At 33.6% G+C, this 106,942-nt stretch overlaps 1 protein-coding gene across 1 annotated transcript; it reads left to right on the forward strand.

The window, feature by feature from the left end:
• Nucleotides 1–10,294: 10,294 nt before the first annotated feature.
• Nucleotides 10,295–106,717, forward strand: LOC129224747 (tax1-binding protein 1 homolog). The gene is made up of 22 exons (XM_054859299.1): nucleotides 10,295–10,370; nucleotides 23,650–23,929; nucleotides 24,911–25,011; nucleotides 37,210–37,416; nucleotides 39,741–39,941; nucleotides 43,782–43,943; nucleotides 45,912–45,995; nucleotides 48,413–48,496; nucleotides 50,832–50,906; nucleotides 52,650–52,733; nucleotides 63,757–63,822; nucleotides 64,913–64,948; nucleotides 66,461–66,508; nucleotides 68,487–68,570; nucleotides 69,733–69,858; nucleotides 80,792–80,848; nucleotides 82,787–82,939; nucleotides 84,620–84,701; nucleotides 88,848–88,924; nucleotides 94,484–94,586; nucleotides 102,013–102,196; nucleotides 106,196–106,717. The coding sequence occupies exons 2-22, from the start codon at nucleotides 23,653–23,655 to the stop codon at nucleotides 106,389–106,391; spliced, it is 2,487 nt and encodes an 828-aa protein (XP_054715274.1). The 5' UTR covers nucleotides 10,295–10,370; nucleotides 23,650–23,652; the 3' UTR covers nucleotides 106,392–106,717.
• Nucleotides 106,718–106,942: the final 225 nt, after the last annotated feature.

The following is a 106,942-nucleotide window of genomic DNA, read 5'->3' on the forward strand; positions in this document are numbered from 1 at the left end:
TTAAATAGCCTTCACAAAAACGTTGTCCATGTTCCATGTTCCAAAGGGGTAAAAGATACTCTTAATTATAAGCAGGTTAGGCTCAGCATCATATGTATTTAATAAGAGCTACAAAAACGGATTTAGAACAATGGCTACCAGATAACATTGTTAGGGATCTTATACGCTGAGCGGTTATTTATTTATTTATTTATTTCTTCTGCTACTTCTGGGAAAGCTCGCATCAGTCATGTAGGCCCACTGGTAGACGAGAATGGAACCTTAACTCGAAAGAACTGGAACATTACTGACATTATTATTATTTTATTTTATTAATTTTTTTCCCATCCTTTTGTAATCAACTGTACTTCAACAGTTGATATGAGCCAGACGGAATTTCATATACAGCTTGCGGATTTTGTGTTCAATAAAGAGGCCGTATAATGCATTTTCAACAATAGAAAAGGAACTAAGGCTATAAGATGGCATAATATTTATCCAAAAACTTTTAAAGTGTATAGCCAAATTAGTAGTTGTTATCTTAAAAAAAATCAATGGAAAAGCGTTTATATCAAATGCAACTCAGGACGACATCAGCATTCTGAAAGCTGCGCAAAACATAACGCCACGCATTGAGAAATGGTTTAAAGCTGAGGCAAGTATTCATAGACGTGTGACTCTAACTTAAGCAGGTTGTGAAATTTTTGACACTCTGATAAAATAAAGTTAATATAATTTTCTGAGTAATGGTGGTCTTTTTCCGAATTTTCAGCAGAGTCTGATTACTGAAAGGAAGATTAAGCTTATCCTCTAAATTTTCAGAGGGTCCAAAAAGCAACAAAAGGGCTCAGGTTCGTATCTATAAATTAGAACTGGGCTCCTTAGTGCTAACTGGATTTCTGTGCCACAGAGGTCGCGGGCCATTTTAGTTGCGTGGGTCCCCCCGCACAGTGGGGTGTGTGGGTACATACATCTGGACCTGGAAAAACTGCATCTGAAAATTCCAGTTTCTCTTTTAAATTCATTTTAAAACATGAAGTTGTTGCTTGTATTGGAAATCAAATTATCGTTTTTTTTTCTTCTGATTTCAGGCAAGTAAAGTTTTTTCTTGATGCGTCGATTTATAACGTTTTCTTTTATGAATAAAAATTAGCTATTTGATCACTTTTATTGTTACACCTATGTAGCTAATTATCATTCAAAACATTTCGGATAGGCCATGAACGAACTACTACTTAAAATGTTGAATTTAAAAGAAAAAGGCGGAGTGGGGTACAGTGGGACAGTCTTAGTTGGGGCAGAGTGAGACAGTCTCACTGTGCCCCAACCTGAATTCTAATTCGAAAGGGTTGTTTTTTTAATTTAATTTATGATCTAGGACTGATCAACTTGCTGTTTATTTACTTTACAGGTATTTTTACCTCACCAAGTATGCAAATTAAACCACATAAGACGAAAGTAGGGACATTTTCTGACGAATGAGAAATTCATCAGAAGATTTTTGTTGCTTATCTTCAAATTCAAGTGACGTTTCATAAAAAGTAGATCATAATAATCTGTAAATTATAAATAAAACTGATGCAAAAGAACCCCCTTGCTCAAGTGTAGCAATGAGTGTTTTCTTAGGTTCTTAGAACTCCAGAGAATATCCAAAAACTGAAGAGAGAAAATGTTGAGTAATAAAGAAAGAGCATAAAAAGGGTAAAAGTATCGTTGCAAGTGATGCTCATGCGAAACAAATTTTAAAAGAAGAAAACACGAAAACCATAGAAATAAAAAAATGTCTAAAATATAGAAAAATACAAACTTTGCCACAACTGAAGAGGTAGAAAAAATTAAAAGGGGGATCTGATATTTTATCAAACTATGTTAAAATGTGCGAAAATCTATCTTCTGAGTTTAAACAGTTGGATAGTGAGACCCTCTTGAAGGAGGCTTTGTTATGATAGAATTTGCCATCAAGCAGAAATACTTTTATGTTGGAAATGTTCAAATGGCAGCTGATAATGATGGAAACTTGTGTATTTGTTTTTTTCGCAAAAGTCAAACGATTTTGACTATTTTTATTTGACCATCTGTACCAGATGTTGCATTCGCTCTGAATAAAAGTATTAAATTGTTGATAACAGCTCCTACGAAAAGAAATAATACAAAGCGAAATCATTATTTTTTGTAGTTTGGAAATTTATTACATTTTTATTTGGATGCACGATTAAATTTGAATTTTTTTTTCATTATAATTTAATTTTGATTTGAAATGTTGAACATATTATATGTGACTCAACGATATATGCTGACTCTCTGTGGCGTGTATGCTGTCTCACTGTGCTCCGTATTTGGTCTCATTCTTCCCCATGCGTGGGACAGTGAGACGAAATTTTACATTTCCTTTTTTTATATTACCTCAAGAACTTTAAATAGTAGTGAAGATTTTTGTGTCTCAAAAGTTAGTGCCCTTAAGCTGCATTACAAATCCACCTTTAAAATTTTCCGATTGAAACCAAGTTTCCAAATATTTTGAATTTTATATTTTTCGTCTTATTGTGCCCCATCCTCCCCTATGTGGTTCAGTTTTGATTCACTAGTTGGAAACGGTTCAGAGAAGTTATTCTAAATTAGTAAAAGGTTTTTCAGGTTTAGGTAATGATTAAAGGACTAAATTACTTAACATGTATCTTGAGCAAAGAAGAATCAGAGAGTCAATGATCCAATTATTTAAATTTAATATCATAAGGGATATGTTTATGGACTAAATTTATGCATACATGGCATTGTTTTAAGCTTTTCGAATCCCAAGCTTATATCTTTGAGCTTGAAACAAGAACAAAATTACTTTTTAGAATAGTTTACCAAGATCAATTATTTCTTGCAATGGGGTATTCCAGTTTTAAGAGGACTTTTTATCTTCATTAGTGGATTTATAAAAGAACTAGACCATTCTAGATGGTCACACTGGCTGTCCTATTGCTGGTTGTCACTTTTTTACTTCCTTTTACAAAAAAGGAAGTATTGTATTCGCGAAAAAATTTTCACTCAAAAATCGCCCTTAATTTCCATTTTGCTCACCCCCAAATGAATGTTGAGTTTTTTTTTCGATTCGACCACATGCGGAAAAGTGCCTAAGAATGTATAGACACGCGAAATATCCATTTTGACCATCACCGAGGTAATTACAACGACTTTTCTCGTGACGTCTGTATGTATGTGCGTATGTGTGTATGTGCGTATGTGCGTATGTGCGTATGTATCTCGCATAACTCAAAAATGGTATGTCCTAGAAAGTTGAAATTTGGTACATAGACTCGTAGTGGGGTCTAGTTGTGCACCTCCTATTTTGGTTGCATTCGGGTGTTTCTAAAGGGGTCTTTTGCACCTTTTTGGGGGGAAATCATTGTTAATTTCGATGCAAACTCAAGTGGTGTTATAATTTGGCGGTCACTTGGCGATATATCGCCAGTCTTTTGGTTGCCAAGTTTTGTCGCCAACTTGGCGAAAAATTTGGCGATTTTTTTTTTTTTTTTAAATCTGCTTTCAATGTGGCCATTGCTAGTGATATTTAAAGAGTTAGAGAGAGAATCCCATTAAAATTGCAATAATAGGGAAATAGCATTAAATTGGTGTAAAAGGAAGTCATGTGATGCACACATCAGCTCGTTACTTGTATAAAATAAAGTTTAATTTCATTTATTTATACTTGTTTTTTGTTCGATCTATTGCGTCTACTTTGAAGTGAGAGAGATTTCTGTGCTTAGCTATTGTATAGTCCAAATTCTGGAAAAAGTAGGGAAATGAGAGACAAAGTGAAAGGATGAAATATTTACTCTGCTTTTATCGCCAGTAGTGTTTCCATGCATAGGGTTCCTCCATATACTCTCATTTTTTAGACCTATAGTATATACCCTCAAGCTTCAAAAATTTTCATATTATGACATTTTATGTATGTGATCAAATACACACATTGTGCCTAATGGATTACTGGGAGTATAGACACGTTTAGTGGTGACGTCAGGAGTTGCCAGAAACTCGGGGAAGTTTCCAATCATGCCGTTGCTATGCGCGTTGCTAAGGAAGAAACAACATAGGATCTTCGTACGAATAGGGTTAGAGCGATGTTTAATTGATGGTTTCTTGCCAATTAAATGCTTTAAGTAATTTTTTTAATAGTTTAAGTTACATATAAGCCACCTCTAGACATCATTTGACGAGTATCGATAGCTTTTACATGTGAATCGGGTTAAAATTCGGCAAAACATAGACTTAGGTGGAATACAAGTGTGTTTTCTAGAGTTATACACTCTTCCTATTGTTATTTCTTTTTCTTTGGGGGGAGGGGAACAGCTCCGCCATTTGAGAGGGTCTGTAAAGATATTGCCCCCCCTCCCCAGCATTCGCAAAATTGCTGTATTTCTATAAATTTGGGCGTATTTTTTTGTTTTTCGATGCAATATGCATTGACTGTATATGATTTGAAACTCCTGTTCTTCGTAGAAAAATTTGAAATGACGGGACGAGGGAGATATTTTTTTTTTTTTTTTTTGAATCTTGTTTAAAGCTTAGTAAGAATTTGATAATAATTATTTTCTTCGGGAGGGATTTTTTTTCAATGGTATAAGTTATTTATTGTTTGGGGAAGGAGAATTTTTACATTTCTGGATTGTGATGCTTGTTTGCATCGAAATTATTTTTTTTTTCAGGTGGGAGGGGGATGTTAGATTACATTGTACTTACCCTAATTTAAAAGATTTTCTTCTGCGAGAACCCACACATAATTTAAGCTAAACTCCAGTTGAGCTCTATTCCGAAAAGGGATAAAAACTAGCTTGAAGAAATTGATAAAGTTCCCATTGAAACTAGAAAAAAACTAATATGTATATCCTTGCCCCCAAAGAGCAATTACTTAAAATTACGCGCAGCAAGAAGAAATATCCCCTCCCCCCGAAAAAAAAAAAGAATTTAATTGAACTATGCATTGCAAGTAGTAGAACAAACTAAAATTTTCAATATATATTGATATAAAAAATATGTATAACAAGTAGAGTAAAGTAAAAATCCCCCGCCTTGGAATATAAAAAAAAAAAAAAAAAAGATTAAAATACTCGTGACAATTCGAAGAAAACACGCAATTCTCCCTTTCCCCCAAAGAGCCCGAAGGAATGGAGTTTTATTAAAATATGCATTATTACTGGAACAAATGGAGAAAAACTCCCCCCCCCCTGCAGGTATCTGACTAGGCTGACATGGCCTCTCGTCTTCTAAGGAAAAGAATGCATATTATTCAATGAAAACTACTCCTCTTCCTCAAAAAATAATAATAATAAAATAAAATAAATAAATGAATAATAATAATAATAACAATAATAATAATTAAGTTTCAACCTAAACTTTAAAAGAAATATCTCCCCCTCTCCCCAGGCATGACATTTCAAAATTTCTAGAAGGGTACGTGCAAAAGGGAAATAGTCGATGTACGAGTATGTTGCGTCGAAAAACAGCAAAATTTACGCCAAATTTATAGAAATAGTTATTTTCCAAAAGCATAAGAAGGGCAAAGCCTCTCCTGACCCTCTCAAATGTCGGACCTGTCCGCCTCCCACCAAAGAAAAAGAAATAACAATAAGAAAAGTGTATAACTCTAGAAAAAACACTTGTATTCCACATAAGTCTATGTTTTGCCGAATTTTAACCCGATTCACATGTAAAAACTATCAATACTGGTCAAATGATGTCTTTGGGTGACCTCTATGTAACTTGAAACCTCTAAAAAAAATTATTTAAAGCATTTAGTTGGCAGAAAACCATCAATTAAACATCGCTCTAACCCTATTCCTACGAAGATTTTATGCTGATTCTACCTTTAGGTATATGAATATAATGCACTAATATGCTTTGAATGTGGACGCAAAATATTTTTAACAATTCAAGCGAATTAAATGCTAAACGCAATGTAATAGCACCAAGATGCTACATAATTAGGAACATTTTCATAATGTTAATAACAGGAGGACATGGGAGCAAGGTTATTAAATATACCCATACCTCATTTGAGTTTTTATAAATAAATTTATAATTTGGTTATAAAATAGTGTGTAATTAAGAAAATTACAGCTTCATAACGCATAAGTTTTGTGGAAGAATTCAGAAATTCAGGTTCGGATCTAGGTACCAGCAGGCCTCACAGCACTTAAGAGCCCACGGCCCAAGAAACCGAAAAATAAAATAAAAGGGATCTGTCTAGAAGCGTTTTAAACAGGCAAGTTATATAAAAACCTGTAAAAAATAATAGATAAATAAAAAGATTTAAGTTCAAAATATAGGTAGAAATATTACAGCAGTTGAAAATTCATTATTCGCAACTTCAACGAACTATAGGGGGCACTGCAGTCACTGTCTAATGGCGGAATTAAAAACTAAAACAAACGCATGTGGTAACGAAGAAAATGCTAAAAGTGTTGTGATTTTTGTTGTTATGTATGATTTTTTCGCTTTATTCATTTGAAAAGATTTTTCAAAGTCTCCTGGTTATTCTGACCCATATAGAAAGAGATTAGAAACCAAAAAGTATTACGAAAGTAAACAATTAATGCAGAACACACAGTAAGTTGTTCTGAAGCAGCCATTTTCACGATGTTGAATTCGGAATTCATAAATTTTTGGTTCGCTTCGAACGGCATTTTCATTTTGTACCGTTTTTTCTATACATTAGTACATATTAAGTTCAGTTTCGTGACATTTCCGGCATTTGTTGACATTTTTGTCACATAGTGCACATACGTGGCAGACTATCAAGCGTAACGTTTAACACTAGATAATTTATTTCTATGACTATATGATTGGATATCTAAAGAAATCATGCATTTACTTCATTCGTCATGGAAATGATTTACCTGATATGCGAAATCTTGTCAAGATACATTATTCTTTCACACAATTTTAAAACCATAACCTTATAAACAGATTTTTGGCGAACTTTTATTTTTTATTCTTCAAATTCTTAACGTTCTTTCTGGATTTTTCAATCTGTTCTGCGATAAATATTTTCAAGAAAATTTATTTGCATACTTTCTATTTCAGTAGGATACTGTAGTAACAAAGGTTATTTAAATCATTTATGTGGAATTAGGTTAAGGAAAAGTGTCCAGTCAATGTTGTTAAGTTCGTTTTTTTTTTCTTCATCGAATTGAAAAACTGATATTCATTCAAATTCACTCAGAACAAAATAAATAAAATGTGTACTCACAGTTTATATATGGTGGTAGTTTTCTTTTCAGTTGATTGACCATTATTTCTTTTTACTTATCGAATTCTGTAATCTTACTATCATTTTATTCCACTCATGATAAAAATTAAAAACGGTTTAACTAAAAACGCGAAATCTCGCCAAGGCTACTTTGCTCGCACAATTCCAAAACTATAACCCTAAACAAATTTGGCGAAACCTTTCAGCTGAGAATAAAAGGAATAAAGTAAATTCTTTCTCGGTTAAACATTTTTCATTTTGTTCTACGATAATAAATTCAAGAAAATATTTTGCATACTGTCCATTCCAACTAAATGCTGCTGTAAAATATGATTAGTTAAATTAATTTAAGATTAAAAAAAACTCATATTCTTACAAATTCATACAAAACAATAAAAAATTTTACCTGGTATAACGTTATCCAATTTTGTTAATCCAGAGTTTTCTTGTTTACGCTTCCACCATTTAATACTTTTTTGAAAGAAATAAAGAAAACTAACATTATTTTGAGGAGCTCGAGAATACTACTAAGGGACGAATTAAATTCTGTAGCTGAAAGCAAACTGAGACACATCGATTGCGTTAATAAATACTCAGAACAAACTGCCTGTGTTTACGTCAACAGACAAACGTGGAACGCAACGTGGCAATGTTTTAGTTGCATTCGCAGTTTTATAAATCACCGCAAGGTAGCGTATTCGAGCGCTGGAGTTCCGAATTGGGATGGGGAGGAGTGGAGGGTGAGAAATCCAGTTGGCGGTTATTGGGGCCCTTCAGATTTTTTGAAGGGGGGGGGGGGGGGGAATTAATTAATCCGGGCTGCAGAAACTTTTTTTTTTTTTTTGCGAATTTCAAAGCAGTTACTGATTTGTTTTTAAAGCCATGATACAGTTGTGTAAAGAAACTAGTATGTGATTTCTTTCATTTTGAATTTTTTATGAGCTGAATGAGAAACCTATTTTTTTGCAAATAGCTTCCTTTATCTAAATGACTTTTTTAGGCACGTCTACACATTTTTTAAAACTGTTAATTATTGATTCCATCAAAGAAGAATTGATGGACGAATCACGATATTTCGTTCCCTTAAAATCGAAACCAGTGAGGTAAATGTATTCGCAACTCCAACGAACTATAGGGGGCACTGAAGTCACTGTCTAATGGCGGAATTGAAAACTAAAACAAACGCACATGGTAACGAAGAAAATGCTAAAAGTGTTGTGATTTTTGTTCGTACGTATGATTGTTTCGCTTTATTCTTTTTAAATTAATTTTTAAAGTCTTGTTGATATTCTGACCCACGTAGAAAGAAATGAGAATTCAAGAAGCATTACTAAACGTCAAACATTAATGCAAAGTACGTAGTTCGTAGTTCTAAGCAGCCATTTTCACGATGTTGAATTCAATATTTATCAATTCTTGATAAAACTAAATAATAATTGTGGCCTGACAAGAATAACAATTAATGCTAGAAAATTTAATATGACATTACAAATTATTACCAAAAGAAGATGATACTTCTTTGCTTTGCTTTGGCTAGCGCTTGTTTTAAATTTGTAGCTGAGTTATTTCTCTTGAATTCCCGAATCGGTTAATTTAAAAATTTTCTGTTTCGATTTTTCTAATTTCTGAGTTACGATTTAATTGTGTCATGTTATGCAAATCATCAACAAAATTCTCACGGATGTATGGTGGTAGTTTTCTTTTCAGTTGATTGACAATTATTTCTTTTTACTTATCGAATTTTGTAATCTTACTACCATTTTATTCCACTCATGATAAAATTTGAAAATGGTTTAACTAAAAACGCGAAATCTCGCCAAGGCTACTTTGCTCGCACAATGCCAAAATTATAACCCTAAACAAATTTGGCGATACCTTTCAGCTGAGAATAAAAGGAATAAAGTAAATTCTTTCTCGGTTATTCATTTTGTTCTACGATAATATATTCAAGAAAATATTTTGCATACTGTCCATTCCAACTAAATGCTGCAGTAAAATATGGTAAGTTTAATTAATTTAAGATTAAAAAAACTCCCATATTCTTACAAATTCATACAAAACAATAAAATTTTTTACCTTGTATAACGTTATCCAAGTTTGTTAATCCAGAATTTTCGCTTTCACCTATTATTAGGGAAATAATGAAAACTAACATTATTTTGAGGAGCTCGAGAATACTACTAAGGGACGAATTAATTTCTGTAGCTGAAAGCAAACTAAGACACATCGATTGCGTTAATAAATACTCGGAACAAACTGCCTGTGTTTACGTCAACAGACACACATGGAACGCAACGTGGCAAAGTTTTAGTTGCATTCGCAGTTTTATAAATCACCGCAAGGTAGCGTATTCGAGCGCTGGAGTTCCGAATTTCGCAGCTCTGAATTATTCAAAATATGCTTTGGTTGCGTTCGACGAAGCTCACCGGTCTACCGGTAAGTAACCAGTTACTAACCGCGGCGTTCTATGATCAATCGGTAACCGCAGCGGTTACCATTCTAAGCAGTTGATTGGTTGATTGGAGAACGTGATCATTAGCTGTCACGTGATTAACTAACCGGTCGCTCTCGGTCGTGCTCGTCGAACGCACTCTTTATGTGTTTTGTGCTCCTTTCAAAAAACTAAAAAAAAAAAAAAAACTTAAAAATAATAAATGAAATAGTTAAATGAATTTATCCTCTTTTCGGCTGATGCCCCTCCCCCTAAAATGCGCTACTGATCAAAACACAGCGAGAAATTGATTCCATGTGCTGCCGAGACGAACTTAGCTACCAAAAAGCGCCATCTGTGCATCTGACGTCACATAAATTGATCACCCATTTATGTCACGTGCTTTTGTTCTCATTTGCTTCATCTTCCCAAAGTAATGATTGAAGTTAACAAAAAAATTCCGTAAAATTTTAAATGAATTCTTTTGTAATTTTTAATAATCATAAGAAAGAGCAATAGGCTATTTAAAAAATTGATTCTTTCTAGTCTATACCTCTACTGCAGCGTTTCTGGTGGCTGCTATGAAATTTAAACCGATTAATCAAAGTTGAAGTATTGGTTTCTCTTTTTGTATTGCATTCTACACTGTTTATTTTGGTCTGGTTTCGCTTATGATCGAAGCCATTAAATATTTTTGTGTTGGACTTTTAAACTAATATTGAAGTAAGTTGGTATCCAAATTGTACATAATGTTTTCTCTCCAATGGAATGAATTAAATTTTTAGTGAAAAAGGATCTGCATTTTCATTTGACGTTTTTAGAACTTGCGTCACGTCATCCTTTAGTTACATGACTTTCCTTTCAAAATATTTTTTGTTGATGTAATTTTACGACTCTGAAAAATTGAATATAAACACTTGTTTACTGCTTTGTACTGTACAACTTGGAATGTAATCGATACTTTTATGTTATTTCATGTATGTATTTTAAAATTATAGCAATTTCATTACTTTTTATATTCTTCAAATTTTTATCTTATTCTTTTCAAGTAAAAGGAAACATTTAACTAAGTTCAATTGTTGTATGGAAAAATAATATTGAAAGAAAAAGGATTTCTTCTCTTAAAATTTAATTTCTTTAAATAATTTCAGCTTAATTTTGCTTACACTAATTTCTTATTCAAAAATAGTATGCTCATCGAAGCTGGCAAAAATTATACGCTTTTCTCATTATTTTGTGTCCAGGATTCTTTTGTAAATATCTCTTTTTTGGTTATTATTATTACTTTGTTGGAATGGTAATTAATATTTTGAAAGTACTTTTAATTTCGTGAAATTTCGAAAAAAGTTCAGTGAAGAAGTCATACATTACCTAGATTAGAGAGGTACCCAGTGGCACTTTGGCCGAGTACTCGACCTTTCACTACTCAGCTGAGTACCCAGTTTCAATTATGTTTTAAGAAGAACCACTGACACATACGTGACGAATTTTGAACTCGGAATAGTAGTATACACCTCCATGTCCAAATAATAGTTTTTAAAATTAAAATTCCAGCTGAAATTTAACTACTCATTATTTAAAAGATTTTGTTTGTGTCAATAATTTTACAAATAAGTTATTTTTTAAATTAAAAATAAATAAAATGCATTATTAATCAAGTTGTAATTATGTAAAACAAATTATATCAATCTATATACTTCTAGTTCACCAAAGGTAAATCATTTTCGAAAGCAAATGAAACAACATTAAAAGCACAAATGTGCAGGAGCACAGCAGACACGTGTTTCTGCATTACAAGCTGCATCTTTTTTAGTGAATAAAATGTGAGCTATTGAATATAAAAAATTCAACTTTTGTTGAATGTCTTTAAATCCAAAAGCTCACATTTTGTGCATTGAAAAAAGCATTCCTTGCAGGGTTGGGTTTTGGACTGTCCAAAACTGGTTTAGGACAGGACAGGTGGTTTTTACCGTCCAAAACTGTCCAAAACAATGCTAAAGCTGAAGGGGTGTAATCTAATCAATTTGTATTTACTACAATATTTGTAATGCATAAATATAAATATTAATGAGTATTTGATAACACTTTTCTCCAAAATGTTTATTTAAAAAATATTTTACTTAAAATAAAATGCCAATAACTCTATCACATAAAACTTTCTTTTATAACAGTTGGTAGAGCCATAAAAGGAAATTCACATTGCTACCAAGACAACTAATTTCAGTTCCATTTATAACTCAAAGGAATGTTATTAAATGTATAATATTTTTTAAAAAGCTTCATTTTTTTAATGGTTTTAATTTATTTTTGCAAATAAATTTTGCGTGATGTTTTAATGAAAGTTATTTTTAAATCATAGATTAAAGAACAAGAAATTAATGATTAAACACAACTTATCTTTTAAAACTTGTGCAATTCTTTTTTTAGTTCATATCTTAATATTTAAAAATCTTCTGTGCGGACGTTTGTCACCATAAGCCTTTTAAACGGCTGGGCCGATTTTGATCAAATTTTTCATGTATAATTAAGTTGTAGCAAGCATGGTTTCGAATTGCGATGGATCGTATCGGAAACGTTTTTGTTAATTAATTAATTTAAACATTGGATGGTTATATCTCCCAAATGATTAATATTGTAACGGATTCGGTGCGACTTCCACTTTCTTGAAATGAAGACACAGTTCTTGATAAAAGTACAGGAAATTTATTTACACTATGTACAGGAAAGATCGTCAACAACTGCAAAATTATTCATCAGCAATTAAGCAATTATCACGCAACACCGTAAACTCAACGTTTACACACGTATTTACTTCCAAATACGAAAACAACACAGCGAAATGCCTCGCTAGAAACAGAGCTAATACACACACTCAGTTCGAAATCTGAATCGAAACTCCACTGTTTTTCCATCGCTAACGGCTTTTATAAACATCGAAGAATTTTCCACAACATTCTTTCTGCTTCCAGAAATACGTAGACCGTTTTACAACTACACTTCCATTGATAAAATCAGTGAATGAAATAAGAAAAAAAGAATAGGGGGTTGTATACTTTAGCCATATGAAAAAGGGGTTGTATATTCATTACGGGAAACTATTTACAGGTTACGTTCCTACAATAATTACTATTTACAGAATTTGTAACATTGCCCCCTTCCTATGGACTGCACGTCCCGGGCAGTACAATCCCCAGAAAGGGTGCCAAACTTCTATCACAAGTTTACAAATATACACATTAATTAATAACTAACAGATACAGAAAACACAATAATAACAAGAAATATTACTAAACATTAAAAGCAAAAATTAATTATCTACAACTTTTATGTTATCAACCATGGTTGTTTACGTAATACTCATGAACTATGGCCATAGTATGGGGCTAACCGATCATAATGTACAACCCTAGGTTTTGCATTAGGTGATTTTTGGATCCTCACTACGACGTCATTCAGTCGGTTAAGGACTTTGTAGGGTCCATCCCAATGCGACTGCAATTTGGGTGACAGACCTTTCCGTCGGATGGGATTCCATAACCAAACCTTGTCGCCTTCGTTGAATTCATGTCCAGTAGACCTTGTGTCGTATCTGGTCTTCATCTTCTCCGCCGCGATGTTGATTCGCTCTCGTGCGAAGTTATGAACGTCTTCCAACCGGGCCTGGAGATCCTGGATGTACTCCTCAGGCGATGAAGGCGCATCCGGAGGACGACCGAAGACGAGATCACAAGGTAGCCGAAGCTCTCGTCCGAAGAGCATCTGAGATGGGGCATATCCGGTAGTCTCGTGGACAGCACTACGGTAGGCCAGCAGGAACAAAGGTAGCTTCTTGTCCCAATCCTGTTGATTTCTGGATACCATAAGCGAGAGATTATTCAGGATTGTGCGGTTAAATCTCTCCACCATGCCGTCCGATTGTGGGTGTAGTGGTGTTGTCCTAGTTTTCTCAATTCCGAAAATTTGACATAGGCCCTTAAACACAGCAGAGATGAAATTCCTCCCTTGATCGGAATGAATCTGCAAAGGTGTTCCGTATCTCGAGATCCAATGTTGGACTAGAGTCTCTGCTACGGTGGTAGCCTCTTGATCTGGAATGGGATATGCTTCCGGCCATTTGGTGAAGTAGTCGATGGAAACAAGAATGTATTTGTTCCCATCAGCAGTTCTTGGTAGAGGACCCAGGATGTCGATCCCAATTCGTTCGAAAGGAGCTCCAACGTTGTACAGATGTAGCTTCCCTCTGCTTCTTTTCTTCGGTCCTTTACGAGCAGCACAGGCGTCACAAGAATGGCACCACTTCTCCACGTCATCCTTCGCCTTGCTCCAGAAGAAGCGTTCCCGAACTTTATTGAGAGTTTTCAAGACACCAAAATGTCCTCCAGTCGCACTACTATGTATTTCTTTCAGAACATCTGAAATCCTGGATCGAGGAAGTAGTAACTGCCACCTAGATGTCTTGCCGTCGTCAGATTCCCATTTCCGGTGTAGCACGCCGTTCCGTAAATGGAGTGAGTTCCATAAAGCCCAGTATCTTTTTGTTGCAGGACTGAAGATGGAAACGTCCTGCCAGCTAGGGCGTCGACTGTCACTTTCCATGAACTCTAAAATTGGTTTTATGTCGGGGTCTTCAAGTTGATCTTTTCGAACTTGGTCATCACTCCATGGATCAGGTTCTGATGATGTTGGAGTCACTGTCACCTGATAGGCGGTAGGGCTAGTCGTTCCATACTGTTTCTCGATTCGGGAACAATAGTGGCAGTTCTCAGGACAAGGTCTCCTTGATAAAGCGTCAGCATTACTGTGAGATAACCCTTTTCGATGCTTGATCTCCATGTCATATTCTGGAGCCGCTGTATCCATCTGGCTATCTGACCTTCCGGATTTTTGAAGTTCAAAAGCCAAGTTAATGAGGCATGATCTGTCCGAAGCAGAAATTTTCGGCCGTAGAGGTAATGATGGAAGTGTTCTACAGCTTTCACTATGGCCAGTAACTCCTTTCTGGTGACGCAGTAATTTCGCTCCGACTTCGATAAGCATTTGCTCCAATAAGCGATGACATGTTCATTTCCGTCAATTTCTTGGGATAAAACAGCTCCGATGCCCTCGTTGCTCGCATCAGTGTCCAGGATGAAGGATTTTTCAGGCTGAGGATAGGCGAGGATAGGCGTTGATGTTAAAGCCTCCTTCAGTCGTAGAAATGCATCTTCGCATTCTTTGGACCATTCAAACTTTTGCTTGCTCTCCGTCAGCTTATGCAAAGGTCGTGCAATGTTGGAAAAACCCTTCACAAACTTCCTATAGTACGTGCAGAGCCCCAGGAAACTTCGCAGCTGATGGATGTTTTCGGGACGACTCCAACTCTTGACAGCAGACACCTTTTCTGGATCGGTTTGTACACCCTCAGAAGAGATGATGTGACCAAGGTAGTTCACTTCCCGGCGGAACAAATTACATTTGGACGGGCTTAACTTCAGATTGGCTTCCTTAAGCTTTTGCAGCACCTTCCTAAGATTTGCCAGATGTTCTTCGAAACTGCGTCCCACGATGATGATATCGTCTAAATAGACCAGACAGGATTCGTAGGAAAGTCCTCTTAACACTGTCTCCATAAGACGCTCGAACGTAGCTGGTGCATTGCAGAGGCCGAAGGGCATAACTTTAAACTGCCACAAGCCTTGTCCAGTTGTAAACGCTGTCTTCTCTCGGTCGTCAGGGTGTATTTCAACCTGCCAGTAGCCGCTCTTCAAGTCCAGGGTCGAAAACCACTTGTGTCCGGAAAGAGTGTCCAAGGTGTCGTCTATCCGTGGAAGAGGGTAACTGTCTTTCTTGGTGATTTCATTCAGTCGTCGGTAATCGACACAAAATCTGGTGGAGCCATCTTTCTTTCGGACCAAGACGATGGGAGAGGCCCAAGGACTGGATGAAGGTTCGATTACATCATTCTCCTTCATCTCTTTCAGGAGGGTCTCAACCTCTTCCTTCTTGGCGAACGGTAGTCGTCTTGGATGCTGTTTAATAGGGAGGTGTTCTCCAGTGTAAATCCTATGCTGCGTTAAATTCGTACGGCCAACATCCTCCGATGTAGATGAAAACAGATGCTTGAAGTCGTCCACCAATTGTTCCGCAGCAGTTCTTTGATCTTTCGATAATGGCGCACTCCCAATTAACTTCGACGTCAAGGACTCAGAAGACACAGTCTCAGGGGAATTGATTCTTCTAATGATGCAGTTTACTGGAGTACAAGTTGCTAACACTTCACCTTTCCGGATATTCCTTGGCCTTTCACTCACGTTGGCGACTCTCACGGGAATTACATCCTTAGAAAGGTCCACAAGCGTAGATGCTACCAGCACTCCTTTTAGGCTATTGCTTAGGTTAGGGTATTCAATGAGTCCAAATCGAAAACTATTGGTTTCTTCAATGGAGCCAGGTATTAATGATTCTGACCTTGAGGGAATCGATAAATCTGTTCGGGCTATTATTTGATGAGCGGATTTTACATCACTTTCTGCGGGGAAAACAGCTATGTCTTCTCTCATCGAGTGCAGCTCATTAGTCTTGAAGTCGAGAGTGAAGTCATATTTCTTTAAAAAGTCCAATCCGAGAATGAAGGGGTCCGTGATATTAGCGACGAATGCCGTATGATGGTAGGTGGCATTCCCAAACACTATTTCCAAGTCCACTTTACCGTCAATCTCAATTTTGTCACCTGTCACCGTCTGGAGACTTACGCGTGGCGAGGTCCACAGCAGTTTCAATCCAAATTCACGAGCCACATCTGTCCTAATGATTGTCACATTGGCTCCAGTGTCCACAATCAGTCTGCAGGGGTTCCCATTTACATGTGCGTAAATGAAAAGTCCATCACTGCCACTACTAGAAGAGGAAATCTGCAGAGCTTTAGTGGTGGTGATTTCCTTCCCTCGCGTAGCTTGGCGAGCCGGACAACTCCTTCGCAGGTGTCCTTCACTACCGCATTTCCAGCACTTCTGCTCTTGTTTCTTTTGGGCTGTTATGCTGCTCAGATGTCTTGTCAAGTCACCGAGTTGTCTCTCAAGTTCAGCGAGGTGGGACGACCTGGAATCAGACTCATCAGCTTCCTGAGTCCGGATTAGATGGCGATCCACACGGGTTGCTTCTTGGGCGGCCTCGTATCTCATCGCATACACAACGGCAGAATTCAGGTCTTTGACATCCGCCATCCGTAGAGCTTTCTGGATTTCCGGATCTCGAACCCCGTCGATGTAGTAGTTGAGTGCCAGGTTGTCTCGAACATCCGCCGGGCAGTCGCAAAAAGCAAGATGAGACAGTCTCTCGACGTCCGCCGCTAGCTCTTGCAGGGTTTCCCCAGTTTTCTGGAAACGGGACTTCAACTGGAGTCGGCTGAAGTCTTTCTGGCACTTCTCACCGAAGCGAAGCTCCAACGCAGATGTGAGGGCGGCGAAATCCAGGCGCTGGCTGTCCGGAAGGGTCCGAAGAATGTCCGCTGCGTCACTTCTCAGGGATGCTGCAAGATGACAGGCCTTGGTAGCAGAGTCCCATCCGTTCGCTTCCGCCACTATCATGAATTGAGTTTTGTAAACCTGCCACGAAGTTTTCCCATCAAATGTGGCAAGTTTAATGGACGGTCGAGCAACCGATGTGGGAGCGCCAAACTGTACAGAGCTGCTTTCCGCGATCGCCAATCTCCTTTCCAGGTCTTTAAAGATGTCTTCTTTAAGTTGATGAAATTTTCTATCTTCTTCTTCCAGTTTATTTTCTACAGCATTGCATCGGCCTTCAACGGAACTTAATTTTTCTTCAAATTTCTCTTCCATTTTATTTTCCACTGCGATGAATCGGCCTTCAACTGCCTCAAACTTTCCTTCAATAGCATCAACTCGATGCTCTATCTCATTAAATTTATTTTCCATCACAGTCTTTACCGAAGTAAGATCGTTTTTAATTTCCTCTTGGTTAGAAACTAGGTCATTTTTCAGCACCGTTAAATCACTTTTCAATTGGTTTTGATTAGCCGCCATATCATTTTTTAATTGTTCTTGATTAGCTGCCATATCATTTTTTAATTGTTCTTGATTAGCTGCCATATCATTTTTTAATTGTTCTTGATTAGCAGCCAAACTTTCGGTCAAGTCACTTTTCACAGCATTAATTGCTTCCAGAAGTTGTTTTAATTGGTCATCCATTGCGCGAGTAATCACCATAAAAACAAAGTCTATAAATTCAAACAGTCTTTATGAAAAAAAATGTCCAAAGTCACACTTACTCCAAGAAAGTCCAGAAGAAGCCCCACGTTGGGCGCCAATTGTAACGGATTCGGTGCGACTTCCACTTTCTTGAAATGAAGACACAGTTCTTGATAAAAGCACAGGAAATTTATTTACACTATGTACAGGAAAGATCGTCAACAACTGCAAAATTATTCATCAGCAATTAAGCAATTATCACGCAACACCGTAAACTCAACGTTTACACACGTATTTACTTCCAAATACGAAAACAACACAGCGAAATGCCTCGCTAGAAACAGAGCTAATACACACACTCAGTTCGAAATCTGAATCGAAACTCCACTGTTTTTCCATCGCTAACGGCTTTTATAAACATCGAAGAATTTTCCACAACATTCTTTCTGCTTCCAGAAATACGTAGACCGTTTTACAACTACACTTCCATTGATAAAATCAGTGAATGAAATAAGAAAAAAAGAATAGGGGGTTGTATACTTTAGCCATATGAAAAAGGGGTTGTATATTCATTACGGGAAACTATTTACAGGTTACGTTCCTACAATAATTACTATTTACAGAATTTGTAACAATATTTATTTTAACCTATTGTTGAGCGAGAATTGAAATAAATATTTAACCCGTTGCCAAAAGACAATAAGAATGCCAGCTCTGCTTTTTGTAATGAAATTTCCTACTGTGACATGTAAATTGAGAATAGATAATACGTAGAGAGAGAGAGAGAGAGTGAAGCCTTCACTTCTTGAAAGCGACGATTTTAGTAATATAATATTTTAAAGTTAAGTACTGGAAGAAATTGGGTTTCTTACACTAACCAAATGATCAGAAAGTATCGTACCTAGCAACATTTGTTTCACGGCTCAAATCCATCTGAGTTTTGGCACCAATGGCAAGGATTAAAAACTAATCAGTTATTAAAGGAAAAGATGGTGGGATTTAAAGACCAAACAAATTTTATTTTAGTCAAGATAAATTACAACAAAAGATCAGTGCAGTGGAAGATTTTTATCCTTGGCGGAAAGATCAAATTAGGCAATATATGAAGGTTATTCAAGTACGCAAGGAAAGATAGTAAGTGAGACAAATGCTCAGATAGAGACAGCGAGATTTTAAAGTTTTCGTTCAAAAGATCAGACCGCTAACCGGTCAGAGTTCGTTTCGCTCACTGATCGACTGGATTACAGGAACGTAGTGACTTGATGACTTTGGCCACAAACAATAGAGTTGCGGGATCATTTGTTTGCATTTTAAAACTACTGTTAATGTAATTTATAGTATTTTTTGTTTATTTGGCAAAATGTTTCAAATTGCAAAGAATTGTTTTTGGTTTTTAAAGAGTGTTTAGTCATGTTAGTTGAAGAATGTTCATTTTACGTCGGGAAGGGGGGGGGAGTAGTTTTCGCTTATTCAGGGAACTGTTTTTACCTTTATCTTTTTTTTAAACGATATCCTTCAAATTGTTTTATTCTTTTTCATATGGAGGACGTTGAAGCGGGATTTGTCGTTTATTTTAGGTGGGTAGTTAATTTTTTACACTTAATATCTGAGGACAATTTTTATCCTTTGAGTATGGCTGAAGGAAAAAAATCATACAATCTATGATGAAGATCTTTCAAGTATGCAAGAAAAAGTAGTTAATAAAACAACTGCTCAGTGGGCATTAGATAAATCAAGTTGTAATAAATATACGCATTCTGACACCAAGCAGCTTAAAACATTTCTTTTTTACTAATTTTTTGTTTCTGAAGAAAAAGGTTCAAACATTTAATAGTTTGTTGAAATTTTTTAACTTTTCTATCTACAAAGTTTGAACAGAACAACGTCTGTCGGTCCTCTAGTTTTTAATATAATACAATCTGTAACAACAAAAAAAAAAAAAAAATCATTTATTGCATTTAAGTCAATTATTGCACTATATTTTGAACACAATCTTTCGACACATGCATAAATGTCGAAAAATTTGGTTTATGGAAACAAAAAGAGAAAAAACTCATGCATACAAATTGAAATATTTAAAGAAGAATTTAATTTCTACATAACTAGATTAAAATCTGCTGTATATATAAGCTATATATATATTTATACTTGAATGTTCACATTAAATAAATATTTTAAATAGTCAAAAAAAAAAAAAAACATAATTTTGACACAGTTTGTTCTGTTTTTGATATTTTCTCACACAATATGGTTTTTCAAAAAATAGTTTTGGACACTTTTGGACACAAGAGTTTTGAACCGGATGGTAAAAGCCTTGCCAACTCTGCTTTCATTTGACCATATGCACAAGCATAAGTAAATTTGATTACCATTATGAAAAAAAAATAGTAATAATAATAATAATAAATAAAATAAACTCATGCATACAAATTTAAATTTAAATCAAATATTCAACTTCTACAACTAGATTAAAATCAGTGGCATAAATAAGTTGTATGTTCACATTGAATAAATGTTCAATATAAAACTTTACTTGGATTCATTTTATTCTGTTTTTTGATGTTTTCTCACAAAATGCAATTTCTCTAAAAATATAGTTTTGGACACTTTCGAACAATTTTGGACACAAGGGTTTTGGACAGGACGGTAAAAACCAGGGTTTTTACCGTGGTTTTTACCATAGTGTCTAAAACCCTTGACCTTGCCAACCCTGATTCATTGTTATGCTGAAACATGTGTCTGCAGTGTTCCTGCACATTTGTGCTTTTAACGTTGTTTTATTTTTTAAGAAAAAGTATTTTTATGCATTTTATAAATTTTGTTTGTGGCAAAAAGCCATTTAATAATATAAAAATTTCACATTTTCTGTACTTACCTTTTTTGCCCCATTTTTTAATACAGTCTACATTTATGAAATACACTGGTGTGCAAAAATTAAGGACGAAGTCGAAAAATTAGCATATAAGCTGAACAAAGAGGCAGAGCGGACAGAAAGACCAATCAGGAGATTAAGTAAGGTGATGTACGGTAGCACATGCGCAGATATGCAGGCAGACGTAATGGGGGAGTGTCTGAGTAGTATAAAGCATGTTGTCGGTGTAAGATCAGTATTTCTGGCAAAGAGATTGCACGCCGTATAGCAGTTAAAATCACACCGAGTTGCTGCTTCAGCGAGAAATGGCGAATAATCAATCTGTTAGACGACATCTGGATGCTTTTACCTGAGGTCGGATCATTGGGAAGTTGGAGGAAGGCCGCAGTGTGACAAGTGTGGCCGCAGAGTTCGGAATTGCTCACAGCATCGTTTCACGATTTTGGAGACAATTTCATACTACAGGAACAGCTATCCGGGGGTTCAGTAGTGGTCACCCACGAGAAACCACACCCGCAGATGACTGGTATATTGTCTTACAGGCCAGAAGAAACAGGCGGCAGACAGCGGGAGAAATCGTTAGACACATGACACAGGCGACTGGACGACCGATATCGCGTTTTACCGTGGCCAGAAGACTGCACGGTGGTGGTCTGTTTGCACGACGCCCTATACGGTGTGTACCTCTAAACGTCTGTCCATCGGAGAAGGCGTTCTCTGTGGTGCCGGGAATACCGGAATTGGAGAGACAATGAATGGGGACGAGTACTCTTTACAGATGAGAGCAGATTCAGTCTGAGTAACGATTCTCATCGCATACTCATCTAGAGAGAGCGTTGAAGCCGCAATCATCCCTCGAACATCATTGAAAGAGACAGGTATGGAGGTCGCGGTGTTCTCATTTGGGGAGGCATCATGCTTGGTAGTCGTACAGACCTTCACATCTTCGACGCAGGTTCAGTCAACGGGACCCGTTATTGTAATGAGATTCTTCTTCCATATGTGCATCTTTTTATAGGCGCTATGAGTCCGCAGTTCCTTTTCATGGACGACAATGCACCATGTCATCGCACAGTAGCTGCCGAACAGCTCTTAGAGGGTGAGGATATTGAACGTATGGATTGGCCGGCATGATCTCCGGATCTCAAACCCATCGAGCATGTATGGGATTTTCTAGGCAGATGCTTGGCAGCTCGTACCTTACCACCAGTAACGATTCGGGAGCTTCGATGGACACTGCAAGACAAATGGGCAGCAATGCCTCAACAACTCATTGACACCCTCATTCTCAGCATGGGCAGACGCTGTGAAACCTACCTAGCAGTGGGGGGGGGGGGGATTATATCCCCTATTAAAGACTGGATGTATCTTGCTTTACACCCATCACAGGGATGTTTCGGCCTTCAGTCGCATTGCGCTCCATGCTACTTTTTCAATAAAGCTTTTTATCCCTCTGATTTCTCTTTTAGTAAGTGTTGCTTACATTACACATGTCCTTACGTATTGGGGATCTTACGGTATTATTGGGTGAGTGCAAAAGTTTGTGCGGAGTTGCAATAGATGGCGTTAGAACGGGCGTGTTGTCATTAATGCCACTATCTACGTAAGTCAGATTGTTGAAAAAGTGACATGTGCAGCTTTCATTCCAATCAAAATAATTTGTGCAGATACAAACTGCTTCGAGAAAGATTACTTTTAAAATGAGTGTTGATAAAGTGCATTTACGGCATGTTATGCTTTACGAGTTTCGGAAGGGAATAAATGTTGCAGCAGCCGTAAAAAACATTCAAGACGTTTATCAAGATCAAGCACCAGCTAAACGAACTGGAAAAATGGTTCGCAAAATTTCGTTGCGGAGATTTTAAGCTAGAAGACGAGCCACGCTCAGGTCGACCTTCCGACATTGATGACGACGTTTTGCGTTCTTTAGTTTAGAATACTCCGCGAATTTCAACAGAGGAAGTTGCTACAGCACTTAACGTTGACCGATCAACCGCTTTTCGGCGTTAAAAAAAAATTGAATTTGATTTAAAGCTTGATATATGGGTGCCCCATTTGTTGACGGAGAGCAACAAAATCCAGCGAATTTCTGCTGCCGTATCTTTACTCGGGCGGCTCAAAAACAAGCCGTTTTTGGATCGATTAGTGACGGGCGATGAAAAATGGGTCCTGTACAACAACGTTCAGCGCAAACGCACATGGAAACAGGCAGGTGAAATGGTGACGCAATGGCAAAGGCCAGTTTGCACCCGATGAAGGTGATGCTCTGTGTTTGGTTGGGTTGCAAGGGTATAATTTATTTTGAGTTTCTCCCCGCCGGCCAAACGATTGATTCGGACAAGTACTGTCGTCAATTAACTAATCTGAACCGAGAAATCAAACAGAAACGTCCGAGTTTGTCAAATCGCAAAGGCGTAGTCTTTCATCAAGATAACGCTAGACCACACGTTTCAAGACAGACGCTACGCAAACTGAACATCCTGAAATGGGATGTCCTAACTCATCCACCGTATTCTCCTGATATTGCACCATCGGATTATCACTTATTCCGGTCTTTGCAAAATCATTTAAATGGAAAAAAACTTGACTCTTTGAATGCCTTACAAAACGTCGTGTCTTCGTTCTTTGAATCTAAACCACGCAGTTTTTATGATCCGGGCATCCGTATGCTGCCAGAACGTTGGAAGATTATAGACAACGATGGAGAATATATCATTGATTGAATAAAGAGTTTTGCTTGCTTAATCACTGTATGACTTTCTTTCACAAACTCCGCACGAACTTTTGCACTCACCCAATAAATGTGTTGATTTGGAAAGCTTTTGTACAAAGTTATATTGAAAAAACTATCTTGTCCTTCATTTTTGCACACCAGTGTACAATACAACCTAATGATATCAATAGAAAATAGCTTTTATTAAATCATTGTTATTTCACTCTATAGCTAATGGATTCTGTGGATCAGTCGGAGTTTCTTCAAAGCTGGTTTGATTTGAGCAAATCTGATTATGCTAAAGTCATCTTCTGTGATTTATATCATTCTCCGGAAGAGGGTGCAGTCGGTTGCCGTTTCCAGATCACTGACAATGTTCACGAAGATCCTTGTGATTATGTAGGCCTTTTCCGCGTTGGTTATGAAAGCCTGGAGCAGTGCATTGCATCTAAGATGCTATGTGAGACAGAATGTGAAGAAGATGGCAAGCAACTGCGATGCATTTTTGAAAGTGAGTATTATTCAATTTTTTATTTAAAAAAAACCACTCCTAGAATATAGGGGAGTTAGGCATGTTCATCTGCTATTCATTTTTTATCTCGTCAATAAATAAAATGAGCAGTTGAGTTTTCACCATAAATTTCATGAAATACAGCTCGTATCCCAGATTTTTTTGAGAATGTTCAATTGATTAACTTTTTTTTTATGTTAGTTTGAGCTTTGTGAATGGGACCAGTGTGCTTTGGGTTCGGGCATGTAACAACAAAAACAACTATTACAGTTTTAATAATAAATATTACCCTATGTTTGTAATTAACTTATGTTGTTTTATAATTAAAACTAAAAAGCAGTTTCAAGATCAGTATAACATATTACATAAACCATATAAGAACTTCTACTTTTACACTATAATATAGCATAAAAGTATAATATCGGTTCTGCTATATATCATATACCAGAACCATCCATATTTTCTCAGGAATTAGCACGTGTTTGGTCTTCATCAACTTCACTGCTAATACTAGAATGTTGTTTTTCTAATTCTTCTAAAAGATTTCATTTTTGTGGGTTTTCTAACAGTGGATAAACATACCCAGGTTATTGGTCTGAAAAAATGCTGTCATAACATTTTTCTTTATATATTAAAAAATAAGGAAGCTACAAATAATTATAAACTAAAAGAATTTTTTTTTCAAGCATAAGGGTAGCAATAATACAAGTCTTATTACTTTGAAAAAATACTTTAGCAACAATTTGGGAAATGTCTCCAAGACATGAAAATAAAAGCTAGCCCAACATGTTCCTAACTAAAAACGTTTTATAATTAATATATTTTAATGTTTATTATATTTTAATTCAGTTCATTACTCTCATTTTGTGAGATAAATTTCATATTGCACTGATGTAAATATCATTTTTGATTCAAGTTGTTGAAAGCATCATCCTTTTTTTTTAGTTCAGAGAAATTAAAAAGAAAAATTTTGTCATTTAGGTGAAGACCTTCCTGATATTGATGATGGATTTTATCAGTTCTTATATATCACTCGTGACAATGAAGTATGTGGAGCAAGTATGCCATTTGAAATCAAAAAGGTAAATTAATTTTTCCTTTTTTAGTATGAAGTTTTCTTTTGTATCATAAGATTTTGCTTTTACTGACTTTCTTACTTTATTTATTGTATTGTTTCATTAACAAACTCTTTCACTTAGCTGTTGATATCTTTGGAAAAAAAAAATCAAATTTTGTGGAGAAAAAAATGTTGTTGAAGTAATTAGGTTATGTTATAAGTCCATTTTTGCATATATCTAAAGTTCCCAGCTTTAGTTTTTTGGTTCCTTTTCTGTTGAAGTCATTAAGCAAGAAGTTGGCAAGTTAGCAAGTAGTCGATACCTGTCAGAAGACAAATTTCGAATATTTCTTGTATTGAAAAGTGCAGTAATTTAAAAACTTCTTCGGTTATTTTATCAACTAAAATCTAATTTTTTGTTCTGGTATCTCACATTTTTCAATTGTAAGAATAATGATCCTTATGATTGTCGGATGTAACCATAGGGTCATTCCATTTTAAATCAACAAATGGGGTGCGCATCACCATTTTTGATCTTGATGAAAATTTGCATGTGCATTCCTTTTATTTTCTGGACCTCAAAAAAAATAAATATTTTATTTTTTAAAAATTTACCCTTTGATATATAGGCCATTTTTGTTGGTGGCAACAGCAAAAATAGGGCATTTTGATGCTTTATCTTATGGACAACAACTTTTTTTCTATCAAAGCTTTTGAACTCAAACTTAGCCCATTGGAAAGCTAAAAAAAAGATCTTTTTATATATGATATCAATAAATTTCAGATTTAAAAAAAATACCAATTTTTTATGGTCAAAGTTTGCTATGAAAAACTATTTTTTTTACCACTTTTGAAAATTAAAAAACCCATAAAAGTTTTAGAATAACCAGCCCTATTTTTCATCATATATTTATATGCATGACTACTTATTGTATAAAAAAAATTGGCTTGTTACTCCGCCCCCTTTATGAGATATGCTCCCCCAAAGTTGCAAATTTTCAAAAAAATCCAGTTTTCAATGCTAAAAAAATGCATGTGGGGAGCCAGATAAAAAAAAATTTTATTTGTGGTATTTCAAGTACTTTTTACCAGCTTTCTAACAAAATAAAAGTTGTTTTGTTATTCAAAGGTGTTTGGCAAATATAAGGGTCTGAATTTTCAAATAATTGCACTGAAACAACGCAATTTTTTTTCCGCTTTTTAATCTTAGTTTTTTATTGAAAAGTGCGCTTCCCTTGCAAGAATTTTTGGTTAAGTGTTGTGAAAAATTTGGAACACCTGAAGAGCCACCATTTCATTGCCAATAAGCAAGCAGAGTTTTTAAAATAAAAAAAAGACGCTCTGGATAAGGGCATGGGCGCCCATAGGCAAAATTTTAAGGGATGTGGCTGGCTCAGATATTTTTCCTCATGGTTTAGCAGGATATTTTCCCTGTAGAAACCGATTTCAGTACGGATTAGTGTTAATAAGATTTAACATTTTTAAAAATAACTTATTCGTTTATGGAAAAAGAAAAAATGTTCTAAAGTACTAAAAGCAAGGAAGTTCTAATTTCTAAGGGGGAGGGGGGGGGGTAAGCCCCTAATTGCCCCCCCCCCCACCTACCATATGGGCATCCTTGGATAAGGTAGAAGTTTTGGTACTTTGAGACTTCTCAGAAAATTTTTCTTGTGTTGTCCAAGACGAGGTCCAGACCTATCACTGGTCAGGTGTTCAATGCACACTTCCTTTTGTTGTATACTGGCAAAAAAATTGGAAATGTTCAAACGAAGTTTTTGCTTTCTAAGTGATTACCTGGATCACAACACTATCGCAAAGATCCTTGTTAAATAAATTAAGGCAAACCACCCTTCAGTTTCAAAATTAACCTACTTTTCAGATGGGTCTGCTGCACACTATAAAAGCAGAAAGAACTTCATTAACCTCAGCCACCACGAAGAGGACTTAGGTATAAAAGCAGAGTGGCATGTTTTTGCTACATCCCATGGGAACGTCCCATGCAATGGGATTGGTGGAACAGTAAAGAGTCTAGTTCGAAAGACTAGTTTACAGCGCCCAATTAATAATCAAATCTTAAATCCATTAGATGTACATGATTATTGCACCAAACATATTAATGGTTTAACAATTTTCAATGTTTCCTGTGATGATGTTAACATGGTAGCAAAGGATCTTGAAAAAAGATGTAAAGCAGCACTGCCACTACCCTAAACAGTCTTTTCACTGCTACATCTTGATCAACAGACATATCATTCATCCCAGACGCGCGTCTTTTCCTTCAGATTTTACAATTTTTCAGGTCATGAAAGACGAACCTGCTGAACAAAAAGCAAGAATCCGAAAGAAATTATCAGATTATGTTTGCTGTGTGTATGATAGTGACTGGTGGCTAGGAGAAGTGTTGGAAGTAAAAGTATTCAATGTAGAAGAAGACTGCAGGATTCACTTTTTCATCCTAAAGGGCCTGGAATATCATTTAAAAAATTAAGTGATGATGACCAAACTTGGGTTCGATTGCAAGACATTTTAAAAATCTTGATTGCATCAGAACTATGGTCTGCACAAGGAAGAGGTCACAATATCATACCTGTGATGAGTGAACATTTATCAACTCTTCTCCGTGAGACAAAATACTGGAGAAAATAGCATTGAAAGATTTATGTCCCTAACTGTTAAAAATGTTAAATTGTCTTTTTAAAGTTCAAATACAATACGTCATAACTCTTCAAGTCTTTTTTTAAAACCATTTAAAGCAAAGAATAAGGTATATAATTACATTTCAATAAAAAAAAACTAAAATTAAAAAGTGAAAAAAAAAAAAAATGTGTTGTTTCAGCGAAATTATTTGAAAATTCAGACCCTTATATTTTCCAAACACCTTTGAATAACAAAGCAACTTTTATTTTGTTAGAAAGCTTGTAAAAAGTACTTGAAATACCACAAATAAAATTTTTTTTATCTGGCCCCCCACATGCATTTTTGTAGCATTGAAAACTGGATTTTTTTGAAAATTTGCAACTTTGGGGGAACTTATCTCATAAAGGGGGCGGAGTAACAAGCCAATTTTTTTTATACAATACGTAGTCATGCATATAAATATTGATGAAAAATAGGGCTATACATACATATATATATATATATATATATATATATATATATATATACAGAAAAGCACCGTTTATACATTTCTCTTTGGTACGTTTTTTGAATTGGTCCCTGCAGAATCCAATACATTTTAATGCTATGTATTGGATTAAATCTATTATCTATTGTATGTTTTTCCCCTTATTACACTTTTTTCATACAGTCCCTTCAAAAACGTATAAACTCTGCTTCACTGTACAGATATTTTATATATCTATGTATTAAAAATCTTAGCACAATAAAAATCAGTACCAGTGAAGATTGGTAAGTATTTTCCTTCTCTCATTGAAGAAATCTGAGAAAGATTTGGATTGAAATAGGATGGAGGAACACATTAAGTTAAAAATCTAATATTTGTTTTACCTACTGGTTTCACTTTTCATAGAATCCCCCTTGCCAACATATTTGCAAATTTAAATTTGTAGGACCAAATTTTAAAATTCAAAACCACATAATAAAAACAAACTAGAAAAATATTTGTAGTTTGCGAACAAATGGTTATTTTAAAAGTCTGAATTAGAATTGAACTAATAATAAAGTAGCTATCCACTACTCTAGAAATCTGCCTCTCAACATACGACATTTAGTATCGTTTATAGAAATAATACATTTCAAATTCAACAGCAAAAAAAAATGTTTAGATTTAATATTTTAGGATAAATTAAATTGATTAAAATAAAGCCTGTAAAAATAAATATATGAACAGGATTTATTACTTTTTAGTTATTAAAATATAACTTTCAATTATCAAAACTTCTGAAGTATTCAAAAATGCAAAAAGATTAGCAAAACTGGTGTGCAATGGCGGCACGTTTCCCGAAAATAATTGCATTTATTATTTATTAAAATAAAACTTAAAATAAGCTGACAACTTCCGACTGCCAAAAAAATTAAAATATGTTGGTACAAGATGCAAAAGGAAATCTAAAGCACAAGATGCAATTATCCTCAAAGTGCGATTCCAAAGTTAGCATGGCTCCAAAAATAAATTCTTTTATTAAAATGGAACATGAAACAAGCTAATCTAAGGTAGCACACATCAAAATAACTTTTGCTTATCAAAAATATGAAGACAATTGTACAAGATGCAAAAAGATTGAAAATTCAACCACGAGGTGCAGCTCCCCGCGAAGTGCGGTTACAAAGGAAGCATGGCTTCAAAAATAAATTCTTTTATAAAAATATAACATAAAACAACTAATATAAGGTTGCATTTGTCTAAATAACTTTCGTCTGTCAAAAATATTAAGATATGAATAAGATGCAAAAGGATTTAAAACTCAACCACGTGGTTATAGTTATACGCGAAGTACGATTACAAAGAAAGCACGATTCCAAAAATAAATCAAGTCTTTAAAATAAACATAAAAATAAGCTAATTTAAGGCAGCCTGTGCCAAAATAACTTCTGATTATCAAAAATATTAAAATCTGTACAAGATCCAAAGGGATTGAAAACTCAACCACGAAGAGCAATTCCCCGCAAAGTACGATTACAAAGGAAGCGTGGCTTCAAAAATTAATTCTTTTATTAAAATGGAACATAGACCAAGCTAATCTAAGGTAGTATACGTCAAAATAACTTTCATTTGTCAAAAATATTAAGAAATGAACAAGATGCAAAGCTATTGAAAACTCAACCACGAGGTGCAGTTCCCCGCGAAGTACGATTACAAAGGAAGCATGGATCCAAAAATAAATCCATTCATTAAAATCAAACACGAAATAAGCTAATTAAATTTAGCCTGCGCAAAATAACTTCCGATTTTAAAAAATATTTTTAATATTTACAAGATGTAAAAGGTTTGAAATCTAAATCACGAAGTGCAATTTTTCGCACGAAGTACGATTTCAAATTTAATATGGCTTCCTAAATAAAAAGTCATGAAAATTAAACATTAAATAAGCTAATTTAACGCTGCATCTGTCAAAATATTTTCAGATTGAAAAAAAAATTATATTATATTAAAATATTTGCAAAAGATGTAAAAGGAACAAGGGAAGCAGATTTTCGCGAAGCAAGTCGTGAAAAGTTTCATGACACCTGGTGTAAGTCGGCCACTTTAAAGTAATTTGGTACTTCTAAAAATTGATTTTTAAATCGATAGCATATTATACAGCAGAAAAATAATGTATTTGGTGCCATGTTTAGTTTGTTACACACGTTACAGTAATCTTTCCAAAAAAAAAAAAAAAAAATTCTATAATAATGAAAAATGAACTGACTTGATGCTGGTTGTCTTCGTTTTGAAGAACTGAAATAAAGTCTTGGAAGATGTATCCAATTTTATTCTCTTTGAGCTACCTCTACTCGTCATTTTCAACCTTTTAAAAAGTTATCAGAATTAGCTACGCCGCCGTATTTACGTTTCCCCTCCTCAGGCACTGCAGATGCTGCGGTGTTGACCTTGATTGGGTTCAGGGATCATGTCTGCTGGACCGCGGGGAGGTTTCAGTTTTCACCCCCCCCCCCCCTTCCCGAACAATGCTCTAAGCCCCGAACGCAGTGTAGGTGTAGCAAACGGGAAGTGGTCAACGAATCAGCGAGGAGAGGGGCAACATTTCAACTTTTCTTGAAGGTCAGTAAGTGACCTCGCGCCTAGACGAGTGACTACCACAGCATGAAAAACTGGATCCGAAAGCACAGTGCAATCGATAACTTCAACTTGGGGGGATTTTTTTTCCCCTTTGGTCACCCGGGTGGCGATCGGCGCTGAAATCTTTGGTAGCCATTGAAAATTTTTGGTCGCCAATTGGCGAGTGGCGACCGCTAATCTGCACCTCTACCCCATAGTTAGATAACTAGATAATATAGACACACGTGTGCATGCCTTATATTTGATGCTGTGTGACATTAGGATGGCTGTTAGCTATAGGGCATTTTTTGAAAGTTAAAATTTCATTGCTCCCACCCTCTTATTTTGTGCCAATGAATAAAAAAAGGCTGCACAAAATTTCTCTTCATTTGGACAGTTTCTAGGGGTGCCTCAAATGCCTTAAAGTTCAACCAGTCTTAGAAATTTAGTAAAAGTTTTTACAAGATTACATTTTTCTTCAACAACGTAACAATTTGTAGGGAATAAATCCATATTATTATGTCAAATAATTTCTATAAAATCAAAACAAAGTGTGAACAAGCGAATGTGGAAATTTTTTTTCAAAAGTAAGGATTTAGTAAAAGTTGGACAGTTTTCTCGGTTTTTAGCAACAATATGTAACACAAATTTTTTCTTACTTTCATTTTTTGTGAGAATATTATTATATTCCTGAATTAATTTTACACCATGTCCTGCATATTGATAAATCACAACAACTATTTTGTCATGTTTTCCAATTCCGCTTATATAACCAGAGTCATCTTTCCAAGTTGAAGGATCTTTGTCACCTATGTTCCTGCTGTTGTATCTGGCCAAACTGCTCGAATTTCATCGGTAATACCCTGTTTTTCAAGTGCTTGATAAAGAGCCATGACTTTTTCTTCTCTTGATGATATTGAGATTTCAGGAACTCCCAGCAATTGCTCCATGCTTTGAAATTTTATTGTAAATTTCAAGCTATTGATCCTCTCAACTCCTGTGAATGCTAGGAGCAATTTTCCACCCCATTGTAACAATAATTCTTGGCAATCGTTAAGTTCAAATTTTTGTAGAACTTTTTCATGTCTCTCTTCCCTAAATATTTTTTGAAGGCACTGAAGACAAGTTCGATTTATAATTAGATCCTCAGTATCATGCCCAAGTGCTCTGCAGCAGGGACCAATATGAAAGTTTCATATCTCTCAGCGATACTTCAGAAAAATGAGGAGTAAGAACTGCAATATACCTTATGTTTCTGTTCGAGTCGTTATTCTCGTGCTTGTAATGTCATTTCTGTGTTAGTTGCTGGTGTTTGCTTAATAATGATAGAAGGACTGTCACTGTTGTCAAAACCATCATTGCTTGGGTTGCTTGAAATTAAATCATAAGTTCTTTATGTGACAAATTGTCATTTAATTTCTTCACAAGTTCTTTTCTTTCGAATAACTTCCTTCTTTTCCCATTAATTTTTTTCTCCTCCTTTTGTGCTTTTTTCAGTACCAATCATGGAGCTCAGGAGTCCTTTTTGCTCTGAAGAGCTAATAATTTCCTATTCTCTTCATTTTTGATCTCTTTCAAAGCATCTGCATGCACAATGTCGAAGAGATTGTCCATAAGTTCAGGTCTCCACCCCTCAAAAAGATCTCTTCTCCCTATTTTGACCTGGTGTTCTAGAAAAAAATTATGTAACTGTTTCTATGCATAATAGAGTTTAGACTAATTTATCAATTCAGTAGGCTGTTCTCCTAGTAAAAATTTGCATTTTGGTAGAAAACAGAAATTTTTTGTATCTCTAATGCTGCACTTTTTTTTTTGTCATACTTACATCTTTAGATTGTAAAAAAAGATGCTTAAAACTTGCCTGTTTGATGGTAGCTTTCCTCTAATAATTTTTTTGGACATGTAACCCAGAAGATCAACATAAAAATCACTTCTTAATTTGTGTGAAGAGACTTTGGTGCAATTTTACAAGTTTATTTTGATCGTCTCAAAAGGTCAGGCAAAAGTAACCAGCAGCACAAAGCACTCGTCAGTGAAAATTGTTGACAAAAGACGATGCTCAACTTGGTTTGGAAATAAGTGAAAGAGGCACATTTTGTAAAAATAGTTACCGCACAAACCACTCTCAAATAAAAATTAATGATACAGGCAATGTTATACTTGGTTAGAAAGCAAATAAACGATTCACATTTCATGAAAATGAAATTACAAATTAAGTTTACCTAATTATGTAAATATTTGATTTATTTTGTAAAAAATATATATATTAACCTTTCATAATGCAAAAGGAAAATATCAAGTGTTTTCTCATATTCAATTAACAAAAGCAAATGTCATGTTATGGAAAACTCTGCATGCTAACAAAGTTTATAAAACTTGAATTAAATTATATTTATAATTAATTTTTAAATCACTCATCACAGGAGAACACAGTTTGAGTAAAATAACACTTGTAACAGGCAATAAGGCCGTCAAAAATGCAAATCTGATAGGGTTTTTTTTTAATTTGAAAAATGATTAAAAAACCTTTTTTTTTTTTCCTTGGTGAAAATTTGATAATTTCATGCTATTTGAGACACTCCTTAAACATTTCTGATTCAGCTAATATTTTGCACACATCATTTTTTTGTCCATTAAAACAAAATTGGAAGGTGGGAGCTAACTTTTTACACAGTTGAAAAATAAGGGCCACCCTAATATACATTTGCTGTAGATATGTGCATTAACTGAAAATTGTTAACAATATCCATATTAAACACTGATTATCTTCAAAATTTGAAGATAAATTTATGAAAATAATTCACTATTGCTTTCACGAATATACAATTAAAAGCAAAGTGCATTTTCGTACTAAAAATTGTACTTGCCCACTGCATGTTGATTTTCATTCCTGCAGATAGTTTTGAGCTCTGTGTTCAAATACTTGATATTTTTTTCTTACTATAGATGTAGCTACCTACCTCTTCCCTTATTTGGTCAGTTTTTGTCTAAAAATACATTGGCACATTTGGACAACGTGTATTCTGAATTTTTTCTGTAATACAGCATTGCATTCATGCGACATAGTCATGAAATTTCAGGATCTGAGATGTCATTGTTCATTTTTTAACACATTTGGAAGCTTACTGCTTGTTCCACTATTATATGTTCCTCTGCAATTGAAAATGTGCATCCTTCCTGCATAATTTTTTAGAGACGTACCGAGTACTCGGTAACTACTCGGTACTCGGCCTACTCGGCCAATTTGCCGAGTACTCGGTACTCGGCCAAATTCTGATCAGATACTCGGCCAATACCGAGTAGTTACAAAAAATTGAATATTGTCCAAGACAGATACTAAAATTTATAAAAAAAGAGCAAGCATTATATTCTGCAATCATTTACAATTAAAATTTATAAGTCAAATTTAAATTTTGAGAATAATGAAGTTTGTAATGCTTCAATTGAATAAATCTTTATTTTAATGTCCCCAAAGTTAATAAAACTTATTTATTAAAAATTACGCAAAAAATGTAAGTATAGAAAATATGGAATTTTTATATTAAAAATGGATTTTTGCTACAAACAAAAATTAGTTATAAAAAATGTAAAAATACATTTGCTTAAAAAATAAAACAACCTTAAAAGTACAGTGCAGGAACTCTGCAGACACGTATTTTGGCATTACAAGGAATTCCTTTTTCAATGCACAAAATGGGGGCTCGTAGATTTAAAGGCATTTGACAAAAGTCGTATTTTTTTTGTTGAATGTCTTTACATTCTTTAGTTCACATGTTATGCACTGAAAAAGACGTTCCTTGTAACGGGGGGGGGGGGGGGGGGGGGGCAGAAACACGTGTCTGGAGTGTTCCTGCACATTTGTTTTATCAGCTTTTAAAAAAATTTTATGTTTGGCAGATTAGAACTATAATTGATTGGTATACTGTGAAACCCCTCCTAACGGACACCCCTCTTATGCGGACAATTTTTAATTCCCCAGTTCCAATGCAAATAACATTATTAAACCCCTGTCCTGCGGACACCTCTATGTTGCAGAAAAAAAATTTGTCCTGTTAGTGCCCCCATTAGAGGGATTTTACTGTAATTTGTTTTAATTCCAACTTGATTAATCATACCTTTTACTTATTTATTTTTAATTTTAAAAATTATTTTTTTGTAAAATTTTTGACACAAACAAAATTGTATATATATAATGCCTAATTAAATTTCAGCAGGAATTTAGTTTTAAAACCTATTATATGGACAAGGAAGTTTATACTACTATTCCAATAAGTTCAAAATTCATCACATGTGTGTCTGTGGTTCTTCTTAAAACATAATTGGTACTTGGAACTCGGCCAGTTAGTGAAAGGCCGAGTACTCGGTAACTCGGTACTCGGCCGAGTAATAAAAGGCCGAGTACTCGGTACTCGGCTACTCGGCCAAAGTGCTACTCGGTACGTCTCTATAATTTTTTGTTTCCTCATTTTCATTAAAATTGTTTTTTGTATGTGTATTTTCTATTCTTGTAAATTTATTATTTTTACTTAATCACTAAATAGAAATATACATTGATATGAGGCAGTGAGAAACATGCTCAATATTTAAACCAATAGTTCCCAGCCTGAGGTTGTTCGCCAGCAAAGGGGAAATTTGGCTCATTAAGGGGATGATATAGCTGGATGATGAGTATTTAAGAGACCGAATAAGAATAATCAAAAGCCTCCAAATATAGGAATAGGAAACATAATATGAAACCAATTGTTTTGAGTTCAGACAAGGAATTGTAAGTCAATTATAGTTCAGAAGCTTCCTATTTTAATGTTAGTGTTTTTAATTTCCAATTTAACAAAAACAACAATTTCAAAAAAAAAAAAAAGAACTTGCGTTTTCTAAAGGTAGTTCAATGATCTTAGTTATGTATTTCCCTTCAAATACCTATCGGTTCATTTTGGAAAAGATTTTAAAAATGTAAAAAAAGGTTTTTGTATTGTATTTCTTTAATTTAAAAGTGATAGGATAAAATTGCTTTATGTACATTTTACTTCAAATTAAGTTAGGCTTTTATATTTTCAATAATATCAATGCTCACCTGTGGTGTTCCCATAGGGTATACTCCATATATGCCGTATACTCTGAAATATTTTTTAGACATATAGCGTATAACCTCAAGCTTCAAAAACTTTCATATAATGACATATTATGTATGAGATCGCATACACATATTGTGCATAATGGATTATGGGAGTATACCCTCAGAAAATTAGATGGGGACATCATTGCTGCTCACTAGCATCAATGATTTTTTAAAGAAGAAAAAAAGAGGTGATTGATATCAGTTAACCTCTAGAGAGAGAGGATGAACTCGAAAAGGTTTTGAATGACTGATTTCAGCCATAGGTATGCTTTCATTGAAAAGTTTTATAAATCATGCTGTATAGCCACTATTTATCAGGGCCTCTTGTGAAGTCTCTTGCCTCAAAACAAATGAGTTTCTTCATACCATTTGTACTAGCTGTCTCAAAATTTTGAATTTTTGCGCTTACACTCTTTTGTTTCTTGCTGCTTCATATTATGATTATTTTGTTTCTTTGTATCTTTGCTGCAGTCAAATTACAAAGTTAAAACCAATAGGAAATGTACAAGTTCTTACGTAATGTAAATTTTAAGTTTTTGGAAATAATTTAATCTCTAATTCAAATTAATTCATATAAAATTAAGCTGTGCTTACTGGAAAAAGGAAAACTTAATTTTTCCCCTGCAGTTTTAAAAGTGCGTTGCTTTCTGAAGAAACAACTGCTGAAATTTTATGAAAAGAAAGATATATAGATTTTTTAGAAATATATTGGAATCAATTATTTCAGAAAGGGCGTGAATCCTACGGGAATCCATTGGACTTAAGCCCTTTTCTGAAATAATCGATTCATTCAGGTTGCGTTCGACGAACCTCACCGGTTGACAGGTGAGTAACCAGTTACTAACCGCAGCATTCTGTGATCAACCGGTTACCATTCTAAGCCGTTGATTGGTTGACTGGAGCATGTGATCATTAGCTGTCACGTGATTAACTAACCGGGCGCTACCGGTCATGCTCGTCGAACGCAACCTCAGAGTGCTGTTGTTGGAGGGGGGGGGGGGGGAGCAAGGGAACACTATTCCGTGAAATATTTAGTTTATTAATGTTTAAATAATGGAAATCTAATTTAAGTAATCTGAACTGACCTTTTTTTGCCCTTAAAATAATCCATGAATGCGTGAACTATAAATAACATCTATGCTATAAAAAAGTGCATACCCAACATTTTCCCCCCTCAACTACAGCACTGAGAGTGCTTGTTGAATTTTCTTAACTAACAAAATGTCTTCCTCTAGTTGTGTCTTTTTAAAATTGCAGCTCTTAGAAAAATAGTTAAATTCAATGAAAATATGCAAATTAATATTTAATATTGTTGCTCATATTTTATTGGAAAAAAACTGGTATCTTGAATTTGTTAAAAATTGAACAATTTTTTATGGTCATTAAAGATTGCTGCTGAAGAAGCTTCCTCTGATGAAGACATTGTAGCAGAAAAGGGTGAAGAAGATATCAATGATTTCTTAGTTGTTCGCTCTAATCTTGTGGAGAAAAACCGCAGTTTACGAGCATTAGTAGACGAGTATCGTTCCCAAAATGAAGCTTTAGAAGCAGAACTAAAAAAATTAAGGGAAGAAAAAGAGAAAGCAGAGAAAGAAGTGAGTTGATTTTTGATTTGGAGAAATCTTAAGTATCTGTCTATCATGGATTTAAGCTTCCTTCTCTAACTTATATAGCATTCATCAACATTTTCTTAATTTTTATCATATTGTGAATATTGCCAAAACGCACATATGTACAGCAAATTTTCTTTGAATTGCTGTTACTAAAAATCAGGATTCGCTGATTTAAATCAGCTTGATTCAAATCATGATTTAAATAAAGTACGGTTTTTAGAACAAAATTATTGATTAAAATCAGTTTATTTTATTTTTATAAATTAATTTTGCACTTTTAGAATGTTGCTCTAAGTTTAACTACACTGCATTATACAATCTTAACTTCAACTGGCTAAACTACATAGATTCCTCTTTTTATGTATAACAGATTTTCAGACTCTTGCGGTATTGCTTTTACCCCAAAATTATAGTTTAGAAAAAATAAAAATATAATCACATCAATTAGTTCAATTTGCTTTATTATCAAATTTTAGCAATAACCTTCTTCACCTCAATTGAATCACATAAATAAACTACTATGCACAAAGCATACATTTTATAATAAAATAAACTTTGGCTATCTCTCTATACTTTCACTAAAAGATCAAAATAAAAATTTTATGAACCTTTTTTAACTTTTCAACATTATTAATTTGAATTAGTCATTGTATTAAAACTGGTCTACTTATATGTATTATTGAAAAATAGCTACTGCCACGAAATGAAAGTCGCTAAAATGTTACTTTTTATCTATTGTATGAAATATGTTATGTTTATGAGTGTAAAGTAACTAATATCTACAAATCTCTGAAGATTTTTTAAAAAAAATTGATTTTTTACTTTGAAAAAATCCAACTTTTTTGATTTAAAAAAAAAATCACAAACCTGCTAAGAGTACTTTATTATACTTGCTGCCTTAATTACATTAGTATTTCACAACAATGATCTTAATTAAAAGAGCAGTGTTGAACCCCCTTATATATTGCCAGATATGGTGATTTGGAATTTTCAATATTTTAACTTTTCAATTTTTATTTTGTAAAAAAAGTGAAAGGAAGAAAGAAAAATTAGGTGACATCTGTACCTTAGATCCAGAAGGACGTAATTCAAAGTATGATAATTTTACAAGAGGAAGAAAAAAGCTTTTCCTGGTGCATGGTGCATGCAAATTATGGGACGCATGCTCTTTTAATCCTGGTAAAAAATGAAAAGGATTATTTTAAAGAATTACGTTTACATGGCTTGATGCAGAATTGCTTCTACATACAATGCACTAATAAACAGAAAATCGCAATTTGTGGACACGTCATTCTTGCTCTGAGGTGCAGAAATATAAAATTGTTTGATTGAGCTTCCAGGGTCAGCTGAACTCTCTATGTTGAACATAATAATCTACATCTACCAATTAAGTAGGGAAACCAGTTTAGAAGGCCGAAATTTTACTGTTTTTCGTGAATGTTTTTAACTGGAGAGAAATAATTAGAATTTGTTTAAACTTGGAGGATATTTCATTTGTCTTTTGAGGTATACTTTGTAATTTTTTTCAAGTTATTTCCACCAGAAATAGTGGAGTTAGAAGCTGCTGTCCACGGGTGGTCGCTGTCGCCATTAAAGTTTGTTTCTGGTGGGCATTACTAAAGCCACAATTTTTATCTGTAATCATTGCAATTTTGTCTTTCTAGTAAACAACATATTTCCTTAGAATATGAACCTAATTGTGATCAAGAAAGTTGAAAATTGAATGTTTTTAAGGTGTTTGATTACAATGTCATGTTTTTCCACCAATTTTTTTCACATAGCTTGCATTTAAAAAATATTTTATTAATAATATCATCCCAGAGTTTGGTTCATATAGAGTATAATTGATTGAAGAATATTCACACAAATTCTCAGAACGATTGGTCAATAACTCTTTATAAGCTAGAATGCCCACCAGTTGAAAAAAAGGTTGTTTCGAGAAAAATGCATTTGAAAAAAAAGCTGCTGTGAACGTTTTTGCATCTCCACAGTTATTTAAGTGCTCGTGGAGTCAGAAGTAATCAGAATTTTTCACTGAAATTTTGGCAACATATTCTTGAACAGTTTTACTAACATTTTACAACATTAAAAAAGTGGATTTTGTGACTTGTCTAAACTGGTTTACCCCTTAACAACCCATAATGTAAATGTGCTATTTCATTAAAACACAAAAACTGTTTTGGATATCAGTAATTCTGTGCATTTTGAATAAACTTTTACAATTGTAAGCAAAAAGTTTGATACTTTAAAAAAAATATTGTTGATTCTCTGTAAACTGAAATTTATGTTTATTCATCTTTTTATAGGATGTCATTACAAACTTGCACCAAGAAATTATGTGTTTGAGTAGGCAGTTGTCTATGGAAAGAGCTAAAATGGACGGTTTGAATTGCACTGTTTTAAAATTAACAAAACAAGTAGAGCTTGAGACAAAATATAAAGCATGTCTACAGGCTGCCAAAAATAAACTTTCAGATGACAAAGAGCAGTTACAAAGAATTATCAAGGTAATTTTTTCTTTCAGAGTTTTTAAAAAACAATCATTGTAGAAAGAGAAAGGAAAAAATTGATAAAAAGTCCAAGTAATTAGCCCAAGAGGCAAATTCTGTTTGGAGCTTTACAAAAAAGAATTATTAAAATGTAATGGCAAAAAATATGAGTGTGAAGGAAATTAATGCAGTGTTTTATTTAAATACAGTCAACTCTCAATAACTCAAAGCTTTATAACTTGAATACTTTTATCCTGAAGTTTTCATTGGATTCCAAAATCACCAACTCTTGATAAGTTTGGAAATGTCCCGCAATTTGAAGGTTTTAAGCCAGTTCCTCAGGAGTTCAAATTATTGAAAGTTGACTGATTTTATTGAAATTTTTAGTAAGGTAATACTTGTGGACAGTGTTGGAAATAATACTTTAAATTTAGGCGTGATGGTGACACCTATGATAAGTTTCTAGGTGTCCAAATGTACAATCATTTTTCAATGACTCAAATAGTATATACTTCCAAGTTATCTTGACTAAATAGAACTGATACATATTGGTAATAGCATATTTTAAAGAATCTGTAAAATATGCAGGAAAAAATGATTTTATTCAATGACAAAATAGATTGTATTTTAAATTTTCTTCTACTAATTAATTCTTTACACTACAATGGTTCACAACAGACTCAATCACAATGAATCTAGAAAGAAAAAACTTTGACACAATCCAAAATTTTAGGTGCCAAATTAGGCACCTGGAAAAATTAGGTGTTAAATAAAAAATTTTAATCTAAAAGTGTGACTAAAGACCCCTTATTTCTAACCTTGCTTGTGGGGGTGACTAGAGCAGAAGCATTAAAAAAAAAAAAAATGCAGAGAAACTGACTAATATTTTGCTTGCAAACATATATCTGCAGTATCAGTATATAAGACATTTTCTTCTAATTGTGTTCTTTATTTATATGCCTAAAGTTTGCATGGATCACTAGACCCCATAAGTGTAATATTTTGGTGGACACATTATAAATGAATGCAAAACTGCTCTGTTTAAATAATTTTTTAATTGTTTTTGATCATAGTGCATGTTCATGAAACTGGGGACATCACAGTAAAAAAAACTTCATTGTATCAGTATTTTTTTTCTTTCATATAAGGTAAAAAAGACTATTTCTATAAAACTATGCGAAAAAAGTTATAAATACATTTTCTGTAAGTTTTATAGGCGAATTTCGACAGCACTACTCAGTGCCCATGTGTCGTTGTATGAGCGGTTCTAAAAGTTAACCTTTTTCTTTTTACTTAGGAAATTAATTGTTATGTCTACAATCTTATTTTTTATGGAAATTTAGTTTACACAGGAAGATATTAGGCCAACAAAGAAACTTTAAATTGTCATAATTGTCCTGTAACAGTTGTTTTTCAACTAGGCTTCATTTTAATGTAACATCAGTCACAAAATTATAAATGTTTGCAGCCATTGCTTAAACAAAAACAAGCCCAAATTTATAAAAAGTCATATTCTCTTCATTAATAAATGCTATCTTTATTAATAATCCTTTTAAAAATTAGAAATTGTTGATCTTAATTATTTAAAACTTATTTAAAATATGTAACATCAGTCACAGTAATATCAGTCACATTTCTCTTTTCGTTAATAAACATCAAACAAATTGCACAAATGGCATTGACTGCTACACAAAGGCAAAAAAAGAGGCAAGATAAATTAAGAAATAAAGGAAAACATGAAAGTTAGAAAAAGTAAAAAAAAAGAAGCTAAGAAAATCAGATGATAAAAAATAAATAATAATAATTTTAAAAACCCTAGTATAATTACCAAAGTTAGTTCAGAATAAAATTAAAAAGAGAAATTAAGTGAAGAAGTAGAACAAGAATAGAACAAATTTAAAGCATTGAAGTCCTAGGTTTAAAGTAGCAGCTGCATTCTTCTTCTTTGCTGGTGCTACAAACTGTTGCACTCCAAGACCATCTCTGAAAGTCTTTCCCACCTAACTCTATCACGTGCAATGGCCCTCCATCGGTTCACTCCTACTATTTTTAAGACCTTTTCCACCCCATCCAGCCACCTGACAGGGGGTCTCCCTCTTCGGCATTTCCCTTCAATGTTGGAGAAAGTGACTCTTTTTGTGGGGAACACATCTGCATATCGAAGTATGCGGCCCAGCCACCTAATGCAAGACGCCTTTATAACCTTTAAGATGTTAGGTTCACCATACTTTTTTTAGATTTCATGGTTATAAGCTCTTCTCCATTAGTTCTGCATTATCCCTCAACCAGTCATTCAAAGCAATCTCTCCACAAAAGAAAACTGCAGCTCTAAAAAAAATTTTCTGCATGAAATTTGACAAACAGATACTCCTGGTTCTTCACGTATTACATTTGAATAAAAGTGCTATTTTATCGATACAGAAATATTTCTAAATGTCACAGCTTCATGCAAGTTTCAGAGCTATCACCATCTGCCTTGCTCTGTCATGTTATAAAGAGTTATATTTGAGTAATACTTTTTTTTTAATCAGAAGCTATAGCATGTGTTTAGCACAACCCTTTTTTTTTAACAGTAATGTAAGGAATCACTTCCAGCAGAACATGTTGCAAAATTGACTGCAACTGGAGAACGGGTTCTTGAAGAATATGACAAACAATTGTATCACAAGAAGTTAGATGCAGTGAAATTGAAAACTAGGAGTATTTAGTAACTCAAGATTCAAGCAGTAAATTTTATTTTATGAAATACATCAAAAATTTGTCTTTTAAAACTTTATAAATGTACTTGTCTTGTAATTTAGATACATTTTACAATTTTAAACAAAACATATGCTAATTTTATTTTTAAGGAGAAATAACTTATAATTGCAGCAATTTATTGTAAATGTAGCATCAGTCACATAATCTTTGTATCATCAGTCATGGGTGTTAAGTAATTTTTATACTTTCAGTTTTTAAGTTTTTTCAGTAAAACAAAGTGTTTTCATCAAGTCTAAAATCTCTATTTTAAAAGGAAGAAATCGGTTTAGATTTTAGGTCATTAGTTTGAAGAGAATTTCAAATTATATATGTCCCTTTTTAAATGTCTGTTCTGTGTAACATTTGTCACGTTTTCTTTTTTTACTCCCCTTAATTTTATAAAAACAAATTTCCTCAAGTCTGAAAACAAGTGTGGGGGAAGTGATTGGTACCATATCATGATAGTTTAGATCAATTTCAGAAGAATCAAAATTTAATTTCAAGACTGCTGAATTTATAAGTTAAAAAATGAGTCAAATTGTAATGTCAGTCACCGTGGACTGATCCATATCTTTTTATTTTGTTTATCCATTTCTTATGCTTAATTATTTGATTATTAGTTAATCTTATGCTTTTGTAATTATTAGTTAATCTTATGCTTAATTATTTGATTTATTTTCATAATTTAATTCCTTCAGTGTTTTATAAAATTGAGAATGGTTTTAATAGAATCCTGTTTTTGACTGTGCTTTTTTCTCCTCTAAATCTTTGAATGCATATAGTTTTTGTCAATTTGACAACATTTTTCACGCAAACTCTATATGTTTATTGTGAGTATAATGTAATCAGAAAATTGAAAATTGAACCAATTATAAAATGTGATGTGAAATATTTTTTAAGGGAAGTTTTTATCATTTTAGTTATTTGATACACAATTTTTAATAATTAATGAAAATTTCTTGATAACTGCTATTAATTAAAAACCTTCCAATAGTTGGGGGGGGGGAGGGGGATACAAGTTATTAATGATCATGAGATTATTTTCTCCTCTTTCTCCGAAACTTATAATTTAAGAGTTTTCCAGCAAACTAAATTCATGGGTTTTACTTGCCTTTTCAGGAAAAAGATGATGCTTTGACTCGACAGATACATACTTTAGGACAAGATAAAAACATATTACTAGAACAAATAGAGGACAGTCGTACCATGATCAGAGCTCTTGAGGACAGCAAGTTATTGGCTCTAAGAGAGATGAATGACCTTACGAAAGTAATTGGAGAAGTATGTTGTTTCTCTTGTTTCATTTAGGGACATTGGTTTTCGTATAGTGTAATGGAAAATTACATTGTGTCACTCGTTGTAATGTGTAATCTTTTTGTTTGTTTTGTTTTTATTGTTCTTATTATTTTGATATTCTTAAGCTGTATATAAAATTCAGAATTATATTGAGATTTTTAGGCATTTTGTAAAATTTCAAAGTATATTGGGATTTCAAAGCATTATATAAGTTTTAGAATTATGTAAGGTGATGTGATTCTAAATATTAAAGTTAAATAAAAAGTACATTTAGACATAACATTCCAAGCAGTAGTGGTTAAGCTATAAATAATGAAAGTGCTTGAACTTGCAGTGTTTTTTAAAAGAAAAGATGCCCCCCCCCCCCCCCAGATTCCTTTGGGTGTTAAAATATATCTTAAAACCAAAACTTGATAGAGGATAAAATATCATAAAAGGAGATATTTTCATATTTCATAAGCCAAATATTGAGTTTCTCAACGTAAATGATGTTTACATTAATTGATAAATATTTAATACTCAAATAAGTTTTTACATAAATTTCTGAAATCAACTGATTTATAGCATTGGGGTATGGATTTGGTTTTTGGTAACTTAGAAACGTGCTTATTCGCCAAATCTTTTGCCCTTAACAAAACACTTCTTAATTTTAAAATTACTTCTCAGTTACTCTTCTTTCTTCCCTCTCTCTATCTATGTCTCTCTCACCTTTTTTTTTTGCTCTTCCTTTGCCTTTTTTTTTACTACTTTGTGTCATTTGTTGGGCATACGATCTGATTTTCTACTATAAAAAGGAAAAGTATTTGTTTATATTGGTAGTAAAGCGCACAGATGAATGAATGTATACTAACATTTCTGATTTTTTTTTTTTTTTTTTTTTTTACTATTTAAATACAGTTTTCTCTTTTCACAGAAAGCTTGCATTTGAGACTTCCAGCAACAAACTGAAGAAACTAAAAAACTGTTTGATCATCCTTCATTGTAAATATCGGGAATGAACTGTAAACTTCAGCAATTAGTTTACTTACAATGTATAATAATTTTATAGGTTTTCATGAAAGTATCACATATTTGCTCGAAGAATAAGCATTTTTTTTTTTTTTGAAAATATCAATTTTGTTCGCCTGTTTATAACTCATAATGTGCAGAGTGTACTGTTAAACTTTCAGAAAACTTGACAACTTACAACAGAATCATTACACTAAAATTTTAAGTAAAAATATTGAAATTTTTCTTAAATATGAACATTTAAAGCAATTTATTTCTCATTGCACGCACATGAAAGATATCAATGTATAGCTTTCAAAATATCATAGCCAAGTAGATTTGAGAACCTGTAAAGTATTTCAGTTAAATATCGTAAAAGCTTAACAAGGTATTAGTGACCAAGTGATCTGAGTTTCAATTGTTCTTGGATAGGTGAAAAATAGTAATGAACAGTTCTTGAGTTTGTGATACTTGTCTGCAATTTTTCAGTGTGATTCATAACAAAAATATTTGTGCCTGTATGCAGTTAGTTAAAATTTGGCTGATTTTCCTTCGCCAATATCTTTTTAAGTTTTTAAGATATTCAACTGGAATTTTTTTTGTAAGTTGCTAAATCTATTTAACCATGAAATTTTAAAAGCTATAAATTGCTATCTTAAAAAAGAGTAATTAAAGTAATTTTAGTTTTGAAAACTAATATCATGAGGGGAGGAAATGTTCATACTTTTGAAAATGGCTTTTCCTACATTCTTCACATATCTTCTCAAATCTTAGTTCTTAAAGATTACAAATAATGAGTTATAAAGAAGATGCTTTAAAAAATACTCAAGGAATATAAAGGGAAAATTAAAAATTTTTGAAAATGTACAGGTTTTCTTCCCAAAACTTAAAAAAAAAAATAAAAATCATGCACTTTATCCTGCTGCATATTTTTAGCACAAAATTCAAAGTTTCTTTCTATTTTAGCGAAATAAACTATTGAATGAATTGAAAAGAGAGAATGATGAGTTGAAATGCAGGTTAGATGATGAAATTGCTGTGAATATAAAGGTATGCTTTGTTCTGTATTTTTAGTTGTAGTGTCCTCAATATATTGATGATATTGATGTTTGATATTTGATGATATTGATATATTGATGTTTGATTAAAATGAACTTTTCTCCAATTATTAGTAACAATACTGCACTTAAAATTTTCTGCTCCATTTATTTAAAAACTTGATAATAATATTGGATGCACCAGATGCCTGGTAACTATACGGTATTTCCGCCTATCTGGCTGATTTTCAACTATCCAGTGTTTCAACAGATTTAAAAAAAATTAATAAAGCTTAATGCTCAAAATCAGTTCCATCCACGAGTGTAAACCTTTTTTTTTGAAACCCTTTCCCCATTATTCAATGTTGCTTCGAGCCAGCTTTGTGCATTGTTTTTTGCCTTATGCTTTTAATAGAGCCAGAAATGAATGTTTGCTGGTTCTATTGTGTGTTTGAAATGTGTAGTAGACAGTTTTAAACAGGGCTGTGGAGTCGGAGTCGAAGAGTCGGAGTCGGACTGATTTTGGGGTAAAAGAGTCGAAGTCGTTAGAAAACATGCCAACTCCGACTCCAGGATTCTTTTTTTCTTTCATTTTGACTCTCCTTGCATTTTTTAAAAACTGACTACCAATTGAAATGTTGGGCAATAAAACATGTATAAAAAGCTACTAATGAGAAAATAACTGCCATTATGGCAATCAGCTAGCTTGAACTTTCTGTAGCCATCCCTCAGTTTGCTTGCTTTTTTAATTAACTTATAGCAACTGTCAGCAAACGGTTTTGTTGCCTAACATTTTCAAGTAATCACTTTCAAATAAAAATAGAAATATAGTGTTTTGGGTTCGATCTCAGTTATAAAATAGTAAAAGGAACGTAACAATTTAGTAAATCGAGGCCCATAGCTCAGGTGGAAACTTTTGAGGGTGATCGGCAAATTCAACTAAGCTCTGGCGCGAAAGCACAAATCCAAAAGATACGATGAAATAATCTGTTTTTTTTTCTTTATTAAGACAATTTCATACTTCTTTCACTCGCTTAATTCTCACTAAAAAGTGTGGAATAAATAAGTGTAAATAATTTCTTGATCACAACACTCAATAATTGCAGTTAATCTTAAAATCTTCATATTAAGGTTAATTCTAAAGGAGCCAATAAAATTTAAATTAAAAATTTATCGACGAAGAAATATAGGTATAGTAAAAGCTATTCGTACAAATTTGTATACCGCCGCATTTTGTGTAAAATTAGCTCCTGACGTATATGTGCCCTCTTTTTACTGAAATTTTATTGATCAAATATAATTTAAAATATTTTCGGGAAAATTTTCAGAATTAAAGTAATTATATTTTTTATAAACTCTGAAATTAACTTTTGGTGTCACCTACGAGATGATTATCACACGGACGAAACCACTGCCTCTCAAGAACTTGGACTTTGAAAGAAAGCTTTTTTTCTCTCAAGTTACAGCTTTCCAAAATTGAAAGCACAAGATTTGATCAATATATTTTTGTTAAACATTAAAGGGGGGGGGGGGAGCAAATTACAGCTAATCCTTTTCAATTTTTTAAAGGGATTTTTAAGTCATCTCACATTTAAACTCGTAACTATTGGAAAATTTGATTTTTTAATTGAATTTATAATGTTGTATGCGTCTTGGATTTACAATAAAAAACAAAATGCGAAATTTTTTTAAAAAGAAATGATATTGCAATCTCTGTTTAGAGGTTTTCCCCCTTCCCCTGAAGGGAGAGAGGGAAATGAAAAAATACAATTAAAAAAAATATTTTTTAATCCGGAGTCGGAGTTGGAGTCGGAGTCGGGCGTTTCAAAATCCAGGAGTCGGGGTCAGTGTCGGTCATTTTCCTTCCGACTCCGCAGCCCTTGTTTTAAAGGCATCAGGTCTTATAATACTTAAAATGGATAAAAAACTTGTTACATTTTAATTTGTTGTCTTTCCTGCAAATAGTTTCAGATTCATGAATTTAATTAAGCACACATAGTAGTTGATTTCCTTTTTTTACATTTGTTTGAGAATTCTTTGTATGTACAATAGTATATGTGTTTGTATGAAAAACAGGTGTTACCAAACTGATTATTGTTACTATTGTTGTTACTGTTGTTGATGCTTTAGTTTACAGTGCTGTTAAACAATGATTCTTTGAAACATTATTTTATACTAAAATCTGATGGTTTTTTTTTTTTTTTTAATTAAAAACTGATAAATAGTTACTTGCTGTTGAGCTAAAAAACAAAGCCAAAAAAAAATAAATAAATAAATTAATTAATTAATAAAAAATAAAACATTAGACAGTGCTGACTTATGTAATTTAAAGGTAAAATGCAATCAATGTTCTGTTTACTCTTTTTGAGTCAACGAAATTTTTCATTCAATTTGACTTCCTGGTCCTTTTTTTTTTTTGTATTTTTACAGCAAAAAAAGCTTATTACTGAACTGAAATGTGAACATCTCGCTTTGGTTCTCAAGCTTGAAGAAACTGTTACAGATAATCACATGGTATTTATTTCCTTTTCCAAATATCAAGCTATCTCAATGACTTCATTCTGTTGCTTTATGTCTTTTAAATGAACTATGTAAACTGTGAAACTTCTCTAAATAATAAACCCCAGCTAAAATCAACAGTGAAGCCATTGCTACTGCTATGTGCAAACCCGTAGTTCTTACCTTTTTCATATTGAAAATGGGATTTCTTATATTTCAGGAACACATATCTTTAATATGTTTTGCATTTTTTTGCAGCATGGTGTTGTTCTCACACTTTCTTTAAGTTTTTAAGATTTTAATTTTGTTATTCAAGTTATAAACTTTAATTGGTTGACTTAATTTGCAAATGTGATACAACAGGTTTAACAAAATAAGGATCAGTATATCATCACCTCAGAGCAATACTAAGACATCTAATCCCAGGAATAACACTGAGATATCCTACTGTTGCTCTGAGGCAACGATATGCATTAACTTGCAACTAGTTGAGCAGTTAGAATTAACTGCTTTCATTTGCTTTTAAGCTACAATCAACACAATACCCAGGTTTCCCAAATGCCCCTGTTTAAACCCCAAGTCCCCGAAAATTTGTTTTTCCAAAATGTAGTCCCCTTTTCCTTTAAAAAAATAACTGCATTAAAAAAATATCTCTCTAATCTTAACTTTTGCGCTTAATTATTTTGTTTTAACTTTAAAAAGAAAGAAAGAAGTCGAATACACATTTATGGTGATTAGAAAAGGCTTGTAATAAGAATTGTATTGCCTTGGGGGGGGGGGGTTAAAATTTTTTGTCTTGGATAATTTAAAATAATACATGGACTAACATTGGTTCACAATTACCCCAGTAGAAACCGTGAAAATATTTTACCTATTAGTGCAAAAAAAAAATCTATTTTTTAATTAACTCTTATGGACTAAGATTATGGACACCTTACCCAACTGTTTAAAAACCATAAATAATAGAAATTTGTTGAAGAAAAGGCTAAAAGATTTTATACTCAACTCTACTGCAGTTAATTTAGGACGAAGTAGCATATTTGTATTATTATACCTTGATTTTGTTTTAAATTTTGACTTACTTTTTTGCATTACTCGTGTTGTGTTATGTGTTTTTTGTATGATTATGCATTTTTATTTGTTATTATTTTCTTATGTTATACACTGGCCCTAAATTAAGTTCTTTTCTGAGTGGTGGGAGCTTAGTCAAGCTATTATTATAGCCTTTATTCCTACTTTCTCAAATCAGGGAGTTTCAAGTAGGCTGGGTGAAATATACTTCTGTTTGTAATTTCTTTTCTTTTATTATATCTGTGAAATGCATTTCTATAAAAAATATTACCCTGATTGAAGTTTAATGAATTGAATTGAATTGATGAAAAGAATTGCCAATGCTATTAAACTTACATTTTAACTCCTGCTACTTTTGCCCCATTTTTTTTTCTTTTCAACCTTTTCAGAAGGGTGTCTAGCAGTAATTAGCATTTAGGGCTGAAATGAAATGATTTTTTTTTATTTTTGTATTTCAAGCGTGTATGTCTGTTTTGAACTGTTTTTTAACTACATAATGCTAAGCATTTTTTATTTTTGTTTTTTAGTTGGGGAAGGGGGGGGGGGAGAGGAGAAACAGAAAATTTTCTTTTTATCAAATTGTAATCATCTGCAAATATTCTCAGAAAACTTTATTGAAGCTATCGAAATGATCCTTTTACAAGCATGAATTTTTGCAAAATCCTGCCATGCAAGTTTTTATTTGAAATAGTTTTACTGCTCTTAATTTTGCAATCTACCATTACTGTTCAAGTATGAAATAGCTCAAGTATGAAGCTTTTGATATTTTATGTATTACGTAAATACCTAGGTTTTTACATAAGTTAGTTGCATTTTTAGTATTTCTGCAGAGATAAATTTATGCATGCTCTCAGTCAGTGGTGGGCTCACTGACCATATGCAGCACGCAAAGTTGATCCATGTGGCCTATTGTTCTGTTCAATGTTACAAATCAAAAACTATATTCTGGAAACTTCCAAACCAACCAATGAGTATTAAAAATTTGAATTCAAATAAGTCAGAACTGGGTTTCCAAAAAGCAGCTGAAAAGTTTGTATGAATGAAAGAAGCATGTAGTAATGTTAACATCAACTCTGGGTTATAATATTCTTTCCTTTTTTGTGTTTTCACATGTTATCTACAGAAAATTAAGCATATTTAGATTTCATATGTTCTGGCCACATGACTCACCTTAATGTTAAGTGCAGCCCTCGATTAAAAAAAGGCTGCCACCACTGCTCTTAGCAGTTGAAAGTATTTACTTGTAATCAGTATGATTTCATCAATAACTTTTCTATAGATAAAGGAAGAACAGAATTCTAATAATGATGAAAATGCTGGAAAAAGTGCTGCATCCGTGGATAGCAGAAAGAAGGTAAGTGTTGAAAATTTGGTGCTTGGATTGAACAAAATTTAACCTTTTGATTAAACAAAAGTAGAGATGTTTAAAAATATCAATATATTTTTTATTTTAATTTGCGATATAAATTAGAAGCTATTCTAATTTATCTGATGGGATTGGGAGGAGGGGATAAAATCAAGAAAAATTGACTAACTATAAAATCAAGCTTTTGCCAATTTAATGTTTAAAAAATCTCAGCATTTTTTTTGGGATGGTTAGATCAGCTACTAAAAAATTGTTTTTGATGTAAAATAAAAATTAATTTGAAATAAAAAATTTGTTAAATAAATTTTGAAGTCTAGAAAACTGATACATCTTTTATTTATCAAAGTGATTCTGGAACAATGACAGGGTTGTCCTATTTTGTCCACCACAAAAAAAAAAAAAAATTGTTGGAAAAAACGTCCTGGACAAAATGTCATTTTGTCCATTTGGACCATTTTGTCCACTTTTTCAGTAAACTAAAAGTTTTTTAGTAAAAAATTTTGAAGTTTGAAATTAATAAATAATTATATAAGATTTTTCCTATTCAAGTACAATTTTAATATAAAATTATCATACATAAATATGTATATAAAAAATTGATTGAAAAATATTTTAAAATGAAAAAAATAAGATCAGTTGAATTTTGTAAATGTGGTTATAAATCAAATGAGTGTTAAAAAGAAATAACACATGTAATAGCATTTATAGAAACAAACATATCAACTGTGCATTTTAAGATGTTTATATGTGATGTGGAGGTTAATTGCCCGTAATAAATGCAATTATAAAATTAAAAAGTAGAAATAAAAAGTTTTTATAGGTTGGAGTCTCTCAAAACATTAAAATCATAGTTTAAAAAGAAAAACTACTTGATATCAATAAAGGAAATGTTGACATGAAGTGAAATCTGTTTTTGTAATACAAATACAAATGTCATGATACGCAACAGGCTCTGAACCCAGCTAGGCTGTTCCTAGTCAATTTATTAGTCCCCAATGAAGATTAATAACCATTTTGAAGCTATCTACCCCCTTGCTCATTATAGCCTCTTCCGGTACACTGTGCTCAATACCCACAAGTTTACTAAAGTAGTAATTTGTATGACAATAACATATCCATAAAAACATGCAGAGTACATAAATATTTTACTATGGGGTGACATCAATAAAAACTCGAAAAATATAACAGTAAAATGTTTTTAGTCTCCAAATCTTTGTTTTGTATGTATGTCTCCAAGCATATCTTTCCATTAAATTTAATTTCTACTCTTGTAATATATAATAGGGTAATCACACCTGATAACTTATTCACATTGTTAAATTTTGTTAATTTTAAGTAAATTATGATGTAAAATTAGTTGCACCTATGTGTAATTAAAAAGTTTTTTTGGATTTATTAAATTCTAAAGTTAACAATCATTCTATTTTAATTAAATGGTTAATTCATAATACATAATATTTTTGAATTATATGCTAATTTTATTACACCATAACAATACATTTATGTGTGGATAATCAGTTGATTTTTGATTTTGTCCAGTTTTGTCCAATTTCTTCCGTTGTTCTGGACTTTTTACAAAAAAGCGGACAAAATATCAACCCTGAACAAGGATGGGATTTTTTTTCCTCTCAATGAAATAATATCCATAACTGTTAAACTTGTTATCATTTTTCTTCTTTTATAACAAGTATTCTTTACTAATGTATACTGTTTGCTTTTTATTTTATTTAGGAAGTAGAATCTCACAGGGGTCAAAGCGTTAATAATGAAGAAACTGATTCCAATATTGTTGATAAAGACTTAAAAATAGCAGTGGTATGCATTTTATACTGTAATTAAATTATTAATAATGCTGTCTCATATTTCATGTTAGTTTTCAGGGTTCCTACGCTCCTTCAAAATTCCTCCAATACTCCTTCATTTAGGATTTTTTTTGAAGGACCCTTCAAACTCCTTCATTTTGGTTTGAACTCCTTCAAAACTCCTTCTTTCTTAGTTCAAGACTACATAGTCTTCCTTTATAACAGAAACTTGAAATATTTCGATCGACAACTTAACTGCGTCACAAGGGCAAAGGTATAAGGGGGATTTCAATGTAGTAATTTCATATATTTATTTTTTCATAAAGATGTATTATACAAATTGATCATAGAAGTTATAAAAGTTGAAGGTGAAAATATTCTTAGATGACTAAGACATTTCATAAATGAAGTAAACCATGCTTAAATGGTGCTTGGCTATTTTTTCAAGTGTTATGATTTTTGCTTTTCTCTATACCCCACTCTCAGCTGCAAAAGTCAGTTTGTCTAATTATTATTTAAATATTCAAAAATAGCAGATGTACTTTATTAAGTGAGTGTGTTAAAAAATTAGCAAATCGCAGTTATGATATTGTAAAATGAGTGATCCACAAGTGATGTCATGTCTTGAGGAGGAGACAGGTTCATGAAATTGTGACAAGGGGAAGAGAGAGAGTGACAAAAAGTAACATGACACAGTTATTTTAACAATATGTTTATTAAAAAAATGACATGTGACAAGAGTAAGTTAAAGTGAGACACTTTGTGACAAAAGGGAAGGGGTCAAACATGTGGGAAAAAAAGTGTGACATCATTTAAGCTCATTAGTACTCCTTCAAAATCTCATTTTACTCCTTCAGAACTCCTTCATTTTATTTCTGAAATTGAGTATGAAACCTGGTTTTATATTTGACCCATTTTGCTAACTTTACATATTAAAATGATACTTTCTTTCCTTCTTTTTCCCCCCCTTTTTTTTGAAATTGAATCTTGAAAATTTAATGGCTCATTAAGTGTAGTAATTAATTACATATTTTATGTTGCTTAGACTTCAGTGTTTATAGTGCCCAAGTTCCCTGTTTAGGTCTGCATAAAAGTAATAAGGTTTTTTTAAATAATTCAAAAGGACTGACATATGTAGTTATTCATCAAGCATTATTTTACAAAGCTTGCTTTCAATTAAAGTTAAAAAAAAATTAATGGTGAGTTTTTAATTTATTTATAGTGACAGAAAAATAGCAAAACAGGAAAAAGTATCAATTTATCAGTCAATATTCATAACATATCCCTCATACTGAACTTTTCTGTCTAATGCATTCTATGCAGAAGTTTTCTCCAATTCTTGAAATATCCCATTAGTTTCTGAATTTATAGCACAGTTTTACTTATAACATCAATAATAAGTTCAAACCTATCACCATAAAAGTAGTTTCAGTCATAGGGAATTTTATGTTAACTTTTAAAATAATGCAAAACTTGTGGAGTTTTTACAGATTTTAAAAACAAGTTTCATTAATAATGACATCTCTTGAAAGCTTATTATCGTGATATTAAATCTTTGCGCTCCAGATCTAGGGCGAGCAAGCCGGGAGCGTAGCCCCGGGTAGCAACTTGTGGGGGTGGCAAATTCACCCTATTTTTGTGTTTTTTTCATCAAAACTCAATATAAAAAACTTGAACAAAGCTGGTAGATAAGACTGGCAGTTTCAAACTTTGCCCCACCTCGAAAAATGTTTTAGATCCGGCACTGGAGTTCCTTCACCAAAATTGGGGATGCTTCATCATATGAAAAGTTTTGCAACTTTTAAAACCTTTTTGTTGTCTAAATTTCACTGTATAAAAAAAAAACTTTAATGCCTGTTTAAGTTCTGAAAAACTTAAATATTTCACTTTGGAAATACCATAGCTTTGTAAATACACTGCTCGACATTGAAACTGCAATACCAAGAAAGAGTGGTCAGAAAGTGATGAAATTTGGAGAAAAGACAGAGACAGCAAGGAATAATAAATGATCTTAATTTCAAAATGATAGGCAGAATACAGAGTGAGAATTGCGTCGGCTCAGTAGGATGTAGGACCACCGCAGACAGCGATACACGAAGAAGCACGTCTAGGCATCGAGTCAATAAGGGTGCGGATGGTGTCCAGAGGGATGGCTCTCCATTCCCTTTCAACCATTTGCCATAGTTCGTCTTCTGAACGAGGCAGGGACAGAGTCTGCAAACAGAGTCCAATATCATCCCACACATGTTCGATTGGTGACAGGTCAGGAGAGTATGGTGGCCAGGGAAGCATCTGTGTGCCTTGGAGAGCATGTTGGCAGATGCGAGCACTGTGTGGTCGGGCGTTATCCTGCTGAAAAATTGCATTAGTAGTCTATGGGCCGAGAGCAAATATCGTTCAGGTTCGTTTACCAATCTTAGGAACTACGTGAACTTGCTTGAAATCTATTATAAATGATGAACACAATAGAAAAATGCAATGTTCACAAACTGGAACTGTCTCATTAAGTTTTAATATGTAATTGAAATAGGAACTATGTTCTGTGGACTGTTAGCACTTACACAAATAAATTTGTCTCCAGATGGCGCTATTAGACGCAATATTTATGATCAAAAAATTAATTAGACAGTTTTTCAACCGTATATTTACTTTTTTACTTGTTTTTTTGTTGCAAAATATATTAATACGTTTTTAATTATTTACTATATTTGTTTTGTGATTAAATACAAAAAGGAAACCGAAAATTGTATCCATCCGCAAGTCTGCGTGCTCTTCATCTCGGGGTTTCGGTTATTACTCTAGCGCAAGCGTAGAAAAACATTGCAAAGTACAAAAACGTTACTGCACAAAAAACATATTTGTAGATCGCCGAATAGCAGAAACCGACGTACAAAATCTTTAGAATATAAACAACAACTCTAATCGATGCCAAGACATGTTTAGGAAATATAAAATTAAACATTAGCAGACGATAAAATTAAAAATTAAAAAGCATATTTCTTTTTCTTATCAATTTGTTTTATACCTTTCTTTTCTAACAATATTACTTTTTAGCAACAGACGATATTTCAAGTTCATTTTTATGACTGTTTTACAAGTTCGCATACAATTCTATTTGACATTAACACCAAATACAATTCAATGGTTTTAGTTTACACCATTTTTGGTTGGATTTGAGCTTTTTGTTTCATTGGATTACAATCATGGATGATGAATTACCTTTATTTTGTTGTATTCATGTCACGGAAAACACAAATGAAGGTATGATTCTTATTTCAAAAAAAAGTTTTGAGAAAATAAGAGAGTACATGCAGAAATGGATAGGTCTAAGTGAATGCAAAGAGAAAAATGCAGCAGAGCAGTTGATGAAGGAGTTGGAAGGATTTCGTGGAGATGCATGCTATGAAAAATGTTATGAAAATCGCTACTCTTACCACCAAAAATGTTACATGCGATTTACAGATAAAACTGGAATAAAAAGATTTGAAAAGAAAACCTGTGAAGGTGAAGTTCAACCACCAAAAATACCGGATCGTCCAAAACGGCTAAGAGTTAAGACTGCTGACCGAAGAGACATTTTCCCCGATCTGTGCCTGATCTGCAGTAAAGAACAATATTTCTCTGAGAAATGTTCTGGGAAAAAATGCAAGGAAAAACTAAGTGTGTGCCAGACATTCATTGCAAGTAAGTCTTTGCTGGAAAATGCTTTGAAGAAAAATGATCAACGACTTCTTATTCAAATTCAAGATACTAATCTAATTGCAAAAGGAGCAAAATATCATAAGAGTTGCTATAGATCTTACACTAATGTGAGCGTTCAGACCACTTCTAAAATTGACCAGCCAGCAGCGTATTCTGCTTTCTGTGACATAGTAGAGAAAAGAATCGTAAGAAATTCTGAAATTCTTTCTATGAATAAACTATCACAGATATATTTAAGCACTGCAAAAAGTTTAAATACAGAAGAGCAAAATATAAGTAACAGGCAGCTGAAAAGATGGTTACAGAGGGACTTTTCTCAACTAGTGTTTGTGAAGCCAAAGCAACGAAATCTTCCTGAATTAGTTTTGTGCAATAAATATGAGCAACCTGTACTAATTGAAAAAAGTTCATTCTCCAATGACTCAACATATACCGATGAAGATATAATTGAACCATCAAATGATTTAACAAATGGTAACAGTACAGAAATTAATATTCTGTATAAAGCAGCATTAATTCTACATAATATAATAAAGAACTCACCGGCTCTTCAATGCACATGGCCTCCTACTGCCGAAGATTTAAATGAAGCTTCTGTTGAACGCATGATTCATGCAGTGTTATTTAATTTCTTAGCATGGTGTGTTGGTGAAAGCGAAGATTTGGAAATTGTCGAATTTATTAGTGTATCAGAAAAGGTTAAACGTAAACTTTTTTCTATTTCTCAAGATTTGATATATGTTACATCAGCAGGAAGAAAACAGACTCCGAAGCACATATCACTGGCAATGGCAATGAGGCATATAACTGGATCAGCACGTGTAATCAACATTTTAAATGGGTTGGGCGGCTGCATTTCACATTCAACTGTACTTGAGTATGATACTCAACTAGCAGAAATGCAGTTAAACACAACAAATAGTCTTCCCATAGGTATTGTTCCAAAAATGTTTGCAACTCTGGTTTGGGATAATATTGACTTTTATGAAGAAATAGTAACTGGACACGGCACTACTCATAGCACTAATGGTATAATTGTACAAACAGAAGCACAAGATTCCTCCGAAAGTCCACAAATGTATATTAAAACTGGGAAAAAATCGAAGAAAAGGAAAATTGATCCACCAGTAATACATATATCTAACTATTCCATTGGACAACATTGTTCTCCTCAAATCTCTCAAACCCTCTCATGCAACAATAAAAGAGTAAAATTAGATAATGCAAGACTTGCAGATGCTGCTTACATTTTTTCGAAACTCCCTATGAAAGATAAAGAAATTTTACCGGCTTGGACTGGTTACAATTGCACATTGAATAAAGAAAATATACCTTCTCAATCAACAATACGATATCTCCCTGTGTTAGAAGCAAACCCAACAGAATTTTCTACAGTTAATGCAATTCTGGAAAAAAGCGCGTATTTGTGCCAAAAACTGGAATTACAAGATATTGTTCTAGTATTTGATCAGGCAATTTATTCTAAGGCACAACAAATACGTTGGAAGGAGGAAAAGTTCAAACATTTAGTAATACGTCTTGGTGAATTTCATACTTCACTGTCCTTTCTCTCTGTGATAGGCAAACGCTTCAAGAATGGAGGACTTTGCAATATTATGATTGAGTCTGGAATCATTGCTGAAGGATCAATAAATGGTGTTCTGAGTGGTAAGCACTACAATCGTAGCATACGCTGCCACAAAATAATCTTTGAAGCATTAAGTAGACTTCTGTGGTCTGAATTTCTAAATTCATTATCAGTCAAAGAGCAACTTGATTGTTTGAAGATATCTTTTCATCTCTATCAAAGTTTTAAACTGAAAATTTTAAAAGAAAACCAGTTTCCTGAAGATTTCCTTCTGACTATGAAGAAGTTTAATGAGTTTGTTGTTGAAAACTGTGAAAACAACATGACATTTGCATTTTAGATATCATACTTGGAGATGGTTGGCTGTCTGTTGAGATTTTTACGAGCGACAAGAAACGCCGACTGGGATTTACATCTTGTTACTGTTGAAGAATTAATACCTTGGTTTTTCAGTTATGATCATATCAACTATGCTCGTTATTTACCTGTTTATTTACATGAGATGCTGAATTTGCCTGAGACACATCCATGTGCACACAATGAGCTAAGTGCTGGTAAATTTGAGGCTCAAAGACAAACAAGCTATGGATTTTGTGGCATAGCCATGGATCAAGTAATAGAGCAAACAGCTAACCGAGACTCAAAAACAAAAGGTGGGTTGACAGGATTTACCAGAAATCCAGCTGCTGTGCATCGTTGGATGCTATCGCACCATTTGAGGGCTCATGTCTCTTCATCTTGTGAGCAACTCGCTGGGAGAACAATAAAGGAGTTCATGAAAAAAGATTTGCAACCCGCACAAATTCAAAAACATGAGGCGATGGTAAATAGTGCTATGAATACTATAACTTCGATGATAAATCCCTTTACGTGGAGCGAAGAAGCATTAGTGAATATTTCAAGTGGAGCATATGCATCTAACTCTATACAATCTGATCTCACTAAAGCAAAGCTCATAGGAAAAGAAGCTTATGAAAAATACTGCAAAGAACGTCTTTTTGAAGAACGTGATTCAGTCATATACTCTCCAATCAAGCTGCAAAAGCTGTTGACATTTTCAGATTCGAAAAAAAAACATACATTAAAAGAGCAGTCTGAGAAGAAGTTTCTTAAAAGTTATACAGATCTTTTAGCTCGCATAATTGTAATGGGACAATCCTCAGAGCTCGACATGAGAAGTATCATGAAATATAACTTAACTCCACACCCACCTGCAATTGCAAATATTGACGGATGCCTTGTTAAAACAAACAAGGCATCCTTGGTCCAAACGGTACTGGATCTGGCTGACAGTAATGCCGACCTAAGTCAAATTCCAAGAAATGGAGTAATAATATTGGATGGGATGGCAGTGCTGCAGCAGATGAAAGATATACCAAATACAATGGGAGAATTATCAGTCACTCTTATCGAATATGTCGTCAATATAAGCATAAAATATAATTGTACAGCTGCACATTTTGTAACAGATACATACCCTCTGATTAGTATTAAAGCAAGTGAAAGAGAAAGAAGAAATTTTGGTAGCGAAATTTTTATTAACATCAGAAACCCTAATCAAACTAGTATGTTGTGGCCATCACGAAACTTTCTTCTATATTTTTCTTTTTTTTTTTTTTTTTCTGATCCCTCCCCATGCTTGACGAGGAAGCAATATTCCCAACAAAAACAAAATGATACATGCAAAAACTTGACGACTATCCCAATGTCTGAATTATTGCAAAAGCAAAGCAAAGAGCGAAAATTGAAAGTTATTTTAAAAGCCTTGCTTGAATGAATTACAAATATTTTATTTGTTAACAAACATAAGATGGCAACAGTTCAAAATTTTAAAACATTGAGATAATATTTCCTATCATTTCCATACAATTAAAATCACGAGAAATACGCAGACGACAATCTATTACGATTTATCTTTCTTATTGTTGCATTAATAAAAATATTTTTATTCGCAAAAAAAAAAAAAAATCAACACCTCTTGGAGCGATCGGCGTCAAAATAGAACCAAAGCCTGTTTACATATGGATTCACATATATTCCAAATTTCAACCAGAACGTAGCATTACTTCTTGAGATAGGGCACTCAAAATGGAAAAAAAGAACGGGTGATTGCGCTACCCCCCTTTTAGCTGTTGACACAAAAATAAAATCAGTTCTTATACCCACTAAGGGCTACTTGCCGATAAATTTTTCTTTCATTCCGTTCATTATTTCTTGAGATACAGCAGTCACAATTGACGACAAAAAACGTTCTACAGCTCAACCCCCGTTTGAGTTATTGACACCAAAATTGAATCAGCACCTGTTCCTGTTAATACCAACATATGGACCAAATTTTGTTTGATTCCGCCAGTAACTTCCTGAGGAATAGCAAGCACGCGTAACTCGAAAAACGTCCCATTGCTCCACCCCCCTTGGAGGAATTCGCGCCAAAAACTAATGGGCACAAGTTCACATAGGGGCACATATGTGTACTAAATTTCGTTTGATTTCATGCGGTAGTTTTTGTTGTAGAGCGGCCACAAAAAACTGGTCACACACAGACGTGACAACACATACATACACACACACATACATACATACACACACACATACATACACACACACACAGACAGACAGACATTTTCCAAAAATGGTCGAAATGGACTCAGCACACCTCAAAACGTTCGAATCCGTCAAAATTCGAAATTCGAAAATTTGCACGAATCCAATACTTTCTTCTATATATTAGATATAGAAGAAAGTAAAAACATCGAAACAGTTTAAGAAGTTCCTTGCACATGGTCATAACAAAGGAGCCCTAGTGAATTTCCTTTTCAACCAATGGACATCCTACGATTCTGCTGTCCTTAAAGGCGTGTCCATTTTTCTTTCACATGGACAGGAATGTCACCGTCTAACTCCTACAGAGAGCAAACTAGATGTGAGAGAAGTTGCAGAATTAAGGTCTGACCATGAAGAGGCTGACACCAGACTTCTTTTGCACGCTTTATATGCATCGAAAAGCTCTGCTGCTACTGTTTTGATAAAGAGTTCAGACACAGATGTTTTCATTCTTTCCTTAGCAATGAATCAGTATTTTGCAACTGATACCTATTTACTAATGGGCACTTCATGCAGTTTAAAATTAAAGAACATCTCCGTCATTGCTAAGATGTTAGGTAACGATCTTTGCACAGCATTGATCGGGTTACATGTATTTACTGGCTGCGACACATGTAGTGCTTTCAAAGGCAATGGCAAAAGCAAACCCTTTTCCTTAATGCAGTCTAAACTGAATAGCCTAAAAATGTTTCAAGAACTGGGTTCTTCATAGGAAGTGAATGAGTCGTTGGTTAAAGATCTTCAAGCATTTGTTTGTGCACTGTACGGATATCCTCATTTGAAGCACATTGATGAAGTTCGTTACCTGATATTTAAGTTAAAATTTAGACTAGATGTATTATTACCTCCAAATTTTGATTCTCTTCTGTTACATATCAAGAGAAGTAACTATCAAGCAAATATTCATCGCCGATGCTTGCAAAATTTAATTAATGCTCCTAGTACATCAGAACATGGTTGGAGTGTAAATGCTGGCAACATCGAAATACAATGGAACACTATTCCAATTGCACCAGATATTATACAAAAACAAATCTTCTGCGCATGCCAGAAAACAAAGTGCTCCTCGAAGAGATGTACATGCAAAATGAAAAATTTTTCATGCACAGAGTTTTGCTCTTGTGACAGCAGCTGTGTTAACTCCCAAGAAGAAATCAGTTCTATGCATGAAGACTGGATGAAATAAGTGATTCTGACGATGATACTCCAGAATAAAGGACGAAATTTTCTAGATATGATAATCCATTTAGAATTAGTTTTTGATAAATCTAGTATGTATAAAAAGTAGATTTAAATTATAAAATGTATGCCTTTTTCGGTCAACTTGCTGGACTATTGGTTTGTTGCTCTCCTGCTGTATGTTCTAAAAGAAATTGTAAAAAATTAAATTTTTACTAAGGACGAGGGCATGGGTGCCCACCCTAAAAGCAAGGGCATAACCCCTCCCCTGAAGTTTCAAAAAGACTCCCGAAGAGCAAGAGCCCCCCCCCCCCAAGGAGAAAAATACCCCTTAAAGCAACCCGCCTCCTAAAAATTTCAATGGCGCAGTCTGCGTCATGACCCCTTCCCTAGGTCCCTAGGTTGACACCCCTAATGAAGGAAATGTTTGGACCTTGAAAAAAAAAATATTTTAAATGTTGTACAAGCATAGTATTTTTATTGTAGTTGTATAATATTTTTGATGTATTTAAAATTTTCTCGCCTTTTTTCATTTTCACTCATTTTGTCTTGTATTTCTAATGGTTTGTAAAAAAATTATGAGACACTATTTTTTTGTGAACATTGGGTTTTTTTCATCTGTAGACACTAAAGATTCAGAAAAATATCACTTTTTGTAGTTCCCGAAGTTGGCAAACGAAACCATGTTTTTAAGCATCTTTTATGCCTTCGTCCCACAGCCTATAGGTAGCCCTTGAAGGTAAGGGATTGCCACCGGCGGTAGCACATTATCCAAGTATCATTGGGCCGTCATAGTGCCCTGAATATGAACTAGAGGTGATATGGAATTGTATGCAATTGCGCCCCATACCATTATGCCACGGTGTCGTGCGGTGGGACGTTCCACAGTTACTGCCGGATTAGATCTGTCTCCACGTCTACACCACACATGTATGCGGTGACTATCACTGGAATAAATAGAAGCGGGATTCATCTGAGAACACGACATTTCGCCATTTTGTCATCCACGTCGCTCTAGTCCGGCACCATACTAAACGTTGCTGTCCATGTTGTCGGGTCAATGGCAGTCTTCTTAGCGGACGCCGTGATTGCAGGCCACGTGCTTCCAAGCGATGGGAAATGGTTCTGGTTGACACGGGAACATTCAGTATATCTTGCACCTGCTGCAGAATCGAGGAACAAGTGACTTGTGGGTCTACTACAGCTTGTCAGTGGATGGGTCGATCCACGCGTTACGACGTCACTCTGGCTGCCCTTACGCCCCTCAATCTTGCCACATTCCGTTGTCCAACCATCTTCTGCTCAGCCAATGCACTGTGCTCGCATCAATGTGGGTATCAGCTGCGATTTGACGTACAGACCAACCTCTCCTTCTCAATCCAATCACCATGCCCCTCGTAAAATCGTCTATCTGCTGGAAGTACCTTCGTTGACGGCGGCATGGCATTCTAGATACACGTATTAGTGATACACGTATCCTCCAAGACAAAAACAAAATTTCTTGATAATTCTCCAGTCAGAAATAAGGGCAGGAATAGTGCCCATTCTGCAAGTTCCTTCCCTTATATCTTATTTCACATGCATCGGAGAGTTGCACACTTCACATCATTTACATAACTCAGTGATGTACGTCTACTCTAAAATTTGCATAAATTTCTGAACACTCCATCTTGGTGTTGCATTTTCAATGTCGAACAGTATATCGGTGATTTCATATGATTATTTTTGTATGTCTTTAGTAGTTATTTTTACTGATTTGAAAATTGTCTTTCTAGGTGTTGTTTATTATGGCAAATGTACTATAAAATGAATAAAATTGCAGTTATTCTGCATCTTTGAATAAGCTTTTGCAATACTATTTCATATTTGAAATTAATGTAATTGATTGTAAACTACAAAAATTATTTCAGTTCTAATAATTTGTTGTGTAGTTTTGTTGTTTAGCTTTCTTTTCTTCTTACAGCAAGAAAGAATAATTGAAGAACTAAAACTTCATATTTCCAGCCTGATGTTCCAAGAAGACATGAAAGTATGTTACATAATGTTTATCTTATGAAATTTATGACCTTAATTTTAAAACAATAATTTAAAAAAAAAGAAAATTAATTTGAATTCTGAAATTTTGAATTCAAATTATGTTTTTCGCAATCACGAACTGAGACAGGACCCTACTCATTGGAGTTATTGTTTCTAGAAACGGCTCCTGTCCCCCCCAAGTCTGCCTCTCCTCCTGAGCGGTTACTTGTGCGTAGACCTGTGTGTATGCACGTAGGTGTGTGAAGTCGTGTATGTGTGTGTGAACGTGCGTGTGTGTAGGATATGGACGCCTCCGACCACGAGAAGCGGATAGCTCAAAACCGGAGCAGCCGCGCCGCCAGCAGAGGACGGTGGGCGGTGGTGCTGCAAAGGCTTCTGGTCCAAGTTGAAAAAGGCACGGACACCAAAAACAGTCAAATGAGAACAATAAGAAATCGTGATTGCTCAAAAAAGTGAAATAAAAATTAATTTGAATTTTTGGCATCTTGAATTCAAATTATGTTTTTCGCAATCACGAGCGTGTGTGTTTGTGTAGGCGCATGTGTGTGGGTGCCTGGGTACGTAAGTGTATGTATGCATGTGTGTGAGTGAGTGTTGTGTACGTGCGTGTGCGTGTAGGTGTTCGTGTGTGTGTATGTGTGTGTAGGCGTTCGTGTGTGTGTCTGTGTAGGCGTTCGTGTGTGTGTAGGTGTTCGTGTGTGTGTAGGCGTTCGTGTGTGTGTGTAGGCGTTCGTGTGTGTGTGTGTAGGCGTTCGTGTGTGTGTGTAGGCGTTCGTGTGTGTGTGTGTGTGTGTAGGCGTTCGTGTGTGTGGGACATGGACGAGACCGCCCAGCAAAAGTGGATTTCGGGGGACAGTGCTCAGGACCAGCCGCGCCGCCGCCGGTGGACGGTGGTGCTGCGGGCCTGGTCCAAGCTGAAAAAGGCACGGACGCCAAAAATGGTCAAGTGAGAACAATAAGCAATCGTGATTGCTCAAAAAAAAAAAAATGTCCCTCACCCCCCCCCCCCCCTTCCCCCACTCCACTTTTTTCTTTTGCAGAAATATTTTCATAAGTTACTAACGTGTGTTTGTTTCTTTCAGCAAATAGGAGTAGAAAATGTTGCTTTGGATAAAAATGTACATAATAAGTATTTTCTCTTATTTTATATGAATTTTTAAAGTTGAATGTTACTAAGAATGACATAAACTGATTTTAATTAACAGAAATTTGTGTTTTCAACCTATACTTTGATTTATTTTATTGTAAATAAATTGCACATGTTTGGAAAATGAATTTTTGTGAATATTTAAGCTTTTTATCTTAATATTATACTTTTGATCAAAATGTTGCACTTTTTTCCCTCATGTCATAAATAGTTTAGGACTCTCTAATTTTAAGCCCTGTTCTGGTACTAAATTTCACTATTTATACATCAGTATGTGTTGTATTCATAACAAAACGCTTTTTAAAAAAGGCATTTCTTTAAAATGCCCACTTTTTCCCAAAAATGAACAAACGATCTGTACGAAAAAATAACATGCAAATCGAGCAAAACTTTCCCAGTTTTCTGAATACCTAAGAAAAGGTTTTGTTCTATCTGAAAAGACTCATTTCTTGCAGTTTTCAAACATTTATTTTTAAACTTTTTACAACAGTTGAAGAAAAAATGTATAAAGGGAAATTTCCTATGAATGGAACACCTTCCCAGAAAAGTAAACAGCAAATTTTCAGTTTAGAAATCTGTGTGCTCTGCATTATAGAAATATCAACTTTCTCTTGTATATTAAGTGTAGCTATCTCATCACTTATCTTTGATTTATTGCTTTTAAATGAAGTGCAACTACTGCAACAAAGTCTCTGAAAAAAATTTCTTGAGTAGTGATAGATACATACATAGTGGTGTAGAGAGTGGTACATAGTGGTGCACCTTTGTAAATGCAGTTAAATAATTATGGAAGAAGTAAACACATGGGGAGTTATGCTATATGATAGTGGAATTATTTATGATGTAGGAAAACTTTTTAAAGTATATTACGTTGCAAAATGTGTGCCTTAAAGCCATTTGTATCCTTTACCCTATCCCTGTTAGGGCATTTGCTGGTTAAAAGAACCCTTCTTGCTGAGATATTCTTATTTCTACAACCATAAACATTTATTCACAACAGAAAAAGACTTTCAAAAGTTATTGTGATATTTTTTACTACTCCTGTAAATTCTTGCTTCATGAGAGGGTGCTTGAACTAATAGTTTGAACCGTCTTCAGAAACTTTCTTAGCTGCAGTTTCCTTAACGTTTCTTTCTTCTGACTTTTGCTGTCCTATAGCAACCGTAGTAAATGATGATTTTAATTTGTAAACTCCATCATTTGTTTATAATTTTGTGAATCCAACATGCTGAAAAGAAATATTTTAACTAAAAACTTGCTCCAAATTACCCACAAAGGCACTAACTCCACAAGTTTTGATCAGCTAATTGCTTTTGAAACCCTCTCTCCTCATATACAATACATTGAACATTCTCAGTTCTTCTGCCAAATGTCAACCATATAGTCTACCTCAAAAGGTAGACTATATTTTGAGTTGCCATAAAAATATCCATCCTTGTACATGCTTTGTTATGTGCATAATATTTTTAATTTTCTTTTCCAGCCTACAGACTGCAAACATACTTCAGCAACTAGTCCTGAACATGCTAAGGTATAAAGGTCTTAAAATGTCTTTTTTTCTTTTTTTAACAATTTTATTTTCTTTAAATTTGTCTAAATTTTAAAAAAATATATTGATTTTTTTAAAGTTCCTGAATTTTCACAATAATTAAAACTATTATTACATTTACAAGAAGTTCTTAGGAATGTAATTTGTCAAATAAAATCCTTATCTATTTTATTAAAAATGCCTTTGTACTAATGCAAAATCCCTTTTCTTGTAATTCTGTTTTTACTCAACACCTTCATTTTTCTGATAGTTACAATCAAGTAAACAATCATTGTATTTCAGTGTTTTATATGATTCTCCAATGTAGCATCATAGGTAAAAAATGTGTTGTATTAAGTTTTATTACATTTTGTTCCTATATCAAATTGGTAAAAATAATTCTTTTGTATCTTGTTTGTTGAAGAAATAGCTGCAGTTTTGGTATTTTGTTTGGTTATTGGAAGATGCCCGCAACATTTCTAAATTACATCATTCATCTTTGAAGTCGGTTCTAGCGAACTTAATATTACTAAATAGATAAGATGTCTTCAAAGTGCAAACTCGTTTAAATATAAATAGTTATATAAATCTATTGTGAAAATTTATAACAAATTAATTGGTGTTAAAGGGAAAATAGAAGCTTACCGCTACTGTCATGTATCAGTGTATTCATATCAAAAATTTTTTGCCTTAAACTTTAGACTTAGATATTCTACAATAAAATTTGAAACTTGACCTACTTCTCAAATTGAGACTTAAATGTTATGACTAAGTGAGAAATATTTCACCATATAACCACTTGAATTGATACTCAAAACACTTTCTTGTTTACCAACAAACTAAGGCGAGGCTCAATGCTGTTATCTCCAAACGTGAATGAATTTTGTTGTTTTAAATAGATTAGTGTTGAAGTTCCTGAAAAGTTTTGACTAGACATTTTTAAAGCACTTAATTGGTGACAATTTCTATCTGTTGGAAATATATTCACAACATTCTAATAACTTTGTATTGCAAAACCTTTCGACTCATAGGCTGTAAGTTACCACTCCCAGGACAGGGTGAGGTAGAACTGCAAGCATGTGCTGGGAGACTGATTACAACGTAACACCCTTATTGGGTATCATTAGTTTGGAATAACCATCTATGAGTCAGGAGCAGAAGACCTCTCAATGAAGCTGTGATGTCATAATAAGGCTGTCGGTATTTGCTTGTACTTTCTATTTATGTTTCATGAAAGTACAAAGCTTGGATTCCCCCCCCCCCCCTTATATCTTTTCAACATGTATTGTAAAACTCCTAGAAATATTTATAACATATAGTTCCCCTAACAAAAAACTAACTTTTGTGTTTAATCCCCATGGTATTTTCCAAAGCTTTTACAAGATTTTATATCTTCTAAATAAAACTTTTTTTAACCTACACCAAACCTATGCCTAACTACCAGCAGTCTTTGTTAGGTAGCCCATCATAGTTCAGAAAAGCATCTAAAACAGTTAAAATCCTTCCCATTATTTTAAACTATTGCTACATCGTCAAGACCAGAACGGATGTTTTAAGTAGTCACTACTTTTGTCGGAAATAGTTAAGCACAGTGTGAAGTTAGAGAGCCTAACAGTCCAACTCTATATAGATGTTTCCCATGATTGTCGTGTCCAAAAATTCATTTGGAGTGGGATTACCCAATAAGGAGCCCTAATTCTTTCCCTTCACTGAGTCGGAAATGATTTTAATATCAACAGGCCTTGAACCTAGCCTGACGATTTTTTTGATAGTATGTTTGCAAACAGGAGAATCTGGTCATGGAAAGTAAGAACATCAACAGGTTCACTGCTAAGCAACTTGGCGTCTTTTACCTATCAATAAATCAATCAATAAATGAATCGGTCAATTGAAGAACAGCTCTGTTTTCAGTATTGCTAAATTAAGTAATGATGTTAGTACTTCTGTTATAGTTTCTTAATTTTATTCATTTTCTTTTTAGCTCCTAGCTGAAATCAACTGCTATAAGCAAGAAATTGGAGTTTTAAAAGATGTGTTGAAGAAAAAGAATGAAGAACTTGAAAAGGTAAATGTAAAATGCTTAAAAAATAATCCTTAATATTTTAAGCTTATTTGAAATTACTAGAAGAAAAACTTTATGTATATATGTCCCATTCTGAAACAAAGGGTAATTTTTTGTCTTTGTGACCCCTGCTGCAGAGTCAGTCGAGAATCAAGGGTTTTAAAATTCCAAGAGGCGGAGTGGTTTATTTTCCCTCCAAGTTTGCAATTCTGTCAGGGCTGGGGAGACTGAGTTGTACTGTGTTTGGAATAAAGGAGTCGGAGTAGAAAGCTCCTAAAATTCTGGGGTCAGAACCAGAGTCGAATCAGTTTACCTGCTTGTGACACTGATTTAAGTTAAGTTTGCTCTTTTGAAATGAGAAAATTGTTATTTAGTAGGGGTATGAGAAGGAAACTAATGAATTTTAATTTGTTTCTTTTTTACTTGTGATTCCTTGCCTGATGATTCTGGATAATCGGTTTTGTACGCATTTTCAATTTTGATTGTCGCTGGCTTTTATTACTATTATTTTACCTTCAAAATAGTTATCAACCCTTGAGGAGCCAAATCGCCCATTTGGGGAGAAATTCGGTCACGGTTTGGGGCACGGTTGGGTTGGTTGGAAGCAATTAGGGGGTCCATGTTGAAAATCACTGATTTAAACCATGGAAATGTACTTATATTTATGGATTGTGTTGTTCAGATGTTACAGTTAATCATGGAGTTTACAAAAAGTTATGTACACATAAAGTTATAAGCCATATTATTTATAAACTAATAAACAATTTTATAGATTTTATGTTTAGTAAGCTCATTAAGATGGCTGTTCATCTGCAATCTGTTATGTTTTAAATATGACGTCAATATAATTTCAAGCTACCTATTTTATTTTAATGTGATAAGTCCTATTTTATTGTAATAAATTCTAACACTCTGTTGTCATTTGAAGTCCCTTCCAAGGCTGCAAATAAAACCTCCATGTTCAGAAAATTTAGAAGGCTGTTTTTCTTTTCTAGATAAAGTTTTCTTTTACCTTTTTTTTTTTTTTTAAATTTGGTGAATGTTTTAGTTTCAGTAGCAAAACTCCTAAAGTTTAAATTTTATTAACTATCTTTTCTTAACCTTTTTAGCTCTTTAAACATCTCATTAATTTTGGAACTGTTATATAATACTTTTTTTTTTGCAGATCACTGATGAAAATTGCAATTTTCAGTCTAACCAGCTGCAGTTGGATGAAATGGTAGTTGATTTGAAATCACACTGTGCAGAGTTACGTTCTCACATTGCTGATAATGAATCTTCTATCTCAAAGGTTAGTAATTGCAGTTTATTAATACAGGTGCAAGTGTTTTTAAGTTATTGAAAATTTGAAAATGTATGCCTGTAAAACAAGGCTCATACTTTTCCTAAAGTTCCTGACATTGCTGAGAAATATCAGTCGACTCCCACTACAACGCGATTGGACTTACACAGAGGGGCAACAATGCGAATTTTTCACGAGTAACGAATTTTATAGCTAACACAAATTCCTCGTCAACAACATGAATTTTTTAAGAAGGAAGTATCAACTTTGCTATTGGCTACTAAATATTGATTTTGTGTATGTTAATTACCCCCCTGTAGCAACACTGACAGCGAAAGTGATCACACCAAACTAGTATACGCATGGTGTTGTTAGTGCATCAAATAACGACTCAGAATATTTCATTAATTCTTTTTTTCATTCTAATTATTAAATTTGATGAAATATAATGACACCTTGTGTGCAGTTTCATCCAAAGTTTGAAGATGAGAAGAAAAAAAAGGGTTTTTCCAAAAAAGAAAAAAAAGGTTAAGAATCTTCCATACGTACAATTAAAAGTCGAAAGAAAAAGATTTTAAGTTTAGAACTTAGTTTTGCTTGCAGAGTAGTGCTTAAGCAAAGTACATATATATTATTAAAATGGAAGCTGCTCTTGTACTGTAAAGCGATCAGAAAGAGAGGCTGTTGCCATAAATAGAAACGTTATTAAAAAAAGTGGCGAAGCAATCATGTTTAAAAATGTATTAAAAAGACGATAACGATCGGATCATGGAGCATAAATCATCACCATCTTTATTTTTCAACTTATCAATATTATTACTGTATCTACTGTACAGTACTATTATAGTGCAGCATTTAATTATTGCTACATACTGTGCGTGCCATGTTGTTTTATTTTTTGTCTTTCCCTCCCATTGATCATTCATTTTGTGCAGCTTAAAGTATTTTAAGTTGAATAAAACAGCTTTTTTTTATTTTTTAAAAACAGTAAAAGTTCAGTTCTTTATGTAAGAAACTGTTGTCTATTTGAGGAGTGTTTTAAAGCAGTTTATAAGAGGGATGTTTAACAGTGTCTAAAAGAAACTGGTATGTTTCTTAAAAAAAAAAGTATGCATACATTTTTCTACAACATGAAATTTCGACTTATGCAAGGAGTCTTGGAATGCATCCCTCGCTTAAGTCCAGGCTCAACTGCATCCTGAAATGTCCTGAAATATTATTTTTCCTGAACATTTGTGGCATTTCTGCAATTCTCTTTTGCTTTCTGCACATTGCTGTGTCAAAATGTTTAATTACTCTATTATATTTAATTATTGGCATTGAAAAGGCTATTTAGGCATAGTTTTTTACTTATTGTCGAAGGTAGAAGCTGTAGTATGGCTGAAAATGCATTTCGTATTGGTATTGCTACTATAAATTACTATTTATTTTTATGTTATCTTTACCAATAATAAATGCTGAAAGTCTGGATATCTGTGGTGATGTCTGGATCTCTGTGACACACATAGCCACTAGACCCTTTTGCCGATTTTCATGAAATTTGACACAAAATTGGGTTGTAGCATAATGTGTGAACCTTCAAACGATTTTGTTCTTTTTTATGCCAGTTTTGAACCCATTTTTCATTCCATTTTTTTAATAATATAGAGTAGAAATATTTCAATCCTATTTTTAAGTTTTAGGTCATTGGAAAGCCTGAAATTTTCTGCATAAGATGAAGTTTGTTCGAAGTTTCTACAAACATGAGAGCTGTAGGAATCATTTAAAAAAAAACAAAATCCATGGCTAACTTAAGCAAGCCAAATGATTCTAAATGATTAAGCTGAAAAATAAAGTCAAAAGTTAAAGATAAATTGGAATTGTTTTTGGAGTGGAAATTAACTTTTGCATTTTACCATGGTTAGGTCTTTTACTCCCTTTGATCATTTAATTTTTTTTTTTAAATTTAACATTTTTAAAAATTTATTTTTGCAATCCCAATTCTTTTCTTTTATTAAGCACTTGGCATGTTTGTCCTGGAAAAAGACTGAGGCCTGCTTTTGCTTATATCTCAGCAACTAGACCACTTAGAGACTTCAGGATTTCACTAAATGATTTGCTTAATCTTAAGGTGCAAACTAACGCTAAAAAATTAAAATTCTAAAATAAAATTATTATTTTGGTTAGGATGTAAAACTGCAAATTTTATCTAATTTCCCTACTAAATGGTTAAATATAAAACCCTTTGTTACAAATATTCGTTGCCTTGCAACAGTAATATTAATTGTAATCATAATGAAAATTTTGAATGATGGCTTTTCTGGAGCAAGCATGAAATGTATTCCCAACCATTGCTCTCATCTATGCCAATAATCGATAACGGGGCTTAGTGAAGAGACATATTAGGATCTTGATCACAAGAAACTAGTATGTTTTGAAACATAAATTAATTTAGGAAAAATTTAATATTTGAATGGTTTTAATTAAATAAGCAAACAAATAAATCCTAGAGAGGAGCAAGGATTCATTTTTAGTGCAAACTGCTGAAAGTTTTAGACATGTATATAGGTTTCTTTCCTTTTAGTACAGAGCATTTATATGAAAAAATAAGATGAAGTTTCGCGATGGTAACATTATTCTATTTCTGAAATACATTTACACTAAAAACAGTAAAATAACAGAATTTTAAAAAAAAATACTAAGCGCTTTTCACATGCACTCAAAAGTACAAAATAACTTTTCCAGGTCAGAAAGGACAGTTTAAGTATTCCTGTAGTTTTCAAAAATTCCAAGAAAATGACACCACAAACAAAGAAAATTGTGCTTTTAGTCATTCCAAACCAAACTCTCCCAATAAGAAAACGAGCTCTTACACTCACTTGACTTCCTTTTACTCCAATTTAATGTCATTTCCCCATTATTGGCATTTTTAATGTGATTCAATGGTTTACTCTCTAAATATCACCAACCGTGGGCAAATTGAAACCAGGTTTTTAAAAAAAATTTTTAATCGCCAAATTTGTCGCCAAGTTGGAGACGAAACTTGGCTACCAAAATGCTGCGATGTATCACCAAATGTCCACCAAATTATAACACCACTTGAGTTTACATCAAAATTAACAATGATTCCCCCCCCCCCCCAAAATGGGCAAAAGACCCCTTTAGAAACACCTAAATGCAACCAAAAGGGGAGGTGCACAACTAGAGTTACTAGGAGTCTATGTACCGAATTTCAACTTTCTAGGACATACCGTTCTTGAGTTATGCAACATGCATACAGATGTCACGAGAAAACTCGTTGTAATCAACTTGGGAATGGCCAAAATGGATATTTCGGTGGTCTATATGTTCTTAGACACTTATCCATGTGTGGTCGAGTCAAAAAAAAACTCAACATTCGTTCGGGTGTGAGTAAAATGGAAATTAAGGTCGATTTTTGAGTAAAATTTTTTTGCGAATATAATACTTCCTTTTTTGTAAAAGGAAGTAATAAAGCATGTTTCAACATTCAAAGGATTGAAAGCTAGATATTGATAAAAAATTCTCTTCATGACTTGAGCTCCACTTTTCTTCATTTGTGGGGTCATTTTCTTCGGATAATTGAAACTACAGGAATACTTAAATTGTCTTTTCCGACCCAGAAAAGTTATTTTGTGCTTTTGAGTGCATTATGAAAAGTGCTTAGTATTTTTTTAAAAATTATGTTAAAATTAAAAGAATTTAAATTAGAATATTTCAGGGGTGGACTGACCCTAAAATTTTTATGTGGAGAAATATTTTTGCCGGCCCTTCCCAAAAAATTTTGGTTGAGTTTTTCCGAACCCAAAAAGTTTCTAGAGGGGTTTTTCATTAGAAAGAAAAGAACAAGTTTTTTCGAAGACTATATGTCTCTCCCCCCCCCCCCCCCATCTTGTAGTATGGACAACTTTTTTTTTGGCTGGTAAAGGAGGCCATACATTAGTTTGTTTAAAGTCATGCTTTACTTTTTTTTGTTCGTTTTTAATGTGTGTTGCCCCTGGGTATAGAATGTCCACAATTTTATGTGGTCCGGGGGTTTCTCCCCGGGATTAAATTTTGAAAAAAGGTTTAAAATTCTGCATTTTGAAGCCTTATAAGGGGTAATTGGGACGAAAAAATATCAGGAAAAAAAGAGGAGAGCAAAACTTTTTTTAAGTTTATTTCATTTATCTATACTAATATTATAAAGAGAGAGGGCGGATTTTTGTGTGTTTATATGTTCGAGGTAATCGCTAGAACCACAGCACCTATTAGAAAAATTCCTTCACTATGTGAAAGGTGCTTTCTTACTAAGTAACATAGGCTATAATTCGAAAAAATCCGATAAATAGTTCTTTTTTTATTCCAATTTAGGCCCAAATTTTACGTAATTGCCTATTATTGGCGATTAAAGGGGTGAAAAACTACTTCACATATTAATATTATATACTAGCTGCGTGCCCGGCGTTGCACGGGCTACCTAAAAAATGTAAGAGCAGTCCAGTTGATGCTTTTGTAGTACACTGACACTAGTTTCTAACGCGTTAAGGAATAAATAAATGCGCGTAAAGCAAGGTTTGCAAAACACCAGTAAAACATATTTTTGCCAAAACACCTCATCAACGTTAATAATCGTTATCAATGATACAAGTTATGAGTACATTTTCAGTCAGCACAAAAGGGGAAAATATATGCATTATCAACTATAATCTTTACTCACGTTAAACTGAATTACATCTGATAGACTATATCGGAAATATTTATGCACAATAACAATCCGCTTTTTACATAAAATAGTCTACTACCCGGCGTTGCCCGGGTGTTTATTAATGCAACATACCACTCAGATAAATATTTGGATGGATTCTATCCACATGGTCGTACAAGAATTACATCAATCCGTTTTCCAGGTACAAACCCTCAAAGAACTCAAATAACTTGTAAATCACTCATTTACTTTACGACGTGCACGGTCCTCCTCGGAAATGAAAGTTATGTCATGTGACGCGTATTTAACAATCAGGCTTGAACAAAAAAAAACAGCAAAATTTTGCTGCAGATTACTGCAAAATAATCGAAAAGTAAACAACTTAAACACCCTGATTACAGGAAAAGCCTTAAAACAAAAGCCTAATTTTATTTCTTTATATTCGAGAAAAAAAATTGCAACAGATGTTTCTTTTCAATGATTTTCTTCACGCTGTAAATTTTAATAAAAGCGTTCATCCGGAAAGTTGAGTTGAAGCACTGAATAATAATTTGAATGGAGGAAAGCCTTCGAAAAATAGTGATTTGATTTTGAAATCTAAGAGTCATAATTAAAAGTTTTTAATTGATATCTCCGCTAATTATTATCGGAGAATTATGTTAAATAGCCAAACATGAAGACGGGAGGATTACGAATCCATCGATACCTGGTTCGATGGTCAGTTCACTGTCGTTCGGGAGAAGAAGCTTGGACATAGATAGATAGATAGATACTCAGATTTTATATGTATAAGATCGTTGAAAAGGATAGAATTTTCCGCGTTCTAAACAATTTGTTTCAATGCTCTAACTTAATTAGGGCGGGAGTAATTTGCGTTTTTAGCTCGAACTTTTTTAGGCTTAGCTGAAATTTATTCACTACTTTCTTCATTAAATCTGTCAATAAAAAGTGAAGGAATCGTCCCACAGTTTTCTTTTTTGATACCATTGAAAAAAGCGAAATTTTTTACTCCAGATCTCTCTCCACCTATGGTCGAAAAAATTAGCTATCTTCAAAGGAAAAAAAGTTATAAGCGTTTTTAAATCAAATTCGAAACATGTCATTTTGATTCAGGTTGTCAACTATTTTATTTTCGCGTTTCCACGGTTACGTTTTTTGAATTCATTGTTTCTTTCCTTATTTTGCATTTAATTTCTTAAACTTATTTTATTTCGTGTTTCCATGGTTACGCTTTTAAAATCCATCTTTCGCATTTTAATTTCTTAAAATTATTTTAATATCTGTCGTCATCGTTTGGAAGGGTAATTTTGCATGGTGTTTTTCTTCCTTTTATTTAAGCCTGATTGTTGAATTTAAGTCATTTAACACAATTTTTATTCTCAAGGTAGACCGGGAAAAGCCGTGCAACGCGATTTGAAAGCTACTGTTAATGTAATTTTATACTTTTTTGTTTGTTTGGCAAAACATTTATTTTATTACCAAAGAAAAAACATCCGCTTCACTGGCAAAAGGGCTAGATTCCGGTAGCGTGGTCGCTTGGCGCGGAGCAGTTCAGTCTAGGATTATTTTTTAAAGCAACTGTAAATGTTATTGTAGCTATTGTTTTGCCAATTTGTTTTGAAAGAAAATAAACTTTTGATTTGTGTTTATCCGAGTGAAATGTACGACATTTTCTTCTTTTTTTCTGACGATGATTTTTTAATGTTTCACAGGATGTATTTTTTTTTCCGTTAGACAGATGGATTATGATAGCGTGGTTGCTGGGCGAGTTTGGCGATAAACAATAGAGTTGCTTAATAATTTTTACATTTGAAAGATATTATTTGATGCTTTTTTTTTGTTGTTGTTTATTTGGCACAATATTTTAAATTGCAGTAAAAACAGCTTCATGACTAAATAGAGTTTTAAAGCAACAAAATCTAATTTAATGATTTGGCAAAAAGTTTTAAATTCCAAAAAAGCTATAATAGGTTTATTTTTATTTATTTATTTATTTTTTTTGAAAAGGTGTGTATGCATTTCATACAAAGAAAAATGATCATTTCACATCAGAAGGGGGGGGGGAGGCGTCAATTTTTTTTATTCAACGGACTTCCATTAAATTTTTAGCACGGGCATCGCTGTGCGGGTACTGCTAGTTAAGATAATAAAACTTGCTTTTTGTTCGACAAATCAATAACAGCAGTCGACAGTCAGAAAGAGTGAGGGAGGAGATAAAATAATGCACTGTTACTTGCTCCAACGGGTTACGGTACAATAAGTGTTTGGTCACCCCTCAAATCCACCAACAAATACAACAATGAATTAAATACAAACCGACCAATAGTGAAATTGCTTTAAAAGAAATGGTGTACTGTACAGATTTCAAAAATGGGGAACGAGAGGGTTACATATTACCATTTTTACTATTCATAATTCAAACACTTGATGAGAAATAAAATGAAGCACACTTTGCTTAGGAGTTTCAAAGACTTATCTAGTTATTTTCAAGGACTCTAGACTCTATGTGATGTAGTTTTAGACTCAGGTCAGAAAACCACGAGATCTAATCATTTTGTTTAAAAGTCTAATCATTTTTGTTTTCGGTCTCAAAAATGATAATTTCAAGATAAAACATTAAGATTCAACAACTCTAACCCTTTCAATTCGAATTTTTACATCACGTATTTTTCGAAAATAAATATTTTAAACTTTCAATGGAAATAAAATATAACAAACAGAAAATTAAACTTGTTTTTTAAATTTTTGCTACAACATTCTCAAATTTGAGTAATGAAGCAAATGGTGTTTTTAAATAGTAAAAATGTCTATCAATAATTTCTGCTGATCTGTAAGAGAATTATATTGTCTTGGCTCGAACATAAAATGAATTTAAAATGTTAATTAGAAACTTAAATGGATAGACTGCACTTGTAAGCTTTTAGTCCTAACATATTAATTCCTGCTTTTTATAATAATGAGAAAAAAGGTTTTTGTATTTAGCATATCACAGTAATTCCAGGGGGAAAAAAACAGGTTTCGGGACTACAAACTGCAATTATGTCTCAAAATTTCGCGAATTTTCAGACAAAATTTGCTAAACAAATAATTTTTTGGGTGGTCACATCCACCTCCCGTGACCTCTCATCAGGCATCTCTGGTTAAATAACATTCTTTTTTGCATTACTTTACTTTTGTATGCATCTAGAAAACATGCAATAATCTGCTTTATATCCAAACTCGTTGTTAAACTTTAAAAAATGAATAATTGAAAAAAAGCAGCACTTTTTCCCAGGTTATATTTGCATTTAATTATAAATACAGTAGACTCCCGATTATCCGCGAGCGGTTTATCCGCGAATCAATCAACAATCACGAACATGTATTTTCGCAGTAAAAAGCGAATACCAATAACTGATTTTTTTTTTTTTTTTTTTTTTGAAAAATTGTAAATTTACACTCAGTTGTTTTTGCTTGATTGATTGATTTAATTTTATTATTTTTTTTTTGTGCTTTCTTCATCGTACATACACTTGTTTGTTATTGATGTTAAGTTCGGTTGTGCAAAAATACAAAACATTTGTACTGTACTCTATATATATTTTCACTGTTTGCAGAAGGTGTTATGCATCAATACAGTTAAGAATTTGAGATAGGACAATTTTTACCTGATTTGTCCTCCATTTTAGTCTTTTTGCGGTTATCCGCGATTTTTATTATTCGCGGCACTTGTGCCACCCAATTCCACGGATAATCGGGAGTTTACTGTATGCATCAAAAGTACCGAAACAATGTTCAAGTTTGAGACCTGTGATAAAATGTAAAAAACATTTTAAATTGTAAAGACTATACCTAAATGCTTGGTTTGTACTAAAAGGTATAAAATAAAATAAGTATATGGTTTCTTAATTGCAACACTAAAAAACTGCAGTTTATCTTAATATCTTTAGTTTAGGGTTATTCTAAAGCATCCAATAAAATTTAAATTAAAAAATCAGGGAAGAAGAAATAGAGAGGGTATTATATAAAAGTTATTCATAAAAGCTGCGTACCGCCTACTTCTTTTTCCCTTAAATTTTCAAGTGGAACTTTACTGATTGCTTCAGAATTTCTCTAAACAAAAAATATTATGATCAACTGTAATTTTTTAGTGTTTTAAGCAAGAAATCATACTTATTTTGTTTCATACTTTTTAGTGCGAATCAAGCTTATAGAAATAATTTAAGAAAAAAAAAACATTTTATCTATTTTATTTTTACGTTTTGAAATTTATTTGAGGTGTGCCTTTTTGAAATTAAAAACCTATTTACTAGTTACCTATCCTTCTTTGAAAAAAAAAAAAAAACAACGGTATTGACTTTTGTTTGAGTATAAATGAATTAATTGCTCATCAAGTGAGAATAGCTAGTGAGAATACTATTCATCTATATTTTCAATATTGTTGATTTGTATGCTTGAATTTAAAAGCATTTTGGACAAGTAGTGGGAAAAAAAGCGCTTTTAAAAACACCCACAAACATAGTGTTTCTTAAGTTTAGCTTTGAAATTGATTTGATAAATTTATTAATATTTCATTCATTTATTATTTTTTGGCAAAAATTAAAAAGCATAATTATGATAAATATTTTTCATTGTTTTTAACAACAATTAAAAATTGGAAGTAAAACGCCGGGTTTAAGACAAAGAAAGTAAAATGAAAAATAGCCTTTAATAATATAAATACCTGAACTAGAGCCCAGAGGAAATGACGCAGCGCAGCAAATAGAATGAGAGGGGGTCAAAACACTCATTAAAAAATCATAAAACTACTATACGTCATACAAACACAGACACCTGCACATATAAATATGAAGATGTTTTATAAGGGGGCCACGGCCGCCGAGAGTCAATGCGGAATTCGTAAAATGTATACCGCTTGGACTGACAAGAGGCCATGTCAGCCAGCCTACAGGTAGTTGTAAACTAGGCACCTGGCACTTGAAAGGACATGGATCGGAATTGCAGTAGCATAAGTTTGATAAGTTTTTTGTGAGAGTGGGCCTGGTGACCAGACTGACACGGAGCCCATCTTGGCTCTCGGCGGCCCTGTTTCTGATTAAGCTAATATGACCTCTCGTCAGCACTGACGCCGGCCCCCATGAAAAGTTTTTCGGTACACCACAATACTTTAAAGGTATCGATTTGGGACCGTAGTCCGAAATTTCTCTCCTGCTGCTCTGATCTCTTTTCGGGGGGAACCAGCCCGTCTGGCATTTGCCCTAATGCCTACATAGCCAGTAAACCCCTGCACCCCACAAAGTCATTGTTTCCTCCCTTCGTAACAAGATACGGCAATAGTTCGGCAAGAAAAGAGTGACCACTGGACGAGGAAAACCATCTATCAACATCCTCTTCCCCCAATTAGTTATGACTGACTCTAGAAACACGAGAACAGCCCAGGGTCTTAGAACGGCTGGCCCAGCTAAAATATATATATTTTTCGAAGTAAAATTGAGAAAAACGATACGTACACATTGAAAAAAGAAAACGGCCCAAGTTAGGTGCGGCCCATGTGGAATTTTCCACATCTTCCATATGGCCAGTCCGCCCCTGGAATATTTGATCTGTTAAGACAAAGTTGCCTGCTTTTTCTTTCTTAGTTTTTATGGAATTATGTTCAGTAAATTTTTTAAATATTGCTATTAAATAATAATTTCTGTAGAATATTGAATATAATGTGTTATCGTATGTATAAAAAAAGGCTGACTTATCATGTCTGTTTTGCTCAATTTTTTTTTGTATAGCTTTCATCTGTACCTCAGAGCCAGACTAGCGTAATCATACTATTACTACTTTTCAGGAGGGTGAGAAAACTTTCATCTGGTACATATAAAGGATGCCCCCCTCCCCCCCCCCCCCCGTTTATGCTGGTAAATAACTATAAAGGAATTTTTTTTTAAATAGAATAACATTGTGGTGTCTCGATGGCCGAATAAGATGCTACATATAAAGCAGTAATAACCTGAAAATTGCCATTTTTGGGCTTATGTTAGTCTGGCTCTGAGGTACTGCAATATCGTGAAAGTTTTCCTGCAGAATCATTATGTATCCAAAAGTAAAATCATTACTTTGTGATACAGTTAAATAAATATGTATATTTTTTTATGAATGGTTGGGCATGTTAATTATTGCATCATTTCCTTACCCATATGAAACCAACATGGAGTTAATAAATAAAAACTTAGCTATGTTTTTTGTTACTCTAATTTTGTTTTATTTGTTCATTTATTCCTCTACTAGCTTAAAGAGGAAGGCCTTAAGAAAGATGCTGTTATTGAGTATCTGAATGGAGAAAAGGTAACTTGTCAAATCCCTTTGAAATTAGTTAAGCTGTTTTTGTATATATGCATTACAAGTGCCTTTTTCTTTGCAAATTCCAATTAAAGTTATGTGTGTACATTGTGCATGTGTGTGTACTTCTTTAAATTTTACATCCATAAGCAAAATTAAAATTTACTTAATGAATTAAACATTTTGCACTTGTTTTCTGTGCAACTTTTGCCAGAACAAATTTCATTGTACTTATTGAAGTTCAATTACGTTCAAAATACTAAGTGACTTTTGCCATTTCTTCAGAGTGTTGACAAAAACGTAATGTATCAAATAGGGATAAAGGAAACATAAACCTAAAACCAGTTCTAGTGATGCTGTTGGTGTGGTCCTAATACTACTAGCCATGGCAATATAGACCATACTTTACTGCCTGTTAAGCTCTGTTCTCTTAGTGTCTAGTTTGAAAAAAAAATTATTAAAAATTCAATTAGTTACAGATTAAGAAATCTGTCTAACAGTGTCAGTATTTATGATAAATTTGTTTAAACATTGTATTAAATTTTTCTTTCAAATCATGTTGTCTCTTACGCCTATAAATTTGCTCATGACAACAATAACAAACCAAAAATGCCAATTTTTAAAAGGTATTTTTAAATTGATTTACCACAGAGTTTGGTATTATTACCCAAGTTCTTTTTATTTAACTGCAATTGATACTTACAGATAAAATTGCAGATGTTGACTTTCTAATGAGGCAGAACAGAACAGCATCTTAGAATAGCAGATTCTTAGTGGTGGTAATTTTTTTTAAACATTTTTTTTTTTCTGTTTTTGAAACCAAAAAGTGGTTTGGTGACATCTTTTTCCTTTATATTAAAAACTATTTATTTTATCCATCTCATGTGCTAAAAATGAAATGTTTTTAAAGTAGAAATAAATTAGTTGAATAGCATCACGAAAGTACTTCCCTGTAGCAACACAAAAGTTGTGCACAATTTTTTAAACTAGTCAAAATATTTCATGTGTTGCAGTATCTTCCTAGTAGACACAAAGTCGCCCCTCTTTACGCTAGTGTTGAAGGCACAGATGGGCTTTCATTAGGCTTTCAAAATCGGGATGAATGTGGTTTTCTTTTAAGTGGACCATTTCGGATCTATTTATGGAGCCACATTTGACCCTGATAGTGACAAGTCTCTTTAAGTCCCTTTTTTAGCATTGTGGTTCAAAAACTTCCACTTAATAGCCACGTTCATAACGCACTTTTCGACCCGGTAAATTCCCGCTCTGGCTCCACAAAAAACCCATTGAAATATTCCTCATTTCCATGTAAAAAGAGGTTCTCCCATTGTACCAGAGAAAGCGGTTTTTACCCAGCATCCTTAGCGGCGAGTAGACGAACTTGCTTTGCGTAATGCATTCTGGGTAAAAACACTGCTTTCACTCCAGAAGCTAGCAGGAGTAGAAGGATTCCACATAAACCCCGCAAATAACCAGAATGCGGTGAAAAGCAGGTTTTTTCCGGGGTCGAAAGTGTCCATGGAAACGGCCCTAAAGAGAAGGTAATTTATCTCCAACCACAATTCACCTAGGTTTCACCTTGCAGGGTACGTATGCCTGGGAGTGAAACTCAAAAGGGGTCTAAAGTTGTGCTGCTTTTATGCTGGCACCTGGCATGCATGAGGTATGATATGTACCGTACCTCATTTGTGTGCTGTGGCTCACTTGCATTTTTGATTCAATTTTGGTACCTTAATTACATTGAGCATAATGCTTTTTTTTTCTAGTTTGCTTAGCTAAAAAGTGCATTGCATTTAATATTTTAAATTTTAAAAAATTTTAAAAACCATTTTTCCCATTAAAAAGCAATATATTAAAATGTTCTTCACCATTTACATATTTTTTCTTTATATATTTTTTATATATATTTGGCTTCTGCTTGAATTTATGTAATATTTAATTTAGAAAGAGATATTGACATCTCAAAAGAATGTATGTGTCACATGTGATGATATGAAAGCAAGGTTAAAAATTGCTGCTGAATTGTACAGAAGGCAATTTTTCGAAATAAAAAAGTTGAAGAAAAAGCTACAAAAGGCAAAAAATGGATCTCATAAAGTAAGTGAAGATATTTCTTTTTTTTTTTTTTTTTAACTTATTTATTTTTATGATATGACTTAATTAGTTTTAACCCCACTACAAATGTCAGATAGTTCCCTCCCATCACAAACATTTTTAAAGCTGCAATAATGTTTTTTTAAAAATACTTTACTTCTTTAAAATACACGTTATGAAATACAGTAAACTCCCGATTATCGGCGGTCAGGTTATCCGCGGCTCGGATTATCCGCGGGTCCCTTCATATATTTTTTTTTAAATTTGTGATTGTGTTGTCGCTCTCGCTTTTAGATTTTACATGCATTTTTTTTTAATATTAAATGTTGGTAGATGCAATGTAGCAATGTTTTTAGTTATAACTTGAATGAATGTGTGAGTGTCATTAATATTTTTATCTATTGCATACACTAAGTATCGTTTTTTACCTATTATTCGGATTATCCGCGGTTACTGTGCCACCCTATTCCGCGGATAATCGGGAGTTTACTGTAATTGCATGCAAGTCAGTTTAGAAAATAACAATTAAAAAATATATATGCAAATAAAAATATGCAAAATATTAAATTTAAATGTTAAGATGATTTCTTTGCTTTTGCAATATTATTAATAAGATTTTTGGTACTTGTTTTTCGTCTACTTACCCATTTGAAAAAAAAGAGAGACAATTAATATCATGCACGCAAAGAGAAAAAATGTTGTTAAAGCAACTCTTAAAATAAGTTAAGAATAAAATAATTAATAAATATTATTAAAATCATTTATTTATTTATCATTGTTATTAGTATTTGAAAGTTCTGGTTAGGTTGGAGACGGAGAAATAAATCGGGATTAAATTTTAATAAATAATTGGTCAACCTTAAGTACTATCTGCCTCTGAGAAGTTGAGCTGTGGCCTTGAGCATGTCCATTTCTTTCAAGGGAGAGCAAACAGTAAGAAGAATTGTTAGCACAGAGTTGGGCTAGCATTAAGCCTATTGACCTTCAGCCATCTTTCCTCACCCCTATTTCAGCAAATGGAATCGTTTAATCCGTCGGTCAATGGAGCTCAACTTGCCAGAGGCGGACAGTAAACATGGATGATGTAGAATTATTTTGTGAATTTTTCATACTGCTTTTTTTTTCAACAGCCATCAAATCAAACAAAATAACAGTAATAATGTGACTAATAGTAATAAAATTTCTCAATTAATAAATTTAAGAATTAAATAAAAAAGATACTGTGTGATACATTTTGGTTTAGTTACTGCATTTCTTTCATGTTCTGATTTTGTTCAAGGTTGTGTACTAATTAGTTTATTTTAATATGTAAAAAAAAAAAAAGATGTATTTAAAGTGTATTCTCTTTTGTTACAAAGTCTTTTTTATCCTATGTTGTAAAGATTCTTTTTTTTGGGGGGGGGGGGGCTCTAGAAAATACCTTGGCTTTCATTATTAAAGAAAAATACCTGTTTGTATTTATTGGCTTGCTTTCATGCTTCTTATGGAATAATTGAGCAAATTAGCAAAAAAATTGGTGGAAGAGATTGGGAAGCAATATCTTTCAGACTGATCCAGCATGTGCTGACTCACATTACCAAAAACTGCAATGTGTTTTATTCTATTATATTGTCATTTATTTATTTAAGTTTCATCTTTTTTTCTTTGGTTATTTTAACCACAAAACCAAAATGTGTTTTTTAGGTAGATGTACTTCTGCAAAATTCATCTGCTTCAGAGAGCTGTTCAGAGGAGCTTCCATTTGTTGAAACTTTTCCAGGATTAGGTTATTTTTGTATTTTTCTCATTCCATAATTTTTAATTTTCATAACTTTCTTGGCTGTAATCCTCTTGTCCTGATATTGTTTGTTTTATGCTTAAAAAGGCATTATGATGCAATTTTCTATGCTGATAATAGGGATGTTGGTAAGCTAAATTATTGGACGTATGTACAAATTTCTAGTTTGCTTCAATTGAAATATTTTCTGAAAGAATCAAGTGCTTTGAAGTGAGAGTTAGTACTAAATGTAAAAATTGATTGTTATATATCAGTGGTTCCCAACCTTTTCAATTCTGAGGGCCACCAATTTTGTGAAAAAAACTTTGATTCCCAATAAGTACTAAATATGCAAGTAAAAATCAGATAAAAATGTACACCTTTTGCATACATATGACAAATACAGGTGTTATCATACAACAAAAATAGGTGCATGTTACAGCTAGAATATTGGGTAAGTTTTACATAAATCTCCCTCCATAAGGGAAACTGAATGGAATCATAATCTTGTCAACATTTTACCTCTGAACAGCCATTGAACTTTGCAAGGAGGTAGAAGCTGTTTGTATTGCCTGCCTGTTTCATTAATCAAACAAAACAGTCTTGGAGGTTTTTAGATCTTCACTTAAGAGTTAACAATTTTTACCATTTTCCTAGAGGGTTTTTTTTTCAACAGTTGCTAAACCGACGCACATTGGCCAATCTGCGTATTCTACTTCCTTTTTTAAAATTGTCAACAGACATAAAAAATATCTTTGCCAGTTCTTTCTGTTAATCATTCAACCATCACTAACGTAACATTTATTTAGTACTGCCATTCAACTCAAAATTATCAAAAGCTAGTAAATTATTCTGACCAATAATGTTTGCTCTCACCAAATTGCTGCAAAAAATAATAAATTTGTTTCATACAAAGCAATGACTGACAACTTCTTTCACATTTCATCAGTTCCTATTTTCTAGGTTGTATTTGATTTTATTTTCATCAAACTTCATTATTTATTAATTTTGCTGCGTGTACAGAAAGCTCTCTTGCGGTATTGAACGTAAGTTGAACCAGTCTTTGCGATTTTAACAAAAATAGCTCATAAAAAACTTGTTTTGAAAGAAATATGTAGTTTCTACACATTCCAGAGTTTTATTTGATAGACGCCTTTCAGGTTTCGTGAGTTCTATAAATTTGTTGGGTCAGACCCAGATTGATAAATTTTGGGCTCCCCTGCATAAACTCATCAGGGCCCCTAACTGGTTACTGGATACAAAAATAACTATTGGTTTAAAATAGTGGTTGTTGATTGATTTTAACTGCTTCAAAATTTCAACTTCAATTATGAATTCAATTGTTTAAATGTATTTGTTTATTCATTATTATTATTATTGTAAGGCTTTGAGCAATTATCTGGGACTTTTATTCTTGGCTTTTTATAATAATCTTGAAAATACTTTCAACTTTTAAAATTTGAGTGTAGGTTTTTATTATTTAAAAAAAAAATTCTGTAGTTTCTTGGGCCGTGGGCCCCTTAATGTTGTAGGTCCGCTTCCCCCGCACTTCAGGCACTACAGATCCAAACCTGTGTTGGATACCGTTCTGAGAACCAGAAAAAAACAAACCCTCATTTTAAACAACCAGGGTTATGTTTGCAAAAATGTTTTGATTTTCCTTGCTATTTTTCAACAAGTTGGATTGAACATCAAGTTACTAAGTGATTCATAACTTTTGGGATAGGAGTTGGACAACTTCGTCTGATCCCGTTTGACTGTAGTCTTACTTATAAACTATGTTCTACACAGATATTGAGTGACCCCATTCGCCCAAAAAACTAATACTCCACTCCAAAATTTATATTGACTCTCAACCAGTTGTCTACAGCCCAATACTACCCTGCTTGTGGCCCATGGGTTGGGAACCACTGTTATGTATATTTCTACAAAAAAAGTTGGATGATATAAAATCATTTAGCTTTCTATTCAGTAGCATTGCAAACTTGGGCTTTTTCTCAATCCTGGGCCCAACTCATTCCCGCGGGATTTTGGGATTGAAGGAAGCCAATCCCATAGGATTGACTTCATTCTACTAAAAGTTCGATGTTAATGTCGAATAGAAAAAGTTGTACTTTTAAGGAAGGACTGCTTATGTTATTTTAATTAGTATTTTTTGCAAATTCCATAACCAATTGTAGAGTACTACAAAGTCATTTCCCAATTTGCTGCTATCGTTTGGTATGCAAAAATGTGCCTTAAAAAGTCCAGTGCTTCTTGACAAAGCATGGCTCGTATCGGATGTGAAGGGATTTTTTTATATTCAATATTCCGTAGACTTAACATTGACGTGGGTCATAAAAATTGTTATGAAGTCATGAAAAAGTCTTGGAAAAGTCATGGAGTTTTTTCATCCAAATAGAGTATGAACCCTGATTTTTGAATCAATTTTTTTTCTTTATTTTATTTTTAACTAGCTGCGTCGCCCGGCTTTACACGGTCTACCTCGAAAATAAAAGTTTTGTCAAGTGACGTGTATACTCAATCAGGCTTAAATTAGAGAGAAAAAAATATTGTAAAATTTCCCGTCAAAATAATCATTTTTAAGGAAAGAAAACAGCAAATCAAAAATTCCCGAACAAATTAAAGCAACTTTCCTGATTATCTTCTGCTGGCAGTACAGAAAAAAAAGAAAGAAAGAAAGAAGATAAATTGCCAAATAATAATCAAAAGTGGAAATTTTTACCTCAAAACAAAAATAAAATTTTATTTAGTCACAGGCGAGAAAAAAATACCTTCTGAACGCTTCTTTAAAATGAGATTGCGCAAACGATAGTTTTCTGATATAAAAATAGTTCCATTAGGCTTAAAAGTGCTTTTAAATTTTTTTCCCAGTAATTTCACAGCCTTTTTTTTTCAAATTAGTAGGAAGTGACGGAACTTAAGGGTATTTTTCACGGGCTTTCGAATGGCGTTAACATCCAACTGATCGGATAACTATTTTGGGTAGAAAGAGCCATTTAATGTCATTTTCGGGCTCTAAAATTAAAATTTGAACGGTTCGGTTCTTTCTTGGCATTTGAAAACCCACCTACGTTCCTTCTTGGGTGCATGGGCGGATTTATGGGGGGTCAGAGGGGGGCAATGCCCCCCCAGTTTTGGGAGGACTTTATGTAGTAACAACACATCTTCCAAAAATTAAAAAGAAAATCATTATTTTTTCTTTTTTGAATAAGAAATTAAAGTTTATTTTTTCTTTTAAACTTAAAATAGCCGTTTCTTACAAAGTTTGAACAATACTGTACAAGTGTATAATCTACTACTCAATTTCAGAGGCTGGAAAGTGCAAATTATTGATAGGTTCTAAAATCCCTGAAAAGAATTGGCGCAGTATAGCCTACAAGGGCTCTTGAACCAAAAACCCAATCTAACCAACCAAACCCTGAAAATAATTAGACAAGTCTTTTAAACTCCTAAGCAAAGTGTGCTTCAATTTTATTTCTTATCAAGTGTATATATTAAGAATTGTTCAAATGGGTAGTATGTTACTCTCTTGATACCTATTCTCTAAATCTGTGCACCATTTCTTTTAAAGTATTAACTTGCATCAGAAAGCACATTTAAAGCGTAAAACTTAAAAAAAAAATTATTAGCCTATTATTTCCAATTAACCCTTATAAGACTTCAAAATGCAGAATTTTATATCTATTTTAGATAATTTCCTCCGGGGGAGTAACCCCCGGGTCCCCTAAAACTGGAGATATTCTATATCCCACTTAAAAGGGAGCACTGCATTACTCTTTTCATACCAGCCCCCTCTATTTTAAGGTCGATTTGAAAAGGACAGCATGATTACACACAGTAATGAAAACGACACATAAAAAAGTAAAGAATGGCCTTAAGCATCACAGAAAACAGACAAAAACATGGGAGGGGGGAGGGCAATTAAAAATGTTTCTCCAAAAAAAAAAAATCCTGCCCCCCCCCCCCCCCCCCGGAACTCAGTCCTAAATCCGCCTATGCTCGGGTGCCCAAGTACCTCCCTACCAAATTAAGTCGAGATCCGACATAAACTGTGGATTTGTATAGGGAACATACATACACAAGTATAAATATACACACATATATATTATTTGTTTTATTTGTATAGATAATAAGTGATTATATCTTTTCTAGCTTGTAGCCATTCGTCCATTCATAAACCAATCAGGAATAGTGATTCTGATACTGGCGAGCATGTGATTGGAAATTTGGTAAGTTTGTTTTTTATTTTAAAGCTTAAGTTGAACAAAAGGAATATGCTCTATGCTTCTCTTTAGTCCTGGCCCCACAATGTAGTCCCGTAAAAATTTTTAGGTCCAGAGATTTTCTCTTTAGAATCTTGATCTGTAGGTGTTCTAATGTGAGAATATCTTGGGTAGACATGTTGAATCCTGCACGAAATAATTTTACAGGCCATCAAAGATAGCGGCCATTTTGGTTCACTTGCTCATTACGTTTTTCGCAATGGGCGTACCTACAAATTTATTTTTAGTTTTGAACTGCAGTTTTTGGAGTTAAGGAAGTCAATTAATGTATTAATTATGTCATAAAATCCGGTCTAGCTGTTTCTTCAATTTTACGTGGAGATATCTCCGACATCTGTTGTTGAATATTCTGGTTACTAAAAAGGGTACAAAAATTAATAAATAATCCAAAATGCTCATTTTAAACTCCTGTTTATCACATACATGTTTTTTCAACAACACAATAAACAAAAAATACAAGATTAGTTACTTTTAAAAAAGGTTACGATCTGTTTTTGCATTGCATGTTATTGCACTAGGACGAACGTCTGTATCATTTGATGCCGCAGCCACTCTTTTTGAGCAATTTTTATCAGCCCAGTCTATGTGTGGAAAAATTTGTAGATCTGCATCTTCTCTTGAGTTATTCTAATTAAGCTCTTCAATGATGTGTCTCAAATCTCCTATGAAAAGTATTGCAGATTGCTTCTTCATTAACTGTTAAACCACTAGCAATAGCTGAAAATGTAGCATTTTTGACATTTCTTCTATTTCCTTGTGTGCTAGTTACTGTAAATTTTCGACCAGAATTTTTCTACCTGCATAGGTATTAGTATTTTTCTGTCAATTACAGCAATGTTTGTTCTGCCCTTAGTTGATTCTCTTCTCATCTTTTCGAATTATTTCACAACATGCTGCAAATAACTATCGAACACAGGATGAAGTTCATGAAAAGAGCATACAGGAATGAATCCGTGCAGAACATTGATGATAACTTCGCCAAAAGTTTTCTTTATTTGGCGGACTTGTGACATAAAATATATAACGAGGGCAGTTTTTATTGGGGATACTTTGCTAAATAAAATATGTTCTGGGAACGGATATTTCTGCAATCTAGCTTGGTAGATGAATCACCACCGCCAGGGGCGTGCACGGGGGGGGGGGGGGGGGGATAAGAGAAACCTGTTTGCCCGAGCCTGAGCCTGAAGGGGGCCTATTATTTTTAAAACTAGGGATGAAATATGTGCTTAAACAATATGGAAGGACGGCCGAAACATTTGTGGGCATTTGTGACGGGCCCCAAATTTTCTGTGCACGCCCCTGACCATCACATAATGTGTTCGTTGGAAACAAGTCATGAGCTAAAATATTTTTAATGCATTCTCCCGTTTCTTTCGCTATTTCCATGTCTCTGTACCCTTGTTAAAGTTGATTCTTCCCCATTAGCTTAGAAGTGACATTTTATGAAGAATTGTGTGCCTCAAAGCATGGTAGGTTGACTTTGGAAAGTAAATCAGACAATTTTTGAAACAAAATGTATCCAGTCTAAACTGGCGGTACTGTTCTGATCAATGATTCATGATGCTGAGAAGGCGAATCTTGACACTACCATTCACAAGTTGTTTAGTGAGAAAGCTGTAAAGTTGCTCTGTTTAAGAAATATCATAGGGATTTACATGTTGATGGATAAAATCAACAAGTCTTTTGACATTTTCATCAAAATACTGGCTGCGATTGCCTACAAAAATAAGGATGCGGGACACTCTCACATTGATCCATTAAATGAGAACTAGTAAGACCACGAAACACATTGCATATCATTAAAATTTCATGATACTCTAAATGCCACTCGGCAACATACTTTTTCTCGTCTGCTCTGCAATTTCTCCGGCACTTTTCTGTGAGCGTTGAATCGTTTTTTCCAATTTCATCTCTGGCTTCACAGCATTGAATTTTAACAACAAATTTACCTTGAATGAATTTTTCTTACAGGTAGGGACACTCATTTTCTAGCGCCCTTATCCTCTCTACGTACCATGTTTCATATAGTAGATAAATGATGCAATCAAATACACGAAAGACTGGAAACAGTAATTCAACAGTTTGAACGTATAATTTGTAATTTTCTTCGCGATCAGCAATAATCAAGTGTTTTACAAGTGATACCAGTGAACGAAACACTTCCCAACACTTGCACAGTTCTGATTTGTCACTACATCCTTTAACAAAAACTCAATCTCTATTTTCAAGCTTTCAATATTTGTGCGTAGCGATTGAATCATTATTTGACTTTTTTCTTCATCCATTGAGCCAAGAACATCCTGAACCGTCTTTACTCGCTTAGCAGAACTTCTCTTGTAGTCTAAAATCAACATCTTATAATGATTTTCTCAAGATTATCAATGATTTTCTGCAGTCTTCACAGCCTCTTGTGAGCTAAAAGCAGCAGCAAGTACTTTTGGAGATAAATGACTTAAAAAAAACCAACAAAGGATCATTCTTTCTTTTGGAAGCACAGAAAAGAATCCTTTCATTATACGTTGTTACGAGAAATAGTCAGGGGCGCCGACTTGGAAAAATTATTGGGGGGGGGCCGGATGTCACTGGGGTTTAGGGAATATGTTAAAGCACGGAGCCCCCCCCCCCCCCCCCGAAAAAATTCAGATTTTTGTGCCTTGAAAATGAAAACTTACATATTTTCTGGTGTGTATAATTTATACAAACAAACATATGTGACAGGGCGTTTTCAAAGTAAAACAATCTAAAAATTGGTACACAAATTTTCTGCTTCAATTAGATCATGTCACTTGCCTTAAGTGAGGGATAATTTTACAGTTCGATTTTGTGGGGAGACGTGCAGTACCATAGCTAGGCTACGGCACTATACAAGGTAGTGCACTTGAGTTGCATGGAAAGGCACTCCCAGTGGCACCGATTCAAAACAACTATTGGGGAGAGGGTACCATAACGGGGGCCTTACCAGTTGAAATTTTCTAAATTTGAGATAAAAAATAGTGAGTTTTAAAGTTTTTTAAGCATTTTAGAGTCACATGATCAACATTAGAACCCCAAAAACTCGACTCTCAGTAAATCGACACTCTGAGAAAATCGACAAGACGACACGTTTTTTGGCTTTGAAAAAAAAAGAAAAAATGGTATTTTTGTGAAAAGCTAATTTAATTTACAGTAATAATTATACTTTTAGTCTATTAGCAGTGAATATATAGCTCTGAAAAGATTGAAATGATATTTAAATAAATCTAAACTATCATTAAAAGTATAAAGCATAAAAGATTGATGTCGCACTTTGATTACTAAAAGTGAAATAACTAATTTAAGCTTGCTTTGAATAAGGCCCAGAGTTCATTAAATAAAAATAATGTCTCAAAATTAATGCTTTAATAGAGTTAAAAAAGTTAATAAACATTAACTCTAATAATTGAAGAAAACTATCACGCCTTCCATTAAATATACAAATCAAACCCTGATATATTTTTTCCAGATCAGCAACACTCATTTAGATGAGATAGCCGCCGACGACAGACTTCATCCGAAGGTTTGCGCACTGGGACAAATTCTATGAGTGCTCTCAGTACCGTAACACTATCCTTATTCACACCACTCGTTTTCAATTAACCTGCTTACTACAGCAATAGTTATTTGTTTTAATTCATTACTGAATGTATTTTACAATGTAACTATCTTCAAACAAGGAAAGTAAAAAATACCAACACAATTTTATGATTTTAGAAACCACAATATGACAAATAATGTTCTTAAATTATTGAGGGGGCTCTGCCCACCAAAACAAACTATTGAGGGGGCTCGGGCCCCCTCAAGCCCCATGGAGTCGGCGCCACTGGAAATAGTTTTGTTTCATTTATAAAAACCAATGCATTTTCATCTACATTGAGCATTAAGCATCAACTCTTTTATTTCTGAAAGAATAAATCCATGCCCAGCATTTAACAGAGGCTTTAAATATTTCATTTGCCTTTTTAAACAGTTCAAATTTTGAGGATAGATGTTGCGCAGGACTGTGTATTGGTTTCTCGCTCATACTCTCGAATATAAGAACTTATACAGTTTGGATGTGCATATGAATTACTAGCAGAAACATTCATATCGCTGTTAAGATCTGCTACTCTGTCAAAAACTTCGTCTTGATTTGGACCTCCTTCAGTACTTTCTGATTTTTCTAAAATATTGTTTTCACTTTCAAAATAACTTGTCTGTGCATTTTTTTCTAACATTTTTTTTAGCGTTTTTCCTCTCGTGTATTTCTTATAGCACTAGTTGCTGCAATGACACACTATATTTTCTTGCCGCGTTTTTCAATATTGCGTCTTTGCGTATTTCAGCAGCTTCCCGAACTCGTTTTTGATCGAAGAACATAATTTTTCTCTTGATTCCTTTTGACAAACTACATATTCGTTTGTTAAAACTGTCTTCAAGATGTCTTCAATTGCCTACCAAAACTTTCTGAACTCAGTTTAGAAATATCAGCCATTGCTAAAATAGTTATTGTCACAGAAAAACATGAAAAAAAAGTTTTTGGAACTGTGAAACATTTTTACTCGAAAACAATTACTTTGATAACAGACGATAAATAACCTTGAACAGCGTGGACCGAGGGGAGGGGGGAATCCCTATAGCCACTGGTTTTAACATGAATGCAATTTTAATACAGTAGCTTATGCATATGAAAGGGCTGTTTTGATCAAAAAATCCCCTTCATAAGGTAATTTTGATCAAAAAATCTCCTTCAGAAGGTATTTTCAATCAAAGAATCCTCTTCAGAAGGTATTTTTGATCAAAAAAATCCATTCAGAAGGTTTTTTTTTATCAAAAAACCCCCCTTTAGAAGGTATTTTGGACCAAAAAAACCCCCACAGAAGATATTGCTGGCTACGCTGGTGACCTTGAAAAATATTGTTTTACACAAAAGGTTTTACACTTTAAAATCGTTTGGTTTTATTAAGAGTTATTAATTTTTGTACACTTTTAAGTAACTAGAATGTTAAACAAAAAACGTTAGAGGTACCTCACGTAAAAATTGTAGAAAAAGCCAGAGCGGTTTTTATGACATAACTATTACATTAATTGACTTTCTAAAGCCCAAAAATTTCAGTTCAAAACTAAAAAAAAATTTATAGGTACGCACGTTGCAAAAAACGTAATGAGCAAGTGAACCAAAATGGCCGCTATCTTTGATGGCCTGTAAAATTATTTCGCGCAGGATTCAACATGTCTACCCAAGATATTCTCACATTAGAACACCTACAGATCAAGATTCTAAAGAAAAAATCTCTGGACCTAAAAATTTTTACGGGCATACATTGTGGGGCCTGGAATACTTAATTTCAGTATAGTATAACAATGCTTTGCCTTCCTATCACTAAGCTCAATTGAATATTTATTTGACTATACTACATTTTATTGAAGTTTATTTGTAGTGCAGCTTAAAAAGATTAATTCAAATTTTTTTATCTTTAATTCCAATTTATATTTTCCTTCGTTTTCTAGGCTGGAGTACCATCTAATGAAAAAAATGCAGAGTTTCCTAAAATTACTTGGTCAGATATTCGTTGTCTTGATCCGATGAATGAAGATTGTCACAAATTGGAAGGTAGGTCTGAAACGCATGCTTTAAACTTCATTTATACTTGCAGAATTTATAAAATATCTTCACATTGCTTTATAATGAAAAACATTGGTGAAAATTAAAGTGGAATTAGGAACATTTTGTGTGAATAATAGTCACTTGTCTTTTTCAGAAAATTTTGAAGCTTTTAGATTTGAATTTAGATTGGAAAATCTCAAAAGTTTTAAGGCTTTTTTTTCTGAAATTTAATATTATCTAGTGTAGATGAAATTGAATAACTTTTTATTAAGAATTAAACTTGCTTCTTCATTGGTAAATTTTAAAATTTACTTACATTTCATTTGTTTCTCATAAGTTGATTTCCAACTATTTCCTTTGCATTATTCTGTTATCAATAAATATCAATTTAAGTATTTTTTTCACACACATAAAACTTTTTTTTATTTCTGTCATATAATGAAAACATTGAAAATCTTGTGAATTTCAAAAAAAAAAAAAAAACACTGTTGCATTTATGTTACATCAGGGGGTCTCCAGCCTTTTTCACTTGTGGGCCGCATTGTAAATTTTTGGAGACGAGGCGGGCCGGTCCAACAATATTTTAGCTCAAATACTCTATTTAGCGCTAGTCCTCCCCCATACATTGTGTGTGTGTATATATATATATATATATATATATATATTACAAAATGCAAAACAATAAACACAGAAGGGATTTACAAAATGAAACAAATAAGAATACTGAAACTAATAATAAGGTTAAGTTGATGAAGCCAGAACTCCACTCCTCAGCAGTGGAACCTTCATCCTAAAGTCAACAGACCCAAAATTTTAATCTAAAAACTAAAGCAAGGATGTCCTGTTCCGAAGCCCCCTTAAATCTCCAATTATATTGATAGGAAGTCTTATATAATTTAGAATAGTACAGAAAACTGAAATAAAAAAGTATTCTTTGTCACAAAATAAAGCGTTTTTTTTTTTAAATAAAAAAGGCTAATGAGTGAGTGATACAAGACAAAAATTATTAAAATGTACTACAAATTTATTTTATTGAATTATGATGATTAGAAATTTAGAAATAAGAATACCACACGTGTAAAGCTTTTGAAATATTTTAAAAAGTTAAAAAATTAATGAGAAGGTTGCGTTTGTTTACTACTTAAAATTTCAGTCCATTCAGGGACAAACTTCTTAGTTCCAATACAATACAATACAAAAGCGACGACCAGCAACAGGCTCTGGGCCCAGCTAGACTGGTCCTAGTCAATTTACAATCCCCAGTGAAGATCAATGGCCCTCTTAAAACTATCTACTCCTTTGTTCATTACCACCTCTTCCGGTAAACTGTTCCAAGGTTCCACTACCCTGCTATAATAATAATTTTTCCTAATATCCATGTTAGCCTGAGATTTAAATAGCTTAAAACAATGACCCCTTGTCCTGTTTTCAGTGCTTAACTTCAGCCCTGTAACATCTTTCATTTTAATAAATTTAAACAACTGAATCATATCCCCTCGGTTTCTTCTCTGCTTAAGACTGTACATTTTTAACCTTCTAAGCCTGGAATCATAGTCTAAGTGAGAAAAGTCCATTTATTAGCCTTGTAGCTCGCCTTTGAACCCTTTCCAATACATTAATGTCTTTCTTAAGATAAAGAGACCAAAACTGAACAGCATACTCCAAATGAGGTCTTACCAAACTTCTATATAAGGGCAGAAGAACTTCTTTAGATTTGTTTGAAATAGATCTATTGATAAACCCAAGCATCTTATTGGCCTTGTTACTAGCAATGCTGCACTGTTGGCTAAATTTTAAATCCTGACTTATTAAGACCCCCAGATCAGTAACTTTGTCTGCCTGACTAATGACTGAACCTTACAAATAATAACTAGTACACTTATTTCCATGCCCTAAATGTAGCACTTGACATTTCCCAACATTAACAGCCATACCCCATTTATCAGCCCACTCCGTAATATGATCTAGATCCTCTTGCAGCTGTTTTGCTTGTTCTTCATTATCTACTGTCCCCATAACTTTAACATCATCAGCAAAACAATTCATGTTCCCAGAAATATTTTTGTGAATATCGTTCATAAAAACAATGAACAAAACAGGCCCTAACACTGATCCTTGAGGAACCCCGCTTAAAACCTCACTCCAATTAGAGTAATTTCCTCTTACAACTACCCTTTGTTTTCTTCCGGTCAGCCAGTTTTTTACCCAAATGAAAGTTTTCCCTCCTATTCCTATATCAGCTAATTTGCTAAGTAGAGCTACATGCGGTACCTTATCGAAAGCTTTTTGAAAATCAATGTAAACAACATCTACAGGCTTCTTATTGTCCAAAGCCATGGTAACTTTGTCATAGAAATGTAATAAATTAGTTGCACAAGATTTGCCTTTCCTGAAACCGTACTGAAAACTAGTCAATAGATTATTAGTCTATAGAAAATTTACTATCTTAGAGGAATCAATCATTAAGAGGAATTTTAAATGTTCATCTGATAAAGAAGATCTATGCGTAGATTTAATGTACTTCAATTTTGAAAGCGTCTGTTCACATTTGTAAGTGGATGCAAAAAAAAAAAAAAAAAACATAGCTCTAGCATGATTTTGTAAGTTCACAAGATCTTTTTCTAGTAGAGAACTGTAAAATGGAAGTAGGTTACTTTCCTTGGTGGCATTCCTGGAAAGCCGTCTTGATGTTGTTAACTCGATCATTAGTTTAACTCGATCAACTTGTCATTAGTTGTTAACTCGATGACTTCCAGTTGCATTTCTAAAGGTTTTGTAAGAGTTGAAGTTGGTGTGATGCGCAGTCAAAGTCTTCAAAGCGGTTTTCAAACTCATATCATATCTGAGACATGACTTTTAATATGTAATCCTTGGGAAAGGTAGCAGTCCTTAGTGCACTTAAGTTCTTACATGTTTCAAAGTGGTCAAAGCTCATAGATTCTTATGCTTTTTGAAAAGTATGAGTTTTTGTGTGAAAGCTTTGACATGGTAGTATAAATCACAAAGTCAAGATTTTTCACCTTGCAGTTTTAAATTCGGAAAATTAACATGCGTCGTAAGATCAACAACGTAAGCCAATTTCCACACAAATACACTGTCAGAAAGTACAGGACGACGCTGTTCAGTCATAAAAATGTCAATCGCTTCTCGAAGTTCAAAAAACTGCAGCAATACTTTGCCTTTGCTCAACCAGCCAATTTCACAATGGTATGGGACATCTGGGTAAACGCTGTTAATTTCAGCAAGAAAATTTTTCAATTGACAGTGTTTGGGAGAACTTGATCTAATGAAGTTAAGCTAAGAAGAAGAAAGTAGCTGTTTTGACAGCTACTTTCAAATGTTTCCCACACAAGGCTTGTTGATGGATAATGCAGTGAAAAAACATGGGTTAAACTGTTGAACACCTCCAATTGTTTTTATAAAATTGGAAAAATTGTTTCCAACTACTCCGATTTAGGGACTACACATATTTTTTCCACCATCTGTAGTAACCTTTCAAGCGTTTGAAATCAAGCCCAAGATTAGAAATGGTTTCACTTATTTTTCCAAAAATATTGTCTCCATTCACATTACTCTCCATGGAGTAAACATCAGCCAATTCTTCTGTGATTTTAAATTCATCCTTCACACTATGAACAAATGAAAGAACTTAAGCCGAGTCAGTAACATCAGTTGATTCATCTAGAGCAATTGAGAACCATTCGAAATATTTGCAAGCGTCTTTCAACTGATGGACAACATTATTTCCAATATCTTCCGTACGGCATGCTACTGTGTTCGCCAACAAACTTATAGCATTGAACGATGAAAGTTTATCAGGGCAGATTTCTTCCAGTTACCAAGATGCAATCTTTTACCAATTGACCGTCCATAAAAGGTTTACCAGCTTTAGCCAGAATATGGCTGACTTTGAAACTGACTTTGGCAGCAGTTTTGTTTTGTTGAGATTTCTTTGTAAAGATTTGTTTCTGAGTTGAAATGGAATTTTTCAAAGAAGCAATTTTGTCCTGTCGTAGTTTACCAGTTAAATTGTAAAATTTGCTCTTGTGTTATGTATTATAATGTCTACAGACATTAAATTCTTTCAGAACAGCAGCAATCTCTTTGCAAATAAGACACAATGCTTTATTATTGTTGTCGATCATAAAATAATCGTGTGTTCTCTCTCCACTGTTTATTAAAAGTACGGCACTCAAAATCAACTTTCCGTTTTTTAAAAGAATTCATTGTAATATTAAAAGACACTGTCCAGGATCGCTGTTCACTTTGTGAGGCATTTGAAACATCAGTCTACATACCTACACCAGGGTTTACATGTAAAAATTTAGCCAAACCGCTTTGTGATATTATGAAAAAAAAAATACCCTGAGCGAAAATTGTCCTTTCCTCTAGATAGATTTTTAAGTGGTTGGGAATCCACTTTCCCATATTTCTAAGCTAAATAAAAAGTCATGTAAGCATGAAGGGACGAAATTATGAAAATTAAAAACAAAGAGATAAATCTGCAATGGTTGATGTTCTGTTTAAAACGCTATTAGTGGGAGACTTTTGATTTCTGTTATCAAGTTTTTTGCAAAATTCAGAATCTAGCATCAAAGTTTGGCAATAAACATTTAAATCTGGTGTCAGCCCCCCTCTCAGGCTCACCAATTAAATGAAGGTGAAGACAGGAGTGAGCACATGTTTTCCCTTTGGTCAGGAAATGCCCAATGCCAGAAGATTAAGGGAGAATGTGGTGCCGAGAAAAAAAAATCTGTTCTCGGAAAGAGCAAAAAGAGAGATGGGTTCTTCAGCTGCACTCGTAGTTAACGGTAAAAAATGATTAAAAAATGATTAAATTTAAGCATGAAAAGACTTTAAATAATTTTTTTAATTGAAAATAATGTCTCAATTATATTACCATCGAGACTGACTCTTTCAGGTCTGGAAAAAAAAGTTTGTAAGCTTCTCAGGCCAGATCCGGCCCGCAGGCCATAGGTTGAAGAGCCCTGTGTTATATGAAGCTCAAATTTACAATTCAAATTTACTTTTCATGTGGTACTAAAAGAAAAACAAAATTGATTGTTTTTAATAACAAAGTGTGTGATAAAAATTATTTTTAAACTTTTCTTCAAAATATTTAAGTTTGTCTTTTTAATTTAAAGAGATTTCTTTTGTTACTTAAGGGATAAGACATAGGTTCTCAAACTTTTCCGATTTGCTGCACCTTTTAAGAATTCGAATTTTTTTCAGGCCTCTAGTTCATATCTAATACAGTAAAACTCCTCTAGAGAGGACACTAACAGGACCAACGTTTTTGTTCTTAACACAGGCGTGTCCACTGGAGAGGGGTTTTACAATTTTATTTTTTTATTTTAATTAATTCAGTTTTTACTCTCAACTTAAATATCTTTATACTATATGCTTTAGTGTTTCCATAACCTTTTAATTTACTAGTTTAAAAAAAAAAAATATGTATAGTAATAATTATCAACGCTATTTTAGTGGGTTACGTTACATCAAGTTGCTTTTCTAAACTTTAATAGATGCACTAGACTGCAAACTTTTGGATTCATCATTGCCACAAAATTTTCCACTCTGATGTATCCTTTTTTGAATTCAACATGATGAAATCAACTTGCTATTGTTTCAGTTTTAATCCCTCTTTAAACATTTTTTACACAGCTAATCACATTCAAAACATCAACATTTTTGAGTAATTCGCTACTAGTTTTTTCGTCTTGTTAACCTGATGCGTTAAATCTAGCATCTCTTTCTCGCATTTAATTTTGGTGTCCGTAAGTTGACATTTCGACGTTGTGTTTTTAACAAGAAGATGGCGTCTATATTGTTTACAAATGTTTTTGAAATTGAGTAGCATTGAGCCAACAAGAAAACAACATGTCTCTTTCTCTTTCTCCAGCAAACATTTTATCCAAAATCAAAAGCCAATCAGACATAATACTGGTTCACTGTTCGTCATCCCAGTAGGTTCTTTAAAATTTTAATGCTAATCAACTGGTAAATGCTTTAAAGCACTGGAGTCTGGTTGTTTTCCGGAAGACAAAAGATTTCAACTTCATGCTATTTATATTGCTCATAAAAATTGTTTAAGTCTTTAGAAAATTTCTGAAAAGAGCAGCTTTTTGTCTGTTAAGACTGAGTTTTATCCTTCTGAACTCTATAAAAAAAGGAGTGTTTCATCAACTTAATAAATGTCACAAATTTAATATATCAATAAAATAAAAATAATAGTAAAGTGCTTAAAATTAAAGTTACTTTTTAGTTAATTCCAAACTGTATTTTTCATATCTAAGCACTGGTACATGCTTTTTGATTTAAAGTAGTGCATCTTATGGTGCTGAAACAGATTTACTATTTTTGAAAGACCATTAAATTACACACTTTGATGCCTCCAAAATTAAATTGAATTTCTAGTTCCGAACTTCGTTCTTCTTATCCAAGCACTAGTACACACTACTTAAAAAAAAAAAACAGCTTTGAAGCAGTGAATCTTATGGTTCTGAAACAGAAATTCATATTTTTTCATATTTTTAAAACATGCGGCCGCCTAGGTCGCCTACCCCAGGAGCCGAGACTGTATATACATATACTATACATATCAAAACTCCCTCTGGGGTTAGAAAGCCTTATTGAAATAAATGTATTGCCAATACAGCAACAACGCTGACATCACTGGAGAATAAAACTAAACAAGTTTTGTTTCTGAAATGTTCGATTTATGGATCTTTCCTATTGTGGCAGGATCAAGTAAAAGTCTTAATTCTTGTGTTACTTGCTGTAACATATCACAACCAACCTTAGAAAATGCAGTTGTGACCTTTTGCGCAAATCTTGCAACGCTTGTAACTCATGGTTCATGATCTTTGATGTAAAAGAAAAATCTCTTAGAATTCGGTCCTTAGAGCGCGGTGGCCACGGAAAAAGGTGATTGCCGTCATCAGAACCTGGTCAAATCCAACAATTAGGAAGCTCGTTGTTCAGGAAATGAGGAACGTCTGTGAGATAACAGGAAGAAGGGGTATCTTGTTGAAAATGAACAACTATTGATCGTGACGTGTTATTAGTAAAAAAAAAATAGTCTTAATACTTGATATCTGCTGCATTACAAAAGGTTCACATATCAAACATTTGGGAAACAAAACTTGTAGAGTTTCTTTCTCCAGTAAAGTCAGCGTTGTTGCTGTATCGGTAATATGTTTCTTTAATAAGACTTCCAAACCCTAAAGGGAATTGCCACAAAAACCCGGACACTTTGCAATGCCAATTCTTACCTCACCCAGTTTGAGAACTCCTGTGGTAAGGTGTCGTTAATGCAGTTATCTCAATCACTTGTGTAAAATACTTTTGTATTTGAAATTATTGTATGTAATAATACTTTGAATATTTATTTTATAACATCTTTTTTTAATTAAAATTTCTTTCATTGTAGCTGTTACAGTAAGAAAAATTTCCTTCGGCAAAGCTTTTGAAAATGAGTGTTGCTTCAAAGAAGTTTCTGCAGGCACAAATAATCTATATCCTGTACTTTCAAGTCTAGATCATGTCCAAAAGAACACAGTTTTAGCAGATCAGCATAAAGTTACTGACCACAATTTGTCTGCATCAAGTAATATGTAAGTAACAAACTGGAACTTTAAAAAGTTTTTAAAAAAAAACAAAGGTCTATGAAAACACCGCTGTGATGTTAATTTTCTGATTGTGAGAGAAATGTTTTTTTTTAGTGAAATTTGTTATTAATGCTGTAATTTTAAACTCCCAAGTAAAATACAGTCATTCAGGTTAACATTGCACCATATTTTCTCCATTTTCAATTGCCCCACAACTATTGGGTGAGTGCAAAAGTTTGTGCGGAGTTTGTGAAAGAAAGTCATACAGTGATTAGGCAAGCAAAACTCTTGATTCAATCAATGATATATTCTCCATCGTTGTCTATAATCTTCTTCCAACGTTCTGGCAGCATACGGATGCCCCGATCATAAAAACTGCGTGGTTTAGATTCGAAGAACGAAGACATGACGTTTTGTAAGGCATTCAAAGAGTCAAGTTTTTTTCCATTTAAATGATTTTGCAATGACCGGAATAAGTGATAATCCGATGGTGCGATATCAGGAGAATACGGTGGATGAGTTAGGACATCCCATTTCAGGCTGTTCAGTTTGCGTAGCGTCTGTCATGAAACGTGTGGTCTAGCATTATCTTAATGAAAGACTACGCCTTTGCGATTTGACAAACTCGGACGTTTCTGTTTGATTTCTCGGTTCAGATTAGTTAATTGACGACAGTACTTGTCAGAATCAATCGTTTGGCCGGCGGGGAGAAACTCAAAATAAATTATACCCTTGCAATCCCACCAAACACAGAGCATCACCTTCATCGGGTGCAAACTGGCCTTTGCCATTGCGTCACCATGTTCACCTGCCTGTTTCCATGTGCGTTTGCACTGAACGTTGTTGTACAGGACCCATTTTTCATCTCCCGTCACTAATCGATCCAAAAACGGCTCGTTTTTGAGCCACCCGAATAAAGATACGGCAGCAGAAATTCGCTGGATTTTGTTGCTCTCGGTCAACAAATGGGGCACCCATATATCAAGCTTTAAATCAAATCCAATTTTTTTTAAACGCCGAAAAGCGGTTGATCGGTCAACGTTAAGTGCTGTAGCAACTTCCTCTGTTGAAATTCGCGGAGTATTCTGAACTAAAGAACGCAAAACGTCGTCATCAATGTCGGAAGGTCGACCTGAGCGTGGCTCGTCTTCCAGCTTAAAATCTCCGCAACGAAATTTTGCGAACCATTTTTCCACAGTTCGTTTAGCTGGTGCTTGATCTTGATAAACATCTTGAATGTTTTTTATGGCTGCTGCAACGTTTATTCCCTTCCGAAACTCGTAAAGCATAACATGTCGTAAATGCACTTTATCAACACTCATTTTAAAAGTAATCTTTCTCGAAGCAGTTTGTATCTGCACAAATTATTTTGATTGGAATGAAAGCTGCACATGTCACCTTTCCAACGGTCTGACTTACGTAGATAGTGGTATTAATGACAACACGTTACGCCCGTTCTAACGCCATCTATTGCAACTCCGCACGAACTTTTGCACTCACCCAATACTTTAATAGAGTTGTTGATTCTATTGGCCCTAGAGTATTGTGTTGTTGCTCAAAATTAAGAAATAATTAATGTTAAAATCATCAAAAATGAATTATTAACCTAGTTCAGAGTTAGTCTGACACTCAGGGTTACATTGAGCCACGTGCGAAAGTGTCGTAAAATAAATTATTTTTTAAAAGAGTTTTAGTTGCAGAACTTTAATCATTAAGTGAAAAAATGACTCTTGAGACTGAACCTAGTAAAATATGGCTACCTAGTGCATTTTTTTTTTTCTTGTTTTCTCGTTCAAGCCATTTTGAAGTAGGTTACACTTCATTAAAATTATCTGAAGTCTTTTGTTAATGTGTTTTTATTGTGTATCAGAAACTTTTACAAGTATAGAGTACAGAAGTACTTCAGTCAACCCTCAACACTAGTTATTAAATATAAATTTTATAATGAGGAAATTCAAATGCCCATAATTTTTTCTGGCTTAAAAAGAGTTATTTTTGAAAGATAAGATTTGTATGCTTTATCTCTTTATATCTGAATAGGACTCATGTTGTAAAACCATAGACCAGTAGACTTAGAAAAGATGTTTGGTGTAAATCTTCCTAGATAAATTAAGGAATTCTATGATACAGTACCCGCCACTAATAAAATCACTGGGTTATAAAATCAGCCGCTTTTTAAAATCAAATCTGGAAGAACAGAATCATTGCAATACCAAAACATGTTAAAACCATCTTTTAATAAAATCACCATCGCCGTTTTATAAAATCAAACTTTTAGACATCATACGTAAAAAATTGTTAAAGCGCCACCAAGAAGTGTAGGAATTAGCTTCAGAAGATGAGAATATCTCAGAGTCAAATTTGCCTCTTCATTTTCAATAGATGTCAGAAAAGCACTTAATAATGTAGGATGCACTTTAGAACAAAGAGGAAAATATGTTGAACGTTACAAAACACTTTGTAAACTCTCAAACGATATTGAATCTTGGCTCTCCCAATTCTGTTAAGCAAACAACAATACACATACATTTTAAGATCCTTGTGCAAGCAATTTTAAAAAAATGTACCTCATGTTTAGTTAAAATGATAACTGCATTTTGAAATACTTAATACAGAAGTAAATGAAGTAATTCAATTCATTTTCAAAGTATTTAAACTTTAAAACCTTTCATTTTTTGAATGCCGGTTAATAAAATCAGCCGCTTTATAAAATCAAATGTCCACCGAACAAATGTGATTTTAATAAGCGGCGGGCACTGTACTCCACTGCCAGCTGTTTGAGGTTTCTCAGAAGTCAGAGTTTAATTAATACAAAAACCCAGCTTTTTTAATCTTTTAATCATCATATATCATCGCCTCAGAGCAACAGTAGGATATCTTATTGTTGTTTGTGGGATTAGAGGTCTTAGGGTTGCTTTGAGGGGACGATATTTAATAGCTAAATTCCCTGATCGAGTAACGCTGACATCACCAACAATGAAACTCACACCATAGCATGCGTAACAGTATTATTTCATTATTGAAACACCAAGAATTCAGTAAGTTATTTATAATTTGATCAAATTTTTTGGCAACGTTTGACATGCAGGGATATGTTTTATTTTGACAAGACTGAACTGGATCCGGTAACTTAACTGTTTTACTGGAAAGATTAATTTCCGGGGAATGAAGAAACCAAAAAGTGGTCAACAATAAACACTATCTACTGGAGTTTAGGGTTAATTCACTGGAGTTAGGGTTAAAATTTCAATTTTCAAAATATCACCAAACAGGCGATTGCTTCGTTCAAATGTTGAAGAGCAGAAGCAATTTTCCCCCGTCATACCTTGACAGGCGATTTTCTAGTTTTAAATATAACTATCAGTTCTCGTTATGGTCAGTAGATATTGATCTGTTGTAGTAATAGCAGTGCTTACAAATGTCAGCCCACATCTAGCCTGTGTGCTGAGCATGGACGGATCCAGAAATTTTTCAAGGGAAGGGCGATTGATTTTTATTACTTTCTTTTGTATACTGATTTAAAAATATTGATCACTATTTGGATTTTAATTCCGAAGCAGTTCCGAGAGAGGGTACCAAACCCAAACCTCTCGTCTCCCAACATCAATGAAATTCATCTAAATTTGCGTTCTTTGAACTTCATTTTCGAAAAACTACTGGTAGAGAGTCCCTCAAGGGAGGGGCTATTGCCCCTCCCATGTATCCGTCCTGGTGCTGAGAGCTGAATATTTGGTTTCTCAAAGTCAAATGCAATCAAGTTTTCTCTATATTTGCATTCTTTGTTGCACTAAGAATGCTGTGAAGAGACTTATATTATTAAGATAGTAAAGTTGGTATTATAGACTAAAGCAGCAGACCGTTAGAAGAAAGTCCGAGGAGAGAATAAAAAATTGTAGTTACCTTTTTTAAAAATTGCATGTTATGTAATTCTCTTAACGTAAAGCTATGAAGTAGTACATATTTGTTTAATTTTATGTGTTCTGAAAATTGTGTGCTCTTTTGTAGTTCTGCCGAATGTCAGACTGTGCCATGTGCAATTTGTCTGAGCCCAATTTCCTCAAGCTCCCCAGATGATATGGTACTACACTTGGAGAAAGAGCATAAGCAACAAATGTGTCCTATGTGTGGAAAACTTTTCGACATGGATTTGCCTTTCAAGTATTTTCTTTTCCATGTAGAGGACCATTTCCAAGGCAATTGAGATCTTTCAAGAATGTCATTTTTCAGACTTTTCGGATTTGTGAATTCAGAATTGGGAGAAAATAAACATTGATGTATGAGCAAGTAAAGGTAGTTTTCTTAGCTTGCAAGTTTTTTTGGTAAAAGTGGCAAAAAGTGATCATATGCATTGTTATCTATGTAAAAAATTGAAATTTTTTTACAATTGTTTACAATTGTAATAAACAATTAACAACAATTGTAAAAATACAATTTTATTTGTTTTCTCTTTATTTATATGTAAAAAACATTTACAACATATTTATCATAAATGTTCAAAGAAATGATATAGCTTTTATTATATTTATATTTTTCAGCAGAGAAGGGTTTTGACAGTAAAACATTAGTGGTTTATTTGTTTATTTATATATATATATATTTGATTATTAACAGACAATTTACTTGTACTACAGGTTTTGTCATATTGTTGTGGTGATCATTTTCTACTGATTTTTCGAAGTATTTTACTTAAATTTTTTTAAGGGAGGAAGTGCTAATTCAACTAATTCCTGAAGACTGCAATGCTCGTGAAAT

The sequence above is a fragment of the Uloborus diversus genome, chromosome 1, assembly GCF_026930045.1.
Source record: "Uloborus diversus isolate 005 chromosome 1, Udiv.v.3.1, whole genome shotgun sequence".
Lineage (NCBI taxonomy): Eukaryota > Metazoa > Arthropoda > Arachnida > Araneae > Uloboridae > Uloborus > Uloborus diversus.

What these genes read in the sequence shown, in the direction of transcription:
- LOC129224747 (XM_054859299.1), top strand. Translation starts at nt 23,653, where the DNA reads ATGGATTCTGTGGATCAGTCGGAGTTTCTTCAAAGCTGGTTTGATTTG. An exon ending in AAGACTTAAAAATAGCAGTG is followed by an intron (nt 52,734 to 63,756) that starts GTATGCATTTTA and finishes TTCTTCTTACAG; the next exon opens with CAAGAAAGAATAATTGAAGA. An exon ending in TTGTCTGCATCAAGTAATAT is followed by an intron (nt 102,197 to 106,195) that starts GTAAGTAACAAA and finishes GCTCTTTTGTAG; the next exon opens with TTCTGCCGAATGTCAGACTG.